This window comes from Hemitrygon akajei, chromosome 3 (genome assembly GCF_048418815.1).
Source record: "Hemitrygon akajei chromosome 3, sHemAka1.3, whole genome shotgun sequence".
Classification (NCBI taxonomy): Eukaryota; Metazoa; Chordata; class Chondrichthyes; order Myliobatiformes; family Dasyatidae; genus Hemitrygon; species Hemitrygon akajei.
This window is the reverse complement of record NC_133126.1, coordinates 135124206-135268384: the sequence shown is the minus strand read 5'-3', so window position 1 is coordinate 135268384 and position 144179 is coordinate 135124206. Positions and strand designations below refer to the sequence as shown.

At 41.6% G+C, this 144179-nt stretch overlaps 4 protein-coding genes and 2 long non-coding RNA genes across 7 annotated transcripts; 1 reads left to right on the top strand and 5 right to left on the bottom strand.

The window, feature by feature from the left end:
- Positions 1-36939: 36939 nt before the first annotated feature.
- On the bottom strand, positions 36940-52702 carry LOC140725427 (E3 ubiquitin-protein ligase DDB_G0292642-like). Its single transcript, XM_073040870.1, has 4 exons — positions 51659-52702; positions 46919-47016; positions 46650-46823; positions 36940-38027 (listed from the first exon to the last, which is right to left on the bottom strand). Exons 2-4 carry the CDS (start codon positions 46982-46984, stop codon positions 37413-37415), a joined length of 855 nt encoding a protein of 284 aa, XP_072896971.1. The 5' UTR covers positions 46985-47016; positions 51659-52702; the 3' UTR covers positions 36940-37412.
- On the bottom strand, positions 51658-91594 carry LOC140724583 (ubiquitin carboxyl-terminal hydrolase 47-like). The gene is made up of 7 exons (XM_073039011.1): positions 91583-91594; positions 91263-91400; positions 78551-78677; positions 78387-78418; positions 76563-76688; positions 75828-75847; positions 51658-51748 (listed from the first exon to the last, which is right to left on the bottom strand). The coding sequence occupies exons 1-7, from the start codon at positions 91592-91594 to the stop codon at positions 51736-51738; spliced, it is 468 nt and encodes a 155-aa protein (XP_072895112.1). The 3' UTR covers positions 51658-51735.
- LOC140723998 (ubiquitin carboxyl-terminal hydrolase 47-like) lies at positions 91439-102484 on the bottom strand. Its single transcript, XM_073038498.1, has 7 exons — positions 102409-102484; positions 102185-102214; positions 101220-101322; positions 98234-98349; positions 97149-97237; positions 94392-94523; positions 91439-91840 (listed from the first exon to the last, which is right to left on the bottom strand). The coding sequence occupies exons 2-7, from the start codon at positions 102201-102203 to the stop codon at positions 91667-91669; spliced, it is 633 nt and encodes a 210-aa protein (XP_072894599.1). The 5' UTR covers positions 102204-102214; positions 102409-102484; the 3' UTR covers positions 91439-91666.
- A 5635-nt stretch (positions 102485-108119) lies between these two features.
- LOC140723987 (uncharacterized) lies at positions 108120-114878 on the bottom strand. Its single transcript, XR_012098020.1, has 4 exons — positions 114789-114878; positions 110620-110751; positions 108876-108971; positions 108120-108533 (listed from the first exon to the last, which is right to left on the bottom strand). It is a non-coding gene; the product is annotated as an uncharacterized lncRNA (long non-coding RNA).
- Positions 114879-128234: 13356 nt separating this feature from the next.
- On the bottom strand, positions 128235-130708 carry LOC140723976 (uncharacterized). Its single transcript, XR_012098019.1, has 2 exons — positions 130426-130708; positions 128235-130178 (listed from the first exon to the last, which is right to left on the bottom strand). It is a non-coding gene; the product is annotated as an uncharacterized lncRNA (long non-coding RNA).
- A 120-nt stretch (positions 130709-130828) lies between these two features.
- LOC140725426 (uncharacterized) lies at positions 130829-139618 on the top strand. 2 transcript variants are annotated; one of them, XM_073040868.1, is made up of 4 exons: positions 130829-131124; positions 133486-133583; positions 133678-133851; positions 138442-139618. In XM_073040868.1, the coding sequence occupies exons 1-4, from the start codon at positions 130839-130841 to the stop codon at positions 139039-139041; spliced, it is 1158 nt and encodes a 385-aa protein (XP_072896969.1). In that variant the 5' UTR covers positions 130829-130838; the 3' UTR covers positions 139042-139618. The 2 variants fall into 2 exon arrangements, with proteins under 2 accessions (XP_072896969.1, XP_072896970.1); XM_073040869.1 differs by lacking the exon at positions 130829-131124 and adding an exon at positions 131131-131414.
- Positions 139619-144179: the final 4561 nt, after the last annotated feature.

Genomic DNA, 144179 nt, shown 5'->3' with positions numbered 1-144179 from the left:
CTGCAGTACCGCAGGCTGCCCACAGCTGGCCTCCCCACCTCAACTGACTCAGTGGGACAAGGGCCAGGAGTCTCTTCCCCAAATAAGGGGAAGTTAATGAAAGGCAGCATGTTCCACACCTCCATCTCATCATCCTTCAAATCCATATTCTTCTCCTTTTCCTCAATTTGTAGCTGCTGTTTGGTTTTTCCCAAGCTGGAGCACTTGGCCAGGGCTGCCTCTGCAGCCTTTTCAGCCTCCTCCAGTTCCTCAGCCCGGGTCAGATATTCCTTAATCTTCCTCTGAAGAGCAGCAGTTAAAGATTGTTAATCCTCTATTTTCGTGTTCACTGAATTTATCTCCAGCTCTTTCTTCTTAATGACTTCTTCCGGTCAACTTTCAGTTTTTCCTTGTCATTTAGGCTGTTAATGGTCATCTTCAGGTCTCGTTCAAGCTTCCACTTCCCTCTTCCAAGATCTGTCCTCAATTAGTTCACCTCCTCTGAATTCTAGTCAGACTCCCCTCTCTGTGCTCTCAGTTTTCTGATGGCCTTAGTCAGACAGCTTTCTTTGTCTTCCCCAACTTGCAAGTCTTCTAACCTGTTCTGGATCAATTTCTCCAGTTTCTGCTTATCCTTTCGAAGGTTGGTTATTGTTTCATCTCTCTGGTTTAATTCATCAGTAAGTGACCGCAGTTTCTGCTCTGAATTCTGTTTCATCATCCCCACTTTGATGAGCGTAGACTCCAATTCTTCAATGTTTGTCCCCAAGATTGAGATACTCAGTCTCCAGTCTGCCTTTCTGAGCGTTCAATTCAACGGTGCAAATCTCCTCCCTCAGCAGCCTCTCATTCAGGTCAGAGACCTGGATTTCCAGCTCCAGGTTCACCTTCAGCTGCTGCGAGCAATGCTGCTCAGTGTCAGCCCGATTCTCCTGCTCCTCATCCATGCCCAGCCCCTCAGACACCTGTCGTGACGAAACATCCACATCAACGTTCCGGCTCCCCGGCCGGTACTTCAGGCTGAAATCATAGGCGGACAATGCTGCCAGCCTCAGATGGCCCGTGGCACCCCATTTCACCAAGGTCGTGATACGAGTTAGGAGATAGCTGGCTGTCCACATCTCAAACTTGGCCCCGTAGAGAGAGTCACTCAGCTCATCTATTACCGCCCATTCCAACACCAGGAAGTTCAACTTGTGCTTTGGGCAATTTCTCTTGGAGAGCGACAAACTCCACAGGTCTCAACCCAGTGCCCTGATCTTGATACAGGATGCCCCCTAAACCCTCTCAGCTGTCCGCAGAAACCAGCACTGGCGCCTGGATCAGCAACTCCTTCAGCAACTGAAAATGCTCCTCACATGTCACATTCCACTTCTATCCAAAAGGTTCCGACAGGCTTGAATATTCTCCATCCTCCAGTCCTTTTCTCCCCCTTTCTGTCTTCCCCATGCCCCGCTGGAAGGTTGCAGGGGCTCCGGATACGCCCAGGGGCATCTTTTCGGACTGGAAGAATCCCAGGGTCACATAACCGCCATCTTCTCTTTGTGGGCCTCACTCATCAGTATCTGGTAACAGCCAATCCTCAGATCCAGTACATTAAACCTCTTTGCTCCAGTCAGTCAGACCAGCGTGTCTTTGACTCTTGGGACCGCATACTGGTCAGGGACGATGCACCTGTTCAGAGTCCTATAGTCCACACACATGCGTACCTCCCCTTTCTTCTTCCTGGCCACTACTAGTGGAGATGCATAGAAGCTTGGAAAACCAGCGATGATCCCCGTTTCCATCAACTCACACCAATGCTGCCACGCAGTCGTCGCGACCCCTCCCCAAATGGGGTGGCCTCAGCAGTCAAATTCTCCCCCTTGTGGTATTCCGGAATGTCCACTATGAGGGCTTTTCTTTCAGACAGTCTGGGAAATTTTAAAGTTCCCATCACTCTCGCTACTTTCCCAGGCTGTACCACCATTGACTTCGACTGGGTGAACCACACATTCCCTCGTTTAAATTCAGTACCCAGCCCGCTGCTGCCACACATGTCCCCAAAAGTAGCTTGAAACACTGGGTGCACGGACAATGTCCCCAAACCGCTCTCACCTGCCTTCTTCTGGCAGGCCCCCATGCACCTCCTCACAAGCGGGTGTTGGTCCCCTCCAGAATTGAACACTGCCTGTCTCAACAGAGTCCAGACAAATCAGCACTAATGATTCAAGAACCTCAGAAACCCACACATCAGTCTCCGAGAACTCCAATTTCAGTGACCAATAACCGTCGCATGGATAATCACCAGCACTGATACCCCAAAACTCCAGTGCCCTGAATGGTGCCATGGGTAAATGCTTCCAATACCAGTTGTAAAATGCACGGTACAGTAACTTGACCTGTGACCCTGTGTCAAGGATGGTTTTAGCATTGCTTCCATCTATCAGTAATGACACACCGGAGCGTGGTCCCACTAAGCCTTCATGAATAGGGTCCGTTTCTTTTGGAAGTTCCTTGGTACCTTGCTGGGAATGTGTTCCCCCAGAGACACCAAGCTGTTTCCCCACTGGGTCTCCTCTAAGTTTCCCAACACCTCTCGGATTAGCTGAAAAAAATGAGGGAGGGGCTATCTGATCCATCCCTAACTTATCCAACTTAGCCGCCTGACTGACCCACCAGTTCCACAAACAATTTAGCTGCCTCTCTAGCTGAAAAAGATACGCTGAAAGCTTTTCCTCATTTTCCTGACTCATGTTTTGAATCCCCATCCCGAGCTGCGTTTCACTCCCAGTCAAATCAAACTCCTTGTCCCACGCTTGCAGATAACTGGCAGCTGTCACTGCAGGGTAATAGAACCTGCCCGTTCTAACAATGTCACCAGTTCGCCAATTCAAACTTTCAACAAATCTCTGTCGCTTTCCCTCAACCGAGCACTGCCACTCATGTAACAACTGAGAGGTCTGTTCCGCCCATGTCTCATACACCTCCACCCCTTTAGGGGTTGGCGTTACTCCACAAACCAGGCGGAGCCTGCCATAGCTGGTACATTTCTTCACCAAAGAAACAAAAATGAACACTACCTCAGGATTCTCACTCTTCACTGGAGGACGAGGACTAATTAAACATACCAAGTCTGACCACTCTTTCCCCTCACTCCTGACAGTATGGACAGCCCATAGCCCTGCCTCACCTGGGGTACAAATAGACACTGGCAGTCCCAACTACATGACATCAGCGCTAGTCTGCTCTAAAGCGAGGTCTGAGCCGCCATTTTATCAACTTTCACACTGACTGCGATTTCAACTTTGCCAACAGCTTTGACCATACTCAAAATCGAATTAACAATCCATCCGGGGTACGACTATCCACCGCACTCAACCCATTACTAACCACAATACCACAGAGGCACACCAGCACTGTGTTAAACAGGGCAATCACACAGCATCCCACAGAATCAAATTGACAGACGAGCCCCCACATTGTAACACTCGCTTTGCCTAGTGGCATGATCTCGGGGGTGGTAACCCTCCTGCCCACCCAAACTCTAGAACTCCAATTTGGGTGGGTGCTGCATGAAGTGTCCCCTGTGTCAAATCAGTACCCCGAAATAACGAACAGTACACAACATGCAGTTGAACAAGTAAGATTTTATAACTCTTACTTGGACTATGAGACTAGTAGAGAACAAAATATAAAATAAAAGGCACCAAGAATTTATTTAATCAGTTCGTACACGATTCGTTGGAGGTCATGGTTTTCCTTCGCTGATTCCTCCTTTGATCGTCGTCGACCCTTGGCTCCCGCCAGAGCCCGGAGGGTCAGGCAGCTCACCGACTCCTCAAGTCGCATCTCCTCTCTTCATTCCCTTTGCGCCTTCTGATAAAAGCCCGCAAAAACCAACAGCATTCACACAAACAAGAAAGAATAACATCTCGCCCATTGGTTAGCAACTGAATTCCATAGTCCCATTATCTCTACCTAAAACCCAAACATGCTGATACAGTGAACCCATTATCTCAGCAGTTAACATTGCAGAGAAGTCATTTTATTAGCCTTGGCAGTTCACATAAAAGAGAAACCCTTACACAAAAAACTATGAAACAAGTTGGTGAGCCACCCAATATTGAAGAATCAGTGCAGGAATGAAATGTTTCAAGATGTAGAGGATTCAATACAGTGGATATATAAGGTTATTTATCATTCGAAGGATCGGAATTTGATTTTCTGGAAGAACTAATTATTTTTGCAAATACTTTTCATAAGTTACTGAATGAGATTTACCTTGCTTAAAAGTTATGATGTTGGAGAATTTATCATGAAAGGAGTTAAGATGTATATACATATTATTTTGGGGTTGAGTTTGAACTTGTAGACATACTGATCAGAATCTAAAATTGAGGGTAACCATAACACTTAAAATAGGAATTTAGTTTAGTTTCCTCATTAACTAGGCATAATTTAAAAAACAGATGTTCATCTGTTAAACCTTTTAGTAAAGAATAAGATGCTAGAATTCCAAAGCAATGCACAAAATGCTGGAGTGGCTCAGCAGGCCAGGCAGCATCTATGGAAAAGCAAAACAGTTGGCGTTTCGGGCCAAAACCCTTCATCAGTCCTGCAGCATTTCATGGTGAGTAGACACTGACAAGCCTTCATCGTGATTGCATCAATACGTTGATTCCAGAATAAATCCGTTGAGATGTTGACACCTTTGAAACTGCTCGCCTTTTTCACTGCTGACCCGTGAATGAGCACTGATGTGTATTCTCCCATTTTCCCTTCCTGAAGTCCACATTTAATCCTTGGTCTTGCTGATTGTTGTTATGACATCACTCAACCAGCTAGGAATTCAAGGTGAGATAGTAAACTGGATTAGACATTGGATTTGCAGGAGAGCCAGAGAGTGGTCACAAATGGTTGCCTCTCTGACTTGAGGCCTGTGACTTGTGGTGAGCTGCAGGGATCATTGCTGGCTCCATTGTTGTTTGTCATCTATATCAATGATCTGGATGATGATGTGGTAAACTGGATCAGCAAATATGCGGATGACACCAAGATTGTGGGTGTAGTGGGCTGTGAGGAAGATGATCAGAGCTTGCAGCTCAACCTAGACCACCTGGAAAATTGGATTGAAAACTGCAGATGGAATTTAATGCTGACAAGTGCAAGGTGTTGCACTTCAGTGGGATCAACCAGGGAAGGTCTAACACAGTGAACAATAGGGCACTGAGGAGTGCTGTAGAACAAAGAGATCTGGGAATAGAGGTACACAATTCTTTGATAGTGGTGTCACAGATCGACTGGGTCATGAAGAAAGCTTTTGGCACATTGGCATTCATAAATCAAAGTGTTGAGTAAAGGAGGGCAGCAGGGATGCCTGGTGAGTTCATCAAGCATTTTGTGTGTGTTATTGAGTACAGGAAATGGGATGTTATGTTAAAGTCGTACAAAACATTGGTGATGCCTAATTTGGAATATTGTGTGCAACACACACAAAATGCTGGAGGAACTTAGCAGGCCAGGCAGCATCTAGGAAAAGAGTATAGTTGACATTTTGGGTTGAAACCCTTCAACAGGACTGAGAAAAAAAACAGCTGAGGTGTAGATTTAAATGGTCGGGGGAGGAGAGAGAGAAACACCAGGTGAAATAGGTGAAACCTGGAGGGGGAGGGATGAAGTAAAGAGCTGGGAAGCTGATTGTCAAAAGAGACAGAAGATCATGGAAGAAAGAAAAATGGGGGAGGAGCACCAGAGGGAGACAATGGATGGAAAGGAGATAAGGTGAGAGAGGGAAAAAGGAGATAGGAAATGGAGAAGGGGGTGTTGGGAGACATTACCAGAATTTTGAGAAATTGATGCTATGGACATTAGGTTGGAGGCTACCCAAACAGAATATAAGGTGTTGTTCCTTTAACCTAAGTGTGGCCTTATCCCAATAGTGGAGGAGGCCATGGATGGACATATGGGAATGAGAATGGGAAGTGGAATTAAAATGGGTGGCCACTATTCTGGCAGATGGAGTGTAGATGCTCGGCGAACTGTTCTTCCAATCTACATCGAGTCTTATTGATATAAAGGAGGCCACACCTGTATGTAACCCCCACAGACTCACAGGTGAAGTGTCGACTCACCTGGAAGGATGGTTTGGGGCCCTAATTGGTAGTGAGGGAGGAGATGTAGGGGCAGGTGTAGCACTTGTTCTGCTTGCAAGGATAAGTGCCAGGAGGGAGATCAGTGGGGAGGGACAAATGGACAAGTAGGTTGCATGGAAAGCGATCCCTATGGAAAACAGAATGTGGGGGGGGAGGGAAAGATGTGATGGGTGGTGGGGGTCCCATTGGAAGTGACAGAAGGTTCAGAGAATTATTTGCTGGATGTTGACGCTGGTGGAGTGGTGGGTGAGGACAAGAGGAACCCTATCTCTGGTAAAGTGGCCGGAGGATGGGGTAAGAGTAGACGTACGTGAAATGTAAGAGATGCGGTTGAGGGCAGCATTGATGGTGGAAGAAAGGAAGCCCCTTTCATTGAAAAAGGAGGGCATCTTCTTTGTTCTAGAATGAAAAGCCTCATTCTGAGCGTAGATGCAGCAGAGACAGAGGACTTGAGAAAAGGGAATGGCATTTTTACAAGTTGTAGGGTGGGATGAGGTGTAGTCCAGGTAGCTGTGAGAGTCCATGGGTTTGTAATAGACATCAGTGGATAAGCTGTCTCTGGGGATAGAGACAGTGAGATCGAGAAAGTGAAGGGAGGTGTCAGAAATGAACCTGGTGAATCTGAGGGCAGGATAGAAGTTGGAAGCAAAGTGGATATAGTCGACAATTCAGCACAGGTGCAGGAAGCAGCACAATGCAATCGTCGATGTAGCGTTGTGGAATTGTGGGATGGTCACCAGTATAGGCTTGGAACATAGACTGTTCCACATAGCCGACAAACAGGCAAGCATAACTGGGACCCATGTTAGTTCCCCTGGGCTACCCCTTTTGTTTGAAGGAAGTGGGAGGAGCCAAAGGAGAAATTATTTAGAGTGAGGCCAAGTTTCACTAGATGGAGGTGAGTTGTGATGGAGGGGAACTGGTTAGGTCTAACCTATTCCAGCATCTGCAGATTTTCTCTTGTTTGTGATTGGAGTATTGTGTGCAGTTTTGGTCACCTTTGCAGAGGAACGATGTGTATAATGTTAAAATAGTACAGATGAAATTTATAAGGATGTTGCCTGTTCTGGAGGACTTGAGTAATAAGGAAAGATTGAATAGGTCAGGACTTTGTTCTTTGGAATGTAGAAGACAGAAGGGAGATTCGATAGAGTTATACAAAATTATGTGTGGTGTAGATAGGGTAAATGTAACCAGGCTTCTTCCAATGAGGTTGGGTGGGACTTCAACTAGAGGTCATGTGTTAATGGTGAAAGGTGAAAGTTTCAGGGGAACATGAGGGGAAACTTCACTCAGAGGTGTTGAGAGGGTGGAACGAACCAGTAGTGCAAGTGGTACGTGCAAGCTTGATTTCAACATTAAAAAGAAGTTTGAATCAGTATATAGATGATCTGGGTATGGCGGGCTATGATTTCAGTGCAGGTCAATGGGCAAGGCATCTTAAATGGCTTGGCACAGACTAGATGGGCCAAAGGGCCTGTTTCTGTGCTGTAGTTTTCTGTGACTCTATGACTCTGTTTCTCTGTACAAATTTCAGTATAAATTGAGGTCATGGTGCTTTTAGGCTGGTTCCATTTCCAGTTCTTGAGTCTCAACTAATTTTTTTAAGCAAAATATACTTTATTCAAAAATAAAATTATGTACAATAAAACATTTTCTCTCAATCCTTTACAAATGTTTCCATTATGGTCTTTACATTTCCACACTTTTAGCCACCCAGTTGGCAATCTGTTATTTCATATTTACATACCCTTCTTGAGGGGTATACACCCCACCCCTCAACTCCCGTGGGAGAAGAACCCTACACTGTGGTCCTTCCCCACCAGGCCCTTGCGGTGGCTGCACTAAAGTTTAGGTGCGTCTCTCAGCACGTACTCCTGCAGCCGAGAATGTGCCAGTCGGCAGCATTCTCCCACGGACATCTCCATGTGCTGGTAGACCATCAAGTTTCGGGCCGACCAAAGAGCATCTTTCACCGAGTTGATGATCTGCCAGCAGCACCAGATGTTGATCTCCGTGTGTGTCCCCAGGAACAGCCCATAGATCAGAGAGTCCTCTGTTACGCAGCTGCTGGAGATGAACCTCGACACTGCCCCTTCCATCCTCCTCCACACCTTCTCCGCGAACCTACAGTGTGCAAAGAGGTGAGTCACTGACTCCTCCTCACTGCAGTCCTCCCGTGGGCAGTGGGATGTGGAGATGATGTTCCGGGCATACAGGAGTGATCTGATTGGGAGGGCCCCTCTCACCGCCTGCCAGGCAAGGTTTTGGTGCCTGTTGGTGAGGTCTGGCGATGAGGCATTTTGCTAGATGAACTGGACAGTCTGCTCAGGGAACCACCCCACTGTGTCCATCACATCCATCTCCTGCAGTGCCTGCAGGACCTTACATGCCAACCACAGCCAATGTCGAAAGATTTCAGCAGAGCCTTCACAACATTTAAATGTAGGCTGTGCCAAATGAATGCAATGAATTGCGGGTGTTTAACCAATCACATCAGAAAGAAAGTGGTCCAATTGTGTTTTTCTTAGTATGATAAAGGTTAAATTTCTGTTTACTGGAAACACACTCAGAAAGAGGAAGTCCTGCCTCCCCACCCATTCAAGTTGTTTACTTAAACTGCCTCAATATTAAGCCTCCTGGAAATGCCTTAGCAATTTAACTTAGTGAATCCACCCCAATAACTTCTCAGCTCTGTCTCAGCTCAATTTGTTTTCCCATTCTATATTTACTTTGCTTACCAGCTCTTTGCTTGTCAGTCTTAGTGTCATTCTGTGCTTTGTATAATGCACTCACTCCTACCCTCCTGGGGCCCTCCACTGCTAATCTATGCAAACACTTTCTTGTCCTTGGTATGAGAGCCAGGTATTTTTGCCAATCTCTTTGCCACAGTGAGAGGGGAGGAAGTACATTCTCCTTTTCCCCAAACAAAAATAAATCAAAGGATTGATCCACCTGACTGCTGGAGATCAGATTGTTTGAATGTTAAGAAATAGACAAGCACTGGGATTACTGAAGTTTGTGAACCAAACGCTGATAAAAGGGATTAGTATAGTTGGGAACACATGAGATTCTGCAGATGCTGAACATCCAGAGAAACACACAGTCAATGCTGGAGAAACTCAGGTCAGGCAGCATCAATGGGAATGAATAAACAGTTGATGTTTTGGGCTGAGGCCCTTCATCAGGTTGGGGAAGTGTGGGTGAAGAAACCAGAATAAGAAGGTAGGGAGAGGGGAAAGAGAACAAGTGAGAGGGTGATAGGTGAAGCCAGGTGGGTGGGGGGGGGGGAATATGGATGAAATAAGAAGCTGGGAGGTGATAAGTGTGAAAAATAAAGGGTGAAGAAAAAAAAAGTAATAAGAGAGGAGAGGGAACCATGGGAAAATCAGAAGAAGGATGGACACCAGGAGAATGTTAGGAGAAGATGGAAGAGGGAAGCTGGAGTCATGAATTGAAGAAGAGGGAAAGGGGAGTGGCAAAATTACCAGTGAGGGAGAAATCATCCATACTCCTGCATTTCCTGAACATCTGCCCTCACCTCACCTTCCCGTCACCTTAACGGGGCAGAGGCCCTCTTGCCCTCTCCTCTACCCTACAAGACTCTACCTCCAGCACATCATTCTCCACAGCTTCCATACACCAAACACAACTTTACCTCTATCTCCACCCACTCTCTGTGATTCTCTTGGTTTTGTCCCTCCCTACAAATCTCCAGCCTGGCACTTACCCTTTACTAGCAATTTCCTTATTCTCCAACACTTTACCTTTCTCACCTATCACCTCACAGCTTCTCACTTCCCCCCCCCTTCTCCACCCAACTGGGTTCGCCCATCACTTTCTAGCTTGTACCCCTTCCACTGCCCCACCCCTCAGGCCTTCTTACTCTGGCTTCTTCTCCCTCCCTTTCCAGTCCTGATGAACGGTCTTGGCCAGAAACGTTGACTTTTTATTCATTTCCATAGATGCTCCCTGATCAGCTGTGTTCCTCCAGCATTTTCACTGTGTTACAGTGTAATTCGGTCCTTGTTGACATTGACTTTGTGGGCTGAAGGATGTGTGTCTGTGCTGTATGAATCTGTCACCCAATTAACCGTCATGTAACTGCATTATTGGTTGCCAACGTTTGTCAAATTGGACCTTCTGCAATCTCTATATTGTGAAAACTGGATTGAAAATTGACAAAAAACTTACAAAATTAAAGATTTACCTTTACAATAAAATTCAGCAGATGCTAATCTGTTCACAAAGCTTGTGATTTCTGTTGGCAAATGACAAGTTATACTGTACAGTACACAGGTTCTGGCTAATTTAATTGGAGTACATTGAGCCATTTCTTCATCTTTTAGCCTTGTGTATTATGTTACAGAGGACCCTAGACCACATGTATTAATTTAGTTAGAGATAAAATGTGGAATAGTATCTTTCGGCCCTTTGAGCTGTGGTGCCCATCAAACACCAACCGCCCCAATTAAACCCTAATCGGGACAATTTTTTACAAGGTTCAATTAACCTACCTGGTTTGTCTTTAGCACTTGGCCCAGTAAACCTGTTCCACCATTTCACCATTATCCACTTTCCTTCTCCCTGCATCCCATCACGTCCTGATCTGAGTAATCAAGAATCTGTCAAACTCTGTCTTAAGTATACCCAATGCCTTGACCTTCACACCTGTGGCAATGGATTTCACAGATTCACCTCTCTCTGATTAAAGAAATTCCTTCTCATCTCCATTCTAAAAGGACTCCTCTCTATTCTGAGGCAGTGTCCTCTGGTCTTAGACTCTCTCACCATTGGAAACATCCTCTCCACATCCACTGTATAGAGACCTTTAAACACATGAGAGGTTTCAATGAGGACATCAATCATTGTTCTGAATTCCAGTGAGCAGAAGCCCAGTGCCATCAAACACTCCTCGTATGACAAGCCTTTTAATTCCAGAATCATTTTCTGAGATAAGGAACCCAAAATTGTTCACAATATTCCAAGTGAGGCCTCACCAGTGCTTTATAAATCTTCAACATTACATCCTTGCTTTTATATTCTAGTCCTCGCAAAATGGATACTAACATTGCATTTGCCTCCCTCATTACTGAGTCAATCCGCATATTAACCTTTATGGAATCCTGCACGAGGACTCCCAAGTCCCAAGATTAAGATGCATGACATCCACGGTTAATTGGCTGTTTGAATGAAGAATCTTCTTGCCTGTAGAGGACAGAGGGTGGTGATTGAAGGGCCTTATTCCAGCTGGATGTCTGTGACTAGTTGAGTTCCACAGTGATCTGTACTTGGACCTCTGCTGTTTGTGACATTATATCAATAAACTACCTGCATTGAAATATAGATGGGTGGGTTAGTAAGATGATATGAATGTTGGTGTTGTAAACAACGTGGAAGACTACCTACAGATACAGCGGCATATAGATCATTTGCAGATATGGGCAGGGAAATGGCAGATAGAGTATAACCCAGCCAAATGTGAAGGGTTGCACTTTGGCAGAGTGAATGTAAAGGGACAGTAGACTGTTAATCGCAAGATGCTTCACAGTGTTGATTTGCAGGTGGATCTCAGTTCAGTTTCAATCCTTGAAAATGGAGATGCATGTCGATAGGGTGGTAAAGAAGGACTATGGCATCTTGCCCTTATTAGTTCAGGAACTGAGTTCAAGAGGCAGGAAGTTATGCTGCAGCTTTATAAAACTCCACATCTAATGACATATTTCATTCAGTTCCAATTGCCCCATTATAGGAAGGATGTCAAAACTACAGAAAGGGTACAGAAGGGATTTACCATGATGCTGCCTGGATTAGAGAGCATGTGCTATAAGGAGAGGTTGGACAAACTTGGACTCTTTTCTCTGGAACGATGGATGCCAAGGGGAAACCTGATTGATGCTGATAATATGAGAGAAGTAGGTAGAATAGATACAGTAACTTTCCCAGGGTTGAAATGTTTAATAGCAGAGGGCATGTATTTAAGGTGAGAGGGGGTAATTTCAAAGGACACATGCAGTACAAGATCGGTGGATGCATGGAATGCGCTGTCTAGGGTGGTGGTGGAGGCAAACACAATAGGTGTGTTCAACAGCTTGTTAGAGAGACACATGAATGTGCAGGAAATGGAAGATCATGGACGTTGTGTAGGCAGAAACATTAGTTTTGTTGGACATTTTATTACTAATGTAATTAGTTTAGCACAGCATTGTGCGCCGAAGGGTGTGTTCTTCTGCTGTACCGTTCTATGTTCTATTTTCTAATTAACCTATCAGAATGTGAAATTATCCATTGGAATGTGAGGACAAATTGGAGCAATCAGATGGTGCAATGTGTTCACAGGATGAGCATCCACCCACACAGTAACCTGACGTCAGGATCAAAGCCAGGTCCCTTCAGCTGTGAGGCAACAAACTTAACTGTTGCATTGCTGTGCCAATGGTGTAGTTGCATCAGCACTGGACTTCAAGGTAAATGGTCTGGAGTTCAAATCTGGCCAGCTCTTTCAACACTTTCCACCTGAGCTGGGTTGAGTGTTCAGCTAGCAACTTGACCTCGTAAAAAAACAGTCAAATGTTACAGAAAAGCAAAAATACCACCCAATGCGCCGCAAGGTGAAGAAAGGAACAACAACAAGAATTTGGCCACACTATCTTTTCCTTCAACAGCTTTCTAAACTATGCCAAAAGACCATGCAACCATAAGGTATGGGAGTTGAAGTAGGCCATTTGGCCCATCAAGACTGCTCCGCCATTCAGTTATGGTCTGATCCAATTCTTCCAGTCATCCCCACTCCCCTTCTTTCTCCCCATACCCTTTGATGCCCTGGCTGATCAATAACTTTCTATCTCTGCCTTAAATACACCCAATGACTTGGCCTCCATAGCCATTTGTGGCAAAAAAATTACACAGATTTACCACCCTCTGACTAAAGTAATTTCTCCACATCTCTGTTCTAAATGGATGTCCTTCAATCCTGAAGTTGTGCCCTCTTGTCCTAGACTCCCCTACCATGGGAAATAACTTTGCCATATCTAATCTGTTCAGGCCTTTTGACGTGCAGAATGTTTCAATGATATCCCCCCCTCCCCCATTCTCCTGAACTCCAGAGGATACAGCCCAAGAGCTGCCAGACGTTCCTCATACAGTAACCCTTTCATGCCTGGAATCATTCTCGTGAATCTTCTCTGAACCCTCTCCAATGTCAGTATATCCTTTCAAAAATAAGCAACCTAAAACTGCACAGAATACTCCAAGTTTGGTCTCACGAGTGCCTTAAACAGCCCCAACATCATATCTCTGCTCTTATATCCTATACCTCCAGAAATGAATGCCAACATTGCATTTGCCTTCTTCACCACCAACTAAAACTGGAAGTTAACCTTTAGTATATCCTGCACAAGGACTCCCAAGTCCCTTTGCATCTCTGCATTTTGAATTCTCTCCCCATCTAAATAATAGTCTGCCCATTTATTTCTCTCACCAAAGTGGATGACCATACATTTTCCAACATTGTATTTAATTTGCCTCTTCTTTGTCCATTTCGCTAAACTATCTAAGTCACTCTGCAGGCTCTCTGTTTCATCAACAGTACCCTCTCCTCCACCTATCTTTCAGTCATCAGCAAATTTAGCCACAAATCCATTAATCCCATAGTCCAAATCATTGACGTACATTGTAAAAAGCAGTGGTCCCAACACCAACCCCTGTGGAACTCCACTGGTAACTGGCAGCCAGCCAGAATAGAATCCCTTTATTCCCACTCTGTTTTTTGCCGATTAGCCAATGCTCCACCCATGCTAGTAACTTCCCTGGAATTCCATGGGCTCTTATCTTGCTAAGCAGCCTCATGTCCAGCACCTTGTGAAAGGTCTTTTGAAAATCCAAGTACACCTCATCTATTGCATCTCCTTTGTCTACCCTGCTTGTAATTTCCTCAAAAAATTGTACTAGGATATTCAGGCAGGATTTTCCTTTCAGAAAACCAAACTGCTTTTGCGCTATCTTGTCATGTGCCTCCAGGTATTCTGTAATATCATCCCTAAAAATCAATTCCAACTACTTCTCAACCATTGATGTCAGGCTAACAGATCTATAGTTTCCTTTCTGCTGCCTCTCACCCTTCTTAGTTAGCAGAGTTTGCAATTTTCCAGTCATTTGGTACAATGCCAGAATCTATTGATTCTTGAAAGATCATTGTTATTGCCTCTGCAATCTCTCCAGCTACTTCCTTCAGAGCCCCAGGGTGCATTCCATCAGGTCCAGGAGATTTATCCACCCTCAGACCATTAAGCTTCCTGAGCACCTTCTCGGTTATAATTTTCACTGCCCATACTTCATTTCCCTGACACTGTTGGATGTCTGGTATAGTGCGGATGTCTTCAACAGTGAAAACTGATGCAAGATACGCATTCAGGTCCTCTGCCATCTCTGCGTCTCTCATTACAATATCTCCAGCATCATTTTGTATCGGTCCTTTATCTACCCTGAACTCTCTTTTATCCTTCATATACTTAAAAAAGCTTTTAGTATTTTCTTTGATATTAGTCACCAGCTTCCTCTCATAATTCATCTTTTCATTCCGAATGACCTGCTTACTTTCCTTCTGCAAGTTTTTAAAAGCGTCCTAATCCTCTATCTTCCCAATGGCTTTAGCTTCCTTGCATGCCCTCTCTTTCACTTTTACTTTGGCTCTGACTTCACTTGTCAGCCACGATAGTGTCCTTCTTCACTTTGAAAATTTCTTCTTATTTGGAATATATCTGTCTTGACTTCGCTCATTTTTTGCAGAAACTCCAGCCATTGCTGCTCTGCTGTCTTTCCTGCTAGTGTCCCCTCCTGGTCAACCTTGGCCAGTTCCCCTCTCATGCCATTGTAATTTCCTTTATTCCGCCAGAATACCGACATATTGGAATTTAGTTTCACCTTCACAAATTTCAAAGTGAACTGGATCATATTGTGATCACTGCTTTCTTCGGGTTTCTTAACTTTAAGCCCTCTTATCACCTCCGGATCATTACACAATACCCAATCCAGTACAGCCGATCCCCTAGTGGGCTCAACAACAAGCTGTTCTATAAAGCAATCCCTTAGACATTCTACAAATTCTTTCTCCTGAGGTCCAGTACTGGCATAGTTTTCCAATCCACTTTCATGATAAAATTCCCAATGATTATCATGACATTGCCCTTCTGACACACCTTTTCTAACTCCTGCTGTAATTTGTAATCCACATCCTGGCTGCTGTTTGGAGGCCTGTATACAACTGTCATTAGGGTCCTTTTACCCTTGTCATTTCTTAACTCAATCCATAGAGACTCTACACCTTCCAATCCCATGTCATCCCCTTCTAATGATTTAATATTATTGCTTATACAAATGGCGACACCCCCCCCCCCCCCTCTATCTTTCTGGAACTCATCCCACTGGCTGTGATTATGTCTCATCTCCTGGCTGTCCTTTCTATCATCTCTGTTACACGCTATCTTTGAGATATTTCTGTTTTCCCCTTCCTCAGCCCTATCCATCCAGTTCCCATCCCCCTGCCAAATTAGCTTAAACCCTCCCTAACAGCTCTATTAAACCTCTATTCAACCCCTTTGGGTTCAGCTGTAACTCATCCTTTTTTAGAGGTCGTACCTCCCCCTGAAGATGCCCCAATGATCCAGGAACCAGAAGCCCTGCCACCTACACCAGTTACTCAACCACACATTAATAGGCCTGATAATGCTGTTCTTACACTCGTTAGCATGTGGCACAGGCAGCAATCCCGAGATTACTAACCTGGAGGTCCTGCTTTTAGCTTCCTATCCAACTCCCTGAATTGTCTCTTCAGGACCTCCTCTCTTTTTCTACTTATGTCATTGATACCAACATGTACCAAGACTTTTGGCTGCTCACTCTCTCCCCTCAGAATACTCTGCACCCAATCTGAGACATCCTGTACCCTGATACCTGCGAGGCAAAACACTATGCGGTTATCTCTATCGGAATGACAGAACATCCTGTCTGTTCCTCTCACTGTGGAATCCCCTATAACTACCGCATTCCTCATCCTCTTCTCTCCCTTCTGCACCACAGAACCAAGCTCAGTGCCAGAGATCCGATCACTGTGGTCGTCCTCTGTCAGGTCGCCCCCCCTCAGCAGCATCCAAAACGAGATAACGATTACTGAGGGGGATGGTCACAGGGTTGCTCTCTACTATCTGAGCTCTTCCCTTCCCTTCCCTGATAGTCACCCACTTATCTAACTCCTGCAGCCTCGCCCAGCTCATTCCCAGCTGCTCTGCCAGATTAGATATTGCAAACGTCATTTATCTTGAAAAATTGGGCATCAACTGCTAATCCATATATGTCATTTAATCCTGAGCATGATTTCCACCGCATCCACTCTTGCATTTTAATTCTGTTAGACATTACAGAAAATTCAGCACTCAATGATCCAATTTCCATACGGTTTGTTTTTTAAATTGCCATACTCAGAGAAATATGGATTGTACTAGTAAATATAAAGAGTTCCTAATAGAATTGTCTGCATTTATATGGAAGCAACTGTGGCCAAGGATGGAATTTCTGGATTTAGTGACAGATTCAGCACATTGGGTCTGTCAGTTCATTCTGCCACAAGGCCTTGGATGCAGTGGACCAGAGACCCTGTTGATATCAATGCCACAAGCAAGATTTTGGGTTCATTCCATGTAATGGTTTACTTGTATTTTGGCCAGAATGGTTAGGCAGGTAATTGTGAATTGTTTAGATCCCCTTTGAATTGATAGGCTCAGTTAATATTCAGAAGTAAATATTCCTGAAGGGATAAATAAATTCTGACTTGTACTATTTATATGGTGAGGATTTGGGCTTGATGAAATATTCAGTTCACCATCAAATGATTCAATTGGGGAATTGGTTCTAAGTGCATTTGTGCAGGGGAAAAAAATTATTAATAAATAAAAGAGAAATAAATATTGAGAAGATGAGATGAAGAGTCCTTTCAAGTAAGTCCATAGGTTGTGGGAACAGTTCATTGATGAGCAAGTGAAGATGAGTGAAGTTATCCACACTGGTTCAAGAGCCTGAGGGTTGAGGAGTAATAACTGTTCCTGAACTCAGTGTTGTGTGTCCTGACTCCTGCACCTTCATTCTGATGGTACGAGTGAGAAGAGTGTGTGGTCTGGATTGTGGGGGTCCTTGATGGATGCTGTTTTCCTGCAACAGCGCTCTATGTAGATGCGCTCAAAGCTGAGGAGATCTTTATTTGGATGGACTGGTCCTTATCTACTACCTATTGTATGATTTTCCACTCAAGGGCTTAGTGTTCCCATACCAGGCTGTGATGCAGCCAGTCAATATACTCTCCATCACACATCTATAGAAGTTTGTCAAAGTTTACAACATCACCCTGAATCTTTGCAAACCTCTAAGGAAGTAGAGGTGCTGTCATGCTTTCTTTGTAATTACACTTTTGTGCTGGTCCCAGGTCACATTTTCTGAGACTATAGCACTGAGTATGTTAAAATTTCTGACCCTCTCCACCTCTGTTTCCCCAATGAGAACTGGTTCATGGACTTCTGCTTTCCTCCTCCGGGAGTCAATAATCAGCTTCTTACTCTTGTTGACAGTGAGTGAGAGGTTGTTCTTGTGGCCAGGTGAATGAGGATGCTGGTGGAAGGGCTGAGCCTATGAGAATGCAGTAATTAAGATGACACATGATTAATGAAACGACTGCTCAGCCAATGAGAATGCAGTAATGTGTTTACTGTGCCACAATGTTGTGAGAGGACGTGTGGACCACCGAGTTTTAGGTTTAGACTTACTTGTTTAGGTTAAAAGGGATGGTTTTGGGGACAGCACATGGAGTTGGGGGACACGTCAGAGCTTACAGACAGGGATGGTGTATTAGAGGTCGGGGCAGTTAATGAAGTATTTGGGGCAGGAGACCATGTCAGAGTGTCCACGGTTAAAGGCCAGTGATCTCCAAGGACAGATGTTGAGTTGGCAGGCTCTGAGGATGAAGACATGCAATCCTCATGGATCATGATCAAGTTCGATATGTCCACTCATGTCAGTCAGTCCCAGCATCAGATGACACACCCATCCCCAGGTCAGCAGGTTCTGGTGTCAGTAGCCCTGCAAGTCCAGAGTTCAAGACTCATGATCATTGAGTCCTGGGATCAATACTGAAAGATTAAGCCTGAAGGTTGAAAACAGAATTTGGTGAGTTCTGCAGTTGAGGTAACTGGTTCTACAGGTCTGGAAGTCAGAGGCCTGATGTCTGTGAGACCTGGCCGGTGACTGGAGGATGGAGACCAAGAGATGGCCTGTCTTGTGTTAGAGTCCTGTCTGTGTGTGAGGGTTTTGGGGGTGGGAAGGAGAAAGGTGCTTGTTCTGATGTTATTTTGTTTTGTTGCTGTTGTGTTGTTACTGGAGTTGTTCTGCTGAACATTGAGGGCATGCATTGTTGGCACTAGTTGGCACCACTGCCAGTCATAATGACAGATGTGGGTTCAATTGTAGCATTTAAGGGAAACTTGGATAGGTGTGGTATACAATATACAAGTTTGCTGATGACACCACAATTGTAGGCCGTATCTTGGGTAATGATGAGTCTGAGTACAGAGAGGAAATTAAGAACCTGGTGGCATGCTGTGAAGACAATACTCTATCCCTCAATGTCAGCAAGACGAAGGAATTGGTTGTTGACTTCAGAAGGAGTAGCGGATTGCACAACCCCATCTACATTGGCGGTGCGCAGGTGGAACAGGTCAAAAGCTTTAAGTTCCTCAGGGTGAATATCACAAATGACCTGACTTGGTCTAACCAAGCAGAGTCCACTGCCAAGAAGGCCCACCAGTGCCTTTACTTCCTGAGAAAGCTGAATAAATTTGGCCTGTCCCCTAAAACCCTCACTAATTTTTATAGGTGCACCGTAGAAAGCATTTTTCTAGGGTGCATCACAACCTGGTTTAGAACTTGTCCTGTCCAAGACTGGAAGAAACTGCAGAAGATTGTGAACGTAGCCCAGCACATCACACAAACCAATCTTCCATCCTTGGACTCACTTTACACCACACGCTGTCGGAGCAGTGCTGCCAGGATAATCAAGGACAAGACAGACCCAGCCAACACACTTTTTGTCCTACTTCCCTCTGGGAGAAGGTTCAGGAGCATGAAGACTCGTACGGCCAGATTTGGGAACAGCTTCCTTCCAACTGTGATAAGACTGCTAAACAGATCCTGACCCGGATCTGGGCCGTACCTTCCAAATATCTGGACCTGACTTGCACTACCTTACTTTCCCTTTTCTATTTTCTAATTATGATTTATAATTTAAATTTTTATTATATTTACTTCGATTTGTACTGATTATGTGTTTCTCCCTACAATATTTCACTTTATTGGATAAGGGGGAAAGATAAATGAACCTCTCCCATTCCTGAGTTCACAGACCCAGAGGCACCATGGAAACCAAGACGTACAAAACAGCTGGATGAACTCAACAGGTCAGGCAGCATCTGTTGAAAGAAGCAGTCAATGTTTTGGGTCGAGACCCTTCGTCAGGACTAAAGAAGGAGGGGGCAGGGGCCCTATAAAGAAGGTGGGGGGAGGGTGGAAAACCAATCAGAGGAAAGATCAAGGGCTGGGGGAGGGGGAGCAGGGAGGGGATAGGCAGGAGAGGTGAAGAAGGAATCTAAGGAGAAAGCACTATGAGTAGTAGAAGAAGGCAGAGTCATGAGAGGTGATAGGCAGCTAGAAGAGGAGACAGAGTGAAGGTGGGATGGGGGAAGGGCAAGGGAGGGAATTACTGGAAGTTGGAGAATTCGATGTTCATACCAAAGGGCTGGAAACTACCCAGACGGTATATGAGATGTTGTTCCTCCAACTGAAGTTTGGCCTCATCATGGCAGTAGAGGAGGCCATGTATGGACATATCCGAATGGGAATGTGAAGGAGAGTTGAAGTTATTGGCAACCGAGAGATCCTGTCTGTTGTGGCGGATGGAGCGTAGGTGCTCGACAGTAGAGGTTTGGGCACTGCGGAGACATCAGGATACCGCCTTCAGTTCAGGCGATAAGATGGCACTCAGGACAGTAAGAACTGTGCTTTCCACACCACCAGGAATGCAAAACGTGATTATTCACAGAGGATATATGGCCATTTCTGTAACATCAGAAACACAAGGTGTATGTGACTGGGCATTCAGACTATAATGGACTTCAAGACCAGCCTGTGCTCAAAACTCTGATGGGCTGACTGCCATTTATCTCCCTGCCACCACACTGTAATTGCCATGTATGAAGCACCAGTATTGTTTCACTGTTTACCTTTTAACTTGTGTCATAAATGCACCTTATTATTTATTAGTCTATTTGTGGTAATATTAATTTTTGTGTTGTGTTTGAGTTATACGTTCATGTTGTAGAGGAACATTGTTTCATTTGGCGACATGCACCTATACGATTGAAATTAAAATAAACTTGAATTTGAACATTAGCTTGTACTCTTCCTGAACTGCATTTCCACATCAGAAATCTAACACTAGAAAGGATGGACCCAGCAGACTGTTGAAGGGAGCATATTCTCATATTGCTACAATATGGTTTGGCTTGGTGTGATCCTCTGCTGGTGGACATCCCGGCATGTGATGTTATGGTCTCTGACTATTCACATCCAGCAAGAGTAATCACAAAGCCTCATAATGCCCCTTCCTCATGGGGAATGTGTCCATAGATCTCCTGTGTTGTAGCATCTGATTGAGCCGGAGTCCCAGGAGCCCAGCCTTCTCCTGGCTCGGTGCTGTTGCTCTCAGGCCCTTCAGATGCTTTGCCACCTGGGTGGGGCCACCCTGAGGACCAGTGGGCTTCAAGGCCAATGGACATGGATGTGTTCACCTGGGATTTCCATAGGCTCAGAGAGTGAAGGTACAATGGACATTATCCAATTCCAGATTTGGGGGCAAGTTAAATCAGTGTGTCTTCAGACAGACAATATGCAGGTAGTGCAGGACACCTCTCCTGGGTCTCTATATCTCTTGACACAATTCTTCCCATTGGTGCTCGAATGACAGGGTGACACTGTTGGCCACATCATTCGGAGTCAGTCAATCCAACAATTGGCTCCCTCAGCTGCTCTGAGCTCCACCCTCATGAGTGGATGATCCACACGGAGTCTGTCCGAAATCCTTTCTGAACTCTGGAGCATTTTCACTGAGTGATCTGCACACACACCTAGACAATCATTATTCTGCTCAGAACTCAAGCAGACAAGGTGGAGGTTCCTCTCTGTAGTTCTTGCCCGGAGTGAAGATGTGGGAGGAAGCCAAAGCAACAGTGGTAAACACACACATCAGAGAGAGCAGACAGCTCCTGATGTCTATACAACTCAGGTCTCTGGAGCTGGAAAGCAGAATTTCTAACTAATGCTTGACAGTGTGATGGATATTTACTTTCCAGGGTACGAGAGGCTTATTGCTAACCTCAGCTTTCTAGTACAATAGTATACTTTCCCAAAGAGTCAGAGTTGTTTGTGACAAAGTTAATTCAACTGACAAAAAATATTCTTTGCTCAATTTCTTGTGAACAAGAACCAGTTTTCTGTTCTAAATTGCAAGCAGAATGTGTTTTAAGTTAGAATGACACCTGGGTTGGTTGCTAAGCGATGTGGTTTGCAAAGTGAAGTACTCAAAACATTAATATCATTGTTACAGAGCACAGACGGTGGAGGTGGTGCTGGCTGCTCAGAGATGTGGTTGGCAAAGTGTAGAGACCATGAGTCATCTTATCTGCATTCGCTAACCAAGGTGGACAATGGGACTTTAATAATTAGCCTATATTATGCCAAGCAACTGTAGCTAATTTATTTGCACCATTGTTCTCAGAAGCTTTGAGTCCATCTGTATAAGTTACTTCAACCCAGCAAAGGTATCTGGAAACCATTATATGGAGATGATGTTACCTAGTGGAAAATAATATAAATATTAAGAAGCACTGGGGATCTTTAGGAATGAGGAGCAGAATGTCAGAGTTATGGGTGACAGAAAGAAGAACTAGATTTCATTCCTCAGCCTTTGGTTTCTGCGATGGATGACTTGTTTGTCTGCAACTCGTTAGTATGTTCCTTTAGTTCATAAGAATTTTACCTATATTTGGATATCCTTTATACAGTACCTTATAAATCTTTTGGAAATTGGAAATCTTTCATGAACCATAAATACCATAAATTCTCTGTGAAAAATGTAGGTTAAGAACTATTTGACTAATTTCATTTAAAAAATGTTAGTATCATTAAAAATAAAATAAACTGATTTTGAAATACATTGTCTGTTGTAAGTATCTCTCCCTGGTAGGGAGTGGGTATCTCACACTCAAGCAGTAGGTATTGGCAGCTAGACTACACTGCAGGGACTAGACAGGAAAGCAAATTAGTCCTTGAATAGTAGATGGACACATTATAGTGAGGGTAGCTGTAGAAATCTACCTCAGATAGGGCTTAAAATCTTCTTTTGAGTTTAGTGCTTTGTGGACAGAGAATCAGATGAGAGGAATGGTCAAAATCATCACCATCATCATCATAATGTGTTGCATCGTATGACATGTGCGATCATGGCCTTTGACCATCATTGCTCTTGGCAAAATTTTCTACAGAAGTGGCTTACTATTGCTTTCTTCAGGGCAATGTCTTTACAAAGTAGGGTGTCCACAGCCAATATCAATATTCTTCAGAGATTATCTGCCTGGCAGCAATGATCTCATAACTAGGTTGTATGATGTCCCAGCTGCTCAGATGACCATCCACCATCCGCACCCATGGCTTCACATGACCTTGATAGGGTACTACACCTTGCCCAAGTGTGACCTGCAGGCTAGTGGAGGGAAGGAGCACCCTACAGCCCCTTTGTTAGAGACATATCTCCATCCTGCCACCTAATTTACAAGATAGCTGTGAGTAAAGAGAAAGGTTGCTTTGGGATAAACTTTTGAAAGGCTGTGCAGATGACCCTGCTGAAGATTGTAGCAGATGACAAGAACAGAATTCTTTATTCATTGCCATCACAAAGCAGTGATTACAGTAAACAATGTAATGACTGACACTCAGACACACTTCCCTTTATCTTCCCATCTCTGCTACAAGCTGGGCTCTGTGTATAAACACAAGAGATTCTATAGATGCCTGAAACTTTGAACACACAAAATGCTGAAGGAAATCAGCACCTATGCAGGGGAGTAAACAGTTGATGCACTGGGCTGAGGCCCTTCATCAGGACTGGAATGGAAGGGGACAGAAACCAGAATTGGAAAATGGGGGGAGCACAAGCTGGTAAGGGAAAGATGAGCAGTCCTGCCAAAAAATTTCAACCCGAAATGTCGACTGTACTTTTTTCCAGAGTTTGACGAGTCAGAGAGCAGCAGATATTCCAGAGTGGGCAGTGAGGGAGAGCCTCACCTTGCACCCAGCAAAGAGAGAATTTAAGATATTCTGTCTCCTTGTTGTCCAAGTCCTTTCCAGCTGAGAAGGTCTGGCCGTTCGCCACTACTCCGAGTTGGGTATTCTGTCTCCTCATTGTCCAAGTCCTTCCAGCTCTGTAGGACTGGCAGTTCACCGCTACTCCGAGTTGGATATTCTGTCTTTTCCTAGTCCAAGTCCAGTCAAGATCCAAGTTCCGAGTCCAAGCCAAGATCCAGGTTTCTGGTCCAAGTCGAGTCCAAGTCCAGGTTCCTAGTCCAAGTCGAGTCCAAGGCAGGTACAAGTCCAGGTCCTAGTCCAGGTTTTACTGGTTTGTTATCCAATGTTTACATCAATTTTGACCTTTTGTCCTCGTTCCCTGGCCTTCCTAGTAACTATCAATAAACCCAGTTCTGTTTATACCACCTCTGTGTCTGTGTCCTGCACTTGGGTCCGCTCCCAATGCCCCCATTTGTAACAGGGGCTAGATAAATTGGCCTGTATTCAGCCAGGCAACTGCAGCTAAGTTATTTGCACCCTTGTCCTCAGAAGCTTTGAGACCATCTGTATAAATTACTTCAACCTAGCAATGGTATCTGGAAAATATCATATGCAGATGATGTTATCTAGTAGAAAATGCCCTTAAGCAATCCTAGTACATTACAGCACTGCTCCTGTGGTCAAGCATGTATCAACTCAGGAACACATTCGATATCAATCTGACAGCCTGATGAACAAGGAAAATGTTGGGAACTATAATGATAGATGCAATAACATAACAGAACTAAATAATAGGAATGAGAAATAAGTTGTCATATTTGATGATGATTTTAGTGGAGTTTTTTAGTATGTGACTAGAGAATAGATAATAGAGATCCAGAATGCATTGTGTTTTGACTTTTTGGAGGCTTTCAATAAGTCCCATAGAAGACCTTGTCAAGATGGTTGGAGTTAGGTGTAATATTCTGACATGAATTGGGAACTGATAATTGGTCAAAAACTGAAGAGTAGGAATGAATGTCCCACTCAGGTCATCAGGCTGTGTCTGATCGGTTACAGCAGGGATCAGCACTTGGCATTCAACGATTCAGGAGCTACAGCAACGTTTTGACTGAGAGGATCAAATGTTGTATTTCTAGGTTTGATGACAAGACATAACTGAGTTGGAAGAAGAATCTGAAGGAGAATGAAAAGGGGTTTCAGTGGGATGAAGACAAACTGACTGAGGGCACAGGAATGTGGCACAATACAGAAAAGTAGAGTGAAATGTTGAGAGATTGAGTAATGTTGATGTTCAAAGAAAAGAATGTTGATGCTTAAAGGGTCTCATACTACAGGACCCTGGTCAGACCCCACTTGGAGTACTGTGCTCAGTCTGGTCGCCTCACTACAAGAAGGATGTGGAAACTATAGAAAGGGTGCAGAGGAGATTTACAAAGATGTTGCCTGGATTGGGGAGCATGCCTTATGAGAATAGGTTGAGTGAACTTGGCCTTTTGTCCTTGGAGTGATGGAGAATGAGAGGTGACCTGATAGAGGTGTATAAGATGATGAGAGGCATTGATCGTGTGGATAGTCAGAGGCTTTTTCCCAGGGCTGAAATGGTTGCTGCAAGAGGACACAGGTTTAAGGTGTTGGGGAGTAGGTACAAAGGAGATGTCAGGGGTATATTTTTTACTCAGGGAGTGGTGAGTGCTTGGAATGAGCTGCTGGCAATGGTGGTGGAGCAGATATGATAGGGTCTTTTAAGAGACTCCTGGATAGGTACATGGAGCCTAGAAAATTAGAGGGCCATAGGTAAACCTCGTAATTTTTAAGGTAGGGACATGTTCGGCACAACTTTGTGGGCCGAAGTGCCTGGATTGTGCTGTAGGTTTTCTATGTTTTTATGTTTGAAGTCAATCAAAGCCAACATGGAGGTGAAGCCAGTAATTAGGAAGTTAAATGTTGGATTTTATTGAGAAAAGATATGAGGACCAGGAGTAAAGACAGCTTACCAAAATTGCAGTATATAAGGGCCTGTCTGGGTTTGTCGAGATCTGGTTCCCTGTCTCCCTGGGGTCCCCCATTCACCATGTCTGACGTCTGTACATTAGATGTCACCCTACCCAATGAAGCTACAAGAGTAAGCTGTGAAGAAGAGAAGTCAAGATCAAAAATTGGCAATGCATCTCACCCAAAGTTTCTCAGGGATTACATACACGTTGTAAGCCAGCCTGCCCACCTTGAAATCTCTGCAGAACACAGCTGGTGTGCATGTCTGATGGCCAGCAAAAGTTCTGGTGCAGTGACTGGAGACAGAGATGAAAGCAAGCTGACGTGAGCAGTATAGCAGAAGGAAGTGGGTAATGCTATCATTATAAATGTTAACCATACCACTACATTGGCAGCAGGTTAACATTAGGTTCACCACTGATTAAAATGATGTAAATATTAGATACATTTCTTAAAAATGTGTATCTTAGCAGGGATGTGGGGCTTTAGCAGTGTTTCAACTATAAACTATCTTCTAATATCATTATCTGTTAATTGTATTATTTTAAGATGATTTTAGTCTATGGAATTACTAAATATATTGACAGCATACTTAAATGCTACAATACATTTTTAAACCACTGTGAAGGGCAACTGTCATGCACTGGAAGAGTAATTCAGCATAGGGACAGGCCCTTTCACCCAACTCATTCATCAAGTAATTTCTCTGGCAACAGGTTTCATACACTCACCTCCTTCTGCATGAAGAAGTTGCTCTTCAGGTGCCTGTTAGATTTTTCCCTTCACATCTTCAGCCTATGCCTGAAGACTGTATACACCACTGAAGGATAAGCTCTCCGTCTCCTGTGATGGTGTGTTTCTCAGTGAGTAACTAACATTTTTTCTGAATAGTGAATAATTTAAATTATAAAGACTCCTTGCAAGTATTTATTATGGAATAAACATCTGATGGATGTGAGTGGGTAACATGTCAGAGGGTTTGGGCTACATTTTGTGATTTGAGCAATTTATTTTTGTTTCTGTTTCCATTTATTCATTTAAATTGACTTGCCCCACATTCCTTTTTGCGCAACTCTGCTCAACACAAATTTTATTTTACAAAAGATTATAAAATAGTTGAAAATAGTTTAATGACATTACCATGCAAGATGATACACTACTGAATGCACCAGCCTATTTTTGGATATTTGAATATTGATGCACTTCACAAGTTAATACTTTTAAACTTAATAAAGTAAGAAGGTTGTCTGGGAAGTGTTTGCAAAAGAACACAGTAAATACAAATGTGATCAATTATGTTTTCCTCACATTATACACAAAATGTTGCAGAAAAATGAGGAGACATGATTATCGTGCACTTAAACTCTATATACACATAACGCATTAATCCACTTTAAACCACGGCTAGATGTTTAATGGAAGATGAAATGACAATTATTTATTCTACTTGTGGATTCTCAGATCACATCACCATCGGAACAATGAATGAAACAATCTGTCACAAGAGAACAAAGGGTCAAGCATATTACGTTTGTACATAATACACTCTAATAATGTTTAACTGATTGTTCTACGTTTTTTGTACCTTCAGCAATCTCTGATCTAGATAGTTTACTTATAGAATTGTGCAATTAGAATTAGAATTTAAAGAAGGATCCTGAACACGATTTCAAGTGCGATTTTGTTTAGCAATCAAATTACAATTTGGAGCGGGGCGTGGCATTGGAGTAGGACGTGGTTTTGGAGCTGGTGGTGGAGTGAGCCTTGGACTGCCAATTGAATTGGATTCTGATGTGGGATTGGAGGTCTGATCTTGAGTATGATTCCACACTGGAATACTTGTTTGCCTTGGGGCTACAGGTATAGCACAATAAAAAGAATACTCAGATGATTCACTGCAAATTGCCTTTGTGTTAAGGCAGGCAAAGCATAATTCCAGATGGCATCTGATGCAAACGACATATTTGCACATATCTTTATGTTCTATAAACAACCCACAAGTGGGACAAGCACGGATTATAGGACAATTTTGAATATTGCTGTAAGGTAAAGTTTTTGTGTCACAATTCTTCAAACATTTCAGCTGCTCATTAATGCATCCTTCATTGTCACATTTATCAGATCGTGGTGCTGGGCCTTTCCGCTCCTTCATACATTGCCAGCAAAATACAAAAGGGATTCCATCGTTGGCTCTGCAGACTGAACAAATCACTGATATGTTTGTCTCATCTTTCCGTTCCACATAACTCCAACACCTTGGACACTTAACAAAGACAGATTGGAAATTTTATTTGATAAAGGGAAAAATAAACCCACTAACTAAACTAAAACAAAAAAAAGGAAGAAAAAGAAAGATTGGGCAGTCCAATTGAGGATAAAATTAAAAAACAAGAGAAAGAGAGAAAAAAAACATCCTTCCAGTCATCTCCGAACCGTCATGAATAAGGATTTTCCCAAAAGAGAATAAAGAAAAATAAATAAATAAATAATAAATTAAATCATGTGAAAATATTGAATAAAGGGTTGCCAGACTTGTTCAAAATTAAAGGATGTATCAAATGGCCGGCTTCTAATTTTCTCCAAGCTTAGACATGACATAATGGAGGAGAGCCAATAAAAAACAGTAGGTGGATTAAATTCTTTCCAGTATAGCAAGATAGCTCTCCTAGCCAGTAGAGTTGAAAAGGCTATCACATGTTGAGCAGAAGAGGACACTTTGCTTGCTTCCTCTGGAATAATCTCAAAAATTGCTGTAAATGAATTGGGTTGAACATCCACATCTAAAACTTTAGATAATATTCCAAACATATTACTCCAAAAATTGTTTAAACTTACACATGACCAAAACATATGAGTTAGAGTAGCCACTTCTGCGTTACATCTGTCACAAATAGGGCTTATATTAGGAAAAACATGTGCCAATTTATCTTTGGACATATAGGCCCTGTGTACTATCTTAAACTGAATTAAGGTATGGCGCGCGCAGATAGATGAATTATTGACTAGACAATAAATTTTACTCCATTGATTATCTGAAAGTGAATGTTGAAGTTCTACTTCCCAGATGTGTTGAACCTTATCATTAGGCGACATGCAAGCATTCATTAACTGTTTATAAATGATAGCTATTAATCGTTTTTGAAAAGGTTTAAGCTGAAAAATAGCATAAGCCAAATTTAAAGAGCAGGCCAAGGAGTAATTTGGTAGAAAATCACATAAAAAATTCCTAACCTGTAAGTATCCGAAAAAATGTGTATTAGAGGTATCATATTTATCCATTAACTGTGAAAAGGACATTAAACAGTTCTGTGAAAACAAATATAAAGAAGTTTTTATTCCCTTAATTATCCATGTTAAAAAAGCCTTATCCAAAGTTGATGGTTTAAAAAATTAATTAGAATATCTATTACTAGAAAGTAGAAAATCATTTAATTCAAAAAATCTACGAAACAGAAACCAATTTTTTAAAGTATTTTTAACAATAGGGTTGAGAGATTATCTACCTATTCTGGAGAGCGAAAACGGTAGGGGAGCTCCTAATAAAGAAGCTAACGAAAACCCCGTTACTGAATTTTCCTCCGACTGTAAACATGAAGGTCGATCTTGGTCATCTATATCATAACTCCAAAAAGTAATATAACGAATATTAATTGCCCAATAATAAAATCTAAAGTTTGGTAAGGCCAGTCCTCCATCTTTTTTTGGTTTTTGCTATAAAAGTTTATTCACTCTAGAGCTTTTATTATTCCAAACATCAGAAAATCTATTATATCAAAAAACGTTTTTGGAACAAAAGAGGGAACTGCTTGAAATATATATATAAATTTTGGTAGAATAACCATTTTTATAGCATTTATTCGACCTATCAATGACATCGACATAGGCGACCATTTAGAAAGCGCCTGTTGAGTATATTCAACTAAAGGGGAGAAATTATACCTATATAGGTCTTTAAAATCTTTAGTAATTTTGATATCAAGGTAAGTGAAATGGTTTTTGGCAATGTTAAAAGGTATTTGATCATAATAATCAGAACAATTATTAATAGGAAATAATTCACTTTTATGTAAATTAAGTTTATATCCAGAAAAAATACCAAATTCCATAAATATAGATAACAGAAAAGGAATAGATTTCCTAGGATTTGAAATGTAAACTAATAAATCATCCACATATAACGAAAACTTATGTAGTTTATCCCCTCTCTTAATACATGGCACAGAACTAGAAACCCTAAGAGCAATAGCAAGTGGTTCTAAAGCCAAATTAAATGATAAAGGACTAAGGGGACAACCCTGATGGGTACCTCTATATAATCTAAAATAAGGAGACTTCTGATTATTAATTATAACCGCAGCTACCGGGGCCTGATAAATCAATTTAATCCAGGAAATAAATCCTGGACCAAAATTAAACCTCTTCAAAACCTGAAATAGATAAGGCCTCTCCACCCTATCAAAGGCTTTCTCTGCATCCAAAGATACAATACATTCAGATTCTGTGGTGGGGGGGGGGGGGGAATAAATGATATTTAACAATCTTCGAATATTAAAATGTGAGTACCTATTTTTTATAAATCCTGTTTGATCATTTGAGATAACATTAGGCAACATATTCTCAAGCCTATTTGCTAGAAGCTTAGAGAGGATTTTAAAATCTATATTCAATAAAGAAATAGGTCTATAGGATACACATTCCAGTGGGTCTTTTCCTTTTTTTGGAATCAATGAAATTAGTGCCTCATAAAAAGTTTTAGGAAGGTTCCCAGAGAATGTAGAGTCGGTAAACGTTTGATGAAGATGTGGTATAAGCATTTCATGAAAAGTCTTGTAAAATTCTACCGTATAACCATCAGGTCCCGGAGCTTTACCTAATTGCATAGAGGATATAGCCTTGGCTATCTCCTCTTGTTTAATAGGTGTATCTCTCATATCAACATCTTGAATCGAAATTTGAGGTATGTTTAACCTTTCCAAAAATCTATTCATAATAATAGTGCTATCAGAGAATTCAGATCTATAAAGATTAGCAGTCCATAAATATCTTATTAATTTCATAAGGATCTAAATTTTCTGTTCTATCTGGTCGACGAATTTTTAAAATGTGTCTTCCGACCATCCCAGCCTTTAACTGACCCGCTAAAAGCTTAGCAGATTTTTCCCCATGTATATAAATAAACTTTAAGATTTAAAAATTTGCTGTTCAATGGGAAAGGTCAGAAGCAAATCATACTGTGATTGAAGTTCGACCCTTTCTTTATATAGGTCTTCAGAAGGTTTAACTGAATACACTTTATCTATCTGTTTAATTTTATTAATAAGCACTGACAATTCCGCTTTAGTTTTCTTTCTCAAGGCTGCTGAATATGAGATTATCTGTACCCTAAGAAAAGATTTCAACGTGTCCCATATAACCAGATTTGATATTCCTTCAGTTGTATTAAATTCAAAAAATATAGAAATTTGCTCCTTAATAAAGTTAACAAAAGTTGGATCCTGTAACAATACGGGATTCAGTCTCCACTGTGACATTTTCAAAAATCTATCCGAAAGCTTAAGGGTTAACTTTAAAGGCGCATGATCTGAGAGCGCAATGATGTCATACCACATTCAACAAATGAGTTTAACAGACGTGTATCTAAAAAAAAGTAATCAATTCGAAAATACTTGTGATGAACGTGTGAGAAAAAAGAGAAATCTTTATCATTGGGGTGTTTATATCTCCAAATATTGACAAACCATATTCTAATAAAAAAGAGTTAATACAAGCTACCGCTTTATTAGGAAGTGACGGATTGGTTGATGACCTGTCAATCTCCAGATTTAAACAACACTTAAAGTCACCACCCATGATCAGCTTATATTCATTGAGATTCAGTAACTCGGAAAAAAGTTACTGAAAAAAATCAGAATTATCTACATTAGGTGCGTATACACGCACCAGAGCTACCTTTTGCTCGCATAATAAACCAGTAACAATTAAATATCTTCCAATCGAATCAGTAGTAGTATTAAAGTGTACAAAAGGGATTTTGGGGCTAAGAAATATAGAAACGCCTCTGATCTTACAATTAGACAGCGAGTGGAACAGAAGTCCTTTCCAAAAATGGAAAAACCTGTCCTCATCCTGTTATCGTATATGATTTTCTTGCGTAAAATTAATATCTGCATTAAGTGTTTGTAATTTCTTAAAAATCTTTTTACGCTTAATGGGGTGATTGACACTGTTCCAATTCCAAGATATTATATTAATTTTATTAACATCCATGTTTAAAATTGAATTTAATATTATATAAAAGAAATGTTACGCAAGTACAGATTAAACCAAAAGATGCGGATACAACCAAAAGGAATGACGCATTTATGAAAGAGAAATCCCTCAAAAGAACTGCCCAATCAAGAAAAAAACCTACTCTAATAGACCCTTCCCCCCTCCCGCCTCCCAAAAGATAAGAATTAAGCTACCATTTAGGCTGGTCCCATGCTAACTAATAACCCTTGACCCTGTTCTCCATCTTGCAGCTCCGTATATTAAAATAAAGCCAAGATCCCACAGAAAATAGCTATAATAAAAGGCACAAGCTGAATTCAACTACTATAATGTTATGTCTAACAGTAATAAAAACATAATCAACAACAGCCATCTTAGAATCAGCTAAAGTATCTTAAACACATATTCAAAAGAAGAGAATAAATCCGAGCAAATAATATTACAAACAATATCCTTTCTCTTGAAAAAGAAAAGTAAATGAGTATATATGTATAACAGACCTAAAACTGGAAGTATTGAAACAAATAAAAGAAATAAAAAGATTAATACACAGCAGGTCCTACATGGACCATTAGAGTAAAATACTATAAAGGTTCCCTACAAAACAGTTATATATGTACTAATTATTAATAAGGTAAAAAAATTAAATCAGCCACGTCCCATACCAAAGACTGAAAAGGTATAGAATGTAATTAACTCAGAAGATCCATAAACAACTCATACAGCAAATACTTCAAAATTGCCTATTGAGTAATCAGAATAACTTTAATATTTTATTCAGTAGGCTTAACTTTAAGATTTTTAATGTACTCCCATCCCTCCTGAGGAGAGTAAATTCTCAGTGACTGAGATTTTTCAGGAAAAATTATCAACTTTGCTGGAAAGCGAAGGGAGGGGTATAAATCTAATTTATACAGTTCACTCATAACTTCTTGATATTTCCTTCTTTCGGCAAAGATTTCGGGAGGATAGTCTTTGACTATATGAATCTGTGCTGAATTAAAGATTAATTTCCGCTTCTTTCTGGCTTCTCGAAGAATAGCTTCTTTAGTCGTTTAATAATGCAAAGAAAGTACAACTGGTTGAGGACGTAATTCGGATGAACGCTGAGAAAATGGATTTCTATGGGCTCTGTCAATTAAGGGGCTAGCTTCGAGGGTCTCATTGAAAAGTGAGTACAACATATCTGAAAAGAATTTTAACAGATCGCCAGCTTCCGTATTTTCAGGCAGTCCCAGAATACGCAAGTTCCTCCGACACCCTCTACTATCTAAATCAACTATTCTTTTTTCGTTTTAGATAGTTCTGAGGTAATTTATTTGATTTTCTTTTCCATCAAAGATATCTTCATTCCTTGAGCTTTAATAGTTTGCTTGAATAGATCATGCTCATTCTCAATTCGGGTTGTAGTCTGCTGAGGTGTTTGAAGTTGAGAGTCCAAATTTTTCAGAGAGTCTTGAATCGTAGAAATAGCTTTTTCAAGCTTCCCGTTTGAACCGGCCAGCTTATCAATTTTAATATTAAGTGATCCGAATTCCGATTTCATGTCTTGTATAGAAGAAAATATTCCTGCTAATGTAACAGATTCCTCCGTTTTCTTGGTTTGTTCCATTTGTTCCGTTTCAGGAAAAGTCTTGCCGCTTCTCAGTTCAATACCAGAACGACTTTTTTCGGCCATTGTAATTAAGTCGTAAATCCTTCAGTAGATGTAATAAATCATCAAAGCTAAAAGGGATCTGTCAGTGGGATATAAAATATATTAAAAGAGAGAGCCGCTAGGAATGCGACTTACTCCATATGCTACAAAATGGAAAATCCAGAAGTGTTATAACTAAGCAGTTGGCTAAGTACTAAATACATTGAGAGATTTCTGGAGTTATATTCAACTGATGATCAATTCTTTGATCAAATGGGTTTATACCACAATCACTGAGTGAGACTGTGTTTCCCCTTTCATTGATTTACAGCAGAATCACAACTTTGAGTCATAGAGTCATAGATTCATACAGCACGTGAGCTGGCCCTTTGGTCCAACTGCTCCGTGCAAACCAAGCCATCCATCTAAACTGATCTCATTTCAGAATCAGAAACAGGGTGAATATCACTGGCATGTGTTCTGGAATTTGTAGTCCTTGCAGCAGCAGTAAATGCAATAAATAAGAACAGAGAGAAAACCACAAATTACAGTAAATATATACGTAATAGTTAAATTAAGTAAGAAGTATAAAAATGAAAATAAAAAGTAGCGAGGGATAGTTCAAGGGTCCAATGTCCATTCAGAGGTCTGATGGCAGAGGGGACGAAGCTGATCCTGAATCATTGAGTGTGTGCCCTCAAGCTCCTGTATCTCCCTGATGGAAGCAATGAGATGGGGGCATGTTCTGTGTGATGAAAGTCCTTCATGATGAATGCCACCTTTCTAAGGCATCGTTCCTTTAAGATGTCCTGCACGCTACAGAGGCTAGTGCTCATGGTGAAGCTAAGTTCACAACTTTATGCAGTTTCTTTCAATCCTGTGTAGTAGCATCCCAACACCCCCCCCCCCCCACCCTCCACCAGAAAGTGATGCTCATTTGCTTGAGTTTGGCCCAAAGTTCTTGGTTCATCGTCTTTGCTGATCTTCACAATATAATATAAGGATGGTGTAAAGTAAGGAGAGTCGGAAGCCGTGGCTCAGAAGAGCATGGAGGAGAAGAGGACTGAGGTATTGATAGGGGATTCCATAGTTAGATGCATAGTCACAAGATTTTGTGAACATGATAGAGACACCCAAATGGTAAGTTGCCCCAGATGGTGCCAGGGTCAGAACCATTTCAGATTGAGTCCATGGCATTCTAAAAGGGCAGGGTAAGCTATCATGATACAGATTGGCACCAATAAGATAGATAGGAAAAGGGAGGAGGACCTGAAGAGAGAATTTAAGAAGCTAAGTAGAAAGCTGAAAAGCAGGACCTCTAAGGTAGTAATCTGCAGATTGCTGCCTGTGCCACTGGCAGTGAGGGTAACATGCAAATAGTTGAAGGTATATAATACCTTCATTCTACCAACAATTTCCACTGAAAAGTTCATGGGTCCTGTATCTTCTCTAACCTGATGCAAGGTCAGAGAACTATTTTTCTAATCTTCATACTGTGAATTCCACAAGCTTCTTCTGAGAGCATTCATGCAGAATTCATTGTTAGGACATAACTGACAGTCTGGGACTTGCACATTCACGAGCACAAATAAAAACTGCTGACAAATCTGTGCAGAGCTATTGGTGAAAATAATGTTGCAGAATTAACAGTTTAGAAGTGAGCCAATACTTTGGTGTGCGTGCTCCACATAAAAAGCTTAAATACAATAGATTCTGCGGATGCTGGAATTCCAGAGCAACATACACAAAATGCTGGAGGAAGCCAGCATGTCAGGCTACATCTATGGATAGGAATAAACAGTTGACATTTTGGTTGAGACTCTTCGGGACTGGAAAAGAAGGGGATGATGCCAGAATAAAAGGTGAGGTAGGGGAAGGAGGACTAGCTAGAAGGTGGTAGGTGAAACTAGCTGGGTGACAAAGGTAAAGGGCTGTAGAAGAAGGGATCTGATGGGAGAGGAGAGTGGACCATGAGAGAAAGGGAAGTAGGAGTGGGCACCAGGAGGATGTGATAGGCAGGTGAGGGGAGGTCAGAGATTGGAGTGGGGAATAGAAGAAGAGGGGCAGTTTGGCAGTTTTGGGCCAGTACTCACTGGAATTTAGAAGAATGTGGGAAGATCTCATTGAAACCCAATGACTGTTGAAAGGACTAGATAGGGTGGATGTGGAGAGGATTTTCCTCTGGTGAGGGTGTCCAGAACTAGAGGGCACAGCCTCAAAATTGTGGGTCAACCCTTTAGAACAAAGGTAAGGAGGATTTTTCTCAGCCACAGAATAGTAAATCTGTGGGATGCTCTGCCACACACTGCAGTGGAGGCCAAGTCCATGTGTATATTTAGGGCAGAATTTGATAATTTCCTGAATGGTCAGAGGATCAAAGGATGTGGTAAGAAGACAGATGTATGGGGTTGAGTGGGATCCAGGATTAGCAGTGATCGAATGGCTGAACAGACATGAGATGTCACCCTACCCAATGAAGCTTCAACAAGAGTAAGCTGTGAAGAAGAGAAGTCAAGATCAAAAATTGACAATGCACCTCACCCAAAGTTTCTCAGGGATTACATACATGTTGTAAGCCAGCCTGCCTGCCTTGAAATCTCTGCAGAACACAGCTGGTGTGCATGTCAGATGGCCAGCAAAAGTTCTGGTGCAGTGACTGGAAACAGAGATGAAAGCAAGCTGATGTGAGCAGTTTAGCAGAAGGAAGTCGGAATGCTATCATTACAAATATTAACTGTACAACTATATTGGCAGCAGGTTAACATTAGGTTCACCACTGATTAAAATGATGTAAATATTAGATACATTTCTTAGAAATGTTTATCTTAGCAGGGATGTGGGGCTTTAGCAGTGTTTCAACTATAAACTATCTTCTAATATCATTATCTGTTAATTGTATTATTTTAAGATGATTTTAGTCTGGAATTACTAAATATATGAGCAGCATACTTAAATGCTACAGTACATTTTTAAACCACTGTGAAGGGTAACAGTCATGGACTGATAGAGTAATTCAGCATAGGAACAGGCCCTTTCACCCAACTCATTCATCAAGTAATTTCTCTGGCAACAGGTTTCATACACTCACCTCCTTCTGCATGAAGAATTTGCTCTTAAGGTGCCTGTTAGATTTTTCCCTTCACATCTTCAACCTATGCCTGAAGACTATATACACCACTGAAGGATAAGCTCTCCGTCTCCTGTGATGGTGTGTTTCTCAGTGAGTAACTAACATTTTTTCTGAATAGTGAATAATTTAAATAATAAAGACTCCTTGCAAGTATTTATTATGGAATAAACATCTGATGGATGTGAGTGGGTAACATGTCAGAGGGTTTGGGCTACATTTTGTGATTTGAGCAATTTATTTTTGTTTCTGTTTCCATTTATTCATTTAAATTGACTTGCCCCACATTCCTTTTTGCGCAACTCTGCTCAACACAAATTTTATTTTACAAAAGATTATAAAATAGTTGAAAATATTTTAATGACATTACCATGCAAGATGATACACTACTGAATGCACCAGCCTATTTTTGGATATTTGAATATTGATGCACTTCACAAGTTAATACTTTTAAACTTAATAAAGTAAGAAGGTTGTCCGGGAAGTGCTTGCAGAAGAACACAGTAAATTCAAATGTGATCAATTATGTTTTCCTCACATCATACACAGAATGTTGCAGAAAAATGAGGAGACATGATTATTGTGCACTTAAACTCTATATACACATAATGCATTAATCCACTTTAAACCAGGGCTGGATGTTTTAGGGAAGATGAAATGACAATTATTTATTCTACTTATGGATTCTCAGATCACATCACCATGGGAACAATGAATGAAACAATCCATCACGAGAACAAAGGGTCAAGCAAATTACATAATACGCTCTAACAATGTTTAACTGACTGTTCTACATTTTTTGTACCTTCAGCAATCTCTGATCTGGATTCTTTAGTCATAGGATTGTACAACTCTTGTCCTTGGGATGGCTATTAGAATTTAAAGTTGGATTCTGAACAGGATTTTGAATGGGATTTTGAACAGGATTTGGAATATAATTTGGAGTGGGACTTGGACTGCCAAATGAATAGGAATCTGAAGTGGGATTGGAGGTCTGATCTTGAGTACGATTCCACACTGGAATACTTGTTTGCCTTGGGGCTACAGGTATAGCACAATGAAGAGAATACTCAGATGATTTACTGCAAATTGCCTTTGTATCAAGGCAGGCAAAGCAAAATTCCAGATGGCATCTGACGCACACGACATATTTGCACTTATCTTTATGTTCTATAAGCAAACCACAAGTGGGACAAGCACGGATTTTTGGACAATTTTGAATATTGCTGTAAGGTAAAGTTTTTGTGTCACAGTTCTTCAAGGTTTCCAGCTGGATATTAATGCATCCTTCATTATCACATTTATCAGATCGTGGAGCTGGGCCTTTCCACTCCTTCATACATTGCCAGCAAAATTCAAAAGGGATTCCATCGATGGCTGTGCAGACTGAACAAATCACTGATACGTTCGTCTCATCTTTCAGTTCCACGTTACTCCCACACCTAGGACACTAAACAAAGACAGATGGTGAAATTAGTAATTAAGGGCATACACTTCTGATAAAACACTGTATATAATAATGTAATCTTAGCTTGTAAATGTGCTTCTTCAAAATTAAAGTTATGGCATCTCCTGTATTGATAATTTTTGATGTTCCACACAAAATAAAAGTTTGCTGTAGTTTAGACATGACATCATTATCACAGTAACAATATCTAGATCCCTGCCCCTCCCCCCCCCCCGGGAGTCACTGGATTGACATCAACCCGGCACGGAAACCTCCGTTCTCCAGCCCGGTGCTGATCTCACTGCGCCACCAGCCGACCGGAACGGGGGGGAGGGCGGGGGTGGGGTCAGTGTGAATCTTACTAAGAAAATTTTCAGCCAAATACAAAGTTAAACACTCAACACAGTGTCAATGGCAATGACTTAAAATGGCGGACGGTGTTCTCCTTCCTCGGTTTGTAAGTATGAGTTGTCCGTAAGCCGGACATTTGTAACTCAGGGACTACCTGTATATATAAATTGTTAAGTTAAATAGGGAAAAATATAAAAATAAAAAGGTAGTGATATAGAGTTCATGGGTTCAATGTGCATTCAGAAATTGGATGTCAGAAGGCAAGAAGCTGATCCTGAACCATCGAGTGTATGTCTTCAGGCTCATGAAGCTCTGTGATGGTACCAATGAGATGGGGGCATGTTCTGGGTGATGGAGATCCTTAATGATGGATGCTACCTTTGTGAGGCATTGTTCCTTTAAGATGTCCTGGATGCTACAGAGGCTAGTGCTCATAAATGGAGCTGACTAAGTTCACAACTTCCTGCAGTTTCTTTTGATCCTGTGCAGCAGCACTCCACCATACCAGACGGAGAAGCTCATTTGCTTGTGTTTGATCCATATGTCTCTAAATCCTTCCTGTTCTTGGTTCATCATGTTTGCTGATCTCCACAATATAAAGTAAGGAAGGTTATATATCTTATTTCCAACAACCTAGGAAAGGAGAGTCTGGTGCTATGTCTCAGAAGAGAATGGAGGAGAAAAGGAATGCAGTATTGATCGAGGATTCCATAGTTAGAGCATTAGACATGAGATCCTGTGAACACCATTGAGACAACTAGATGGTATAATGCATACCGGGTGCCAGGGTTAGGCCATTTCAGATTGGGTCCATGGCATTCTAAAGGGGAGGATAAGCAGTTTTGATACATATTGGCACCAGTAAGATAGACAGGAAAAGGGAGGTGGTCCTGAAGAGAGAATTTAGGGAGCTAGGTAGAAAGCTGAAAAGCAGAACCTCCAAGATAGCAATCTGTGGATTGCTGTCTGTGCCACGGGCCAGTGAGGGTAAAATGCAAATAATGGAAATTAAGTAATATTTTCATTCTACCAATAATTTCAGAATCAGAATCAGGTTTATTATCACCGGCATGTGTCGTGAAATTTGTTAATTTAGCAGCAGCAGTTCAATTCAATACATAACATAGAAGCAGCAAAAATAATAATAAAGAAAGAAATCAATCACTGTATACTTATATTGAATAGATTAAAAATTATGCATAAACAGAAATATATATTGAAAAAGAGAGGTAGTGTTCATGGTTTCAATGTCCATTTAGGAATCAGATGGCAAAGGGGAAGACACTATTCCTGAATCACTGAGTGTGTGCCTTCAGGCTTCTGTACCTCTGACCTGATGGTAACAGTGAGAAAAGGACATGCCATAGGTGCTGGAGATGCTCAATAATGAACACTGCCTTTCTGAGACATCGCTCCCTGAAGATGTCCTGAGTACTTTGTAGGCTCGTACCCACAATGGAGCTGACTAAATTTCCGAGCCTCTGCAGTTTTTTTTGCTCCTGTGCAGTAGTGACCCCCCCACCCCCTTTACCAGACAGTGATGCAGCCTGTCAGAATGCTCTCCATGGTACACGGTTAGTTAGGAAGGTTCAATCGTTCGGTATTAATATTGAAGTAGTAAAATGTATTCAACAGTGGCTAGATGGGAGATGCCAGAGAGTAGTGGTGGATAACTGTTTGTCAGTTTGGAGGCCGGTGACTAGTGGTGTGCCTCAGGGATCTGTACTGGGTCCAATGTTGTTTGTCATATACATTAATGATCTGGATGATGGGGTGGTAAATTGGATTAGTAAGTATGCAGATGATACTAAGGTAGGTGGCATTGTGGATAATGAAGTAGGTTTTTAAAGCTTGCAGAGAGATTTAGGCCAGTTAGAAGAGTGGGCTAAACAATGGCAGATGGAGTTTAATGCTGATAAGCGTGAGGTGCTACATTTTGGTAGGAATAATCCAAATAGGACATGCATGGTAAATGGTAGGACATTGAAGAATGCAGTAGAACAGAGTGATCTAGGAATAATGGTGCATAGTTCCCTGAAGGTGGAATCTCATGTGGATAGGGTGGTGAAGAAAGCTTTTGGTATGCTGGCCTTTATAAATCAGAGCACTGAGTATAGGAGTTGGGATGTAATGTTAAAATTGTACAAGGCATTGGTAAAGCCGAATTTGGAGTATAGTGTACAGTTCTGGTCACTGAATTATAGGAAAGATATCAACAAAATAGAGAGAGTACAGAGAAGATTTACTAGAATGTTACCTGGGTTTCAGCACCTAGGTTACAGGGAAAGGTTGAACAAGTTAGGTCTTTATTCTTTGGAGCGTAGAAGGTTGAGGGGGGACTTGATAGAGGTATTTAAAATAATGAGGGGGATAGATAGAGTTGACGTGGATAGGGTTTTTCCTTTGAGAGTAGGGAGATTCAAACAAGAGGACATGAGTTGAAAGTTAGGGGGCAAAAGTTTAGGGGTAACACGAGGGGGAACTTCTTTATTCAGAGAATGTTAGCTTTGTGGAATGAGCTTCCAGTAGAAGTGTTAGAGGCAGGTTCGATTTTGTCATTTAGAAAAAAGATTGTTGCTGCGGTACCACTCCTCTAGTTGGCACTGAAAAGATCATGGATCCTGTATCTTGTCTAACCTGATGCAGGGTCAGAGAGCTATTTTTCTAATCTACATACTGTGAATTCCACAAGCTCCTTCTGACAGAAGTTATGCAGAATCCATTGTTAGAACATGACTGAGGGATTGACAATCAGTAATTCTGGGACTTTCACATTCACGAGCACCAATAAAAAAATGCTGACAAATCTGTGTTGAACTATTGGCGAGAATCATGCTACAGAACTAACACTCCAGAAGTGATACAATGCCTGGATGTGTATGATCCACATATAAAGCTTAAACATAAGAGATTCTGCAGATGCTGGAATTCCAGATCAATACACACAAAATGCTGGAGGAACTCAGCTGGTCAGGAAGCTATGAAATTGAAAAAACAATTAACATTTCCGGTCGAGACTCTTCTTCAAGGCTGGAAAGGAAAGGGAAGATGTCAGAATAAAAAGGTGGGGAAAGGGAAGGAGGACTAGCTAGAAGGTGATAGGTAGCAAAGGTAAAGGGATGGAGAAGAAGGGATCAGATGGGAGAGAAGAGTGGACCATGAGAAAGGGAAACAAGAGTGAGCACCAGGAGTAAGTGATAGGCAGGTGAGGAGAGGTGAGAGGTCAGAGAGGGGACTAAAAGAAGAGGAGCGTTTGGCAGGTTTTTGCCTGTACTCAATGCAGGAGAATCTCATTGAAACCTACTGAATATTGAAAGGACTAGATAGTGAGGATGATTCCTAGGGCGGGGCTATCCAGAACTAGAGGGTCTCAAAATCGAGGAGCAACCCTTTGGGACAGAGTTAAGGAGAAATTTCTTAAATCAGAGAATAGTAAATCTATGGAATGTTCTGCCACAGACTGGTGAAAGTCATGTCCATGCATATATTTAAGGTAGAATTTGATCATCTTCTGATCAGTCAGGGAATCAAAGGATATCGATCCCCGCCCATGCCCGCCAATCGATCCCCGGGGGACGCGTCCACCAACCTCAAAGAGCTGCCAACAACACACTGCATCGATGGAAACCTGGAAAGATGCACTATTTACCGAGGAAGCGTGGGAAAAGAGCTGGGCTGCTGGTCAGATTGAAGCGGAGGGGCTTTAGGGTCCCTCTGCCCACCATCCTACTAGCTAATGTGCAAGCCATAGAGAACAAGATGGATGATCTTAAAGGGAGACTCACCTACCGCAGGGAGATGCAGAACTGCTGTGTATTCTGTTTCACAGAGACCTGGCTCTCCCCTGCTACCCCCGACTGTGCCATCCGACCAGAGGGATCTTCGATCTATCGGATGGACCGCACAGCGTCTTCGGGCAAGATGAAGGGAGGTGGTGTCTGTCTACTGATCAACACTGCGTGGTACTCGGACACAGTGGCACTGACAAGCTCCTGCAGTCCGGACCTGGAACATCTGTCGGTGAAGTGTCGTCCTTATTATCTGCCACGGAAACACACCTCAGTAATACTGACAGCGGTCTACATTCCCCCCCCAGGTGGAAGTGGAGTGTGCTGTGAATACACTGTATGCCAACATCAGTGAACGTGAGACCAGGTATCCGGAGGCTTTGCTCATTACAGCTGGGGACTTTAACCAGGCCAACCTCAGAAAAGCGCTGCCAAAGATATACTAACATGTCTCCTGCTCCACTAAAGGCCCGAATATACTTGACCACTGCTACACAGCAGTCAAGGATGCCTACAGTTCCGTCCAACGACCTCACTTCGGAATATCAGACCATCAGGCCATACTCCTTCTCCTGGCTTACAAACAGAAACTGAAGCGGGAGGTCATGGTGTCAAAAGTGGTGTTGCATTGGACAGAGGAAATGGATGAGGTCCTCGGTGACTGCTTTGAATCGGTGGACTGGTTAGCATTCAGGGACTCTGCAGCTAACCTCGATGAGTATGCCTCAGCTGTCACGGACTTTATCTGGAAATGCACAGAGGACTGTGTCTCGCAAGACAATCCGGGTATTCCCTAAGCAGAAACCTTGGATGAATTATGAGGTCCAGTCCCTTTTGAAGGCTAGAGCTGCGGCTTTTAGGTCCAGAGATACCAGTCGCTACATGGAATCCAGGCGTGAACTCAGGAAAACCATTAAGGGCAGCAAGAGGCAATATCGAGCCAAGTTGGAAGCCCAGGCTAACCAGAGTGATGCCAGTAGACTATGGCAGAGTCTAAATGAGATCACTGGGTGCAAAGAAAAGGCTGGGAATATCAATAACTGTAGTGCTTCTCTTCTTGAAGAACTTAACATATTTTACGCAAGATTCAAACAGAAGAGGAGCATCCCGCCCCCTCCGGATGAACCGGACCTAGAAGACATTAGAAGAGCCTTCCTGAAGATAAATCCAAGGAAGGCAACGGGCCCAAATGGCGTCCCGGGACGGGTTCTCCGGGCCTGTGTAAGTGGGCTAGCTGGAGTGTTTGCTGACATCTTCAACTGCTCCCTGCTTCAGTCTAAGATCCCCTCATGTTTTAAGAAGGCAACGATAATCCCGGTGCTGAAGAAAAGCAAGGTGGCATGCCTGAATGACTACCGACCTGTGGCTCTGACATCAATTGCTATGAAGTGCTTCAAGCAATTGGTTGTGGCACACATCAACCATAACCTACCAATCAACCTCAACGCTTTGCAAATCGCCTATCGGAGAAACAGATCTATGGCAGATGCCATCTCTCTGGCACTACATTCCTCCTTTGAACACCTGGAGAATAAAGACGCATATGTAAGGCTCCTTTTCATTGACTACAGCTCTGCCTTTAATACTATCATTCCAAATAAACTGATTCCTAAGCTTCGGACCTGGGTCTTAGCACTCAGATCTGCAGCTGGATCTTCAACTTCCTCACAGACAGGACCCAGGCTGTAAAAATAGGGGACAAGCTCTCCTCTACAATCACTCTGAGCACCGGTGCCGCACAAGGTTGTGTACTCAGCCCCCTGCTGTACTCACTGTACACCCATGATTGTGTAGCCAAGTTTCCATCGAACTCAGTATATGTTGCTGATGACACCACAATTGTAGGCAGTATCTTGGGTAATGATGAGTCTGAGTACAGAGAGGAAATTAAGAACCTGGTGGCATGGTGCGAAGACAATAACCTATCCCTCAATGTCAGCAAAACAAAGGAATTGGTTGTTGACTTAAGAAGGAGTAGCGGACCGCATGACCCCATCTACATCGGAGGCGCGCAGATGGAACAGGTCAAAAGCTTTAAGTTCCTCGGAGTGAATATCACAAATGACCTGACTTGGTCTAACCAAGCAGAGTCCACTGCCAAGAAGGCCCACCAGCGCCTTTACTTCCTGAGAAAGCTGAAGAAATTTGGCCTGTCCCCTAAAACCCTCACTAATTTTTATAGATGCACTGTAGAAAGCATTCTTCTAGGGTGCTTCACAACCTGGTATGGAAGTTGTCCTGTCCAAGACAGGAAGAAGCTGCAGAAGATCATGATCATAACCCAGCACATCACACAAACCAATCTTCCATCCTTGGACTCACTTTACACTGCACGCTGTCGGAGCAGTGCAGCCAGTATAATCAAGGATACGACCCACCCAGCCAACACACTTTTTGTCCCTCTTCCCTCTGGGAGAAGGTTCAGGAGCTTGAAGATTCGTACGGCCAGATTTGGGAACAGCTTCTTTCCAACTGTGATAAGACTGCTGAATGGATCCTGACCCGGATCTGGGCCGTACCTTCCAAATATCCGGACCTGACGTGGACTACCTTACTTTCCCTTTTCTATTTTCTAATTATGATTTATAATTTAAATTTTTATTATATTTACTTTGATTTGTACTTCAGGGAGTGTGAAGTGCAGAATCAAATATCGCTGAGATTATTGTACGCTCTAGTATCAATTGTTTGGTGACAATAAAGTAAAGATAAATCGAGGAGGCAGGTGGATGGGGTTGAGTGGGATCCGGGTTCAGACATGTTGGAATGGCAGAGCAGATTCAATGGGCTGAATGGCCTAATTCTGCTCCTATATCTTATGGCCCTTGGTCTGAAAGGCAAGGGTGAGGGAAAAAATTACCAGAAGGAGAAATCAATGTTCATGCCATCAGGTTGGAGGCTACCCAGAAGGAACATCAGATGTTGCTCCTCCACCCTGACTATAGCCTCATCAAGACAAAAGAGGAGGCCATGGACCACATGTCAGAACAGGAATGGGAATAGGAATTAAAATGCTCAGCCAAGGGGAAATTCTGCTTTTGGCACAGCAAAGTGGTTCCCCCAACTACTATTGGGTCTCATCAATGTAGAGAAGGCAACATGGGATCGCTGAGTACAATAGACACAGGTGAAGTTGCCACACCTAGTCAGACTGCTTGGGGCCCTGAATGGAGGTAAGGGACGTGAATGAGGAGGAGGATACATCACGTATTTGTCGTGTGCCGGGATATGTGCCAGGAGGGAAATCAGAGGGAAGGTGAGAATGGACACGGGAATCAAAGAGGAAGCAATCCCTGTGGAAAGCAGAGAGTGGGGGTGGAGGTAAAGATGTGTTAGGGTAGTACTGAAGATGGTGGAAGTTGTGGAGAGCAATAGGTGAGGCCAAGAGGAACTCTACCCCTGTTCAGAAGTGGGTGTCTGGAAATGGAAGAGATGCAGGTGAAGGTAGCATCAATGGTGGAGGAAGGGAAACACAGTTCTTTGAAGAAGGAGGACATCTGTGATGTCCTGGAAAGTAAAGCCTCATCCTGGAACAAATACAGTGGAAATGAAGGAACTGAGATAAGAGAACAGCATTTCTACAGGAGACAGGGTGAGAAGAGACTCAGACACTCAGATTTGTGGATTTTGGGTGGGAGCTAGAAATGAGCAGTGCGGGGTAAGGGAAGTTTGAGCTTTCCAGAGTTGATGAGGTTAGTGATGGTGTTGGATACAATTCTTTGATGGACCAGAGTGGGGTCGTGCCTCCTGGCCTCTGCAAGGTAGAGGTCCGTCCGCTACACTACAACAGTCCAAAAACCATTTGTCTGCAAGTTTGATGGGAAAGTTCTTCTCCTCCAGCTCTTTACCTTTTCCACCCAACTGAGTTCATCTATCATTTTCTAGCGAGTCCTCCTTCCACACGACTGCCCCCCCCCATTTTTTATTCTGGTGTCTTCACCCTTCCTTTCCAATCCTAAAGAAAGGTCTCAGCCCGAATTATGGACTGTTTTTTCATTTCCACATATAAAGCTTGTCAGTTTATTTCATGTCAGCCCCTCAGTGTATCTTTATTTCTTCATGTACTCATCCACCTTCCTCACCTTCTTTGCAATTGTTCTCAGTTAATATGTATTCTTCTCTTGTCTCTCCTGAATTCCCGATGGGATTTCTTCTTGAAAGCTCTGTATTACAGCATCTAAAATTGCATTCTTCCACAAGTGAAAATTTCTTCTCCACATTGATCATTTCAAATCTCCTTATAATTTTAAACCCTTTGATCAGATAATCTCTCAGTTCTGTTTTACAGAAAAATGGTCAGTTAACCTGTTCATTGTTATAGTCTCTGGGAAACCCTTGGGAGAACCCTGGCTTATTATGTTGAAATTTCTGTTATATAGTGGCTCCTTTTTAAAACATTTCCTGTCAACTTCCCTCAATACTGCCTCATTTCTTCAGACTCTGACCCCTATTTATTAGCAGTTAGTTAGACGCCAGTCCTCCTTACCTGTTTGTATTCACAGTAACTTGAAGCGGCGAGAGTGGCAAGCTTCTCTTCAAAATCCTGCCGTTCCTCAACAGAGAGCAATGCTTTTCTGCGCACCTCCACGTAGGACCATTCCTTTCCACATCCTTCCTCTGTCCCATCTATTACTGCAGGGCAGTGGAATTTGAAATGACCCTGGAATAGAAATTGAACAAATATTGTAAAGCATTCCCATTTAAAAAGTGGATTGAGCATGAGGTATAACAGAAAGGATTGTTTGTGATATCCACCTCGCTGATACGGATCCGACACCATTCCGTGAGTGAAATGGGATCCACAGTGTGTCCACAGGACATTTCCACTCTGTAAACATTCGGGTCATCATCTCCTGCAATAGAACATTTTGTTGGAATTACTACAGAATTTGTTTAAGGATCTAAGTATACACAAACAACAAATTCTTGAACAGTGCTTTCATTAAAAGTATTTGCTTAGATAAAACAAAATAAAATGGTTCAAGAAATTTGATCTGATTGGTAAAGAGACTACCAGAAATGTGAGTGAAGAAAGGAACAGATTTTCCAATGGATACAAAACATATATTTTCATTTTAACTGGAGTGTATCCTGGGGTGATTTGAAGGAGCTCTGGGTTCTTTTCTGTTATAGAACATAAAAAAGTACATAACAGGAAAAGGCTCATAGGTATATCATGTCTGCACCAACCATGAAGCCAAGTTAAACTAATCCCATCTGCTTGCATAGGGTCTGCGTTCTGCCAAACTCTTCCAGTTCATGTGTCTGTTTAAATACTTCTTGAATGCTGCTGATATCTGTTTCTATCGCCTCCATGGCAGCACATTCCAAACATCTACTAATTTCTGTGTTTTCCCTAAAGTAGCCAAGGGTTTTAAGCAAAGACAATGACTCTATAAAAATGTAACAGTATCACCTTAAATTTAGTGTTTATATTTCTGAAAACATTAGAAGCAAGAACCATTTGATTAAGGTTATTATGATTTGAAAATCCTTTCAAATTATTAATAGTGACTGGCATGTAAAATTATTTCTACCAAAATTAGGGAAAGAAAACACAATATCTTTCTTTATATCTGCTAACTAGATCTCAACATCCCACTCCTCACCCGAACTCAACTCCCCTGACAATAACCTAGGGACACTCTTTCCTTCCAGGGTCTCACTTGGTTTGTGTCCTCTTGCCAATCAGTGTGCCAAAACCCAGCAGGTCATATCTGCATCACTGGAAGAGGCCATTGCCTATTGATAGTTGGGACATGAGTTTGGAATGTCTGAGCTGATATATGATGTACTCCTACCTGAAAGTAATATTTGTAGAACATTGAAATCTTGGCAACATAGCTGAATTCCCATCAAATATGGCAGACTTTCCTGGCAAGTCCTGTGTCATAGGTCCGTGATGTAGGATATAGGACTGGGCTTTTCCTGGGCTGAGGCATATAGTTAGGAAACCACACCCAATCCAAAGGGACAGGGTTTTGAACTTTGTAGCAAGCCATAACTGACATTTCAAACCCAACAGGTTTTCCATTTTACATTCAGAGAAAAAGAACACAAGATGTAGCACACCAGGATACCACAGACACAAGAGGGAAGAATAAGTCAACAAATATCAACAATGTTTGATTGCTAATCCACAGAACAGCAAGCACAAATAACAAAAAGATAAATTACCAGTGATGATAACAGTAAACAATAGTTAGCCTAATACTTGAAGCCATTTTTGGGTTTAAAGTAAAAAGTAATTTTGTTTGAATGAAAGGATAGAAGACCATATGATATAGGAGCAGAAGTAGGCCATTCTCTGTTCTAAATGGACGTCTTCAATCCTGAAGTTGTGCTCTCTTGTATTAGAATCCCCTACCATGGGAAATAACTTTGCCATTTCTAATCTCTTCAGGCCTTTTTACATTCAGAATATTTCTATGAGATCCCCCCTAATTCTCCTGAACTCCAGGGAATACAGTCCAAGAGTGCCAGATGTTCCTCATACAGTAACCCTTTCATTCCTGGAATCAATCTCGTGAATCTTCTCTGAACCCTCTCCAATGTCAGTATATCCTTTCTAAAACAAGAAGCACAAAACTGCACACAATACATCCCATCCCTGCTCTTATATTCTATATTTCTAGAAATGAATGACAATATTGCATTCGCCTTCTTCACCACCGACTCAACCTACAGGTTAACCTTTAGGGTATCCTGCACTAGGACTCCCAAGTCCCTTTGCATCTCTGCATTTTGAATCTCTCTCCATCTAAATAATAGTCTGCCTGTTTATATCTTCAACCAAAGTGGATGACCATACACTTTCCAAAATTGTATTTCATTTGCCACTTCTTTGCCTGTTCCCCTAAACTATCTAAATCTCTCTGCAGGCTCTCTGTTTCCTCAACACTACCCTCTCCTCCACCTTTCTTTGTATCATCGGCAAATTTTTCACAAATCCATTAATCCCATAGTCCAAATCATTGGCATACATTGTAAAAAGCCGCAGTCCCAACACCGACCCCGTGGAACTCCACTGGTAACCGGCAGCCAGCCAGAGTAGGATCCCTTTATTCCCACTCTCTTTTCTACCAACCAGCCAATGCTCCACCCACTCTATTAACTTCCCTGGAATTACATGTGAATCTTATCTTGCTAGGCAGCATCATCCTTGTCAAAGGCCTTCTGAAAACCCAAGTATACCACATCTCCTTTGTCTACCCTGCTTGTAATTTCCTCAAAAATTGCAGTAGGTTAGTCAGACAGGATTTTCCTTTCAGGAAACCATGCTGGCTTTGGCCTATCTTGTCATGTACCTCCAGGTACTCCATAATCTCATCCCTAACAATCGATTCCAACAAATTCCCAACCACTGATGTCAGGCTAACAGGTCTATAGCTTCCTTTCTAATTCCTCCCCCCCCCCCCTTCTTAAATAGCGGAGTAACATCTGCAATTTTCCAGTCATCCAGTACAATGCCAGAATCTATCGATTCTTGAAAGATAATTGTTAATGCCTTCGCAATCTTTCCAGCTACTTCCTTCAGAAGCCGAGGGTGCATTCCATCAGGTCCTGGAGATTTAACCACACTTAGACCATTAAGTTTCCTGAGCACCTTCTCGGTTGTAATTTTCACTGCACATACTTCATTTCCCTGACACTCTTGAATGTCCAGTATAGTGCAGGTGTCTTCCACTGTGAAGACTGATGCAAAATATGCATTTAGTTCCTCAGCCATCTCTGCATCTCTCATTACAATATCTCCAGTGTCATTTTGTACTGGTCCTATATCTACCCTCAATTCTCTTTTACCCTACATATATTTAAAAAAGCTTTTAGTATCTTCTTTGATATTAGTCACCAGCTTCCTTTGATAATCCATCTTTTCCTTCCGAATGACCTTCTTACTTTCCTTCTGCAAGTTTCTAGAAGCTTCCCTATCCTCTATCTTCCCACCAGCTCTGGCTTCCTTGTATGCCCTCTCGATTGCTTTTACTTTGGCTCTGACTTCACTTGTCAGCCACAGTAGTGTCCTTCTTCCCTTTGAAAATTTCTTCTTATTTGGAATATATTTGTCTTGCACTTCCCTCATATTTTGCAGAAACTCCGGCCATTACTGCTCTGCTCTCCTTCCTGCTACTCCCTTTGTAATTTGTAATCAACATCCTGGCTGCTGTTTGGAGGCCAGTAAGCAACTGCTGTTGGGTCCTTTTACCCTTGCCATTTCTTAACTCAACCCATAGAGACTCTACACCTTCCGATCCTATGTCATCCCTTTCTAATGATTTAATATTATTTCTTATACACAGGGCCACCTACCCCCTCTGTCCACTAACCTATCTTTTTGATACACCATATATCCTTGGACTTTCAGCTCCCAAGGTCTTTTTTTTTCAATGGAATGATTTTAATCAGACAGATGAAAACTAAAATAAAACCAAATAATTTGCATCCACATACCATGAAAGTGTTGCAAAAGTCATTTATATCACTTTCCATGAAAATTACAAGGACCAGTTAGGCTACTAACCAATAGGCTACCCACGCCATGATGGGGAGAACGTACAAACTCCTGACAGGCAGCACCTGAAATGAACTCGGAACTTTGAGGCCCCATACGGTAATATCTCATGCTAACCGCTAAGCTATCGTGGCGTCTTCAAGTTCATGAACAACATGATTGGCGAAAGCATCATTTTTCACTTCACATACGAGAAGGATCATAAACTGATTCTTTTAAAAGGGGGATCAAAAATCAGAAGACTTAAAATGCATTGGAAGTATCTCAGGGAATGTACACTGAACTAATACCCGGAACTAACAGATAGTTATTTGAAGACAAGTTAACCAGACTATAGCTTGTATGTACTGAGGTTAGAGGAGCATGTGAGAGGGACTTTATTTAAACATAAAAAATCCTGAAAGATCTTGACAGGATGTAGAGGGTATTCTGTTGTGGGAGATTCGAGAACTGGCATGGGTGTGGGGGTGGGGTGCACTGTTGAAAAATAAGTGCTCCCCGCTAAAGACAGAAAATATTTACTTTTTTTTCCTCAAAGTCTTTGGAATTCTCTTCACAGAAGTGTAGTGGCATCAAAATCTTTTGAATATTTTAAGGCAAATTTATATATGTTCTTAGCAAACAAATGGTTGAAAGATTACTGTTGGTACATGGGAGTGGGGAATTGTGGTAACGATTTTCTTTGCGTGGCAAACAAAAAAATTGTTCAAATATATCACAAACACGTTGGAGTATTAGGACTGACCTCTCAGTATTCAAGCCTACCTAACCAGGTCCGGGTTTACCAGGAGATCCCTTTCCATTCTGGGACCTCGACCAGCCAACGACCCATGTAGAATCGCACGTACGCTTTCCGCTCCGAGCTGCACCGTAATCTGTGACGGCAACAACTTGTGCACAAGCACTAGAGTGAGTTTTCCCACCCAAACTCGGCGTTGGGGGAGTCAGTCTTTATTTTAATCATGGTGTGATGTATATTTTACCTGTGATCTCGTCCGGTCGCTTAACAAATTTCAATCTGTTGTAAATGGAATCACGGCTCCTTCCTCCGCAGTTGTTCCTATTCGATGCACCTGCACAACAGGAAAGTTTTTGTCAATCAGAAACTACGATTGTAGGTTAGGCCAAACAAGTGCGTGAAATGTAAACCCTCTGACCACTTTCTCGAAAAGGAGGCGGTTTATTTCTTTAACTTCCTTGCTGGTGCAATTTTCTTCGAATTATTCCTTTTCCTCGTGTTTAATATTTTATTTGGACACTTTTTGTTGCTTTGTTAAAAATACGCCCCCCAGGAAAGTTTGCCCTGTTTTATGCCCACATCTCCCAGAGATATCCCAACGTTATGCTCACTTCTGACATTGACTTGCTAACTTCATTCCCCTAGTCGGTTTACAAAACATCGAACAGCCCAGCCCTTCAGCCAGAGTTACGTAAAGCAAGTGAAACTTAATTCAGTTCATTTTAATAGACCTTCACGGGTATTACAGCAGCAAACGAAGCTGCTGAGACCAAAATGGGAAAGATCTATCAAGTGTGCGTTATTGGTTTGAAAGGCGAAAGAATTATGGTTGATATATCGGAGTCCGAAGCTGAATTTAATGCGATGAAGATCATTACCTTTAAAATATTGCTGAAAACCAAACTGCCATCTTTATCAGGTACTTGAATAAAATATCATATGGGATTCTGAGATGAAAATTGGTTAGATAGTCTGACCTGCCAGGTTTTGGAAGTTGAGAATGGGTACCTCAATATTCCACGTAGCTTCGCTGATCGAGGCAGCATTGTTTCCTTTACTTTGAATTTAGTTTTCTCGATCCATTTCTGGACATGAGTATGTTTAATTTTAAAATCTAACTATTTATTAATCAGGGTTGCTCAGTGGGTCACTCTTTTCTCAATTTCTCTCTTTTTAAGGTGTCGAGAGTGTGGATGATTTGCGCCTCATATTCAGCAACAAGCAACTGGAAAACAAGAAATCATTCTATTACAAGATCAGGAACACATCCACAATACTCGGCATAACAGAACTAGCTGGAGGAGCAATAGAACAGAAGATTGAAAATGCACTCTGAAGAAGAATTGAACTGTATTGATCTGTGTTTATATCGCATGTGATATGATTCAGAGACATGAGACGCAATTGTGGCTTTAATGTGTTTATATAAGCTAGTGTTTCCAAAAGCAGATTTGTTTTATATTCTGATGAAGGATCTGGGCCCTAAACGTCGACTATTTACTCCTTTCCATAGATGCTGCCTGGCCTGCTGAGTTCCTCCAGCATTTTGAGTGCATTGCTTGATACACCTTCTGCGTATACGTTGGCGTTTGTAATGAGAAATTGGGTTGAATTGAACACTGTGTAGAAGAGACAAAAGGGAGTGCAGAGGGTGGAATCTGGAGCAATACGCGGACAGGGTGTTAGGTGGGTTGGAGGAACGCAGCGAATCAGGCAGCATCTATGGAAGGGAATGAACAGTCGAAGAAATCAGAAGAGATTGTTTGTGTGGAATGTTCTGGTTTTGTTTCTCGTACAAAACCTTGCTTAGTTATTACAAAATATGGTTTTATGCCATTATTGGAATATTTTCTGTGTTTCTTTTCAACAGTTGGCACATCTTCAGAGAGGTGGTGACACTTCTCTGACCCTTGTTATGGAGCGAGTGAGCCTGTGGCGTGTCGGATTGTCTGGGGAAAGATTAGTTTTTGTTGGATAGCAGATCATGGTCTCTCTTTGGGGCTTTGCAATTGCTTGTTTGGTGGATGGTGGGTGCTGAGGCTTCCTGCTGAAGTAAGTGGGGGGGGGATTGATGCTCTGCTGCTGTTTGTGCATGGGAGGGGGAGAGGGAGCTTTGGAGTTTTAACATTTTACTGTCATTCATTCTTTGGGGATCTCTTCTGTTTTCGTGGATGTCTGTGAGAGCAAGAATTTCAGATTGTACACTATATATATTCTTTGATATTAATGCTTTACAGTAGGATTTAAACAAGAGTTGGAGGAGAAACAGAGTGCCAGAACAGATAGGCGGGATGTTGTGGAGACAGTGTAAAACTTCAGATGAAGTTAGGAATCAAAATATTGAACATGGTGCAACAATATCGAAAAGGGTGAATACAGGACTGAAGTTGTATCTGAATGTGTGCAATATACGGAAATTACAGATCACACACTGCATACAATTGTAAAGAAAGTATATTTACAAATTTCAACATTATCAAACAGTAGAAAAATAAAATAAAATAAAATGTCCATTACAGTTAACCCTGTCCAAATGTTCACGTGTTGGAGCTCGTCTTGAAGTTCTCTTTGACTCACACTCTGGACCCAGGGTCAGGGTGAAAGTACACTCCACCTTCTGAATGTCGCTCAAACAGACGGGCTCCCCCACGGCAGCATTGGTCCTTCCTGCTTGAAGCATCCTGTCACCCCAAGCATAGGGCTCCTCTCCACCAGGTTGAGCATAGTGCACTCCATCACCCCAAGCTTAGGGCTCCTCTCCACCAGGACGAGCGTAGTGCACTCCATCACCCTAAGTGTAGGGCTCCCCTCCACCGGGACGAGTGCAGGGTTCCCCTCCACCAGGACGAGCGTAGTGCACTCCATCACCCTAAGTGTAGGGCTCCCCTCCACCGGGACGAGTGCAGGGTTCCCCTCCACCAGGACGAGCGTAGTGCACTCCATCACCCTAAGTGTAGGGCTCCCCTCCACCGGGACGAGTGCAGGGTTCCCCTCCACCAGGACGAGCATAGTGCACCCCGTCACCCCAAGCATAAGGCTCCTCTCCACCAGGACGAGCATAGGGTTCCGCTCCACCGGGACGAGTGTAGTGCATCCTGTCACCTCGAGCGTAGGGCTCCCCTCCACCGGGACGAGTGTAGTGCATTCCATCACCCCAAGCATAGGGCTCCCCTCCACCGGGACGAGCGTAGGGCTCCTCTCCACCGGGACGAGTGTAGGGCTCCCCTCCAACGGGACGAGCGTAGGGCTCCCCTCCACCAGGACGAGCATAGGGTTCCGTTCAACCCGGACGAGTGTAGTGCATTCCATCACCCCAAGCATAGGGCTCCCCTCCACCGGGACGAGCGTAGGGTTCCGCTCCACCGGGACGAGTGTAGTGCATTCCATCACCCCAAGCATAGGGCTCCCCTCCACCGGGACGAGCGTAGGGCTCCTCTCCACTGGGACGAGCGTAAGGCTCCCCTCCACCGGGACGAGCGTAGGGCTCCCCTCCACCAGGACGAGCGTAGGGCTCCCCATCACCCCGAGCATAGGGTTCCGCTCCACCGGGACGAGCATAGGGCTCCCCGTCACCAGGACAAGTGCAGGGTCCATGTTCACCCGGACGAGCATGGGGCACCCTGTCACTGGGCTGAGGGTAGGGTTCCCCTCCACCGAGACGAGCGTGAGGCACCCCGTCACCAGGACGAGCACAGGGTTCCCCTCCACTGGGCCAAGCGTGGGGATCCCCATCACCGGGACGAGCGTACTGCACCCCATCAGCCCAAGCATAGGGCACCCCTCCACTGGGACGAGCGTGGGGCTCCCCGTCACCTGGACGAGCGCAGGGTCCACGTTCACCCGGACAAGTGTGGGGCACACCGTCACTGGGACGAGCGTGGGGCTCCCCTCCACTGGGACGTGTGCAGGGCACTCTGAAACCATCACTAGCATAGGGCTCCCCTTCACCCCGAGGAGCGCAGAGTCCATGTTCTCCCAGACGAGCATGGGGCACCCTGTCACCCGGACGAGCGCAGTTTCCACATTTACCTGGACGCACACAGGGCACCCCATCACCCAGACGATCACCAAGTTCCTCTGCATCCGGACGAGTGCTGTCTTCCACTTCTATCAGTCGAGTACCAGCAGCCCCGTACTCTGACTCGTCCGCTGACTTCTTTGGCACTCCGGCCGGCCGTTCAGAAAAATGAACAGATCACTGATGTGGTGGGCCTGATGTACGTACTCATTGTTCTTGGAGCACAGTATAAACTTACAATCACAAAGAAACACATTTTTAAAAGTACAATGCATCTTTGGTTGGCTCCAGGGGGCCGCTTCATTGGAACACTCTGCCACCTTACTGGAAGTCACTTTGACTGCACCTTTTCCAGCCTGTCTACTGCAGTCAGTGTTTCTCATGTGGACTGCTCTACTTTGGAGAAACCAGGGATAGACTAGGAGACTGCAAGAGCCATCTTCAGTTTCTATTTGCTTATCATTTTAATTCTCCTTCCCACTCTCACACTATTCTGTCCGTCCTCAGCCTCCTCCATCATCATAGAGAGGAAGAATGTCAAATTGGAAGAACATCATCTCATATTCTACTTAGGTGATCAGCAGATTATGGAATCTGAAACAATGATACGAGCGTTAAATTTTCCCACTTCAGGTAACCACACTCCAGTGCTCTTCCCTCACACACACACTCACTTCTCCACTCAATTTTCTTCTTGTGTTGATCCCATTTCCAGATCCCTCCTCCCTCCCCTTCACTCACCCAGTTGCATCTGTCCTTCACCCCTTCCCATCTGTTTCCACCTCTTGCCTATCAACCTCTAACCATCCCTTTTACTACCATATTACCAGCAATCTTCCTCTTCCCTCAGTCTTGATATATGATCTTGAGCCAAAATATTGACTTTTACCATTTGCCTCCACATAAGTGGCTTGAGTCACCATTTTCTGCCTGAATTCTGTTAGGATGTTCCAAATTCCAGTACTTGCAGTCTCTTTAGCTCTTTAAAAACAGACAATGAGAACATACTGGAAACTCATTTTGAAGTGAACGAAGAACCAAGTGATGTATAATCATCTGGTTCAATTTTAGACAGATTCTATGAAGAGGAGTGTTCAGGAAACTGGAGGATTATGGAGCCTGAAGACAATGGCTTCAGTCTTCCCAATATTTACTCAGGGCAGCACGGTAGCACAGTAGTTAGCACAACGCTTTACCATACAGGCAAATCAGGTTCCTGGATGGGATGTTGCCTCCTGGGTGCCAGGGTCCAAGAGATCTCAGACTGAATCCTCAGTATTATTAAGTGGGAGGGTGAACAGCCAGAAATCGTGGTCCATCAGTTACCAATGACATGGGTTGGACAAGTGATGAGGTTCTGCAAAGAGAGTTCAAGGAGTTCGGTGCAACATTAAAGGGCAGGACTCCAGGGTTGTGATCTCAGGATTGCTACCTGCGCCACATGCTAGTGAGGTTAGAACCAGCAAGATTATTCAGTTTAATACATGGCTAAGGAGTTGGTGAAGGAGAGCGGGCATAAGATTTTTGGATCATTGGGCTCTGTTCCAGGGAAGGTGGGACTTGTACAGAGGGGATGGTTTGCACCTTAACTGGAGGGGACTAATATCCTAGTGGGAAAGTTTGTTAATGCTATACGGTGGGTTTTAAACTAGAGTTGGAGGAGAACCAGAGTGCCAGAACAGATAGTGGAGAGGTTGTGGAGGCAGATGTTGGTAAGACTGCAGATGAAGTTAGGAATCAAAATATTGAACATGGCAACAAAATCAAAATACAGGACTGAAGTTGTATCTGAATGTGTGCAGTATATGGAATAAGGTAGATGAACTTGCAGCACAGCTACAGACTGGCAGGTATGATGTTGTAGGCATCACTGAATCATGGCTGAAAGATTATAGTTGGGAACTCAATGTCCAATTGTACACTTTGTATCGAAAGGATAGGCAGGAAGGCAGAGGGGGTGGCTTTGCTGTATTGATAAAAAATGAAATCAAATCATTAGAAAGAGGTGACATAGGGTCAAAAGGTGTTAAATCATTGTAAACAGAGCTAAGTGTAACACCCTGGATAAGATTTTTACCGCAATGCTGTAGGTATTTCATTTTAGAAGTTCTGTAAGAGTCTGCTCTGCTTTCAGCATGTTTAGATTTGAGCTAACGATAAGGGGCTATGTTGTTGAATTAAGGAAAGTTGTGTCAGCCAATCTGGATGGTGGAAATGGGAGAAGGTTCTAGAGAAAACTGGGTGGAGAAGTCTTTTCACGGTCACTGGTGTGGGTCGAGGTCTTTTTGGTGGAAACTGGGAGAAGACAAGAGGGAAGATGTCTGGGGATGCTGTCCCTGTTGCACAAGGTGCTTTGTGCAGATGAATGGCTTCAAGCAGGAAGGACCAATGCTGCCGTGGGGGAGCCCGTCTGTTTGAGCGACATTCAGAAGGTGGAGTGTACTTTCACCCTGACCCTGGGTCCAGAGTGTGAGTCAAAGAGAACTTCAAGACGAGCTCCAACACATGTGAACATTTGGACTGGGTTAACTGTAATGGGCATTTTATTTTATTTTTCTACTGTTTGATAATGTTGAAATTTGTAAATATACTTTCTTTACAATTGTATGCAGTGTGTGATCTGTAATTTCCTGCCAACTGCTAATTGCTTGGGACAGAATTTACACAGTATTCACAAAGATTGGGTTCATTTGGTTGAGACATCCCAAATTCACAGTTTTGGTGGGAGTCAAGTCATACTGACTCTAGATGCACAGAGTTTGAAAAGAAAAGGTGGTTTTCTCACCACTGACTCCAGTGGCTGTCAGCAAGGGGTGAAAAAGACGTGTCTCTAGAGATGCCCAGTGAAAAGGGGGTTCAACTGGAACTGAGAGTGTGAAAAGCCCCTAATGTGAGTTGTAGGGGAAACCCAAACAGTTGTAACAATGTGGCCTACAAATTACAACAGGAGATAGAAAATGCATGCCAAACTTTCAAAGGGAGGAAGGACACTACCGTGGCTGACAAGTCAGAGCCAAAGCAAAAGCAGAAGAGAGGACATACAAAGAAGTCAGAGCTAGTGGGAAGATAGAGGATTGGGGAGCCTTTAAAAACTTGAAGAAGCAAATTAAGAAGGTCATTCAGATGGAAAAGATTAAAGGGTAAAAGAGAGTTGAGGGTAGATATAGGACCAATACAAAATGACATTGGAGATATTGTAATGAGAGATGCCGAGATGGCAGAGAATCTGAATACATACTTTGCATCAGTCTTCACAGTGGAAGGTGTCTGCAGTATACCAGACATTCAAGAATGTCAGGAAAGAGAAGTTTGTGCAGTGAAAATTACAACTGAGAAGGTGCTCAGGAAACTTAATGGTCTGAGGGTGGATCAATCTACTGGACCTGATGGAATGCACCCTCGGATTATAAAGGAAGTAGCGGGAGAGATTGTGGAGGCATTAACGATGACCTTTCAGGAATCGATATATTCTGGCATTTTACCAGATGACTGTAAAATTGAAAATGTCACATCTCTATTTAAGAAGGGTGGGAGGCAGCAGAAAGGAAACTATAGACCTGTTAGCCTGACATCAGTGATTGGGAAGTTGCTGGAATCAATTCCTAGAGATGAGATTACAGAGTACCTGGAGGCACATGACAAGATAGGCCAAAGTCAGTACGGTTTCCTGAAAGGAAAATGCTACCTGACAAAACTACTGCAATTCTTTGAGGAAATTACAAGCTAGGTAATTTACAAGGAGATTACAGGGAAATTACAAGGAGATGCAGTAGATGTGGTGTACTTGGAATTTCAGAAGGCCTTTGACAAGGTGCCGCACATGATGCTACTTATAACCATATAACCGTATAACAATTACAGCATGGAAACACCCTATCTTAGTCCTTCTAGTCCATGCCGAATGCTTACTCTCACCCAGTCCCACTGACCTGCACTCAGCCCATAACCCTCCATTCCTTTCTTGTCCATATACCTATCCAATTTTACTTTAAATGACAAAATCGAACCTGCCTCTACCACTTCTACTGGAAGCTCATTCCACACAGCTGCCACTCTCTGAGTAAAGAAGTTCCCCCTTGTGTTACCCCTAAACTTTTGCCCCTAAATTTCAACTCATGTCCTCTTGTTTGAATCTCCCCTACTCTCAATGGAAAAGGCCAATCTACATCAACTCTATCGATCCCCAGGGGATGTCATGTGATGACGTAGGATCGAGACGTGGAAATCCAGCTCTCCCGTAAAAAACCAGTAAAATAATGTTTAAGTGAAGAAAAGTTAGTAAATACTTTCTAAAATTTACTTATAAACTACTCAGGATTGTCTTTAGATATGCCTCCTAAACAGAAACAGAAGAAAACTACTACTTTGAAGACAGCAACAAGTTGAAAAGGAATCAATGCCGGCCTTTATGATGGAGCCTCATACTCAAGTGCATTTTACCTCCGGCAATGCAGAAGAGGAAACTGCGGCTACATCAACAGTCTCCAAGAAGGAGCAACAGGAACTGCGCATGCGTGAAGAAAGGGGCATGCACAAACATGAGCAAATCAAACTACAAATCCCAGCTGAGATTGGAAGTGAAACTGAAAGTGAATCGGCGGTGGAGTCAGATTCTCTAGACAACACAGATGAGGATGAGGAGGGAAAAGAAGAAGAACAGCAGGAAGAGGTTGGAAGTGGAAGACTTCCTGGAGACATAAGAAAAGCCTTGCTGCAAATAATGCATGAATTAAAAGCATTAAAAGTAATAAAAGAAGATATTAAAAATATGAAGACTATGTTTGATAAAGTGGTGAAAAAACAGGAGAAAATGGATAAGAAAGCTAAAAAGTTGGAAGAAATAATGGGAGACACCATTGATAGTGTGAATAAAATGGAAGATAATATTTCTGCCTGGACATCAGAAAGAAAACGGTTGCAGGAAAAAGTGGACGTGCTTGAAAATTTTAGCAGACGAAATAATATCAAGATTATTGGTCTTAAAGAAGGTATAGAGGGAGAGGATCCAATAAATTTTTTTCAAAAATGGATCCCGGAAAATTTGGAAATGGAAGAGGGAACTCAGTTAATTGAAATCGAAAGTGCTCATAGAGCCTTAAGACCAAAACCTCAATTTGATCAAAACCCACAACCAATCTTGATAAAATGCTTAAGATATCAAGATAAAGAAAAGATCCTGAAGGCGGCTGCCCAATGTGTCAGAAAGAGAAATGGGCCATTGATGATAGAAGGGAAAACCATTCTTTTCTATCCTGATATAAGTTATGACCTTCTGAAGAGAAAGAAGGAATTTAACCCAGCGAAAAAAGTTTTATGGGAAAAGGGTTATAAATATATACTGAGCCACCTGGCAACACTGATAATTTTTTTGGATGACGGATAAAGAAGACTTTTTACTGATTATCGGGATGCAGAGGAGTTTGCACAAGAACTCCCAAATACTCGCTAGACACAGCTAAGGATTTATAAGTGAAATGGATTAAAGATAAGATGGGGACAGTGAATGGAATTGATGGACATTCAAGGACAGAAAAATATTTAAATATTCTTTTAATTATATGATAGAGGGGGAGAAAGGTAAAAATTTGAGGAATATTAATCCGGAGTAGTGATATTATTTTTTCTTCTCTTACATATACTTTTTTTTGTTACAGGAGAGCTGGGGGAACTTCAGATCGATCACTACGGGATTCACGTGTGTAACCATGGCGATTGCCATGACCCGTACAATGGAGGGGGTAATGTTGTGGTTTTTTTCATTCATAACATTAGTAGGGGGGTATTTTGTTATCTTTTCCTTTATAATCTATCTTTCTTTTATCTTTTTTTCTTTGCCTGGACAGTCGGGGGGAGGAGACACATAGCAACATGGAGAATTTTTTAAAAATTCTCCAAGGTACTACGGGAGTTGAAATATTATGTATTATTATAGATTGGAGTAACCCTGTTAAAAATAATGACTAATTTATTGAATTTTTTAACAATAATGGGCTTAATGGACCGGTGAAAAGAAAAAGAATTTTAGCATACATTAAGAACATGAAAATAGATATAGCTTTTTTACAAGAAACACATTTAACAGAGATAGAATATCAGAAATTAAAGAGAGATTGGGTTGGAAATGTTACTGCATCTTCATTTAATTCAAAGGCGAGGGGAGTTGCAATTTTGGTTAATAAAACCTTAACAATTAAAATACAAAATGTATTAATTGATTCTGCAGGGAGATATGTAATTATACATTGTCAAATCTTTTCAGAACTATGGACTCTTATGAATATTTATGCACCAAATGAAAATGATGTAAAATTTATACAAGAGGCCTTTTTGAATTTGGCTGACGCACATGACAAAATATTAATAGGTGTAGACTTTCACTTTTATCTAGACCCAGTTTTAAGATAGGTCAACAAAGGTTGTTACGAAATTAAAAGTAGTAAAATTAACTTTATCATTGATGAAAGATTAAAATTTGATTGATATATTGAGAAGAATTAACCCAAGAGAAAGAGATTATTCATTTTATTCAAATAGACATAAAACTTATTCAAGGATAGATTTTTTTCCTACTATCAATGAATATTCAAGATAGAGTGAAAAATATGGAATATAAAGCAAGAATATTGTCAGATCATTCCCCCTTGATAATGACAATGATAATGATGGATAAGGAGGAACCGATTTACAGATGGAGATTTAATTCAATATTATTAAAACATCAAGACTTTTGTGATTTTATGGAAAAACAGATTCAGTTTTTTTTTAGATACAAATTTACATTCAGTTGATGATAAATTTATATTATGGGAAGTGGTGAATGCATATTTGAGAGGCCAGATAATAAGCTATACTTCTAAAATTAAGAGGGAATATATGGTAGAAACAGATCAATTGGAAAAAGAGATTACAAAATTAGAAAAATAATCTCAAAGATATATGACAGAAGAAAAACAAAGACAACTTGTTAATAAGAAGCTACAATATAATACACTTCAGACATACCGAACAGAAAAAGCAATTATGAGAACTAAACAGAGATATTATGATCTAGGTGAAAGATCACACAAGATTCTTGCTTGGTAGTTAAAAACAGAACAGGCTTCCAAAATGATAAATGCAATTAGAACAAGTGTAAATAAAATTACTTATAAACCTTTAGAGATCAATGAAACTTTTAAAAGTTTTTATTCTGAATTGTATCAATCAGAATCACAAAATAATATTGGTGAGATAGAAAGGTTTTTATCACAAATAATTCTCCCAAAATTGAATTCGGAAGAACAGAAGGGATTAGATATGCCTTTTACATTAAAAGAGGTCTAAGAAGCTCCAGGATCACTTCAGAGTAATAAATCTCCAGGAAAAGATGGTTTTCCGCCCGAATTTTACAAAAAGTTTAAAGATTTATTAATTCCTCCTTTTATGGAGCTAATACACCAAGCGGAAAGAACGCATAAACTTCCAGAATCTTTTTCAACACCTATTTTAATAGTATTGCCAAAAAAAGATAGAGATCTTTTAAAGCCAACATCATGTAGACCTATTTCTTTGTTGAACACAGACTATAAAATAATAGCAAAGATTTTATCTAATAGATTATCTAAATACTTACCAAAATTAATACATATGGATCAAACAGATTTATTAAAAATAGACAATCGGCAGATTATGTAACTTGGTTACTTAGCATAATTCATCTGGCACAAAAGAGGGAGGAAATGAGTGTGGCAGTTGCTTTGGATGCAGAAAAAGCATTTGATAGATTGGAAAGGGATTTTTTATTTAAGGTATTGGAAAAATATCGATTAGGAGTATCTTTTATAAACTGGATTAAAACCTTAAATACTAATCCCAAAGCTAAAGTAGTGACAAATAGCCAAATTTCAACATCATTTCAGTTAACAAGGTCAACTTGACAAGGTTGTCCATTATCACCTGCTTTATTTGTATTGGCGATAGAATCATTAGCTGAATTCATTAGAACTGACCCAGATATTATGGGTTTCAGAGTTAATCAGGAGGAATACAAGATTAACCTATTTGCTGACGATGTTCTGATTTATCTAACAAACCCACTGTATTTGTTGCGTAAATTATCTTCTAGATTGGAAGAAAATGGGAATATATCAGGGTATAAAATAAATTGGGATAAAAGTGAAATTCTACCCCTTACTAAAGGAGACTATAGTCAATGTCAATTAATAACTCAATTTAGATGGCTGATAAATGGTATAAAGTACTTAAGTATAAGAGTTGATAATGATATAAAGAATTTATATAAATTAAATTATTTGCCATTATTGAAAAAAATTCAAGAAAATCTTGATAAATGGATGATGTTACCAATAACATTAGTAGGTAGAGTCAATGCTGTAAAAATGAATATATTCCCTAGATTACAATATTTGTTCCAAACACTACCAATACAATTACCGTAGAAGTTTTTTCAAGAGTTAAATAAATGTGTGAGGAAGTTCCTTTGGAAAGGTAAGATGTCAAAAATATCGTTGGAAAAATTGACATGGAAATTTGACCTAGGAGGGTTACAATTACCAAATTTTAAAAATTACTACAAAGCAAATCAACTTAGATTTATTGCATCTTTTTTTGATGAAGATAAACCGGCATGGATTAGAATAGAATTAGATAAAATAGGAGAAAATATACCAGAAGATTTTATATATAAATGGGAATCTAAATGGATACGGGAAAAGAAAGAATCTCCTATATTAAAACATTTGATTGATTTATGGAATAAGATAAATGTTGATGATGAGATAAAGAAATCTTTAATATCAAAGAGACCTTTAATTCAAAATAAACTTATTCCTTTTACAATGGATAATCAACTTTTATATAACTGGTTTCAAAAAGGGGTTAGATATATAGAAGATTGTTTTGGAGGAGGTATATTAATGTCATTTGATCAATTAAAGTATAAATACAAAATATCAAATAACACTCTTTTTTGTTATTTCCAATTAAGGGCTTATTTAAGAGATAAACTGGGTCAAACAATGTTATTGCCGAAACCTAATGAAATAGAAACTTTAATTCAAAAAGGAAAAATTATCTCTTGTATGTATAGTTTGATTCAAAAACAGACAATTAAACAAGGAATTCATAAGTCAAGACAAAAATGGGAAACTGATTTGAATATTAAAATTGATGAAACAAGTTGGTCAAGATTATGTCTTGACAGTATGACAAATACAACAAATGTCCGACTAAGATTAGTACAATATAATTTTTTACATCAATTATATATTACACCACAGAAAATAAACAGATTAAACCCAAATTTATCTGATCAATGTTTTTGATGTAATCAAGAAATTGGTACTTTTTTACACTCTACTTGGTCTTGTTTTAAAATTCAACCATTTTGGACAAATTTAAGAGTTTTATTGGAACAAATTATTGGAACAACTTCCACATAACCCAACATTATTTTTACTAGGTGACATTGAAGGGATAAAACCAAAACCTAAATTGAACAAATATCAGAAAGAATTCATAAATATTGCATTGGCCATAGCCAAAAAGGCTATTGCAGTTACTTGGAAATCAGATTCATACTTAAGTATGGATCGTTGGAAGAATGAAATTTTCAGCTGCATTCCACTTGAAAAAATTACTTATAATTTAAGAAATAAATATGATATATTTCTGAAAATTTGGCGCCCTTATTTACAAAAGATAGGATTAAATATATAGGTGCTCTGAAGATAAAATTATTGGTCATCTGGGGAAAGAAATAAATACATATATTAAAGCTATTTTGAACTCCATGGAGCATGTGGGGATCTTCCGATATCCAGGCACTCTTTCTTTCGTTTTTCTTCTTTCTTTTTTCTCTTTTTTCATATATATAGGGACATGCTGGGGGGAGGGCTTAAGGGGAGGGGGAGGGTTGATATTATTCCTTTCTACTCTGTATCCTATTTGAAAATTCAATAAAAAAATTTAAAAACTCTATCTATCCCCCTCATAATTTTAAATACCTCTATCAAGTCCCCTCTCAACTTTCTATGCACCAAAGAATAAAGACCTAACTTGTTCATCCTTTCTCTGTAACTTAGGTGCTGAAACCCAGGTAACGTTCTAGTAAATCTTCGCTGTACTCTCTTTATTTTGTTGACATTTTTCCTATAATTTGGTGATCAGAACTGTACACAATACTCCAAATTCAGCCTTACCAATGCCTTGTACAATTTTAACATTACATCCCAACTCCTATACTCAATGCTCTGATTTATAAAGGCCAGCATACCAAAAGCTTTCTTCATCACCCTATTCACATGAGATTCCACCTTCAAGAACTATGCACCATTATTCTTAGATCACTTTGTTCTACTGCATTCTTCAATGCCCTATCTTAGTGAGATAAGAGCCCATGGAATTACAGGGAAGTTACTAGCGTGGGTGGAGAATTGGCTGGTGGGCAAAAAACAGAGAGTGGGAATAAAGGGATTCTATTCTAGCTGGCTGCCAGTTACAAGTGGAGTTCCACAGGGGTTGGTGTTAGGACTGCTGCTTTTTACTATGTATGTCAATGATTTGGATTACGGTATTAATAGATTTTTGGCTAAATTTGTCAATGATACAAAGATAGGTGGAGGAGCCAGTAGGTTCAGGAAACAGAGAGCCTGCAGAGAGGCTTAGATTGTTTAGGGGAATAGGCAAAGAAGTGGAAAATGAAATACAATGCTGGAAAGTGTATGGTCATGCACTTTGGTGGAAGAAATAAACAGGCAGACTATTATTTAGATGGAGAGACAATTCAAAATGCGGAGATGCAAAGGGACTTGGGAGTCCTTGTGCAACATTGGAGAGGGTTCAGAGAAGATTCACAAGAATGATTCCAGGAAAGTAAGGGTTACTGTATGAGGAACATCTGGCAGCTGTTGGGCTGTATTCCCTGGAGTTAAGGAGAATGAGAGGGGAAGTCATAAAAACATACTGAATGTTAAAAGGCCTCAACAGATTAGATATGGCAAAGTTATTTCCCATGGTAGGGGATTCTAGGACAAGTGGGCAAGACTTCAGGATTCAAGGACGTCCTTCTAGAACTAAGATGTGGAGAAATTACTTCAGTCAGAGGGTGGTAAATCTGTGGAATTTGTTGCCAAGAGTGGCTGCGGAGGCCAAGTCATTGGGTGTACTTAAGGCAGAGATAGATAGGCCAGGGCATCGAAGACTACGGGGTGAAAGCAGGGGAGTGGGGATGACTGAAAGAATTGGATCAGCCCATGACTGAATGGCGAAGCAGACTCGATGGACCGAATGGCCTACTTCTGCTCCTGTATCTTATGCTCCTAACTGAAAGGTCTGAAGGCCAATAAGTCCTGGACCAGATGTTGGACACCCCAATGTACTGAAAGAGGTGGCTGAAGAAATCGTGGGGACATTAGTAATAATCTTTCTGCAACAGTTTTGAAAACTGGAAAATTGCAAATGTTGTTCCACTCTTCAAGAACAGAGAGAGGCAAAAGAAAGGAAACTATAGGACAGTTAGTCTGGCCTCAATGGTTGGGAAGATGTTGGAGTCAATTATTAAGGATGAGGTCTCAGGTTAACTCTCACACATGTTAAAATAGGCCATAGTCAGCATGGTTTTCTCAAGGGAAAATTTTGCCTAACAAATTGGTTGGAATTATTTGAAGAAATGACAAGCAGGATAGAGAAAGGAGAATTGTTTGATGTGTACTTGGAATTTCAGAAAGCCTTTAACATTGCCACATGAGGATGCTTAACAAGCTACAAACTCATGGTATTACAGGAATGATTCTTGCATGGATAAAGCAGTGATTGATTGGCAGGGGAAAAAAGTGGGAATGAACGGAGCCTTTTCTGGCTGGCTGCTGGTGGCTCATGGTGTTCCACAGTGGTCTGTGTTAGGATCAATTCTTTTTACATTATATGTCAAAAAAAACTGAGGTGCAAAGGGAATGGGGAGTCCCTGTGCAGGATTCCCTAAAGGTTAATTTGCAGGTTGAGTCCATGGTGAGGAAGGCAAATGCAATTTTGCATTCATTTCCTTAAAAGGAGAATAGACAACATTTAATAAACAATGAATATTAAAGTGGGAATATCAATTTTTAATAAATCCAGTCTGATCATCAGAAATGATAGATGGTAAAATATTTTCAATCCTATGAGCCAGAACTTTGGATAAGATTTTAGTATCAACTTTAAGTAAGGAAATTGGTCTATATAGAAAATAGAATAGTACAGCACAGTACAGGCCCTTCGGCCCCCAATGTTGTGCCAACCCTTAAACCCTGCCTCCTATATAACCCCCCACCTTAAATTCCTCCATATATCTGTCTAGTAGTCTCTTAAATTTCACTAGTGTATTTGCCTCCACCACTGACTCAGGCAGTTCATTCCATGCACCGGCCACTCTCTGAGTAAAAAACCTTCCTCTAATATCCCCCTTGAACTTCCCACCCCTTACCTTAAAGCCATGTCCTCTTGTATTGAGCAATGGTGCCCTGGGGAAGAGGTACTCGCTGTCCACTCTATCTATTCCCCTTAATTCTCTAGCTCCTTTTATTCTTTGAGCTCCATTAATCTCTGATCATAATGCACACTCTCTAAACCAGGCAGCATCCTGGTATATCTCCACTGTACCCTTTCCAGTGCTTCCACATCCTCCCTATAGTGAGGTGATTAGAACTGGACACAGTACTCCAAGTGTGGCCTAACCAGAGTTTTATAGAGCTGCATCATTATCTCGCGACTCTTAAACTCTATCCCTCGACTTATGAAAGTTAACACCCCATAAGCTTTCTTAACTACCCTACTACCTGTGAAGCAACTTTCAAGGATCTGTGGACATGTACCCCCAGATCCCTCTGCTCCTCTACACTACCAAGTATCCTGCCATTTACTTTGTACTCTGCCTTGGAGTTTGTCCTTCCAAAGTGTACCACCTCACACTTCTCCGGGTTGAACTCCATCTGCCACTTCTCAGCCCACTTCTGCATCCTATCAATGTCTCTCTGCAATCTTCGACAATCCTCTACACCATCCACAACACCAGCAACCTTTGTGTCATCTGCAAACTTGCCAACACACCCTTCTACCCCCACATCCAGGTCGTTAATAAAAATCACGAAAAGTATAGGTCCCAGAACCGATCCTTGTGGGACACCACTAGTCACGATCCTCCAATCCGAATGTACTCCCTCCACCATGACCCTCTGCTTTCTGCAGGCAAGCCAATTCTGAATCCACCTTGCCAAACTTCCCTGGATCCCATGCCTTCTGACTTCCTGAATAAGCTTACCGTGTGGAACCTTGTCAAATGCCTTACTAAAATCCATGTAGATCACATCCACTGTATTACCCTCATCTATATGCCTGGTCACCTCCTCAAAGAACTCTATCAGGCTTGTTAGATGCTATCTTCCCTTCAGAAAGCCATGCTGACTGTCCCTGATCAGATTATGATTCTCTAAATGCCCATAAATCCTATCTCTAAGAATCTTTTCCAACAGCTTTCCCACCACAGACGAAAGGCGCACTGGTCTATAATTACCCGGAATATCCCTATTACCATTTTTGAACAAGGGGACAACATTTGCCTCCCTCCAATCCTCTGGTACCATTCCTGTGGACAACGAGGATATAAAGATTCTAGCCAGAGGCTTAGCAATCTCTTCCCTCACCTCGTGGAGCAGCCTGGGGAATATTCCGTCAGGCCCCGGGGACTTATCTGTTCTAAGGTATTTTAACAACTCCAACATCACCTGTCCCTTAATATCAACATGCTCCAGAACATCAACCTCACTCATATTGTCCTCACCGTCATCAAGTTCCCTCTCATTGGTGAATACTGAAGAGAAGTATTCATTGAGGACCTTGCTCACTTCCACAGCCTCCAGGCACATCTTCCCACCTTTATCTCTAATCGGTCCTATCTTCACTCCTGTCATCTTTTTGTTCTTCACATAACTGAAGAATGCCTTGGGGTTTTCCTTTACCCTATTTGCCAAGGCCTTCTCATGCCTCCTTCTTGCTCTCCTCAGCCCCTTCTTAAGCTCCTTTCTTGCTACCCTATATTCCTCAATAGACCCACCTGATCCTTGCTTCCTAAACCTCATGTATGCTGCCTTCTTCCACCTGACTAGATTTTGCACCTCACTTGTCACCCATGGTTCCTTCACCTTACCATTCTTTATCTTCCTCACTGAGACAAATTTATCCCTAACATTCTGCAAGAGATCCCTAAACATCGACCACATGTCCATAGTACATTTTCCTGCAAAAACATTCATCCCAATTCACACCCACAAGTTCCAGCCCGATAGCCTTAGAACTTGCCTTTCCCCAATTAAAAATTTTCCTGTCCTATCTGATTCTATCCTTTTCCATGATAATGCTAAAGGCCAGGGAGCGGTGGTCACTGTACCCCAGATGCTCACCCACTGAGAGATCTGTGACCTAACCCGGTTTGTTACCTAATACTAGATCTAGTATGGCAATCACCCTAGTCAGCCTGTCAACATACTGTGACAGGAATTTGTCCTGGACATACTTAACAAACTCTGCCCCATCTAAACCATTGGAACTTATCAGGTGCTAATCAATATTAGGGAAGTTAAAGTCACTCATGATAACAACCCTGTTATTCTTGCACCTCTCCAAAATCTGCCTCCCAATCTGCTCCTTGGTATCTCTGCTGCTACCAGGGGGCATATAGAATACTCCTAATAGAGTAACTGCTCCCTTCCTTTTCCTGACTTCCACCCATACTGACTCAAGGAAGGATCCTGCTACATTACCCACCCTTTCTGTAGCTGTAATAGTATCTCTGACCAGTAATGCCACCTCTCTTCCCCTTCCCCCTCCATCCTTTTTAAAGCACTGAAATCCAGGAATATTGAGAACCTATTCCCTCCCTGGTGCCAGCCAAGTCTCTGTAATGGCCACTACATCATAATTCCATGTAAGTATCCAAGGTCTCAGTTCATCACCTTTGTTCCTGATGCTTCTTGCATTGAAGTACACATGCTTTAACCCTTCTACCTTACTACCTTTACACCCTTTATTCTGCTTCTTTTTCCTCAAAGCCTCTCTATATCTTAGATCTGGCTTTACTCCATGCACTTCTTCCACTGCTCTATCGCTCCGGGTCCCATCCCCCTTGCAAATTAGTTTAAACCCTTCCCAACTATGCTAGCAAACCTACCTGCAAGGATATTGCTCCCCCTCGAGTTCAGGTGCAACCCATCCAATCTGTACAGGTCCCACCTTCCCCAGAAGAAATCCCAATGATCCAAAAATCTAAAGCCCTGCCCCCTGCACCAACTCCTCAGCCATGCATTCAACTGCCATTTCCTCCAATTCTTACCATCACTATCACGTAGCACTGGCAGCAATCCTGAGAACGCCACACTTGAGGTCCTGTTCTTCAGCCTTCTGCCTAGTTCCCAAAACTCACACTTCAGGACCTCATCCCTCTTCCTGCCTGTGTCATTGGTACCAACATGTATCACGACTTCTGGCTGTTTTCCCTCTCACAACAGAATGTCGTGCACCCGGTCAGAGACATCCTGGACCCTGGGACCCGGGAGGCAACAAACCATGTGGATGTCCTTCTCACATCCACAATATCTCCTGTCTGCTCCCCTGTCTATAGAGTCCACAATGACGACAGCTCTCCTCTTCTCCATCCCACCCTTCTGCACCACAGGGTCAGACTCAGTGCTGGAGGCCCTGCCAACATGGCTCATCTGTGGTCAGTCGTCCCCACCAACAGTATCCAGGACGGTATACTTATTATTCATGAGAATGGCTACAGGGGTGCTCTGCACTACCTGTCTACTCAACTTCACTTTCCCCCCTCTGACTGTCACCCAATGACCTGCTTCTGGCAGCCTAGGTGTGACTACCTCCCTGTAGCTCTCATCTATGACAGCCTCATTCTCCCTTATGAGTCGAAGGTCATCCAGCTGCTGCTCCAGATTCCTCACATGGTCTTCCATATCACACAGCCGCATGCACCTCTGGCAGATGTGACTCTGCAGGAGAGGGGAGTTCCCCTGAGACTGCCACATCTCACATGAGAGGCCCATCACTGTCTCAGGAGGCATTGTAAATCCTAACTAGGAGAAAGCTTGTCCTCCGCCTCTTTTCAACGAATCCTGAAAGCTCCACTCCTTCACTGGCCCACTCACTCACTGACCGCTCTGCTTGAGCTACCCCTCTATTTATTTGTTTAAGCTTTTCAAACTGCTTGGTCACCTGACCCCGATTGCCCAATCAGCTGCTTTCTGTTGAGTCTGAACTTTTCAAATCTTGATTGTCTAATCAACAGCTTTCTGCTGAGCTATTCAATCTTGATTGACTATGAAGAGCATTCAGTTGGATTCTTATTCTTTTTAAGGATAAGTGAAATAGAAGCTTCATAAAAAGATTGTGACAACCTACCCAACTTAAAGGAATCCAAAAAGACTGAACATAAATGAGGTATAAGCCATGAGGTAAAAGCCTTATAATATTCTCCAGAAAATCCATTAGGACCCAGAACCTTCCCCAAGTACAATGAATGTACAGCGTCGGCAATTTCTTCATAAGAAATAGGTTGATCCAACTGTTTTTGGCTATCAGCAGAAAGGGTAGGAACATTTAATTGGTCTAAAAAAAATTCATTAAAGTATTATCTTTAGGAGAGTCAGAACTATAAAGTTCAGAATGAAATTCTCTAAAGATGTCATTTATTTCTAAATGGTCAGTTGTCCTATCACCATTAGCTTTACAAATTTCTTTAATTTGCCATTTAGATATAAAGGTTTTTAATTGGTTAGCCAATAATTAACCTGTTTTGTCTCCCTGAATATAAAATTGACTTTTATCTTTAGTAGTTGAGTTTCAATTGGATATGTTAAAAGAAGATCATATTTAGTTTTAATTTCAACACACCTTTTATATAAAGCAGGATCTGGAGCCAAGGCATATTTTTGATCTAATTGTTTCAACTGATTAGCTAAATCAATTCTCTCTTTATTAGCTTTTTTTCTTAACACTCGAAGTATAAGAAATAATTTGTCCTCTAATATTGGCCTCAAAGGCATCCCATATAATAAGACTAGAAGACTCTTGCAGCATATTCTCTTCAAAAAAAGAATAATTTGTTTCTCCAGAAACTTTAAAAAATCCTTATCAGATAGCAAAGTTAGATTAAAGCGCCAAAATCGGTTTATTTGAGGGAGATTTAAAGACAAAAACACAAGAGCATGATCTGCGACAGCAATTTCTTTATATTCACAGGATTGAACTAATGGAATCATTTGGCTATCAATAAAAAAATAATCAGTTCTGAAATATGTATGATGGACATGAGAGAAAAACGAATACTCCCTGTCTACTGGATGTAAGAAAGGCCAGACATCAACAATACCATATTTCATTAGGAAAGACTGAATAAACAAAGCTAATTTATTGAGTGTCGCTATTTCCTAAATTTTATTTCCTAAAATTTTATCGTCTTTACCTATGATTGATCGAGCTCATAGATTGCCTGTGCCCAGACCTACTCTAGGAGCAAGACCCAGATCAGTAATAATCTGTTTTCATGAATTTCAAACAAAGGAACTTTTAATTCATGAATCCCATCAAAGAGGAATGAATGATTATAATAGCCAGAAGATTAGAATCGTCAAGGATTTTTCACCCGAGATAATCAATGAGCGTGCTAAGTTTAAAAAGGTTATGTCGGAACTTTTTAACAAAGGTTTCAGTCTTCTCTTCATTATCCTGCTCAGCTCAGAATTATACTGAGGGATGGCTCTAAGAAATGGTTCCATTCGACTGAAGAAGCCCAAGAATTCTTAGAATCAAGAGAATCAGGAGATTAACTATTCAGTATCTTTCTACATGAATAATTGCTTCTTTTACTTTTGGTAAACCTTTGTAGCTAACTCTCTTTTCAAAACTTTTAATGCTTTACTTAGAAAATAAGATTTTAATGAGTTAATGCCTTGTGTGTTCATATGTTTTGAATTTTGATAGGTTTTTTATTATTTTATATTATACTTATTCTTTTTGAGGTTTTTTTTCTATCAATAAGGCTTAGTATAGGTATTTTTCATTTTATCATTTTGAAACTGTAATAATTAATCTATATGTATTTTTGTTATGAGGGTTAAGTTTTGTCTCCGTCTGTTGTTTAGTCTAGGTTGGAATGCAGGCAACCTTCAAATCAATTTGGAGCTAAACCAGTAGGTTTTTTTTGGGTGGGATGTTGTCATTAGGTGTAGCTGTCAACTGTCTATTGGTCGACCTTCTGACTTTGGGAGGAGGGTGGGGGGATGCGTTTTTTTCTGGAAGCCTTTCTGGACTCTCAGCCAAATCCGTTGCTTGGTTACCCTATCTCAAGGTTCATTGTTTGGTTTTAATATTCATTCCAATGGTTATTACTTTAACCTTTCTTTTAAATAGTGTTAAAAATGGATCAAATTATTAACTTACTTAGTCTTAATGTGAAAGGTTAAATGACCCTATGAAACAGAATAAGATTTTAGCTTATATTAAAAAACTTAAGATCCCAATTTTTTTTTTAACAAGAAACTCACGTACGTAAATGTGACAATTTACGCATCTTTAGCCGATGAAGAAGACTGCATTTTCATTCCTCGTTTCAGTCTAAGTCTAGGGAGGTTTCAATCTTTATAGATAACACAGTTACATTTGTCCAACATAAAGTAGTGTCTGATACTAACGGGCGTTTTGTTATAGTGTCAGGAAAATTAGATAATAAATTAATGGTATTTGCTAATCTGTATACCCCAAATATAGATGATCCGAGATTCTTTGAGGGTGTTTTTTTTTTTGTTTATGCCAGATTTGAGTCTTCACTCATTGGTGATGGGAGAATATTTTAATTGCTGATTAGATCCAATTTTGCATTCATTTCAAGTGGACTAGAATATGAAAGCAAGGATATAACATTGAGACTTTATAAAACACTAGTGAGGCATCACTTGGGGTATTGTGTGCAGGTTTGGACCACTTAACTTCGAAATGATGCGCTGAAACTGGACAGCATTCAAAAAATAATTACAGGATTGAATGGCTTGTCATATGAAGAGTGTTCGAAGGCTTTGAGCCTATATTTTCTGGAATTCAGAAGAATGATGGATGACCTAATTGAAACGTTGCAAATGGTTAAACACCATAATAAAGTAGATATGGAGAGGATATTTCCTCTGGTGGGAGAGTCAAAGACCAGAGGACACAGACTCAGAATAGAGGGGTACCCTTTTAGAACAGAGATGAGGAGGAATTTCTTTAACCAGAGAGTGGTGAATCTATGTAACTTTAATATTAGCATCAAAGTACCTGGGGAAAATCAGCACCTCAGGGCTTGAAAACATCAAGATGCCAAAATGTATTTAATATTCTATATTATGCATCACAAGTAGCATGAACTAAGAGAATTCTATTATCTTGATTTTGACAACACTAAACTCTGTTTGTCACCAGCATCACAAATATTATGCAACAATAGAATGGAAATTATCACTATTGTACAAAATAAGGACAACATTAGCTTATTATCTGTCCACAAAAGTATTAAAAGAGAATGAGGGAAGCAAACATTGTCCAATTAACTCAAGAGATTCTGCAGATGCTGGAAATCCAGAGCAACACACAAAATGATGGTGGAACTCAGGTCAGGCAGCATCTACAGAGGGGAATAAACAGTCTTGGTCCGAATTGTTGACTGTTTATTCCTCTCCACAGATGCTGCCTGACCTCCTGAATTCCTCCAGCAATTTGTATGTTGTTCTATCCAATCAATTAATTAAAAAGTTAGAATTTCTTTAGGTTTATCCTGAGGTGGACAACTTATGGTTCATCAAAATGCATGAAAAAGCAAGAAAAAAATGATGTTACAATACCATAATCAACAAAATTTATAAAACCATAGCATGGTAGTATGCAAGTCAATGATAAATTTATTACCAGTGAATTCTACAAATCATCATACCTGCTTTGGGCTTTGTATCAATCAGTCTGTACATAAGCACATAAGCAGTTTCGGAACTGGAAAATATTATATAATTTAGATTTTAAAAATAAAGCATACAATATGTCTTCTAACAATATGGATCAATATACACATTGTTCCTACCAGCTTTTATAATTTCCCTGTTTCTGATCCTTCCATCTGGTTTGTAGGTCAATTTAAATACATATAAAATTTCTACTTCACTAAACAAGTTATCACATTATGAATATATCTAATGGACAATATGGAACTGTAAGCCCTTTGAGTGATTTCTTTCAAGTGCAGTGCCTTTTCAGAAATAATGTAACAATACTTGTTAACTCTAAGCTTTCTTGCACAATAGAATATGCATTAAATAAATTTGGTCATTACCTTAGATTGATATCGTTTTCCTTGATGAAATGTCATGACGAATAAATATTCATTGACAACATGCAAAAAAATATCAAAATGTTTCTGTCAGGAAGTTATATGACACGAGGTGAAAATCTAAAATCACTAACACAATGAATGTAATGATTATTTGGAAATCATCAACAATAAATTCAGTGAAATAATGGCCTGTCTCAGTTCTGAGTAAGTTTATCTGAGAGCTTTTCTCAATCCTATACATTCTTTATTAGAGGGAAAGACACAAAAATGACCATTTTTTATATTTTTCCTCCAAGTTGCACACTCTCTCAGTCGAGATATATAATGATTTTTACATTATTTCTGGGTCTGATTCTGGGAACCCTCCACCTCACAGCATTGAGAAACAGGTACACTCAGAGTGCAGAGACGAAGCAGGTGACTCAGCACTCTCTCAGGGGCAATGACAATGCCATTCTACAAATGAATAAAGAAAAAGCCACTGTCTGGTAGCTCACATGATCAGTCTGATGCGTTTAATGTTAATCCTATAATACTAATAAATGTTTACATTTGATCTCCAAAACAAGCTGGCATGGAATTATCGAGACCTATGTAATTAAAGTTCCAACTCAGCTCCTGCAGTGATCTCGTACCGTATGTCTAGAATGATTGACCTCCAATATCATAATCATCTCCCTTTGTGTGATGTATGATGCTGCTTTAGAAAACTTTCATTCTGTTCTTAATTTTTACCTTTTTAACATCTTCATCATTAAAATTGTACCAGTCACCAGAGTTTGATTTGATTTCAGCATAATAGTGGTCACTTCCACAGCTTCCAGTGTGGTGCCAAATTGCAAACAATTCATACGTTTTCTCCTAAAGCAGAGAAATACAACAGAAAGGTATCATTAATTCACTTTAATTTGCACTGGCCAGTCTTTTGCATTTCCACCTCTGACAAATTGACCAAACTGAGTTAATTGTGATGCTATCAAGCAGACAAGACATATTCAACATTTTCTGGTTAAACAAGTGACTTCTTTAGCACAATGCAGGGCATGGCCAATATCTGTAAGGATTTTGAAAAATAGGCTAGTTTTCTGAGAGCACTGGCCCAAATTTTGCTAAAAGGTGAAACTAAATACAGTCAGCTGTCCTTATCCGTAGGAGACTGGTTCCACGACCCACCACGGATACCAGAAAATGTGGATGCTCAAGTCCCTTATTTAACCTGTCTCAATGCGGTAGACTTTAGGACCCAGTGGAGCTCTGAATCCGCAGTAGTTCTGTTCCATTGACGGAAAACGATCACAATTGAAAATAAAGTGGAAATAATAAAGCGATCGGAAAGAGGTGAGACACCATCAGACATTGGAAAAGCGTTAGGCTTCAGTTGGTCGACAATCGGAACAATTTTAAAGGATAAAGTGGGAATAACAGAGCATGTGAAGGCCCTGCCCCAATGAAAGCTACGATTATTACTAAGCAACAAAGTGGTTAAATTATTGAAATACATATGCTTCTTAAGTGTTTTATATGCATAGAAAGGTAAAACATATACTAAGACAAATGTTTGACTAACTGACACTAAATAATATTGGATGTACCTGTTCTGACTTAGAGAACTTTCAGTATTTTTTTCGATCCCAATCCGCGGTAACCTATGCACATCCTCCCGTATACTTTAAGTCATCTCTAGATTACTTATAATACCTAATACAATATAAATGCTTTGTAAATCATTGTTATACTGTAATGTTTAGGGAATAATGACAAGAGAAAAAAGTCTGTACGTGCTCAAACAACAAGTGCCGGAGAGAGAGAACTTCTGGGTTTTCCCGATCCGCAGTTGGTTGAATCCGTGCATGTGGAACCTGCAGATTAGGAAGGCCAACTGTATAGAAAATGCTGTGAATTCTCAGCAGCTCAGTCAGCATCTGAAGAAAGAGAAACAGAGTCAGTGTTTCAGATCAAGATGTTTTATTGACCTGAAATATTAAGCCTGTTTCTCTTCCCACAGCTGTTTCCTAACCTGTTGAATATTTTCAGTTTTTTCAATAATTATTTCAGATTTGTGGCACTTTGTTTTTGGATTTTTGCTGAAGGATACTCAGAAGAAATGCAATTTTTCCATGACAGACTTTTAACTTGAAGTTCAACTTGAATTTTTTATGTATCTTCGGCTTTATCCATGTACAAGACCATGTAATTGTATTAGGCTGAAAATACTTTTCCTTAAGTGAAAATAGAAGGATATTATGCTCTGAAAATAGCAAAAATATTCCTGGTTTGCTCAGATTTTGTATCACAGATGCCTGGTTTCAGAATCAAAAGAAATTTCAAAGAGAAAGAGCAGTGAGATGGCAGCAGTGCAGCTGCCTCACAACCCCAGTGACATTGGTGGGAAAGTGGCTTAAAATTACTCAAATTTGTTGAATTGATCCGGCCTGGATGGATTTCAGTAACTTGGTGACAGTGGGAGAAAGGATCAATTGTAGCAGGAACTTTGAGTGGTTTATTAAAGAAAAGGTAGAAGAGGACTTGTTCGTGTTCAATATTTGCTGTTTTTTTTACCTCTTGTCCTGTCAAAACTTGCTGTGGGTGATCTAAAGGAGAGAAAGAATTAAACACATCAGAAGAGTTTATGAATATTCCCACGTGGTCAGTCATGTTTCTTGCAGCAGGTGCTCGAGCCGACCAGCCATGCTGATGCTTTGTGCCTGCAGCTTCCAACGTACCTTGAGGGGTCTCAGGATTTCTTCCTGTAAACACCACAGAATCTCCCCGATTCACTTCTTGATGTTGAGCAGGTGTTTCATTGTCTTTCACAACATCAACAAGGGAATCATTCTGGGCATTATTCACCTGTGTGAGAGCATGAAAGAAAGAAAGTGGGATATTAATTTTTCAATAATGGGACAGAGTCCCTGAACAGGGATGTCCTGCTCACTCACAGTTAATCTCAGGGATGTTCATTTGCCTGTGTGCAGTGCTCCAGGATTCTGATATATTCCATGTTCCAATGCACTCAGTACATTGTTTACTCTGACCAACACTTGGTTCCAGACACAATGCAACAATTGCTCAATGTTCTACTATATTAGTCTTGTGTTGTTTTGTGCAGTCTCTAAGTTGTTGGAAATTTTGTCATGTTATGTCAAAAGTAAATAGTTGGCTTTGAGGTAGTTACGTCATTGTAATCTATGGTGTTTATGTTCAGTGTGGAATGCATCACTGATTTATTTCCTGCATGGAAATTGAACAGGAGAAACCTCATCTTAGGCAGCAAGTGGACAATGACTGGATTTGCACAAGAAATTCAGGAACACCTGACCAATAATGCATCCTGGCATATGAGGCTGGGCATCAAGCAACCAGCCACCATCATCCCTACAGCCGAACACATGAGGAATCACATTAACTTCGCCATGATACGACCGTGTTGGGGCTCATTACCAACAATGAGACGACCTATGGAGAGGAGGTAGAGGAACTCAAGGCCTGGTGCCAAGCAACCAAACTCTTCCTGACTGTCAACAAGACAAAGGAGATGGCCATCAACTTAGAGAGAACTCACACACCCCTTCACATTGGCAGCACTGCAGTGAAAACTGCGAGCAGTTTTAAATTAATTGGAGAACACGCCTCGCACAATCTCTCATGGTCCCAGAACACATGCTACACAATCATGAAAGCTGGCCAATGCCTCTACTTTCTGAGGAGGTTGAAGAGAGCTGGACTGTGCAGATCTGTACTCACATCATCTACAGATGATTGTGTTATTCAGATTTATCAGTGATCCTTTAATGTTTATGACTCCACGTTGTGGTTTGAAAGACATTTCAAAGACAATACCAGACTCACACCACCAGGTTCAGTAGAGAGCATCCTAACATGCTGCAACAGTGCATGGAGTGGAAACCACACTGCATCAGACAGGAAGGCTCCACAGCGGGAAGCCAAAACTGCCCAACTCATCACGGGCTGTGTTGACTGTACCAGTGATGCCTCCCTCCCTGACACTCAACAGTTCAACACTCAACATCTTTTATCCACACTTCCTGGAATGCAATCCAATGTCAGGCACCAAAACTGCCCACTTTCCAGGAGAGCAGCCAGTGTCTGTAACAGCAACAGGCGGGAGTAGGAGTCTGTAGAGGCAAACCACGTAAGATGCCAGGGCCAGACGATATTCCAGGATGAGTACTCAGAGAGTGTGCACACCACCTCACTGACACCTTCATGGATATCTTCAACAATTCACTCCTCCAGGCTGCTGACCCCACGCGCTTCAAATCCGCCAGTTCTTGATGTTGAACAGCTCTTTCATTTTCTTCAACAAAATCCACATGGCAATTATTCCTGGCATTATTCAACTGTGTGTGAGCATGAATGCAAGAAATCAGGATATTAATTTTCCTATAATGTGACAGAGTCTCATAAAAGGGATGTCCTGCTCATTCACAGTTTATCTCAGGCAAACTCATTTAGCTGTGTGCAGTGCTCCAGGATTCTGATACATTCCATTTTCCAGTGCACTCAGTACATTGACCAACATAAACTTCTTAAAATAAGGCAATAAATGCCTGATATTCATACATTAGTTGGTTATTGTTTTACCTAGCCTGGAAATTTTCTTATCTTATCTCGAAAATATGTTGTGGCTTTTCAAGTAGTTATGTGACCATAATCGATGCTGCTTAGATCGATGTTGACTGCAACACTGATTTATTCACATCATAGAGATCGAACAGCTATCAGGGCCACCAGGAGAAACCTAATCATAGGTATCAAGTGGGCAATGAGAGCCTTCACACAAAAAATTCTGGAACAACTGTCCGATACCCAACCCTGGCATATGTTGCTGAGCACGAAGTGCATTACTGACTACACAAGGAAAAACTGCATTGACTTTACCAGTGACAGCTCCCTCCCTGACACTCCAGCAATTTTATTGCATGCTTTGAGGCATGTAACACATCGGCCATGAAACGTAATCCTCTTCCAGGTGAGCAGCCACTGTCTGTAACAGCAACAGATGTGACGAAGACTCTGCAGATTCAAACTCCATAAGATGGCTGACCCAAAAGATATTCCATGCTGAATACTCAGGGACTGTACACAGCAGCTCACTGACACCTCATGAGTATCTTCAACTCATCACTCATCTAGTCTGCTGACCCAAATGCTTCAAATCAGCCACCATCATCCCTGAACCAAAGAAATCTACACCTGCAGAACTAAATAGTGGCACAGTCACCAGTAATCATGAAGCACTCTGAATGACCGACAATGGCACATCTCCAAACCTCCATTACTGCAATATTAGACATTTGTTGCAGGACATTAGACATCTACCTTACAATAGATAGCACAACATCTGTCATGCACCTGGCCAGGATACTGTCACCAGGTTCGGATATGACCTAAGCGTGGATTGAGGGACACTGAAGCGGGTCGATATTAAACAGATTTTAATGCGAACAGTGTTAAAGGGAATAGAAAACAATAAACACTAGGCCAAACAGAGCAGTGAACTAAAACTGTCAAATGGAAAATGAGGCCTACGGTGCAGCTGAAAAGAACAACTAAATAGAAAACGAATACCACTAATCTTCAGAGTCAGTTGACTCGACAGTCCAATTTCTCAGGCAAGGCCGAATGCAAGCAGACAGCGAAGTGTTGCTGTGCTATGTCCAAGTATCGACAAATACTATAATGGAATGAATGGAGTTAAATACTATCACAATGAAATAATAATTAGCTGACACATGCATATTTACAAGTCAATTGCCGTATCAACTGTGCTGCCGAATCTGTGGTTGCGAAAAGGCCCTTCTCTCCAGGCACAGCCTCTGAGGTGCCACAGACCTGTGTCCACTGGAAGGCCTGGATGAGGGACTTGTCCAAAATGTCCTTCAGTGATGCTGCTAAATAAGTTCCATGGTGTGCACTGCCAATATTGGAGCCAAAGACTTACATGTAGAGACAGAAACAAGAGCTGATACGGAGGTGACTCTGTGAGACGAATCCTTATCGAAATGAGAACCCTCCAATTGTAGCTTATTGGGCACCTGCTTCAACAATAAAATTAACACAGAATCTTCGAATGGTCACTGGAGAAAGTCTATGCAGACTAGAGAAGCTTGGAATGTAGAGTCAGGACATGCATTGAGAATAAAGTCACCCTCTCCTCAAGCCACCAATGTCAAAACGTCACTGTTCAAACTTTCCTGGGTCCACTACTTGGCAAGATCCTTCTGTCATGATGGAGACAGAAACAAGAGTTTATACATAGGAATTCTAATGGAACTTTTATTCCTTGCCAAATCACCCTGACCAATGAATCTCATTGCCAAGGTCATCTGCTCTCTCTCCGCTGGGTCCATCTTTATGTGGTTGAGACTTGCCATCACCAGGTTCTGATATGGTCCAAGTGTGGAGTGAGAGACACTGAAGCAGATCGATATTTCACAGACTTTAATGCGAACAGTGTTAAAGGGAAGTGAAAACAATAAACGCTCGGCCAAACAGAGAAGTTATCTAAAACTCTCAAAAGCAAAATGAAGCCTTCACTGCAGCTGAAAAGAACAACTAAATTTAGAATGAATACTGCTAGTCTTCAGAGTCAGTTGACTCAACAGTCCAATTTCTCAGGCAAGGCCGAATGTAAGCAGACAGCGAAGATTTGCTGTGCTGCGTCCAAGTCTCAATAAATACTATGACGGAATGAATGGAGTTAAATACTATCACAATGAAATAATAATCAGCTGACATGTGCATATTCACAAAGGCAGTTGGTGTATCTACTGCACTGCTGAGTCACTGGTTGTGGGAGATTCGCCTAGAAAACAAGGACACTGATGCCAGAATACTGTTTCTGGGTTTCAGTTCAGCATTCAACATTATTGTTCCACAGACCTTGGTGAACAAACTCCGACTCCTCAGTCTAAAAATACCACTGTGCAACTGGGTGTTGAACTTCCTGACCAACAGACCTCAGAGAGTCAGGATGTACAAGTGCTCCTCCCTCGGCATCATCCTCAACCCTCAATCCAGGGCGTTTGCTGTACACACTGCTCACACATGACTACAAACCCAAACCCCTATGTCATCACGTAGTCATGTTCACTGATGACATGACAGTGGTGGGGCTCATCACCAACAACAATGAGATGGACTAAAGGGAAGAGGTAGAAGAGCTCAAGGCCTAGTACCAGGCAAACAACCTCTTCCTCAATGTCAATGAGACAAAGGAGATGGTTATTTACTTCAGGAGAACTCGCACCCCTCTTTACAGTGACAGCATAGCAGTGGAACTGTGAGCAGTTTTAAACTCCTGCGAGTTCAGATCTTGCACAAGCTCTCATGGTCCCAGAACACATCCTACACTATTATGAAAGCTCACCAATGCCTTGACTTTCTGAGGAGGCTGAAGAGAGCTGGACTATGCACAACTACACATACATCATTCTACAGATCCACAGAAGATTGCTTCCTAACATGTTGGAACACTGCATGGTAAGCAAGCTGCAACATGGCAGATAGGAGGGCTGTACAACAGGTAGAGAAAACTGCCCAATAGATCTCATGCACCAGCTGACTCACCATCAAGGATATATATTATAATTATGGAGAAGGATAGGACTGGACCCAGGGTTGAGATTTTTGATTAGAGAAAGGCTAACTTTGAGGCGATGTGAAAGGATTTAGAAGGAGTGGATTGGGACAATTTGTTTAATGGGAAGGATGTAATAGAGAAATGGCGGTCATTTAAAGGTGAAATTTTGAGGGTACAGAATCTTTATGTTCCTGTTAGGTTGAAAGGAAAGGTTAAAAGTTTGAGAGAGCTATGGTTTTCAAGGGATATTGGAAAATTGGTTAGGAAAAAGAGAGATATCTACAATAAATATAGGCAGCATGGAGTAAATGAGGTGTTCGAGGAATATAAAGAATGTAAGAAGAATCTTAAGAAAGAAATTAGAAAAGCTAATAGAAGATACGAGGTTGCTTTGGCAAATAATGTGAAAATAAATCCGAACAGTTTCTACAGTTATATTAATAGCAAAAGGATAGTGAGGGATAAAATTGGACCCTTAGAGAATCAGAGTGGACAGCTATGTGTGGAGCCAAAAGAGATGGGGGAGATTTTGAACAATTTCTTTTCTTCGGTATTCACTAAGGAGAAGGATATTGAATTGTGTAAGGTAAGGGAAACAAGTAGGGAAGTTATGGAAACTATGACGATTAAAGAGGAGGAAGTACTGGCGCTTTTAAGGAATATAAAAGTGGATAAATCTCCGGATCCTGACAGGATATTCCCTAGGACCTTGAGGGAGGTTACTGTAGAAATAGCAGGGACTCTGACAGAAATATTTCAAATGTCATTAGAAATGGGGATGGTGCTGGAGGATTGGCATATTGCTCATGTGGTTCCATTGTTTAAATAGGGTTCTAAGAGTAAACCTAGTAATTATAGGCCTGTCAGTTTGACGTCAGTGGTGGGTAAATTAATGGAAAGTATTCTTAGAGATGGTATATATAATTATCTGATAGACAGGGTCTGATTAGGAACAGTCAACATGGATTTGTGCGTGGAAGGTCATGTTTGACAAATCTTATTGAATTTTTTGAAGAAGTTACGAGGAAAGTTGACAAGGGTAAAGCAGTGGATGTTGTCTATATGGACTTCAGTAAGGCCTTTGACAAGGTTCCGCACGGAAGGTTAGTTAGGAAGGTTCAATTGTTAGGTATTAATATTGAAGTAGTAAAATGGATTCAACAGTGGCTGGATGGGAGATGCCAGAGAGTAGTAGTGGATAACTGTTCGTCAGATTGGAGGCCGGTGACTAGTGGTGTGCCTCAGTGATCTGTACTGGGTCCAATGTTGTTTGTCATATACATTAATGATCTGGATGATGGGGTGGTAAATTAGATTAGTAACTATGCAGATGATACTAAGGTAGGTGGTGTTGTGGATAATGAAGTAGGTTTTCAAAGTTTGCAGAGAGATTTAGGCCAGTTAAAAGAGTGGGCTGTGCAATGGCAGATGGCGTTTAATGCTGATAAGTGTGAGGTGCTACATTTTGGTAGGAATAATCCAAATAGCACATACATGGTAAATGATAGGGCATTGAAAAATGCAGTAGAACAGAGTGATCTAGGAATAATGGTGCATAGTTCCCTGAAGGTGGAATCTCATGTCGATAGGGTGGTGAAGAAAGCTTTTGGTATGTTGGCCTTTATAAATCAGAGCATTGAGTATAGGAATTGGGATGTAATGTTAAAATTGTACAAGGCATTGGTAAGGCCAAATTTGGAGTATTGTGTACAGTTCTGGTCACTGAATTATAGGAAAGATGTCAACAAAATAGAGAGAGTACAGAGAAGATTTACTAGAACGTTACCTGGGTTTCAGCACCTAAGTTACAGGGGAAGATTGAACAAGTTAGGTCTTTATTCTTTGGAGCATAGAAGGTTGAGGGGGGACTTGATGGAGGTATTTAAAATTATGAGGGGGCTAGATAGAGTTGACATAGATAGGCTTTTTCCTTTGAGAGTAGGGGAGATTCAAAGAAGAGGACATGGGTTGAGACTTAGGGGGCAAAAGTTTAAGGGTAAAATGAGGGGGGATTTCTTTACTCAGAGAGTGGTAGCTGTGTGGAATGAGCTTCCAGTAGAAGTGGTAGAGGCAGGTTCGGTGTTGTCATTTAAAGCAAAATTGGATAGGTATATGGACAGGAAAGGAATGGAGGGTTATGGGCTGAGTGCAAGTCAGTGAGATTAGGTGAGAGTAAGCATTCGTCATGGACTAGAAGGGCCGAGATGGCCTGTTTCCGTGCTGTAATTGTTATACAGTTATATAGAGAAAGGTGTATAAAAGGGAACCCCCCCACCCCCGACCCTCCTCATGGATTGCTTGTCGTATTCTCATCAGGATGAGGCAACTTATCACCACCCCAGAACCACCACACTCAAAACCATTTACTTTCCTCAAGCAGCAAGGCTGATCAACACCTCTACCCACTAACCAATGCTTCCACACCTCCCACCACCATTACTTTAATATTTCCTGTCAGGACCCCTTATGTTTAGACACTCCAGTGCCTAGCACCGCTTTAAGGACATACATTCAATCTATATAAGCTGTCTTGGGTATTTATATTTACTGTGTATTTTATTATTATATCCTTTATCTCATTGTGTTTATTTTCTGTTGTATCGGATCCACAGTAACAATTATTCGTTCTGTTTTACACCTTTTCATTGGAAATGATACTGAACAATATTGAATCTTTATGGCTCAAATGTGATTAACACTAACTCCAAAAAGATTTGGAAAAGAACAGCTAACACAAATGCAGTGCTGTGGTCTAAATAGGAAGGCTTACTTGTCTGCACTCTCATCTTGAAAACCAATGAAAAATGCACAAAATTTGAATGATCTCTAAATTAAATGCTGAATGTAGCAACGGCATTGCTGAAAAGAGTCAACAATACATGCCGTATCTGAGGATAGGTTTACTGGAAATAGGCAGTTAGAGCAGAGCAAACCTGTGGCCATTCCCCTCAAATATAAGTACAGTATACCGCTTTGGATACTTACGTGGAGGAATGACCTCCTGGGAGAATACCACAGCAACCGGGTTACAGGCACTGCGCATGGCTCCGTGGTGCAGAAGGGAAAAAGAGAGAAGAGAGCGGTAGTGATAGAGGTGGTGAAGGGGACAGGCAGGAGATTGTGTAGACGTGAATGGGACACCCGGATGGTATGTTGCCTCCTAGATTCCAGGGTCAGGGATGTCTCAGATTGCGTCAACAACATTTTGATACCAATGACATTGGAAGGAAAAGCAAAGAGAATTTAGAGAGCGAGGTAGAAAGCTAAGAAGCAGGCCCTCCTGAGTAGTAATTTCTGGATTGCTGCCTGTGCTACATGCCAGTGAGGGCAGAACAGGACAATTTGGCACATAAATGTGTGTCTGAGAAGCTGGTGCATGGGGCAGGACTTCAGGTTCTTGGATCATTGGGATCTCTTCTGGAGTCCAGTTCAAAAGTGACCTGAACCCAAGGGGGACCAATATTCTTGTATGCAGGTTTGTTAGAGCTGTTGGGGAGGATTTAAACTAATTTTGCAAGGGGGAAGGGATGGATGGTAAAAAAGTAAAGATAAGCATGCAGTCAGACTGTCAGGAAGGGCCGGCAGGTGATGGGACTTGGTTGTAGCCAACAGGCTGAGCATCAAAACATTAGGGATGCAGAGTTGGAAAGGACAGCAAACACCGTACTCAAGTTGTTTTATCTAAATGCACATAGTATAAAGTGGATGACTTTGTTGTAGTACTGCAGATTACCAGGTATGATGTTGTAGCCATCACTGAATTGTGGCTGAAGGATGATTGGAATTGGGAGCTGAATGTCCTAGGTTACATGTTACATCAGAGATATAGGAAGGTAGGCAGAGGGGGTGGTGTGGCTCTACTGGTAAAGAATGGCATAAAATCAGTAGAAAGATGTAATATAGGATCGGAAGATGTTGAATCCTTGGGGGTTGAGTTAAGAAACGTCAAGGGTAAAAGGACGTTGATAGCAGTTATAAAAGAAAGTTTGAAATAAAAAGAGCAATTTGTCATTAAGCCTACTAGGGGATCAGCTATACTGGATTCTGTGTTATGTAATGAACAAGAGACGATTAGAGAGCTTAAGGTGAAAGAGCCCATAAGAACCAATGATCACAATATAACTGAGTTCAACTTGAAATTTGATAGGGAGAAAGTAAAGTCTGATGGAGCAGTATTTCTGTGGAGTAAGTGAAATTACAGTGGTATGAGAGGAGTTGGCCAAAGTAAATTGGAAGGGGCTGCTAGTGCGCACTTCTGGGAAAAATGCGGAAGGTGCAGGTCATGTTTTCCAAAAATGAAGAAATACTCAAATGGTAAAATAGTACAACCATGGCTGACAAAGGAAATCAAAGCTATTGTAAAAGCAAAAGAAAGGGCATACAACAAAGAAAATAATTAATGGGAAGATAGAGTATTGGAAAGTTTTTTTAAAACTTGCAGAGAGCAACTAAAAAAATCACTAGAAGGGAAAAGATGAAATATGAAAGCAAGCTAGCAAATACTATCAAAGTGGATAGTAAATTTTATGTTAAAAATACAAGAGGGTGGATGTAGGACTGCTAGAAAATGAGGCAGGAGAAATAATAACGGGGGACAAGGAGATGGCTGATGAACTAAATGCGTATTTTATATCAGTTTTCACTGTGGAAGACACTAGCAGCATGCCTGATGTTGTCATGTGTGAAGGAAGAGAAGTGGGTGCAGTTACTGACACAGAGGAACTGTGTCCTAGAAAGAGGTAGCATTAGAGATTGCGGCAGCACCAGAAATGATCTTTCAAAAATCAATGGACTCTGGCATGGTGCCAGAGGACTGGGAAATTTGTAAATGTCATTCCACTCTTTAAGGAGGATGGCAGCAGAAAGGAAATTATAGACCAGTTAGCTGGACCTCAGTGGTTGGGAAGATGTTGGAGTCAGTTGTTAAGGATGAGGTGATGGAGTACTCGGTGACATAGGACAAGATAGTAGAAAGTCAGCATGGTTTCCTTCAGGGAAAATCCTGCCTGACGAACCTGCTGGAATTCTTTGAGGAGATTACAAGTAGGTTAGATAAAGAGGATGCAGTGGATGTTGTATATTTGTACTTTCAGAAGGCCTTTGACAAGGTGTCACACATGAGGGTGCTTACCAAGTTAAGAGCCCATGGTATTACAAGAAAGTTACTAACATGGTTAGAGCATTGGTTGATTGGTAAAAGGCAGTGAGTGGGAATAAAATGATCCTTTTCTGGTTGGCTGCCAGTGACTAGTGGTGTTCCACAGAGGTCCGTGTTGGGACCACTTCTTTTCATGCTGTATGAAAATGATTTAGATGATGGAATAGATGGCTTTGTTGCCAAGTTTGCAGATGATACAAAGATTGGTGGAGGGGCAGGTAGTGTTGAGGAAACAGGTAGCATTCAGAAGGACTTAGACAGATTAGGAGAATGGGCAAGAACGTGTCAAATGAAATACAATGTTGGAAAATGTATGGTCATGCACATTGGTAGTAGAAATAAATGTGCAGACTATTTTCTAAATGGGGAGAAAATCCAGGAATCTGAGATGCACAGGGACTTGGGAGTCTTTGTGCAGAACACCCTAAAGGTTAGCTTGCAGGTTGAGTCAGTGGTGAGGAAGGCATATACCATGTTATCATTCATTTCAAGAGGTCTAGAATACAAGAGTAAGGATGTGATGCTGAAGCTTTTTAAGGCACTGGTGAGGCCTCTCCTTGAGTATTGTGAACAGTTTTGGACCCCTCATCTTAGAAAAGATGTGCTGGCATTGGAGACAGTCCAGAGAAGGTTGACAAGGATGATTCCAGGAATGAAAGGGTTATCATATGAGGAACTTTTGATGGCCCTGCGCCTGTATTCACTGGAATTCAGAAGGATTGGGGGGGAGATCTCATTTAAACTTTTTGAGTGTTGAAAGGCCTAGACAGAGTGGAAATGGAAAGGATATCTCCCATGGTGGGATAGTCTGAGACAAGAGGACACAGCCTCAAGATAGAGGGACACTCTTTCAAAACAGAGATGCAGAGAAATTTCTTTAGCCAAAGTGTGGTGAATTTGTGGAATTTATTGCCACATGCAGCTGTGGAGGCCAGGTTGTTGGATCTAAAGTGAGGGCATGCATAACATTTCCCGAAAGTCTTTCTGTGCTTTGTATGTTTAATGATCAAATATACCTTAATTACCCTATTGAGTAAAGCAGTTTTATTTCATAGTAACACAAGGGTTGAAATGTAAATAAAGATTCATCCAGAATCAGGTTGGAACTCAGCAACTCAGAATGTGGGATTCCCTTCATTTTGAACGTAATTTATTCCTTGAAACAGAGATAACACTTCTGGAATTTGAAAAAAACATCCCATTAAGTATCTAATCTATGAATCAATGCTTCTTATAAAGCGTCTCAAAAATATTTCAGAAAGTGGGAGTGGGGATCTTTGGCAAGCATGTAAATGACATTATCTTTGCCTGGCCCTTTAAACATCCCTTCTGTTTTTCATTTCCAGTGACATCAGTGTTAATAGTAATCACCCATGGCATTTCAGTTTTAAAGAAAGCTTTTGGCACATTGGACTTCATAAGTTAAAGTATTGAGTACAGGAGATGGGATGTCATGTTGAAGTTGTGTAAGATGTTGGTGAGTACTAATTTGGAGTATCCGATGCAGTTTTGGTCACCTAGCAACAGGAAAGAAGTAAATAAGGTAGGAAGAGTGCAGAGGAAATTTACAAGGATGCTAATTGGTCTGGAGAAGCTGAGTTATAAGGAAAGATTGAATAGGTTAGGACCTTATTCCTTAGAACATCAAAGATTGAGAAGAGATTTGATACAGGCATACAAGCTAACGAGGGGTATAGAATGAATAACTGCAAGCAGGCTTTTTCCACTGAGGTTGGGTGGGACCACAACCAGAGGTCATGGGTTTAGGGTGAATGGTGAAAAGTTTAAGGGGAATATGAGGTGAACCTTCTTCACTCAGAGGGTCATGAGAGTGCGGAATGAGCTCCAGCACAAGTGGTGCAGGCAATCTCAATTTCAATACTTAAGCAAAGTTTGGATCGGTACGTGGATGGTAGGGGTAGGGGAGGGGTGTGGGAAGGCCATGCTCCTGGTGCAGGTTGATGGGGATAGGCAGTTTAAATGATTTCAGGGTGGACTAGATTGGGCAAAGGGCTTCTTTCTGTGCTATACTTTTCTATGACTGTTTTTTACGGCAGAGCTAGAAGGTCAATGGACAGTAGACATATACTGTCATTCAATGTGAAAACTACCTCAGTATGTTTTCGCTATTAACAGAGCAGCTGAAATGAATAACTTCATCATAATACCTTACTGCTGCTGACAGTGGTGATGGTGAAGACTTCCTACCATCTAGCACTGGATGTATCAGAGCCATACATACTGCATTAGCCAAGTTCTATTTCCAACCTCAAACACAGTGAATATTCAGAGAAAAATCAAAATGCTCCAAAGTCTAACTGAGATAAAGCTGAAGATTATTTTTTGAAATATTTGATATATCAAGTATTAAAATCTAAAAAAAACACAAAAACAGCAAGAAGTGGAAGAAACAATAGTAACTGGCTAAGAGTTACTGTCAACAATCAAGAAGTGTGGAAAACTAAAAAACCGTACTACAAAGAACTACTGATAGTTACTGCCAACCATAATCCGGAGCCCCGACAGAACAATGCTTCTTAATCCCCTGGGGTTGCTGAGTTAATCATACTGAAAATGCATGATGCAAATTATCACATTCTGGAATGCACCACAATTTAAAATTCAATATTAGTTTATACTGACATATTGTTACTAATGACAAAAATGTTACCTGAGATCTTGTAAATTTCAAATCAAGTGGAAAGGTAATGCAATCTGTAATTTTCTGAAATGCCATGTAGTTGTAATCGAATTCAAAGCGCTTCAGTTGAAATGTAAGAATTTGTGGCAAGTGCTTAAAATAGTATCTCTGAAAAATGAAAGGTAGAGATGAGTTTTACTTTTCCTGTTTCATCAATGCAAAGCTGAAGATTAGCAGATCTCTTTGCTATACATTTCAAATGTTGCAGCCATTCACTCTCCGTGTTGTAAATCCTCATGTGAATACATTTCATATGGAATTCCACATTGTATGTACTTGACACGTCTCACCAGTGGAGACATTGCACTGACATCTGGCAGTACTAAAGGGCTCAAGGAGATGATTTGTCCAGGAAAAAATATTATTTTTACCATTCAGCTGCTTCTATTGCTCCTCTGATTTGCAGCATGAAGAATTACAGAAATACCAGGATGACTGATTGGAATACTTACTGATGACGTTTCAGTCTTCATATCACAGTTGTTACAATAACATTTGTTGTCACCTTCCATTCTTTCCTCCTTCAAAAACTGTTCAAGACTCTTTTCCTTTAAGTAGAAAGGAACAGGATAGAGAAAAGGTACCAGATCATGTCCATTTTGTTTAGAGATACAGCTCGAAACAGGCCCCTCCAGCCCAATGAGTTGCACCACCAGGCAACCCACCTGTTTAACCATTGCCTGACCAGAGGATAATTTACCATGACCAGTTAACCTACTACCCAGAATGCCTTTGGGATGTGAAGGAAACCGGAGCACCCGGAGGAATCCCATAGGCTCACAGGAAGGATGAACAAATATCTTACGGATGGAATCAGAACTGAACTCCAAATTCTGATGCCCGAGCTGTAGTAGGGTCGCACTAACCGTTACACCACCGTGGTGTCCCAATTCTTAAACACTTAGTCAGCTGTAGTATGGGCTTCAATGCATGCTGTAACTGGTAGTTACTGCACAAGTAGACCCTCTACTCAATGCTAAAACCTACTATATTAATAATAGGCAAATTGTCAATGGCAATACCACTGGATATTAAGACGAGATGGTTGGCCTCTCTTGTTGGAGGGGACCTATACAAGGCCCAGGTGTGGCACAATTGTTATCTGAAAACTTTGATGTACCAGGCTGCTAAATGTGTGAAAACACTTTGATTTTCACGTACAGTTACAGTTAAAAACTATTAGTAAACAAAAAATCCTATTACGATAAGTAATTATTTTAGAAATTAATTCTAAATGCTTAAAATAGTTAAAATGTTCCAGAACATTGAAGTTAACAATTAATCATGCTTTTAGTAACACCCAGCGCTGTCCCCTTTCACTAAAATGTAACTCTATATATTTAGACTTGTCCCAAGTCTAAGCCGGTGCAAGTCAGTGATCAGATTTTCCATTATAACTACTGGGAAACTCCAAATCAGCCACTAGTCTCCAGGAGAGGTTCGATGTGGAATGCATCAACTTGTCAAATTGTTGACAAAACTAGCCAATTGATATCTCAACACTTTGAGAAAAGTTAATTTAAAAAATCATGAATATGCAAGATCATACTGAGGTCAAAAGAGATTAGGTGTCCTTAATTTTTTTTGATTATTTACTCTTCCTTTAGGATTAAGTATTTTATGTTTTGAGGTAAGAAGCAATACAGGTGGTCAGTCAGTTAGTTAATTAGCAATACAGTGTGGAGTCGGCCTCTCTGGCCCTTCGAGCCATGCTGTCCCAGCAAACCCACAACCCCAATTAACCCCAACCTCATCACAGGACAATTTACAACGACCAAGTAACCTACTAGCCCAGGGATCACCAACCTTTTTTGTACCACAGACCGGTTTAATATTGACAACATTCTGGCAGACCGGCCGACCGGGGGGGTGGTGGGTGGTGGCAATCATGACCGGAATATAGGTGATAAGTCAACTATAAGTCACTTATAAGTGGCTGATACACTCAATTCTAAAAGGGTTTATCTAACAAATTTTATATTAAACATACAGCGCATATTTTCCTCACATGAATATAGTGATGTCTATTATAACTCACTTATAGGTCAATAGCATCATAACATTTTAAGTAACACTTGGCTATTAAACACACAGTACTTATTTTCCTCGGATGAACATATAAAGTCATTGCAACACACCAGTGAGAGGACAAGGTAAGTGCCAGAAGTCCCCATGCCGGGGCTGCGGCGGTCACAGTCCAGAAAGAGAGACCGACCGACCGAGGCGCGCCCATCCCCCTTTGTACGTAGGTAGGATCTATCAGCTGACAAAAGTTTGGCTCAGGGGATGACTTTCAGTAGATCACAGCAAGGTAGCTAGCTGCTCTGATACTTAGAAAACCCTGAGCCTGAATTAGGTTGTCTGCGAATATTTTAGCACCGGGTTCTCCACAAAAATTCGGTAGGCCAAACAGGTTTAGAGGTGGTGCCCATCTGTCCGCGCTCCAGGCTAGTAGCAACGGCACTTCTCACTGGCCGCACGAGGTGGCCGGTTACCTGAAGCCAACCAGTGATCCCTGGCGCAATGGTATCACTGCGTTTAAGCGACTGATGACCTCGCAAGCATTCAAGTTCAACAGTGGACGTGACAGAAAATGAGGAAAGGTGCAGTTGACTTATACGCCATTTCGTATCGACAAATCATATCATTTCCTCGCGGCCCGGTGGTTAGGGACCACTGTACTAGCCCATGCAATAGAGACTGTGGGAGCAAAAGGAGAAAACCCACGCAATCCACGGGGAGAATGTATAAACTCTCACAGAACGGTGCCAGAAATGAATTCCAAACATGAGAACGTCCTGGGTTGTAAGAGCATGGCTCTAACCACTACACTATCGTGGCTTCCAAAGCTCCTCATGTTAACAATCCCATCCTTCTTGAATTTACAAAAATAGAAGTCTAAAGATATGACACTTTTTTAAACATCAGTTATTGTGAATTATCATTGTGAAACAATGGATAGTTAATTTGTAAATTGTCCAGACTCATCTTCATGAAACCAACATAAAATGTGATGTCAAACTCATTGCAGGAAAGTAATAAATTGCTCTAATTTTTAAAAAAAGTTTAACTTATTTTCCTTGTATTTTTTTAACTTACCATGGAATCAAACTTTTCTGCAGCATTAGCCGAGCAAACAGATAGAGGAATATCCAGGAAAAAAGTGTCTTCATCCATAGATTGTGCGCATTTTAAACATTTCAGTGAGTTAACCATGGTGACCTGATAAATCTACAAGACATAACCCAATGAGATCTGAGCCTGTGATCCATCAGTTGGAATTTAGTACAAGAACACTGATACTTAATAAACTACGCTCAAAAATTCTGATTCCTCATTTGTTTGATTAAGGTGTACAATAAATATCCTTAAGGGATGAACACCACGTGAATATGATACCTTGGCAACAACACTGATTGGCTGCTCTTGTTCAGCTTCACAGGAGTGTGGCACAAGAAGGAAGTGACCGGCCATCGTTTTCCCTCTGACACTGGAAACATTGCTCTCATGTATCAGAAACAGGTTAATTATCACTGATACGTGTTGTGAAATTTGCTGGTTAGGCAGCAGTACAGTACAAGCTGCAAAAATTCCCATAATGTACAATAAATACATTCCTAAGGTTGGCATAGCAGGGCTGGTAGTGGGGACAAGCTCCCACTGCCTATAAAGTGTTCCAAATGGCATGTGACTCTAACAGACTCTGAAAACCAAGTCCAACTCTTGCCCTTCACATAGACCGGGCAGACCAGTTTCTACTGACAAGAGAAGGGGCAAAGGCGGGCCACTAGCACCTGCTTTGGGCAGGTGGAGCTCTTCAGCCTTGGACAGCAGCCCGCCTTGGAGAGGAAGATTCTGATTTTAAAACCCTGCTGCCTTGCGGCCATACCCACCAATGGAAAAGGCTTCAGGAGTAAACCCCGAGGAAGAAATCAGGAGCCGGGGTCCCTAAGGCAGTTTGATGTTGTATACAACTTCACCCTGACAACCTCTGTGACGACACGATCCCAAGCTGTATCGGGGCTTGCCCTTCCCTTGAACTACATCAGTGATGTGGAGAGGGGATCCTGCTACATGGGCAACAGCGAGTTCCTCAAATCATTGCATCCAGGCTTGCACCCTGGAGAGGACACAGTCCACCAGAGATGCAAACCCATGACCCCCCGGGACTGACGACTGCCTACTGTGTACAATAAATAAATGAACTGTAGAAAAGAGCAATTGTGAAGTTGTGATCATGAGTTTACTGATTGTTCAGAAATCTGATGGGAGAGGGGAAGCAGAATCAGATTTAATATCATTGGCATATGCCATGAAATTTGTTAACTTTACAGCAACAGAACAATGAAATACATGTCAAATAAATATGGTGAAAACAATCTGAATTACAGTGTGTGTATATATATATAGTTAAATCAAAATAAGTGGTGCAAAATACTTCCTTTCTGATGGTAGCAGTGTGAAGAGGGCATGTCCTGGGTGGTGGAGATCATCAATGATGGATGCAACCCTTCCTAAGGCACTGCTCCTTGAAGATGTCTTGAATACTACAGAGTACTATGGAGGCTGATAATCTTGCTAGAGCTGACTAATTTTCCAACTTTCTGCAACATATTTTGATCTTGTGCAGTAGCACCCCACCCCATCAGATGATGATGCAGCCAGTCTGAATGCATTTGTAATTTTCCACTGTTTTAGTTGACAAACCAAAGCTCCTCAAACTCCTAAGGAAATATAGCTGCTGCTTGCCTTCTTTATACCTGCATCAATGTTTTGTGTTCTGGCTAGGTCTCAGAGATACTGACACCCAGGAACTTGAAATTGCTCACTCTCTCCACTTCTGATCCCTCTTGAGGATTGTCTTTTCTAGAAGGTGCATCTAAAGCTCTGAGTGTGGTCTTCAGGCTCTTGTACCTCCTCCCCATGTCCTAGATGGTGAGGGTCCTTAAATATGGACGCTGCCTTCTTGATGCACCATCTTATGAAGATGTCCACAATGGTGTTTTTTCAGGAGTACAGCATGAGACATTGAATTAATATGGTGAAGAGGAGCACAATTTTTCATCAGGAAGACAACAAATGTGATCAAAGGTGATAAAGGTATAGTGATAGATAATTATCAATCAGTTGCCTGTGTTTCCTTCCTCCATCTTACTCAGCACTTTTCAGTGACAGAACATTTTGCTGTGCAAAGGTGGTGTGGTGAACCTTGAGGAATGTCTGTGTGTGCTTGAGATGGAAATTTGTGCTGACTGAAGGAGAGGAGACCATAAGGGTGGGTCACTCTCTGGAAGGTAAGTATATGAAGTCATAACCAGAGGTTCTGGCAGAGTAAGACCAGATCAGTGAATGAATTGTAACGATGGCAGAAATACATCAATAAAAATCAGTTTATGATTGCATTACAAATCGTTTATTGGACACAGAGTCATACAGCACTGAAACAGGCCCTTTGGCCCAATCGATCCATGCTGACCAATATGTCCATTCAAGCTAAACCAATTTGCAAACATTTGGCCAATATACCTTTCCATCTACTTGTCCCACCATCTTTTCAAGGCTGTTATTGTAGATGACTCAACCATTTGGCTTCACATCTTACCTGGGATTTTAAAACAATCAAAAATGATTTACGGTATGTGCTAGACTATGGAAGAATGGGTGATCAACTGAAGATCGAGCAAACAGTTGATGGAACATTTAAGGAAGCAGGCGGTAAAGAATGACAGGTACTGGTATAGAAATAATGCTAAAGGAGGAAAAAGGAAAATGAAAAAGTACAGATCGAATTACAGGTAAACCGAGGCACATTTTAAAAACAAATCGATTATCAGTATCATAACAGATCAATTTTACCTTCAGAATATTATGCTCCTGATCCATTTTGCTATTCAGTTTGTTCACCAGCCTGCGAAAACATTCCTCTATATCTCTCTGTTTGTAAACTTCACAGAATGGTTTAAAAAAATGTTAAAGTAAGCATACAAGTTCAAATAATATAGTTGCTTATATTAGCATCGATTTCCCAGTTAATGTTCTGTGATTATTAATTTTATAATATAAATTACTGATGTATGAATTTGAAGTAAAAAATTGAAAATGATAGAGGCATTCGGCGGGTCAAACAGCCTCCCTGGAGGGAGAAAAGTAGAGCCAATGTTTCAGGTTGACGACCTTCCATCAGATTTTGATGATAAATCATCAACTTGAAATATTTGCTATGTATTTGCAGAAATCCTTTCAGTACATCAAGTCTGCACCAATCACCCATTTACACAAATCCCATTTTATTTATTTATTTGTTCAGTGACTCCCTCACTGAGTGTCTGGACAACAATTATTTCATTATGTACCACCGGTAAATTTCTGGTTTATGGGCATCCTGGCCAGGCTCCTTGTGCACATCCTCCCTTCCTCCCTTCCACAACTTTCTGTCTGGTCTTGCTGAAGCCCAGCAGGAAACTTCTGGAACTGATGGTAATTCCGTCACTCAGACTGGGGATGTTATACTGATCTCACCTTTTGCTTAATACCCAACTCGGCCAGCTAACAGTTGCAAATCTCGATAAATACCATAAGAAATTCTGCAGTTTAAATTTTAAAATAAATATTGCAATTGGATTTGAACTCAGCTCTCTGGATGGTGAGACCAGATCTCTGGTAACTTAACCTCTGTGCCACCCTATTATTTCAACTCTGATGAGTAACTAGAACTCCAAGCTAATTTACACATATATTTGCTGAGCATATGGAGTTTGAAACTATTTTTAGTTAATCCAAATACCTTTCTTCTGTGAGTCCACAAAACTGATCCCAGCTACGGAAAATTTCAATCATAAATATATCAAGCAGCAGAATGCTATGGATTTGAGAAACTTTCTTTAAATCAGTAAACTGGCATACTGCTAACTGATGAAAGCATGGATGTGTCTATTGCTTACCATTCAACTTCAATTGGGAGGTCAACTGTTCTGTGCTCAAGGACCGTTCATTCCCATTTGATAATCGTTCAAACAGGGAACGCAACTCGCAAATTAATGAATCTTGTTCTTTGTAGCTGCAAAAAATATGAAACAGTGAAATTTTACATCGCTTAAAACCTCTGAGAGGGTCAGCAACTTTAAACTCCGCAGTGCTATCATTTCCAAGGACCTGTCCTGGGCCCAGCATTTCAGTGCAATTATGAAGAGAGCACGGCAGCACCTCTACGAAGATTGAGAATGACATCTAAAACTCTAGCCAACCTCTGTAGCTGTGTAGTGGAGAGTTTATTGACTGGCTGCATCATGGCCTGGTATGGAAACACCAATGCCATTGCACTGAAAATCCAATAAAAATATAGAGGATTCAACCCAGTCCATCACGGGTAAAGCCCTCCTTGCCAGTGAGCACATCTACATGGAGTTCTGTCGCAGGGAAGCTGCATCCATGATCAGGAACCCCCACACCCAGGACATGCTCTCTGATCCTGTTGCCATCAGGAAGATACAGGAATGCAAAGACTCACACAGCCAGGTTCAGGAACAGTTATTACCCTTCAACCATCAGCTCTGGAGCCAGAGGATAACTTCATTCAACTTTACTTGCCCATCACTGAACTGTTCCCACAACCTCTTGAATCACTTTCAAGGACTCCATATTTATCAAATATTTATTATTTTTCTCTTTTCTATTTTCTTTTGAATTTGTACTGATTGTGCCTTTTGCACACTGGTTGACAGCCCTGTTGGGTGCAGTCTTTAACTGATTGTATTATAGTTATTGAATTTATTGAGTTTACCTGCAAGAAAATGAATCAGGGTTGTATCTGGTGACATACATGTATATTGGTCATAAATTTACTTTGACCCATATTATGTGCTACCCAATTGATAAAAATAACCAATTATTTTAATGTGATTTTCCCTTTACAAATTCACGATGATGATTTTACCAGAGTCTTCTGAAAAATCAAGGAACTCAGAACTTATTCCCCAATGATGTGGCCACCACAAATACCAATTTTATGCACATTTTAATTTTGAAATGTCCCTGTACCTACAGAATAAATGTTACTTTCCTAAGTCCTTCATTATTTTTAGAATTGAGTTAATCAATCATGACTGAATAATCAATAAGCAAGAGAAACTACCGCTGTTGTAAAATATGAACTCCTATTTGTCCCCCATAGGACCACCCTGAGCAGCTGACTATGTCCAACATGTTCTGTCCTTGTCTTAAGTCTTGAATAAAAGTACTGACCATACAGACATCACCATTACATTCCTTCCCCTGGTAATCACTTACTTGTGGTTATCTAGGTTGCATTCCCCATTTCAAATAAACGTTCATCCCCAACTTCTAAGTTCTAAACTTTTTATCAATCTGGATATTTATTTTCCCCAAAACACAGTGTCCTCCAGTGTAGAAATGGCACCTTTGGCCTAACTAGACTATATTGAACAAGATTCACATCTAAGCTAGTTCTATTTACCTTTGTTCAACTAATATCCCTCTAAATGTTTCTTACTGAAGTACCTTTATAACCATATAACCATATAACAATTACAGCATGGAAACAGGCCATCTCGGCCCTTCTAGTCCGTGCCGAACGCTTACTCTCACCGAGTCCCACCAACCTGCACTCAGCCCATAACCCTCCATTCATTTCCTGTCCATATACCTATCCAATTTTACTTTAAATGACAATATCGAACCTACCTCTATCATTTTTACTGGAAGCTCGTTGCACACAGCAACCACTCTCTGAGTAAAGAATTTCCCCATCATATTACCCCTAAACTTTTGCCCCCTAACTCTCAACTCATGTCCTCTTGTTTGAATCTCCCCTACTCTCAATGGAAAAAGCCTATCAACGTCAACTCTATCTATCCCCCCTCATAATTTTAAATACCTCTATCAAGTCCCCCCTCAACCTTCTATGTTCCAAAGAATAAAGACCTAACTTGTTCAACCTTTCTCTGTAACTTAGGTGCTGAAACCCAGGTAACATTCTAGTAAATCTCCTCTGTACTGTCTCTATTTTGTTGACATCTTTCCTATAATTTGGTGACCAGAACTGTACACAATACTCCAAATTTGGCCTTACCAATGCCTTGTACAATTTTAACATTACATCCCAATTCCTATACTCAATGCTCTGATTTATAAAGGCCAGCATACCAAAAGCTTTCTTCACCACCCTATCCACATGAGATTCCATCTTCAGGGAACTATGCACCATTATTCCTAGATCACTCTGTTCTACTGCATTCTTCAATGCCCTATCATTTACCATGTATGTGCTATTTGGATTATTCCTACCAAAATGTAGCACCTCACACTTATCAGCATTAAACTCCATCTGTCATCTTTCAGCCTACACTTCTAACTGGCCTAAATCTTTCTGCAAGCTTTGAAAACCTACTTCATTATCCACAACGCCACCTATCTTCGTATCATCGGCATACTTACTAATCTAGTTTACCACCCCATCATCATACACTGTATTTCTATATAAAATAGAGTAGTCATTATATGGACAGACAGACAGACATACTTTATTGATCGCGAGGGAAAGTGGGATTTGTTACAGCCGCACCAACCAAGAATAGTGAAGAAATATAGCAATATAAAACCATAAATAATTAAATAATAATAGGTTAATCATGCCCAGTGGAAATAAGTCCAGGACCAGCCTATTGGCTCAGGGTGTCTGACACTCCTAGGGAGGAGTTGTAAAGTTTCATGGCCACAGGTAGGAATGACTTCCTATCATGCTGAGTTACATCTTGGTGGAATGAATCTGGCTGAATGTACTCCTGTGCCTAACCAGTATATTATGGAGCAGATGGGAGTCATTGTCCAAGATGGCATGTAACTTGGACAGCATCCTCTTTTCAGACACCACCATCAGAGATGGTGCAACTATGCAATTCTCAATCCTACCTAGTAATGCATTCTTTAACTTCCTGGGTCATGAACCATGTTTGAAGTAATGTGTTCAGATAACTTGTGGCTCCCTGATTTTTCAATCCAACAAAATGTTTACCTGTAATAAAACCAGGAAGTAAATGGAAAAGTTGTTTAATACCCAAATAACATCAATTCTGTTTCAGGTGGTTCCTTATAACAATCCTCACAATGTAAGAAAGTTTAGCAAAAAGCTTTATGATCAACAGGGAAATTTCAAAACCGCACACACAGAATGCTGGAGGAACTCAGCAGGACAGGCAGCATCTATGGAAAAGTTCTGCTGAAAGGTCTCAGCCTGAAATCATTGCTCAGATTCCCAACATCTGCAGATTTCTCTTGTTTGTGAAAGGACAAATTATAACTGGGTAAAAGAAGATGATATACATTCTATTGTAGATTACTTGAGATAAAGCCCTGTCAACCCTTAGAACTGTGCAGCCCAGCAACTCCCAAATTAACACTAACTTACCAATTGGTGTGTGAGAGTATTAGAGATGCTCCGCCAGCAACTGAAGCAGACCCGAAGAGAAGAGATATTAAACAGTAGTTTGGAAACAGAAAGATGCCACATTTTTGTGAATTATTCAGAGAATGTCAAGCGCCAAGAGTGCAAAGGTTGAATAAATGACTACCAGGTTAAAACAGTGAAATGAGCAGTTCGAAGTTCAGAGTTACACAAATACAGAAACTCATGCAGAGCATGGAAGACTAGGGCAGAGGGAGATCATTTGAGAACTTTTGAAATAACGCCCTACACCTACAACATGAATGTGGTATAACTACTGATCGCATTCTTTTATCTTCTTCGTCCAGCACTGAATGCTGATCCTTGAACTGTGACGTGCCATTCCACTTTGAATTGACTTCTCACCCTCGCCCTTCGCGCTAACACCTCCCCCCCACTACTCCACACAGGGCCGCTGCTTTCATCGCCTTACCTGAGTTACTGTCCATCATTTTGTTGTGGTCTGCAAAACATTACCAATAAAATTAAGTTATAAAGTCATTACGTACAACAGAGAGAGAGAGAGCGAGAGAGAGAGGTTCTGCAACGCATCATGCTTAAATTCAACCAGAGTATACATCTTATCAAGAGCTCAAAAGCGAAAGATTTGTCTTTACAGTAATACATGAATGGTTAAGGGTGAATTACACTTCATACTTTGAGAGCCGATAGACTTTTGGAACCAGTTAAACAAATAGAGCGTGACAAGCACTATCGGTATGTAAACACAACGCCGGAGCCACCTCAAAATTCTGTCACTTGTTAGCGTTTTATATATAGTTAACACTTCTTGTTTCACTTTGTCTGAACCAGGGGCGGTCTCTACAGAGTGGAAAAACAAGGAAGTTATAGGTTTAATATACTATGGCGCCCACTTGTGCTCGTTACAAGCAAGTTGTACAGAGGAATATTACTTTATAGACAATTGTCGCCGGATCTTTCAGGTGGGATTTAAAACCAATGTGTTTTGATTTGGATTTCAGGAGCGGGGACCCCATCCAGTAGTATTGGCCATCCAATTCCGTGTGTGAGAGCGGAGGACGACTTTAATCCACCCCACCCGCCTTTGAATGCATCTATTCACACAAATCTTATGTGGTTACCCGAGTCTTTTTATTCCTGGGCCTCTTGCAAGTTGCTAGCAACCGAGTTGTAACGAGAAGGAAGTTAAGCAGTTCGGACAGGAAACTCATTGGCCTATAGGACATTGCTGACAACTGGCAGGGGTGAGACAACCTCCCCAGAGAGCTGAAAACTTGGCAGACCGCAAATGGCGCATGTACGGTCAGGCGACCAAGGTTGCTTATGCGCAAAAACTCCGGGCTGGTGGGCTGAAGTCCTGGGTCAATTGTGACAACTCATTAAGTTTGTTCAGAATTTTGCAGATCCTCAGTAAATTTCACTCTGGATCAAATCAGGAGAGTACCAAACATGGAATGGGATTTTGAGAAGGTCCCGACCATTCAGCCAGGGGCAAAGTTTCCCACCCAATGAATCTGAGGTGGTGCTGAAAATAAGAGGTGATATCACAACATCAGCTGGAAACAAGACTTTTTTGTGCGAAGAGTTGTATTTGTTATTCTGGGTGGTATAACATTTGTCATTTTCAAAAAATTGAGATAGGTATATGGACAGGAAAGGAATGGAGGGTTATGGCTGAGTGCAGGTAGGTGGGACTAGGTGGGAGTAAGCGTTCGGCATGGACTAGAGGGGCCGAGATGGTCTGTTTCCGTGCTGTAATTGTTGTATGGTTATATAACTCGCTGGCTCAGAAGGTGCTGTTGAAGTAACTTAATGAGAAGCCCAGATAAATGAGATTTTTTGGAATCATATCACTCAGATACAGGCCTCTTGCCCATGTCATCCATGTTGATCATGATGCCTACCCGTACTAATTCTATTTGTACATGTTAGGTCTGTATTCCTCAATGCCTGTTCTGTCCAAACAAAAGTCCAAATGATTTTTTTAAGCTTTGGAATTGTATCTGCCTCTATTGCTCCCTCCAAAATCAGAGCCAGTTTTATTTTCACTGACATGTTATGGCATTTGTTGTTTTGTTTCAGCAGTGTAGTGCAAGATGTGAACAATCACTACAGTCACAATAACTGAACAGATCCTGCACAGTGAGTATAGGAAGTTAGAGAAGAGGCGAAAGAGCAGGACCTCCAAAGTAGTCATCACTGGATTACTCCCAGTGTCGCGTGCTAGTCAAGGCAGGAATGGAATGATGAGTGGAACAGATTAATGAGTGGCCGAGGAACTAGTTCAAGGGGCAGGGTTTCAGCTTCTTGAATAACTGGAACCTTTTCTGGGGCAAGGGTAACCTGTAAAAGAGGGATAGGTTGCAACTAAACTGGAAGGGAACCGATATCCTATCTGGGAGGTTCACTAGTGCTACTTGGGAAGTTTGAAACTACTTTAGCCACGTGTGGGAAGCAGAGCACCAGGTCAGAAAGTGGAGGGATGGAGAGGAAGGCAAGTAAAAATGGACAGGAGCATAGTAATAGATAAGATGGGATGGATAGTGTAAAATGTGTGTATTTTAATGCTAGGATTAAAATTTATGGATAAAGGGAATGAACTTTTAGCATGGATCAGTACATGGAACTGTGGTGTTGTAGCTATTACAGACACTCAGTTGAGAGAATGGGTGCTTAACATCCAAGGGTTTCAATGTCTTAGGAAAGATAGAGAGGGATATAAAAGAGGAGGGGGAGTTGAATGACGACTCGGGGAGAGTATCAAAGCTGCACCAGGAAGAGACATAATGGAGGGCTTGTATAAATGGGTAGAATTTTAAAAAATAGAGTCACTCTGATGGGATTGTACTCCAGACTCACAATAGTCTCTGGGATATTGAGGAACAGATATGCAGGCAGGTTGACATGCAGGAAGGATGTCGAGCCTTTAGAGAGAGTGCAGAAGAGGTTTACCAGGATGTTGCCTGGATTCGAGGGCATGTGCTACCACAAGAGGTTGGACAAATTTCGGCTGTTTTCTCGGGCACGGCAGAGGATGATCTGAGATCTGATAGAGATTTACAAGATTGAGGGAGGCATGGATGGAGTAGACAGACAGTAACTTTTTCCCAGGGTTGAAATGTCTAATACCAGAGGTTATGCATTTAAGGTGAGGGGGGTAATTTCAAAGTAGATATGAGGGGCAATTTTTTTCACACAGAGAATGGTGGGTGTCTGGGATGTTCTGCCTGTGTGGTAGAGGCAGAAACATTAGAGATTACTGAGAGACATTTAGAAAGACACATGAATGTGAGAAAAATGGAAGGATATAGACAATGTGCAGGCAGGAGACAATAGTTTAGTTAGCCATTTGTCTAATTAACTTAGTTGGTTCCGCTCTGAATTTTGGGCCAAATGGTCTGCTCCAGGGCTGTACCATTCTGTGTTCTTTGTTCTATAAAGATAAATAGATAGATGGATAGTGAAAAAAGGAAATCATAAAGTACAGTTCATAGATTCATGGACCATCCATAAATCAATGGTGGAGGGGAAGAAGCTGTTCCTAAAACATTGACTATAAGTCTTCAGGCTCCTGTACCTCTGTGATGTTAGTAATGAGAACATATAATGTCAGAGATGGTGAGGGTCCTTATTGATGGATGCCTCTTTCTTCAGGCATTTCCTTTGGAAGATATCCTTGATGGTGGGAGGGCTGAGCCTGTGATGGATCTGGTTGAGTTTACAACTCTCTGCACCTTTTTCCAATCATGTGCATTGGAACCTCCATACCAGCAGGTGATAAGACCATAAGACAATAAGACATAGGAGCAGAATTAAAGCATTTGGCCCATCAAGTCTACTTGGCCATTCAATCATGACTGTTCTATTTTCCCCACCTCGGCCTTCTCCCAATAACCTTTGACACCAAGTCCAATCAAGAACCTGTCAATCTCCGCCTTAAATACAATCAACAAACTGGCCTCCACAGCTGCCTGTGGTAACAAATTCCACAAATTCATTAACTCTGGCTAAAGAAATTTCTCCACATCTCTGTTTTAAATGGACACCCCTCCATCCTAAGGCAGTGCCCGCTTGTCCTAGACTCCCCCACCATGGGGAAACATCCATTCCACATCTACTTTGTCTAGGCCTTTCAACTTTCAAGAAGTTTCAATGGGATCAGCCCTCATCCATTCTAAATTCCAGTAAGTACAGACCCAGAGCCATCAAATGTTCCTCATATGATAACCCTTTTTTTACCCAGAATCATCCTTGTGAATCTCCTCTGAACCCTTTCTAATGCCAGCACATCTCTTCTTATGTAAGGAGCCCAAAACTGGTCACAATATTCAAGGTGAGGCCTCAGCAGTGCCTTATAAAACCTCACCATCACATCCCTGCTCTTGTATTCTAGATCTCTTGAAATGAGTGCTAGCATTGCATTTGCCTTCCTCCCCACAACTCAACCTGTAAGCTAACCTTTAGGGTGTTCTGCACACGGACTCCGAAGTCCCTTTGCATCTCAGATTTTTGGATTTTCTCCCCATTTAGAAAATAGTCTGCTCATTTATTTCTTCTAACAAAATACATGACCGTGCATTTTTCAACGTTGTGTTTCATTTGCCACTTTCTTGCCTATTTTCCAAACCCAAGTCCTTCTGTAGTCTTCCTGCTTCCTCAAAACTACCTGCCCCTCCACCAATTTTCATATCGTCTGCAAACTTGGCAGCAAAGCCATCTAGTCCATCATCTAAATCATTGACATACAGCATAAAAAGAAGTGGTTCCAACACTGACCCTTCCAGAACACCTCTAGTTACTGACTGCCAACCAGTAAAGGATCCTTTATTTCCCCGGTTGTTGCCTCCAACCAATCAGCTAATGTACTAACCAGCTAATAACTTTCCTGTAACACCACGGGCTCTAACAAACCTGCCCATGAGAATATTGGTCCCCCTTGGGTTCATGTGTGACCCATCCCCTTTGTGCAGGACATACATTTCGTTACAGCCGCACCAACCAAGAATAGTGAAGAAATATAGCAATATAAAACCATAAATAATTAAATAATAATAAGTTAATCATGCCGTAGAAATAAGTCCAGGACCAGCCTATTGGCTCAGGATGTCTGACACTCCAAGGGAGGAGTTGTGAAGTTTGATGGCCACAGGTAGGAATGACTTCCTATGACGCTCAGTGTTACATCTCGGTGGAATGAGTCTCTGGCTGAATGTACCCCGTGCCTAACCAGTACATTATGGAGTAGATGAGAGTCATTGTCCAAGATGGCATGCAACTTGGACAGCATCCTCTTTAAAGACACCACCGTCAGAGAGTCCAGTTCCAGCCCCACAACATCACTGGCCTTATGAATGAGTTTGTTGATTCTGTTGGTGTCTGCTACCTTCAGCCTGCTGCCCCAGCACACAACAGTAAACATGACAGCACTGGCCACCACAGCCTCATAGAACATCCTCAGCATCATCCGGCAGATGTTAAAGGACCTCATTCTCCTCTGGAAATAGAGACGGCTCTGACCCTTCTTGTAGACAGCCTCAGTGTTCTTTGACCAGTCCAGTTTACTGTCTATTCGTATCCCCAGGTAATTGTAATCCTCCACTATGTCCACACGGACCCCTTGGATGGAAACAGGGGTCACCGGTGCCTTAGCCCTCCTCAGGTCCACCACCAGCTCCTTAGTCTTTTTCACATTAAGCTGCAGATGATTCTGCTCACACCATGTGCCAAAGTTTCCCACCGTAGCCCTGTACTCAGCCTCATTTCCCTTGCTGATGCATCCAACTATGGCAGAGTCATCGGAAAACTTCTGAAGATGGCAAGACTCTGTGTTGTAGTTGAAGTCCGAGGTGTAGATGGTGAAGAGAAAGGGAGACTGGACAGTCCCCTGTGGAGCCCCAGTGCTGCTGACCACTCTGTCTGACACACAGTGTTGCAAGCACACGTACTGTGGTCTGCCAGTCAGGTAATCAATAATCCATGACACCAGGGAAGCATCCACCTGCATCACTGTCAGCTTCTCACCCAGCAGAGCAGGGCGGATGGTGTTGAACACACTGGAGAAGTCAAAAAACATGACTCTCACAGTGCTCACCGGCTTGTCCAGGTGGGCATAGACATGGTTCAGCAGGTAGACGATGGCATCCTCAACTCCTAGTCGGGGCTGATAGGTGAACTGGAGGGGGTCTAAGTGTGGCCTAACCATAGGCCGGAGCTGCTCTAGAACACGTCTCTCCAGGGTCTTCATGATGTGGGAGGTCAATGCCACCGGTCTGTAGTCATTGGAGCCACTGAGGCGCGGCGTCTTTGGTACAGGAACAAGGCAGGATGTCTTCCACAGCACAGGAACCCTCTGGAGACTCAGGCTCAGGTTGAAGACATGGTGAAGTACTCCACATAGCTGGGGGGCACAGGCTCTGAGCACCCTGGGGCTGACACCATCCGGGCCTGCAGCCTTGCTTGGATGGAGACGTTTCAGCTGTCTTCTCACCTGTTCAGCTGTGAAGCCCACCGTGGTGGTTTCAGGTGAGGGAGGGGCGTAGTTACGAGAGAGTTAATCATACTGAAAATGAATCATGCAAATTACAACATTCTGGAATGCACCACAATTTAAAATTCAATATTATTTTAAACTGCAATATTGTTACTAATGACAAAAATGTTACCTGAGATCTTGTAAATTTCAAATCAAGTGGAAAGGTAATGCAATCTGTAATTTTCTGAAATGCCATGTAGTTGTAATCGAATTCAAAGCGCTTCAGTTGAAATGTAAGAATTTGTGGCAAGTGCTTAAAATAGTATCTCTGAAAAATGTAAGGTAGAGATGAGTTTTACTTTTCCTGTTTCATCAATGCAAAGCTGAAGATTAGCAGATCTCTTTGCTATACATTTCAAATGTTGCAGCCATTCACTCTCCGTGTTGTAAATCCTCATGTGAATACACTTCATATGGAATTCCACATTGTATGTACTTGACACGTCTCACCAGTGGAGACATTGCACTGACATCTGGCCGTACTAAAGGGCTCAAGGAGATCTTGTCCATGAAAAAATATTATTTTTACCATTCAGCTGCTTCTATTGCTCCTCTGATTTGCAGCATGAAGAATTACAGAAATACCAGGATGACTGATTGGAATACTTACTGATGATGTTTCAGTCTTCATATCACAGTTGTTACAATAACGCTTGTTGTCACCTTCCATTCTTTCCTCCTTCAAAAACTGTTCAAGACTCTTTTCCTTTAAGAGGAAAGGAACAGGATAGAGAGAAGGTACCAGATCATGTCCATTTTGTTTAGAGATACAGCTCGAAACAGGCCCCTCCGGCCCAATGAGCTGCACCACCAGGCAACCCACCTGTTTAACCCTCGCCTGATCAGAGGATAATTTACCATGACCAGTTAACCTACTATCCAGAATACCTTTGGGATGTGAAGGAAACCGGAGCACCCGGAGGAATCCCACAGACTCACAGGAAGGATGTACAAATATCTTACGGATGTAATCAGAACTGAAATCCAAATTCTGCTACCTGAGCTGCAGTAGGGTCGCCATGGTGTTGCAATTCTAAAACACTTAGTCCCCTGTAGTATGGGCTTCAATGCATGCTGTAACTGGCAAATACTGAACAAATAGACCTTCTACTCAATGCTAAAACCTACTATATTAATAATAGGCAAATTGTCAATGGCAATACCACTGGATAGAAAGACGAGATGGTTGGCCTCTCTTGTTGGAGGTGACCAATACAAGCCCCACGTGTGGCACAATCGTTATCTGTAAACTTAACATACCAGGCTGCTAAATGTGTGAAAATACTTTGAATTTCACAGACAGTTACAGTTAAAAACTATTAGTCAACAAGAAATCTATTACAAGTGATCATTTTAGAAATTAATCATAAATTATTAAAAGTTAAAATAATTAAAAAATTTGAAGTTGACAATTAATCATGCTTATATAACTCTCAGAGATCTCCCTTTTTACTAAAATGTAACTCTATATCTTTAGGCTTGTCTGAAGTCTAACCTGGTGCAGGTCAGTGATCAGTTTTTCCATCATACCTGGTGGGGAAACTCCAGTTCAGACACTACTCTCCAGGATTGGTTCTATGCTGGAATGCAGTCAAGGTGAGACCATCAACTTGCCAAATTGTAGACAAAACTACCAAACTGATTTCTCAATATTTGGCCAAAACTGAATTTAAAAAAGAATGAATATGCAAGATCTTCCTGAAGTCAAAAGAGATGAGATGTCCTTAAGTTTTTTGATAATTTACTCTCTTCCTTTTGGATGAAGTATTTCATGTTTTGAGATAAGAAACAATACAGGTGGTCAGTCAGTTAGTTAATTAGCAATACAGTGTGGAGTCGGCCTCTCTGCCCCTTCGAGCCACTCTGACCCAGCAAACCCACAACCCCAATTAACCCCAGCTTCATCACAGGACAATTTACAATGAGCAATTAAACTACTAGCTCGTACAATAGAGACTGTGGGAGTCAAAGGAGAAAACCCGTGCAATCCACGGGGAGAATGTATAAACTTTTATAGAACGGCGTCAAAAATTCACTCCAAACACGAGAACGTCCTGGGTTGTAAGAGCATCGCACAAACTGCTACTCTATCATGGCTTCCAAAGTTCCTCATGTTAACAATCCCATCCTTCTTGAATTTACAAAAGTAGAAGTCTAAAGATTTGACACCGTTTTAAACATCAGTTATTGCGAATTATCATTGTGAAACAATGGATAGTTAATTTGTAAATTGTCCAGATTCATCTTCATGAAACCAACATAAAATGTGATGTCAAACACACTGCAGGAAAGTAATCAATTGCTCTAATTTTTAAAAAAGTTTAACTTATTTTCCTTGTATTTTTTTAACTTACCATGGAATCAAACTTTTCTGCAGCATTAGCCGAGCAAACAGATAGAGGTATATCCAGGAAAACTGTGTCTTCATCCATGGATTTTGTGCATTTTAAACACTTCAGTGAGTTAACCATGGTGACCTGATAAATCTACAAGACATAACTCAATGAGAACTGAGCCTGTGATCCATCAGTTAGAACTTAGTACAAGAACACTGATACTTTATAAATTGCTCTCAAAAATTCTGATTCCTCATTTGTTTGATTAAGGTGTACAATAAATATCCTTAAGGGATGAACACCACATGAATATGATACCTTGGCAACAACACTAATTGGCTGCTCTTGTTTAGCTTCAAATGGAGTGTGGCACAAGGAGGAAGTGACCGGCCATCGTTCTCCCCCTGACACTGGAATCATTGCTCTCATGAATCACAATCAGGTTAATTATCACTGATACGTGTTGTGAAATTTGCTGGTTAGGCAGCAGTACAGTACAAGCTGCAAAAATTCCCATAATGTACAATAAATACATTCCTAAGGTTGTCATAGCAGAGTTGGCAGTGGGGATAAGCTCCCACTGCCTATAATGTGTTCCAGATGGCATGTGACTCTAACAGACTCTGAAAACCAAGTCCAACTCTTGCCCTTCACATAGACCGGGCAGACCAGTTTCTACTGACAAGAGAAGGGGCAAAGGCGGGCCACTAGCACCTGCTTTGGGCAGGTGGAGCTCATCAGCCTTGGACAGCTGCCCGCCTTGGAGAGGAGGATTCTGATTTTAAAACCCTGCTGCCTTGCGGCCATACCCACCAATGGGAAAGGCTTCGGGAGTAAACCCCGAGGAAGAAATCAGGAGCCGGGGTCCCTAAGGCAGTTTGATGTTGTATACAACTTCACCCTGACAACCTCTGTGACGACACGATCCCAAGCTGTATCGGGGCTTGCCCTTCCCTTGTTCTACATCAGTGATGTGGAGAGGGGATCCTGCTACATGGGCAACAGCGAGTTCCTCAAATCTTCCTGCCCAGGCTTGCACCCTGGAGAGGACACAGTCCACCAGAGATGCAAACCCATGACCCCCCGGGACTGACGACTGCCTACTGTGTACAATAAATAAATGAACTGTAGAAAAGAGCAATTGTGAAGTTGTGATCATGAGTTTACTGATTGTTCAGAAATCTGATGGGAGAGGGGAATCAGAATCTGATTTAATATCACTGGCATATGCCATGAAATTTGTTAACTTTACAGCAACAGGACAATGAAATACATGTCAAATAAATATGGTGAAAACACTCTGAATTACAGTACATATATCATTAATGATGGATGCCACCTTCCTAAGGTGCTCCTTGAAGGCGTCTTGGATACTACAGAGGCTAACACTCTTGATGGAGTTGACTAATTTTCCACCTTTCTGCAACATATTTTGATCTTGTGCAGTAGCACCGCACTCCATCAGATGATGATGCAGCCAGTCTGAATGCATTTGTAATTTTCCACTGTTTTAGTTGACAAACCAAAGCTCCTCAAACTCCTAAGGAAATATAGCTGCTGCTTGCCTTCTTTATACCTGCATCAATGTTTTGTGTTCTGGCTAGGTCTCAGAGATACTGACAGCCAGGAACTTGAAATTGCTCACTCTCTCCACTTCTGATCCCTCTTGAGGATTGTTTTTTCTAGAAGGTGCATCTAAAGCTCTGAGTGTGGTCTTCAGGCTCTTGTACCTCCTCCCCATGTCCTAGATGGTGAGAGTCCTGAATGATGGATGCTGCCTTCATGAAGCACCACCTGTTGAAGATGTCCATGATGGTGGGAGGCTTGTGCCCGTGATGGAGCTGGCTGAGTTTACAACCCTCTGCAGCCCCTTTTCATCCTGCACCTTGGAGCCTCCACACCAGGTGGCAATGGAACCAGTCAGAATGCTTTCCCCAGTACATATGCAGAAATTTGCTAGAGGCTTTGGTGACATATCAGACATCCTCAAACTCTGCAGCCTTCTTCATGATTGTATCAATGTGTGGGGCCCGGTATAGATCCTCTGAGATGCTGGAGTTCAGGAGCTTGAAGCCACTCACCCTTTTCACTTCTGACGCTGAGATGTGTTCTCCTAACTTCCCTTTCCTGAAGTCCACAATAAATTTCCTGGTCTTTCTGACATTAAGTCCAAGATAGTTGTTGCTACACCACTCAACCAGCCTATACCAGGCTCTATCTCACTCCCATAATCTTATTGCCATCTGAGATTCTGCCAACAATAGGTGTGTCATCAGTGAATTTATAGATGGTGATTGAGCTGTGGCTAGCCACACCGTATTCTCTAAAGAATTCATGGCCTATCAATACTTACAGACTTGAAACATTGACTAATGTGAGAATTCACCTTGGTTCAATCATGCCGGCACGACGCAGCGCGCAGCGGCCACTCCAGGAATGAATATCTGTTATCTGTAAGTAGGGTCCGTGTACAATCCTGATTTGATGGAGATGGACGTGTGAAGCACGGAGGAACATCTGGTGGAACTTTTGAAATGCCTGTTTCGCTGCCACTGCTACTGTGCGATCGGAAAGATCTCTGGGAGGAAAGCCCCGAATCCTCGGCTTTGCCTTTTGCTTGGCGGCCAGTGCCGGGGTCGAAGTGCTCGGCAGAGATGGTGCTCGGTGCTTGGTGTTGGAGGGCTGGTCGGAGGCTCGAAGTTTTCGGACGGACTCGGAGTTGGCTGTAGTCGGATCTCCCAGAGTGCTGTATCAGCAAGCTGTGGCGCTGGAGGTTCATGGCAGGAAGAGTTTTTTTTCCTTCTACCATCTGTGTGAGATGATGGGCTGTCGGGACTTTGAGACTTTCTTCTAAACCGTGCCATGGACTGCTCTTTATCAGATTACAGTATTGCTTTGCACTGTTGAAACTATGTGTTATAATTATGTGGTCTATGTCAGTTAGTCTTTTATCAATTATGGTATTGTCTGCACTGTTGAAACTATATGTTAACTATAACTGTATGTAACTATGTGGTTTTGTGTATGTCTTGTAGCTTAGATTTGTCTGATGGGTTTGTAGTTCCTTTCCGGGGAACGTGATATCGATATGCAGCAGCCTCTCCAGACTCTGGATTGGGGATTACCGAATGTTATGTGGTTTTTCTTGTGTGGTCTGTTTCGTGCTTTTGCGTGATATCATTCCGGAGAACGTTGTCTCATTTTTTAACTGCATTGTATTTATGGTTTATAAATGACAATAAACTGAATCTGAATCTGAATCGTATAGCTGCCTTATAAAGATGTCTGATGGGATAAATATTGGTGTTTTTTCAGGAGTACAGCATAAGACATTGAATTAATGTGGTGAAGAGGAGCATAATTTTTCATCAGGAACACAACAAAAGTGATCAAAGGTGATAAAGGTATAGTGATAGATAATTATCAATCAATTGCCTGTGTTTCCTTCCTCCATCTTTCTCAGCACTTTTTAGCGACAGAACATTTCACTGTGCAAAGGTGGTGTGGTTAACCTTGAGGAATGTCAGACACTCTGTGTCCATTGTGTGTGCTTGAGATCAAAATTTGTGCTGACTGAAGGAGAGGAGGCCATAAAGGTGGGTGACTCACTGCAAGGTCAGTGCATGAATGGTCATAACCAGAGGCTCTGGCAGAGTAAGACCAGATCAGTGAATGAATTGTAACGATGGCAGAAAGGCATCAATAAAAAACAGTTTATGAGTGCAATACAAATCGTTCATTGGACACAGAGTCATATAGCACTGAAACAGGCCCTTTGGCCCAATCGATCCATGCTGACCAATATGTCCATTCAAGCTAAACCAATTTGCAAGTATTTGACCAACATACTTCTAAACCTTTCCATCTACTTGTCCCACCATCTTTTCAAGGCTGTTATTGTAGATGACTCAACCATTTGGCTTCACATCTTACCTGGGATTTTAAAACAATCAAAAATGATTTACAGTATGTGCTAGACTATGGAAGAATGGGTGATCAACTGAAGATCGAGCAAACAGTTGAAGGAACATTTAAGGAAGCAGGTTGTAAAGAATGACAGGTACTGGTATAGAAATAATGCTAAAGGAGGAAAAAGGAAAATGAAAAAGTACAGATCGAATTACAGGTAAACCAAGGCACATTTTAAAAACAAATCGATTATCAGTATCACAACAGATCAATTCTACCTTCAGAATATTATGCTCCTGATGCATTTTGCTATTCAGCTCATTCACCAGACTGCGAAAACATTCCTCTATATCTCTTTGTTTGTAAACTTCACAGAATGGATTAAAAAAATGTTAAAGTAAGCATACAAGTTCAAATAATATAGTTGCTTATATTAGCATCGATTTCCCAGTTAATGTTCTGTGATTATTAATTTTATAATATAAATTGCAGATGTATGAATTTGAAGTAATTAATTGAAAATGATAGAGGCATTTGGCGGGTCAAACAGCCTCCCTGGAGGGAGAAAAGTAGAGCCAATGTTTCAGGTTGACGACCTTCCATCAGATTTTGATGATAAATCATCAACTTGAAATATTTGCTACGTATTTGCAGAAATCCTTTCAGTACATCAAGTCTGCACCAACCACCCATTTACACTGTTACGTACCCCGTAACTGGGTCACTTACCAGCAAAGATAGAGAGGTCCGTTGAAGTCTGATGGTACTATTTTTAAAGGTATTTATTGATAAAAATACACAAAAATAATATCAATGCAAACATACATATAATATACGTCATCAATACTAAATCTAAAAGCGCGGGTATAATAATAATCAATAAGAAATAGCTCTATCGTTGTCTAGGGGATAATGTATTGTCCGATGGAAATATAAAAGTCACTCAAGTTCATTCAAGCTGCAGCTTTTTGGTTGGAGAGAGAGAGAGACGGAGGTTTAACTTGCCCATTCCTTTTATGATGTCAATCCTTCGAGAGTCATTGGGGGCTGATTTCCCCTTTGTGGTTAGCTAAAGCCGTGCTTCCGTGGTAGAGGCCCACCAATTCCGAGGCAAATGGAACAGGACGCACGTGGGCTTTTCCACCGGCTTTCGCTATTACGCTGTTACAGGAGTTCTAGCATTTCTTGTGGTGCGTCTGAGGGGCTGTTCCTCAGACCCTCTTTTATCCTGACTCACAGGGTCTCAGATGTCAATCAGGTTGGAATGATGCAATCCCTCCACCAACCCCCCTCGGTTCATTGCCTGGGGGGGACTTCGATGAGTCGTACAGTATTCAATACACAATTCCGTCTCCAAAAGACAATGACCTGTTCCGTGGCTTTGTATCTCGGAGGCCCAGGACACATTCCACACATTGAGGAATCTGCGTGTCTCTCTCTCATTTCCTGGGTCTCCTGACTCGAATCAATAGCGATCCTGCGATTCTCAAAACGGAGGGGGCCACAGGCATAACAACACAAATCCCATTTTTTTTATTTATTTGTTCAGTGACTCCCTCACTGAGTGTCTGGACAACAATTATTACATTATGTACCACTGGTAAATTTCTGGTTTACGGGCATCCTGGCCGGACTCCTTGTGCACATCCTCCCTTCCTCCCTTCCACCACTTTCTGTCTGGTCTTGCTGAAGCCCAGCAGGAAACTTCTGGGACTAATGGTAATTCTGTCACTCAGACTGGAGATGTTATACTGATCTCACCTTTTGCTTAATACCCAACTCGGCCAGCTAACAGTTGCAAATCTCGATAAATACCATAAGAAATTCTGCAGTTTAAATTTTAAAATAAATATTGCAATTGGATTTGAACTCAGCTCTCTGGATGGTGAGACCAGATCTCTGGTAACTTAACCTCTGTGCCACCCTATTATTTCAACCCTGATGAGTAACTGGAACTCCAAGCTAATTTACACATATACTCGCTGAGCATATGGAGTTTGAAACAATTTTTAGTTCATCGAATTGCCTTTCTTTTGTAAGTCCACAAAACTGACACCAACTACGGAAGAGTTCAATCATAAATATATCAAGCAGCAGAATGCTATGGATTTGAGAAACTTTCTTTAAATCAGTACACTGGCATACTGCTAACTAATGAAAGCATGGATGTGTCTATTGCTTACCATTCAAATTCAATTGGGAGGTCAACTGTTCTGTGCTCAAGGACCGTTCATTCCCATTTGATAATCGTTCAAACAGGGAACGCAACTCGCAAATTAGTGAATCTAGTTCTTTGGAGCTGCAAAAAATATGAAACAGTGAAATTTTACATCGCTTAAAACCTCTGAGAGGGTCAGCAACTTTAAACTCCGCAGTGCTATCATTTCCGAGGTTCTATCCTGGGCCCAGCATTTCAGTGCAATTATGAAGAGAGCATGGCAGCACCTCTACGAAGATTGCGGATGACATCTAAAACTCTAGCCAACCTCTGTAGCTGTGTAGTGGAGAGTTTATTGACTGGCTGCATCATGGCCTGGTATGGAAACACCAATGCCATTGCACTGAAAATCCAATAAAAATGTAGAGGATTCAACCCAGTCCATCATGGGTAAAACCCTCCTTGCCAGTGAGCACATCTACATGGAGTTCTGTCGCAGGGAAGCTGCATCCATGATCAGGAACCCCCACACCCAGGACATGCTCTCTGCTCCTGTTGCCATCAGGAAGATACAGGAATGCAAAGACTCACACAGCCAGGTTCAGGAACAGTTATTACCCTTCAACCATCAGCTCTTGAACCAGAGGATAACTTCTCTCATCTTCACTTGCCCATCACTGAACTGTACCCACAACCTCTTGAATCACTTTCAAGGACTCCATATTTATCAAATATTTATTATTTTTCTCTTTTCTATTTTCTTTTGAATTTGTACTGATTGTGCCTTTTGCACACTGGTTGTCTGCCCTGTTGGTTGCAGTCTTTAACTGATTGTATTATAGTTATTGAATTTATTGAGTTTACCTGCAAGAAAATGAATCAGGGTTGTATCTGGTGACATACATGTATATTGGTCATAAATTTACTTTGATCCATATTATGTGCTACCCAATTGATAAAAATAACCAATTATTTTAATGTGATTTTCCCTTTACAAATTCACGATGATGATTTTACCAATGTCTTCCGAAAAATCATTGAACTCAGAAAATTTTCCCCAATAATGTGGCCACCACAAATATCAATTTGATGCACATTTTAATTTTGAAATGTCCCTGTACCAACAGAATAATTGTTACTTTCCCCAAGTCCTCCATAATATTTAGAATTGAGTTAATCAATCATGACTGTATAATCAATAAGCAATAAAAACTGCTGCTGCTGTAAACCGTGAACTCCTATTTGCCTCCCCTGACTATTTCCGACATGTTCTGTACTTGTCTTACTCTTGAATAAAAGTACTGAACTTGCAGGTATCACCATTACATTCCTTCCCCTGGTAATCCCTTACTTACAGTTATCTGGGTTGCATTCCCCATTCCAAATAAATGTTCTTCTCCAACTTTTAAGTTCTAAGCTTTTTAACAATCTGGATATTTATTTTCCCCAAAACATAGTGTACACCAGTGTAGAAATGGCATCTTTGGCCTAACTGGTCTGTATTGACCAAGTTTCACATCTAAGCTAGTTCAATTTGCCTTTGTTCAGCTAATATCCCTCTAAATGTTTCTTACTGAAGTACCTTTATACACAATATTTCTATATAAAATAGAGAAGCCATTATGCAATTCTCAATCCTACCTGGTAATGCATTCTTTAACTTCCTGGGTCATGAACCATGTTTGAAGTAATGTGTTCAGGTAACACGTGGCCCCCTGATTTTTCAATCCAACAAAATGTTTACCTGTAATAAAAACAGGAAGAAAATGGAAAAGTTGTTTAATACCCAAATAACATCAATTCTGTTTTAGGTGGTTCATTATAACAATCCTCACAATGTAAGAAAGTATAGCAAAAAGCTTTATGATAAACATGGAAATTTCAAAACCACACACACAGAATGCTGGAGGAATTCAGCAGGACAGGCAGCATCTATGGAAAAGTTCTGCTGAAAGGCCTCAGCCTGAAATCATTGCTCAGATTCCCAACATCTGCAGTTTCTCTTGTTTGTGAAAGGACAAAGTATAATTGGGTAAAAGAAGATGATATACATTCTATTGTAGATTGCTTGAGATAAAGCTCAGAGTAGGCCCTGCCGACCCTTCAAACTGCGCAGCCTAGCAACCCCCAAATTAACCTTAACCCAATCAGATGACAATTTACCATCACCAATTAACTCAACAACTGCTGTGTGAGAGTATTAGAGATTCTCCGCCAGCAACTGAAGCAGACCCGAAGAGAAGAGATATTAAATAGTAGTTTGGAAACAGAAAGATGGCACATTTTTGAGAATTATGCAGGGAATGTCAACAGCCAAGAGTGCAAAGGTTGAATAAATGACTACCAGGTTAAAACAGTGAAATGAGCATTTCGAAGTTCAGTGTTACAGTAATACAGAAACTCTTGCAGAGCATGGAAGACTAGGGCAGACGGAGATCATTTGAGAACTTTCAAAATGACGCCCTACACCTACAATATGAATGTGGTATAACTACTGATTGCGTTCTTTTAACTTCTTCGTCCACCACTGAATGCTGATCCTTGAGTTGTGACGTGCTATTCCACTTCGAATTGACTTCTCACGCTCGCCCGTCACCCCCACACCTCCCCACCCCCCCCAACTCCGCATTTTAATCGCCATACCTGAGTTGCTGTCCATCATTTTGTTGCGGTCTGCAAAACATTACCAATAAAATTATGTTATAAAGTCACTACACGAGAGAGAGAGAGAGAGAGAGAGAGAGAGAGAGAGAGAGAGAGAGAGAGAGAGAGAGAGAGAGAGAGAGAGAGAGAGAGAGAGAGAGAGAGAGAGAGAGAGAACTGTTCTGCAACGCATTACGCTTAAATTCAATCAGAGAATTCATCAACGCCGAAAGATTTGTCTTTACAGTAACACATATATGATTAAGGGTGATTTACTCTTCATACTTTGATAGCCACTGGACTTTAGGAACCAATTCAACAAAGAGAGCGTGACAGGTATGCAACAGTAATCCCAACGCTGGAGTCACAGAAAGTTCTGCAACTAGTTACGAAGGACATAATCACGAATAACTTGTTGAAAGCTGCAACATTGATTCGAGTTATTGGCTCCTACTATACTTTTCTACTAATGCCTTTTTGTCACTTGTTAGCATTTTATATATATTTAATACTTTCTGTTTCTTTTTCTCTGAACCAGGGGTGGTCCCTGCAGAGCAGAAAAAACAAGGAAGTTACAGGTTTAGTATACTATGGCACCCACTTGTGCTCGTTACAAACATGTTGTACAGAGAAATATTGCTTTATAGGCAATTGTCGCAGGATCTTTCAGGCGGGATTTAAATCCGATGTGTTTTGATTTGGATTTCGGGAGCGGGGACCCCATCAATTATGTCCTGGACCCAGTAGTATTGGCCATCCAATTCCATGTGTGAGAGCGGGGGACGACTTTAATCCACCCCACCCGCCTTTGAATGCATCTATTCACACAAATCTTATGCGGTTATGCAAGTCTTTGTATTCCTGGGCCTCTTGCAAGTGCTAGCAACCGAGTTGTAACGAGAAGGAAGTTAAGCGATTCGGACAGGAAACTCATTGGCCGATAGGACATTGCTGACAACTGACAGGGGTGAGACAACCTCCCCAGAGAGCTGAAAACTTGGCAGACCGCAAATGGCGCATGTACGGTCAGGCGACCAAGGTTGATTATGCGCAAAAACTCCGGGCTGGTGGGCAGAAGTCCTGGGTCAATTCTGACAACTGATTAAGTTTGTTCAGAAGTTTGCAGATCCTCAGTAAATTTCACTCTCGATCAAATCAGGAGAGTACCAAACACGGAATGGGATTTTGAGAAGGTCCCGACCATTCAGCCAGGGGCAAAGTTTCCCACCCTATGAATCTGAGGTAAGGGGTGATACCACGAAATTAGCTGGATACAAGACTTTATTTGTGCTTAATCTTGTGTTTGTTCTTCTGGGCGGTATAACTAGCTCAGAAGGTGCTGTTGAAGTAATTTAATGAGAAGCCTGGATAAATGAGATTTCTTGGAATCATATCGCTCAGAAACAGGCCTCTTGCCCATGTCATCCATGTTGATCATGATGCCTACCCGTACTAATTCTAATTGTCCATGTTAGGTCTGTATTCCTCAATACCTGTTCTGTCCAAGCAGCTTGTCCAAATGATTTTTTTAAGCTTTGTAATTGAATCTGCCTGTATTTCTCCCTCTAGAATCAGAGTCAGTTTTATTTTCACTGACATGTTATGGCATTTGTTGTTTTGTTTCAGCAGTATAGTGCAAGATGTGAACAATCACTACAGTCACAATAACTGAAGAGATCCTGCACAGTGAGTGTAGGAAGTTAGAGAAGAGGCGGAAGAGCAGGACCACCAAAGTAGTCATCTCTGGATTACTCCCGGTGCCACATGTTAGTCAGGGCAGGAATAGGATGGACAGTGTGAAATGTGTGTATTTTAATGCTAGGTGTATTACGGGTAAAGGGGATGAACTTTTAGCATGGATCAGTACATGGAACTGTGGTGTTGTGGCCATTACAGAGACTTGGTCAAGAGTGGGACAGGAATGTGTGCTTAATATCCCAGGGTTTCAATGTTTTAGGAAAGACAGAGAGGGATATAAAAGAGGAAGGGTTGCACAACTGATCAGGTACAGTATCATAGCTGAACTCAAAGGGGACATAAAGGAGGGTCCATCCATTGAATGGAAATGGGCAGAAATAAAAAAAATAGGAGTCACTCTGATGGGATTGTACTCCAGACTCACAATAGTCACTGGGATATTGAGGAACAGATATGCAGGCAGGTGTATATGCAGGAAGGATGTCGAGCCTTTGGAGAGAGTGCAGAAGAGGTTTACCAGGATGTTGCCTGGATTCGAGGGCATGTGCTACCACAAGAGGTTGGACAAATTTGGGTTGTTTTCTCAGGCACGGCAGAGGATGATCTGAGATCTGATAGAGATTTACAAGATTGAGAGAGGCATGGATGGAGTAGATGGACAATAACTTTTTCCCAGGGTCGAAATATCTAATACCAGATGTCATGCATTTAAGGTGAGAGGGGGTAATTTCAAAGCAGATATGGGGGGCAAATTTAAAAATAAACACAGAGAGTGGTGGGTGTCTGGAATGTGCTGCCTTGTGTGGTGGTAGTGGCAGAAACATTAGAGATTTCTGAGAGACATTTAGAAAGGCACATGAATGTGAGGAAATTGGAAGGATATGGACATTGAGCAGGCAGGAGAGACTAGTTTAGTTAGCCATTTGTCTAATTACTCATTTAATTGGTTCAGCACACCATTGTGAGCTGAAGAGCCTGGTGGAGGGTGACTGTTCTGTGAAGATAAATAGATAGATGGATAGTGCAAAAGAAGAATTACAAAGTACAGTTCATAGATTCATGGACCATCCATAAATCGATGGTGGAGGGGAAGAAGCCATTTCTAGAACATTGGGTATGTGACTTCAGGCTCCTGTACCTCCATTATGCTAGTAATGAGAAGATGGAATGTTCCAGATGGTGAGGGTCCTTAACGATGGATGCCTCTTTCTTTAGACACTGCCTTTTGAAGATATTCTCGATGGTGGGAGAGCTGAGCCTGTGATGGATCTGGTTGAGTCTACAACCCTCTGCACCTTTTTCTGATCATGCGCATTGGAGTCGCCATACCAGGAGGTGATAAGACCAGAAGACAATTAGACATAGGAGCAGAATTAGGCCATTTGGCCCATTAGGTCTGCTCCACCATTCAATCACAGCTGGTCCTTTCTTCCTCTTCTCAGCCCCACTCCCCGAGATTCATCCCGTAACCTTTGATGCCATGTTCAATCAAGAACCTTTCAATCTCCGCCTTAAATACATCCCATGTCCTGGCTTCCACAACTGTCTGTCATAACATATTCCACAAATTCACTGCCCTCTGGCCAAAGAAATTTCTCCGCATCTCTGTTTTAAATGGACGCCCCTCTATCCTGAGTCCCTCTGGTCCTCGACTTTCCCACCGTGGGAAAAATCTGTTCCACATCTACTCTCTCTAGTTCTTTCAACAATCAAAAGGTTTCAATGAGATCACCCCTGATACATTCTAAGTTCCAGTGACTAAGACCCAGGGCCACCAAATGTTCCTCATATGTTAACACATTCATTCCTGTTATCATATTTATGAATTTCCTCTGAACCCTCCCAATGCCAGCACAACCTTTCTTAGATGAGGAGTCACTGGGATATTGTTCATATTGTCCAAAACTGTTCATAATATTCAAGGTGAAGCTTCACCACTGCTTATAAAGCCTCAGCATCACATCCCTGCTCTTGTATTCTAGAGCTCTTGAAATAAATACTAGCATTGCATTTGCCTTCCTCACCACTGACTCAACCTGCAAGCTAAACTTTCGGGTGTTCTGCACAAGGACTCCCAAGTCCTGTTGCATCTCAGATTTTTGGATTTTCTGTCCCACTTGGAAAATAGTCTGCACACTTATTTCTTCTACCAAAGTGGATGACCATGCATTTTCCAACATTGTATTTCATTTTTCACTTTCTTGCCTATACTCCGAGCCTAAGTCCTTCTGCAGCCTTCCGGTTTCCTCAACACTACCTGCCCCTCCACCAACCTTTGTATCATCTGCAAACTTGGCAACAAAGTCATCTATTCCATCACCTAAATCATTGATATATGGCATAAAAAGAATCGGTACCAGCATCGACCTCTTCAGAACACTACTAGTCACTGGCAGCCAATCAGAAAAGGATCCTTTCATTCCCACTTGCTGCCTCCTACCAATAAGCCATGCCAATAACTTTCCTGTAATACCATAGGCTCTTAGCCTGTTAAGTAACCTCATGTGTGGCACCTTGTCAAAGGCCTACTGAAAGTCCAAATATACAACATATACTGCATCCTCTTTATCTGTCCTGCTTGTAATCTCCTCAAACAATCCCAACAGGTTTGTGAGGCAAGATTGTCCCCTAAGGAAGCTATGCTGACTTTGTCCTATTGTGTCCTGTGTCACCAAGTACTCCATAGCCTCATTCTTAACAAGCGATTTCAACATCTTCTCAACCCCTGAGGTCAGGCTAACTTGTCTATAATTTCCTTTCTGCTGTCTTCCTTGTTTCTTACAGAGTGGAGTGACATTTCCAATTTTTCAGTCATCCGGAACCATGACAGAGTCCAATAATTCTTGAAAGTTCATTACTAATGCCTCCACAATCTCTACCCCTACCACGTTCAGAACCCTGGGGTGCAGTTCATCTGGTCCCCATGACTTATGCACTTTTAGATCTTTCAGCTTTCTGAGCACCTTCTCCCTTGTAATAGTAACTACTCAATTTTCTTCCCTCACACCCTTCAACACCTGGCACATGGCTTGTGTCTTCCACAGTGCAGACTGATGCAAAATACTCATTTAGTTCATCATCCATCTCCTTGTCCCCCATTATTATTTCTCCAACCTCATTTTTTACCAGTCCTATATCCACTCATCTCTCTTTTGGTTTTTATACACTTGAAGAAGCTCTTTCTATCCACCTTGATATTGTTTGCTAGCTTGCTTTCATGTTTCATCTTTTCCCTCCTATTGATTCTTCTCGTTGCTTTCTGTAGGTTTTTAAAAGCTTCTCAATCCTTTATCTTCCCATCAGTTTTTGCTTTGTTGTATCTCCTCTTTTTGCTTTTACATTACATTTGACTTCCTTTGGAGCCATGGTTGTACTATTTTGCCGATTGAGTATTTTGTTTTTGGAATACATCTATCCTGCACCTTCCTCATTTTTCCCATTGAGTCATTGCTGCTCTGCTGTCATCCCTGCCAGCACCTCCTTCCAATTTACTTGGGCCAACTCCTCTCTCATACCATGGTCATTTCTTTTACTCTACTGAAACATTGCTATGTCATACTTTACTTTCCCCCTATCAGATTTCAAGTTGAACTCAATCATATTGTAATCACTGTAACCCATGAGTTCCTTTACCTTAAGCTCCCTAATTACTTCAGCTTAATTAGATAACATGCCAAACCAGTATAGCTGATCCACTAGTAAGCTTTTTAGAGCAGTTTGTCATTAAGCTATCTCGTGGGCATTCAACAAATTCACTGTCTTGAGATCCATTGCCAACCTAATTTTCCCAATCTACCTGCATGTTAAAATCTCCCATAACTATCATAACATTGCCTTTTAACATGCCTTTTCTATTTTCTGCTGTAATTTGTAGTACACGGTCCAGCTACTGTTGGGAGGCCTGCATATAACTGCCATCAGGGTCCTTTTACCCTTGCAGTTTCTTAACTCAAACCCACAAGGCTTCAACATCTTCCCATCTTATGTCACATCTTTTTAATCATTTGATGCCATTCTTTACGAGCAGAGCCATGCCATCCCCTCTGCCTACCTTTCTGTCCCACCAATCCAACATTGAACCTTGGACCCTCAGCTCCCAACTACCAACATCCTTCTGCCACAATTCAGTGATGGCCACAATATCATGAATGATTATGTTAAAGGTGCAAGATCGTTCACCTTATTTCTTATACTCCATGCATTGAGATATGAAGAGTACTCTATTTGCTAAACTTTTTGACTCTGCATCCCTAATTCACTGATACTCACCCTGCTGGCTATAATTTTGTCCGATCAGCAGCCTATGCTTTCTGACAGTCTGACTGCACGCTATCTTTGCTTTTTTACCATCTGTTCTATCCTGTGTCCCTTCACTCTGGTTCTCATACTCCTGCCAAACTGGTTTAAACCCTCCCCAACAGCTCTAACAAACCTACCCATGAAAATATTGGTCCCCTTTGAGTTCACATGCAACCCGTCCCTTTTCTACAGGTCATACCTCCCCTAGAGGAGATTCAATTATCTAAAAATATGAAGCCTTGACCCCTGTAACAGCCTCTCAGCCAAGTTATCCTGTTTCTACCTTCACAGGTGTGTGGCACAGGTAGCAATTGAAAATTCTCTATCCTGGTGGTCCTGGTTCTCAGCTTTCTGCCTAGCTCTCTGAATTCTTTCATCAGGACCTGTTTGCTTTTCCTTCCTATGTCACTGGTACCAATATGTACCAAGACAACTGGCAGCTCTCCCTCCTCCTCCAAAATGCTGTGGACACAATCCAGGACGTCCCTGACTCTGGAACCTGGGAGGCGACATATCATCCCTCGTCCTGTCCATGTGCACAGAATCTCCTGTCTGTTCCTCTGACTATTGAGTCCCCTATCACTACCATTCCTCTCTTCTCCCTCTTTCCCTTCTGCACCATGGACGCAAGCTCATTTCCAGTAATCTGGTTTCCATGGCATTCCCCTGGGAAGTTATCCTCCACACAGTTTCAAAAACAGTGTACGTATTATTGAGGGGAATGGCCACAGGGTTGCTCTGCACTAACTGCCTATTTACTGTCCTATTCTTGCTCCTGACAGTCACACAGATACCCACCTCCTGCAACTTAGGGGTGACCACTTCCCTGTAATTCTGATTGGTGATCTCCTCACTCTCCTGTACAAGACAAAGGTCATTCAGCTGCTGCAGATACCTAATGTGCTATTCAAGGAGCTGTAGCTGGATGCTCTTCATGCAGATCTAATTTGCTGGGAGATACTGGGTCTGATCAGCAGGTTGAGCACCATTAGTGGGAGGAAAGGAATTGTCAACATCCAGCTCATGAACATCTGGTGAATCTCTTCTGCACTCTCTCTTTGGCTATCACATCTTTCCTGTGATGTCGCAATCAGAACTGTACAGAATATTGAAGTGGAGTCTCTCCAAAGTTTTGTACATTTGTAACAGGACATCACAATAATTACACTCAATGCCTCAGCTTGTAAAGGCCATGATTCAAGATCGAAGTTTATTATCACATGTACATCAACACATGCAGTGAAATGTGTTATTTGCATTAACAACCAACACATCCGAGTGTGTGCTGGGGCAGCACTCAGGTGCTGCCACACATTCTGGTTCCAACGTAGAATGCCCACAATGCTTGGCAGAACTATACAGGACACAACAACAGCAAAACCCTCCCCATTACTCCCTCCTTTCCACACACACACACAATCCCCTAACCCCAAGATAGTCCGTCTTCATCGGCATTCAGCCTCCATCAGACGCAGGTTTAGACTCGGACATGCAGACATTGGGTTTTCAGCTACCCCAATGGACTCTGGTTTCTGAAGCCAGCGGGTCATCGGACATCATTCTTCCCGTCTACGTGGAATCCCAACTCTGTAACCTGGTGACAACTCGCTGGTGTGGGGATGGTGTTACGAGCCTTTGTCCACACTAGCCTGCTGGTCCAACATCTGGCCGGACACTCCGGCCCAACCTGTGGGTGCCCCAAGTTCACATCCCTGGCCTTTGAATGTGGAGCAGGGACTTCAGACTCTAGCCTGCCCTCTAAATACCCCACATCTCTGTCAGTAAACTTGAACCAGATCCCACTTCCCACTCTGTCCACAAAATCATCTTCCTGAACCCAAAAAGAAATAAGCAACTTCAACAGATATCACAGATTGCCACCATCTTATGCCCTTGGCCAGTATATCAAATGGCACTTCCTTCTGGCAGATTGTTCTATATAGCGACTACACACGGTGTAAAATGAACATTTAAATCTTTCTCCTGTCACCTTTTACACAGGTCCTCTGGAAAAAGAGTATACTGTTTCCTCTATCTAAGATTCTGATAACTTTAAAAATCTCTGCAAGGTCATCCCTCCGCCTCCTTTGAACCTGGGAGATAGTTCCCAGCTTATTGAATCCCTATTTCTAACTCAAGTTCTCTGGTCCAGGCAACATTTCAATGTATATTTTCTGCGAATCTTAATCACATCTTTCATATAGATTTATAACCAGAACTGAACACAATAGTCGAAGTGTAGACAAACCAAAGATTTGTCCAGCTGTATCAATATGTCCCAACTCCTCTACTCAATCCTCCACTAACAAAAGCAACCATACACATGTCTTCTTCATGCCTGTCTACTCATGTTGCCACATTCTGAGAACTCTTGTTCCTGTATCTCTAGGTCTCTCTGTTCTACAACATTCTCCAAGGGCCTATCATTTACTGTGCAGGTCCAGCCACATTTTACCCAACTGAAATGCAACACTTCGCATTTGATGGTGTTAAATTCTTTCTGCTATTCCCTTGCCAACTTTTCCAGTTGATCTATGTTCTTTTGTATATTTAGACAACATTCTTCACAATATAATATCACTAAGTTTAGTATCATTTGCAAACTTTCTAATCATGCCACTTCTATTCTCTTCCCAATCATTAGAATATCCGATGAACTTTAAAAGATCCTGCAGTGAATCTTGTGGCATCACATTGATAAGTTATCCAGTCTGATAAGCAATGGTCCACTGCCACCTACCACCAAGACAATTTTGTATTCAGACAGAAGCCTCAAACTCCATAAGATCAGCTCCAAGGCCAGAATTTGTTGAGTAACATATTTTATTGTTCATAATGTTGAAGTTCAGGTGACTGTCATATGCACAAGTACATGTATGCACATGCTTACTTGCAACTGCACAGTCACATAAAATCAGAGACAAAATTTTCACAAGAAAAGCATTTTAATCATAAATAATACAACACAATCCAGGATAAAGTTCAGTTTAGAACAAGCCGATTGCTGTACCAAGGGTTCAATGTGGTCATGTCATCGCTGCACTGAGTTTTCAATTACATTTTATGCTTTCAATATTTCACCTGAAACTTCAAACCTATCCATCATCTGCAGCAGCTGAGAAATCCTTCCCTTTGTGCTTCATGTACAGATAACTTGACAATTGATTTGGTGTTGTCATATTTACCAGGATACAGTGAAATGTCTTTGTTTGGCATGCCATCCAGACAGGTAATTCTAATCATCAGTACATAGAGGTGATACAAAAAGAGGAAAAACAAACAGCAGAATGTAGTTTCACAGTTACAGAAAGAGTGTAGACAGGTAGACAAGGAACAAAAGGGCAACAATGCCCATGTAGACTAAAAGATCAAGAGTTCATCTTTATTATAGAAGATGTATCACAGGGCACAAAATATCCAGTAAACAGGATCCTGCTCTCTTTGACCACCGTTGCCCATGCAGAATTGTTTACAGGATACTTTGGCCCCTTTTCTCCTTTTTCCTCCATATTCCTTCTTGACATCTTATCAATGACCCATCTGCTAATTCACTACGGAAACATCCACAGAACCGGCCTTGCTTGGGTTCTCCAGCACTACGTTGGGGAACTGACACTCAGATCTAAAACAAGATGAGAGCTGGAGTAGAATCTGAGATTTCAATCATTTCAATCCAGGAAGTTAGGATCCAAATTAATCCTATTGGCTCATTCTTGTCAAATTGCCAGTTGCCAGACACATTGGAACACAATACTCACTGCCTTTGAAGGAAAGGAAAACTTTTGCACCAGATAAATCAGGATTGATGTCAGAAAATTGAATAAGAATATGGTTCAATGGTTTCATTTAATAGCAGGGAATATATATGTATACAACCCAAAATTCTTGCTCTCACAGACATCCACAAAAACAGAAGAGAACCCCAAAGAATGAATGACAGTAAAATGTTAAAACCCAAAGCTCCCTCTCCCCCTCCCATGCACAAACAGCAGCAGAGCATCAATCCCCCCCCCCCACTTACTTCAGCAGGAAGCATCAGCACCCACCACCCACCAAACAAGCAATTACAAAGCCCCAAAGAGAGACCATGATCTGCTATCCAACAAAAACTAATCTTTCCCCAGACAATCCGACATGGCACAGGCTCACTCACTCCATAACAAGGGGCAGAGAAGTGTCACCACCTCTCTGCAAATGTGTCAGCTGTTGAAAGTAAACACGAAAAATATTCTAATTATGACATAAAACCACATATTGCAATAACTAAGCAAGAATACACACGAGAGAGAAAAAAAACAGAACATTCCATACCAACAATCTCTTCTGATTTCTTTGACTGTTCATTCTCTTCCATAGATGCTGCCTGGTTCGCTGCATTCCTCCAACCCACCTTACACCCCGTCCCCGTATGGCTCCAGGCTCCACCCCCTGCGCTCTCTTTCGTCTCTTCTACACAAAGTGTTCAAATGAAGCAGTGTCTCCTTACAAACGTCAAAGTATAAACAGAATGTTGCCGGTCAAGCAACCCACACAAAATGCTGAAGGAACTCAGCAGGCCAGGCAGCATCTATGGAAAGGAGTGGTCCAGATCCTTCATCAGAATATAAACCAAATCTACTTCTGAAAGCACTGGCTTATATACAGTACACACATTAAAGCCACGAAGGCGTCTTATGCTTCTGAATGCGAACACAGATCACCCCAGTTCAATTCTTCTTCAAGTGCATTGTAAATCTTGTATTCTGTTTCTCCTCCAGGTAGCTGATGAATATTGTGGATCTGTCCCTGATCTGGTAATGGGAGAATGATTTCTAGTTTTCCAGTTGCTTGTCGCTAAAAATGAGGCGCAGATCATCCACATTCACAACACCTTAAAAATAGAGAAATTGAGAAAAGAGCGAATCATAAGAAACCCTGATTAATAAATAATTAGATGTTAAAATTAAACATTTTCAAGTCCAGAAATGACTCGAGAAACTGAATTCAAAGTAAAGGAAACAATTCTGCCTCGATCGGCGAAGCTACATGGAATATCTAGATGTCCATTGTCAACTTCCTGGTCAGACTACCTAACCAATTTTCATCTCAGAAAGCAATATGATATGTTATTCAAGTACCTAATAAAATGGCCTTTTCGTTATCAGCAATTTTTTAAACGTAACGATCTTCATCGCATTAAATTCAGCTTCCGACTCCGATATATCAACCATAATTTTTTCGCCTTTCAAACCAATAACGCACACTTGATAGATCTTTCCCATTTTGGTCTCAGTAACTTCGTTTGCTGCTGCGGTACCCGTGAAGGTCTGTTTAAGTGAGTTAAATTTAGTTTCATTTGCTTTACGGAACTCTGGCTGAAAGGCTGGGCTGTTCGGTGTTTCGTGAACTGACTAGGGGACCGAAGTTAACAAGTCAATGTCAGAAGAGGGCATAATGTTGGGATATCTCTGGGAGAGGTGGGCATAAAACAGGGTCAGCTTTCCTGGGGGCTGTATTTTTAACAAAACAACAAGAAATGAGTCGAAATAAAATGTTAAACACAAGGAAAAGGGAAGATTTCACCGGTGCAAACAATAGTTCGGAGACAAATTGCACCAGCAAGGAAGTTAACGGAATAAACCGCCTCCTTTTCGAGGGAGTGGTCGGAGGGTTTACATTTCACTGCAATTGTTTGGCGCAACCTACAATCGTAGTTCATGATCTACACAAACTCCCCTGTTGTGAAGGTGCATCGAACATGAGCAGCTGCGGAGGAAGGAGCCGCGATTCCACTGACAACAGGCTGAAATTTGTTAAGCGACCGGACGAGATCACAGGTAAAATATGCATCACACCCTGAGTAAAATAAGGACTGACCCCCGACGCTGGGTTTGGGTGGGCAAACTCACTCCAGTGTCTTGTACACAAGTTGTTGCTGTCACAGATTTCCGATGCCGCTCGGAGCTGAAAGTTTACACGCGTTTCTACGTGGGGAGAATCCGGATCGAGACCCCGGCGCGGCGGCCACTGAATGACAACTGGTCTTTGGCTGTTGGAGGACCCAGGGTGGAAAAGGATCTCAGGCTCAGACCAGACCTGGTTAGGTCGGCTTGGATCGTGAGTGTCGGTGTGTTTAGAGAGCTTTCAATAATACTGCAACGTGTTTCTGATATATTAGGGCTGTTTGTTTTGCCTCGCAATAAAATCGTTACCTCAACACCCACACCAGTTCTTGATTCTCCCACACAAGAATCCCCTCTACATCTCGCCAAGATCTTTCAGAATTTTTTATATTTAAATGAAGTCCCTTTCACAAACTGCTCTGAACTCAGTAGATAGTCTCGTCAACTTGTCTTCGAAGGACTATCTGGTAGTTCCGGGTATTAGTTCAGTATACATTCCCTGAGCTGCTTCCAATGCATTTTATGTCTTCTGAGTTTTGTCCCCCCTTCTAAAACAGAATCAGTTTATGATAAACGTCTTATCATAAGTGAAAAACGTTTTCCCAAATTTTGTTGTTCATGAACTTGAAGACGCCAAGGTAGCGTAGCGGTGAGCGTGAGTTATTACAGCTCGTGGCGTCGAAGTTCCGAGTTCATTTCTCCCCGTGACAGAGTGGCTAGCCTATCGGTCAGTAGCCTAACTGGTCATTGGAATTTTCATGGAAAGTACGGTAATATAAATGGATTTTGCAACCGTTTATAGTATGTTGTTGCAAATTGCTTGGTTTTATTTTAGTTTTCATCTGTCTGATTAAATCATCCTATTGAAAATAGACCAAAATTCTTTCATTAAAACAAAATTACCTTTTATCTTTAATCCTTAAATAGTTTATGTGCACGGACATGTATTAGGCTAACCATTGTTTACTGTTATAATTATTTCTAATTTGTGTGTGTTTGTTATTTGTAGTTCTGTGGATTAGCAATCAAACATTGTTGTACTGTTGTTGTATGTTGAGTTACTCTTCCCTCTTGTGTTTGTGGTATCCTGATGTGCTATATCTTATGTTCTTTTTCTCTGAATGTAAAATGGAAAGCCTGTTGGGTTTGAGCTGTCAGTTATGGTTTGCAACAAATTCCAAAAGTCTGTCCCTTTGGGTTGGGTGTGGCTTCCCTTCTCTTTTCCTCAGCCCAGGAAAGGTCCAGCCCCCTATGGTACATCACGGACCTATGATGCAGTATTTGCCAGGAACGTCTGCCATGTATGATGTGAATTCAGCAATGTTGGCAAGATTTCATTATTCTACAAATATTACTTTCAGGTAGGAATGCATCATGTAACAGCTCTGACATTCCAAACTCATGTCCCAGCCATCAATCGGCAATGGCCTCTTCCAGTGATACAGACACGACCTGAAGGGTTTTGGCACACTGAATGACAAGAGGACGCGAACCAAGTGAGACCCTGGAAGGAAAGAGGGTCCCTAGATTATTATCAGGGGAGTTGGGATTGGGTAAGGAGTGGGTTGTTCAGATCTGGTCAGCATATATAGAGAACTATATGGTGTTTTCTTTACCTAATTTTGGCAGATATATTTTGACATGCCAGTCACTAATAATAATTTGAACAGATTTTCAAATCATATTAACCTTAAACAAATGATCTTATTTCTAATATTTTCACAAATATAAACACTAAATTTAAGGTGATACTATTACATTTTTATAGAGTCATTGGCTTTGTTTAAAACCCTTGGCTACATTAGGGAAAACAGAAATTAGTAGATGTTTGGAACATGCTGCCGTGGAGGTGATAAAAACAGATATGCAACAGCATTTCAGAAGTATTTAAACAGACACATGAAGTGGAAGAGTTTGACAGAACACAGACCCTATGCAAGCAGATGGGATTAGTTTAACTTGGCTGCATGGTTGGTGCAGACATGATGTACCTGTGAGCCTTTTCCTGTTATGTACTGTAACAGAAAACAACCCAGAGCTCCTTCAAATCACCCCAGGATGCACTCCAGTTAAAATGAAAATATATGTTTCTTATCCATTGGAAAATGTGTTTATTTCTTCACTCACATTTCTGGTAGTCTCTTTACCAATCAGATCAAATTTCTTGAACCATTTTATTTTGTTTTATCTAAGCAAGTACCTTTAACGAAAACACTGTTCAAGAATTTGTTGTTGGTGTATACTTAAATCCTTAAACAAATTCTGTAATAATTCCAACAAAATGTTCTATTGCAGGAGATGATGACCCGAATGTTTACAGAGTGGAAATGTCCTGTGGACACGCTGTGGATCCCATTGCGCTCACGGAATGGTGTCGGATCCGAATCAGCGAGGTGGATATCACAAACAATCCTTTCTGTTATATCTCATGCTCAATTCACTTTTTAAATAGGAACGTTTTACAATATTTTTCAATGTCTATTCCAGGGTCATTTCAAGTTCCACTGCCCTGCAGTAATAGATGGGACAGAGGAAGGATGTGGAAAGGAATGGTCCTACGTGGAGGTGTGCAGACACGCATTGCTCTCTGTTGAGGAACGACAGGATTTTGAAGAGAAGCTTGCCACTCTCGCTGCTTCAAGTTACTGTGAATACAAACAGGTAAAGCAGGACAGGATTTCTCTCTCCACTGCCCCACCTTTCAAATCCACTCCTCAGATTTTTTTCTCCACACTGTACTCTTTTCCATAGATGCCGCCTGGCCTGCTGAGTTCCTCCTTTTGTGTGTGTTGCTCGGATTTCCAGCACCTGCAGATCTTCTCTTGTTTTATCTGATCAACATACTTAAAATAATAATATTTGTTCGGAAGAAGCGAAGAAATGTTCACTTGAGGAAGAATACAATTTTAGGTACCTTAGTACAGAGCTTTCATGAAGAAATCCCATCAGGAATTCAAGAGAAACTAGGGAACATACATAGTAACTGAGATCAATTGCAAAGAAGGTGAGGAAGGTGGATGAGTGCATGAAGAAATAACGATACACTGAGGGGCTGACATGAAATAAACTGACAAGCTTTATATGTGGAAATGAAAAAACAGTCTGTGTTTCAGGCTGAGACCTTTCTTCAGAAGTGGAAAAGAAGGGGGAAGACACCAGAATAAAAATGTGAGGAGGAGGGAATGAGGAGTACCTTGACTCCATTCTATCTCACTTGGTTCATTCCCATCCCACCTGTCCACAACTCTTCACATGCTCCAGGTCTCTTCAACAACTTTCAATTCCCAGGCCCCAAGCACCTCATTTTCACAATAGACATCTATACACTCTATCCCCCATCAAGAAGGCCTTTTTTTTCTGCAAAAAAAGGACCCACCGTTTCTCCTGCACCACCACCCTCCTCTGTCTGACAGAACCGGTCCTCACCCTCAACAGTTTCTCTTTTGGCTCCTCCCAATCTCTTGAAACTCAAGGTGTAGCTATGGGCAACTGCATGGGCCACAGCTATGCCTGCCTTTTCATTGGCTCTGTAGAATAGTCCATATCTCAAGCCTTCCCTGGTAATTTTCCCCAACTTTCCCTGCGATACTCTGATGACTTCTTTGGTGCTTCTTCTAGCACCCACGATGAGCTTATCAATTTCATCAACGTTGCCTCCAACTTCCAACCTACACTTAACTTCACTTGGTCCATTTATGGCAGCTCTCTCCCTTTCTTGATCTCTCTTTCTCCATCCCTGGAGAGAAACTTTTGTAAACCTACCAATTTCAACAGCTATCTTGACTATACCCCTTCTCACCCCGTCTCCTGTAAAAATGTTATTCTGTTTTCTCAGTTCCTTCATTTCCACTGTATTCATCCCAGGATGAGGCTTTCTTCTCCAGGATGTCAGAGATGTTCTCCTTCTTCAAACAACTGGGTCTCCCTTCCTCTATCATTGATACTGCACTCACCTGCATCTCTTCCATTTCCAAATAGCCACTTCATAACAGAGATAGAGTTCCTCTTGCCCTCAACTATCATTCTCCGCAACTCAGAATCTTCAATATCATCATACACATCTTTACCTCCAACCCCACTCTCTGCTTTCTGTAGCATTCACTCCCTCTATGATTCCTGTGTCCATTCTAACCTCTCCTCTGATCTCACTCCTGGTACATATCCTGGCACGTGACAAAAATGCGATGCATCCTCCATCTCATTCACTCCTCCATCTTATTCCCTTACTCCCTTACCTCCATTTAGGGCCCCAAGCAGTCTTACTAGGTGAGACAACACTTTACCTGTGAATCTATTGTATTCAACGATCCTGATGTGGCTTTTTCTGCATTGGCGAGAACTGATGGAAATTGGGTGACACTTTGTTATGTACCTCTTCTCCACCACCAAAAGCAGAATATCCCCATGGTCAAACACTTTAATTCCTATCCCCATTGCTGTTCTGACATGTTAGTCCATGGCCTCCTCTTTTGTCATGATGAGGCTACTCAGTATGGAGGAGCAACGTCTCATATTCCATCTCGGTAGCCTCCAACTTGATTTCATGAACTTTGATTTCTCCTGCCGGTAATTTTTTCCCTCCTCCTTCTCTTTCCATTCCCCACTCCTACACCTTACCTCTTCTCTTCACCTGCCTATCACTTTCTCCTGCTGCCCACTCCTACTTCCCTTTCTCCCATGATCCACTCTCCTCTCCCATCAGATCCCTTCTTCTCCAGCCCTTCACCTTTGCCATCCACCTGGCTTCACCTATCACCGTCTGGCTCATCCTCCTTCCCCTCTCCCACCTTCTTATTCTGGCAACTTCCCCTTCATTTCCAGCCCCAAAGAAGAGTCTGAACCAGAAGCGTTGACTGTTAATTCATTTCCATAGATGCTGCTTGAGCTTCAGAGTTTCTCCAGCATTTTGTGTGTGTTGCTTGGAATTCCTGCATCTGTAGACAGAACCAGCCTTGCTTGGGTTCTCCAGCACTATGTTGGGAACTGACACTCAGATCCAAAACAAGATGAGAGCTGGAGTAGAATCTGAGATTTCAATCATTTCAGTCCAGGAAGTCAAGATCCAAATTAATCCAACTGGCCAATCTTGTCAAATCACCAGTTGCTGGACACATTGGAACACTGTACTCACTGTCATTGAAGGAAAGGAAAGATTTTGCACAAAGAATCAAGACTGATGTCAAAAAATTGAATAGGAACATGGTTCAATTGTTCCATTTAATATCAAAGAATATATATGGTATACAACCTGAAATTGTTGCTCTACACAGACATCCACAAAAACAGAAGCTTTATATGTGGAGCATACTCACCTAGGTATTGGCTCACTTCTATACTGTTAATTCTGTAGCATGATTATCACCAATAGTTCTGCACAGATTTGTCAGCAATTTTTTTATTGGTGCTCATGAACATGAAAGTCCCAGACTTACTGATTGCCAATTCCTCAGTCAAGTTCTAACAATGGATTCTGCATGAATTCTTTCAGAAGGAGCTTGTGGAATTCTTCAGTAAGTAGATTAGAAAAATAATCCTCTGACACTGTATCAGGTTAGACAAGATACAGGATTCATGATCTTTTCCGTGGAAATTGTTGGTAAGAAAGATGTCATTACATAACTTCAATTATTTGCAGTTGTCCCTCACTGGCCATGGCACAGACAGCAATCCACAGATTACTATCCTGGAGGACAAAATGCTGGTGGAGCGCAGCAGGTCAGGCAGCATCTATAGGGGGAAGCGCTGTCGACATTTCGGGCCGAGACCCTTCGTCAGCCCGAAACGTCGAGAGCGCTACTCCCTATAGATGCTACCTGACCTCCTGCGTTCCACCAGCATTTTGTGTGTGTTGCTTGAAATTCCAGCAACTGCAGATTTCCTCGTGCTATCTTGGAGGTCCTTCTTTTCAGCTTTCTACCTAGCTCCCTAAATTGTCTCTTCCAGAATTCCTCCTTTTTCCTATCAATATTATTGATGCCAATATGTATCAACACTGCTTACACTCCCCAATCTGAAATGGCCCTGACCCTGGCACCCAGGATGCAATACACCATCTAGGTGTCTCTATGGTGTCCATAGGATCTCGTGTCTAATGCTCTAACTATGGAATCCTCAATCAATACTGCATTCCTCTTCTCCTCCATTCTCTTCTGAGACACAGCACCAGACTCTCCTTTCCTAGGTTGTTGGAAATAAGATATATAACCTTCCTTACTTTATATTGTGGAGATCAGCATACACGATGAACCAAGATCAGGAAGGATTTAGAGACATATGGATCAAACATAAGCAAATGAGCTTCTCTGTGTGGTATGGTGGGGTGCTACTGCACAGGATCAAAAGAAACTGCAGGAAGTTGTGAACTTAGTCAGCTCCATTATGAGCACTAACCTCTGTAGCATCCAGGACATTTTGATGAAGTGATGCCTGAAAAAGGTGGCATCCATCATTAAGGACTTTCATCACCCAGAACATGCCCCCATCTCATTGCTACCATCATGAGCCTAAAGGCACACACTCAATGGCTCAGGAACAGCTTCTTCCCCTCTGACATCCAATTTCTGAAAGGACATTGAGCCCATGATCTCTACCTCACTACTTTTTTTTTATTTTTCCCTACTTAGTTAATTTAACTATTTAATATATATATATTTACTGTAATTCATGGTTTTCTCCATGATATAATTTATTGCTTGTTACTGCTGCTGCAAGGACTACAAATTTCACGACATATGCCAGTGATATTAAACCTGATTCTGATTCTGAAATGAGATCAGTTTAGATGGACGGCTCGGTTTGCACGGAGCAGATGGACCAAAGGGCCAGCTCACGTGCTGAATGAATCTATGACTCTATGACTCAAAGATGTAATTCCGCTGTAAATCAAGGTAAGGGGGAACACAGTCTCACTCAGTGATTGTGGTATAAACCCATATGACCAAGGAATTAATCATCAGATGAATATCACTCCAGAAATCTCTCAATGTATTTAGCGCTTAGCCAACTGTTTAGGTATAACGTTTCTGGGGGGGGAGGGCCAGGGATCTAGATATTGTTACTGTGATAATGATTTCATGTCGAAATTACAGCAAACATTTAATTTGTGGAACATCAAAAATAATCAATACAGGAGATGCCATAACTTTAATTTTGAAGAAGCACATTTAAAAGCTAAGATTACATTATTATATACAGTGTTTTATCGGAAGTGTATGTCCTTAATTATTAATTGCATCATCTGTCTTTGTTTAGTGTCCTAGGTGTGGGAGTAACGTAGAACGGAAAGATGAGACGAACATATCAGTGACTTGTTCAGTCTGCACAGCCATCGATGGAATCCCTTTTGAATTTTGCTGGCAATGTATGAAGAAGTGGAAAGGCCCAGCTCCGCGATCTGATAAATGTGATAATGAAGGATGCATTAATATCCAGCTGGAAACCTTGAAAAATTGTGACACAAAAACTTTACCTTACAGCAATATTCAAGATTGTCCTATAATCCGTGTTTGTCCCACTTGTGGTTTGCTTATAGAACATCAAGATATGTGCAAATATGTCGTGTGCATGAGATGTCATCTGGAATTTTGCTTTGCCTGCCTTAACACAAAGGCAATTTGCAGTAAATCTTCTAAGTATTCTCGTTATTGTGCTATACCTGTAGCCCCAAGGCAAACAAGTATTCCAGTGTGGAATCGTACTCAAGATCAGACCTCCAATCCCACTTCAGATTCTGATTCAATTGGCAGTCCAAGTCCCACTCCAAATCTCACTCTATATTCTAAATCCTGTTCAAAATCCCATTCAAAATTCTGTTCAGAATCCAACTGTAATTTCTTCTTTCAATTCAAATAGCTATCCCAAGGACAAAAGTTGTATAATTCTGTGACTAAACAATCCAGATCAGAGATTGCTGAAGGTACAAAGAATGCAGAACAGTCAGTTAAACATTGTTAGAGTGTATTATGTAATTTGCTTGACCCTTTGTTCTCTTGTGACGGATTGTTTCATTCATTGTTCCCATGGTGATGTGATCTGAGAATCAACAAGTAGAATAAATAATTGTCATTTCATCTTCCCTAAAACATCCAGCCGTGGTTTAAAGTGGATTAATGCATTATGTTTATATACAGTTTAAATTCACAATAATCATGTCTCCTCATTTTTCTGCAACATTCTGTGTATAATGTGAAAAAAGCATAATTGATCACCTTTGTATTTACTTTGTTCTTCTGCAAGTACTTCCCGGACATAGAATTAGTTGACTTTCTTGTTTTATTGTTTAAATGTATTAACATGTAAACTGCATCAATATACAAATTTCCAAAAATGGGCTGCTGCATTCAGTAGTGTGTCATCTTGAGTTATTAAAATATTAAAAATGTTATTAAAATATATTCAACTATTTTATAATAAAATTTATGTGCAAAAAGGGATTTGGCATGAGTATATTTAAATGAATAAATAGAAACAGAAACAAAAATGAATTGTTCAAATCACAAAATGCAGCCCAACCCTTCTGATATGTTACCCATTCACATGCATCAGATATTTACTCCGTAATAAAGTACTTGCAATGAGTCTTTATAATTTAAATTATTCACTATTCAGAAAAATGTTAGTTACTCACTGAGAAACACACCATCACAGGAGACAGAGAGCTTATCCTTCAGTGGTGTATACAGTCTTCAGGCATAGGTTGAAGAAGTGAAGGGAAAAATCTAACAGACACCTGAAGAGCAACTTCTTCATGCAGAAGGAGGTGAGTGTATGAAACCTGTTGCCAGAGAAATTACTTGATGAATGAGTAGGGTGAAAGGGCCTGTTCCTATGCTGAATTACTCTATCAGTCCATGACTGTTACCCTTCACAGTGGTTTAAATATGTACTGTTTGCATTTAAGTATGCCGCTCATATATTTAGTAATTCCTTACAATAATACAATTAACAGATAACAAAGTTATTAGAATAACTCAATTAATATTATTAGAGATGTAGAATAATATATGTAGAATAACATAATTTGAATAATGTAGTATTAGATATGTACAAACTTTGTAGAATAATGCAATTAACAGAGAAGAATGATAGTAAAAGATAGTTATAAATTGCTAAAGCCCACCTCCCTGCTAAGATATATCCAAGAGCTGTATCTAATACATCATTTTAATTAGTGGTGAACCGAATGTTAACGTGCTACCAATATAGTTCTATGGTTAACATTTGTAACGATAGCATTGCCCACTTCCTTCTGCTAAACTGCTCACATCAACTTGCTTTCATCTCTGTCTCCAGTCACTGCACCAGATCTTTTGTTGGCCATCTGACATGTACACCAGCAATGTTCTGCTGAGATTTCAAGGCTGGCGGATCGGCCTACAAGATGTATATGTAAAATTCCTGAGAAAATTTGGGTGAGGTAAATTGACAATTTTTGTATTTGACTTTACTTTTTCACAGCTTGTTCTTGTTGTAGGCCCTTTGAGTAGGCTGATATCTAATGCATCAGACAGGGTGAATAGGGGAACCCAGGGAGACAGGGAACCAGAGTTTGACAAACCCAGACAGGGCCTTATATACTGCAATTGTGGTAAGCTGTCTTTACACCTGTACTCATAACTTTTCTCAATAAATCCCAAAATTTATCTTCCTAATTACTTGTTTCAACTGCACATTGGCATTGATTGACTTCAGTGTGAGAAAACCTTGGATCCTTTGAACATCAACATTATTCAATCTCTCAACATTTCAAACACTCTACTTTTCTGTATTGTGCTACATTCCTGTGCCCTCAGTCAGTTTGTCTTTATCCCACTGAAACCCCTTTTCATCCTCCTTCAGATTCTTCATCCAACACAGTTATGTCTTGTCAGCAAACCTAGAAATACAACATTTGATCCTCTCAGTCAAAATGTTGCTGTAGTTCCCGAATCATTGAATGCCAAGTGCTGATCCCTGCTGTAACCGATCAGACACAGCCTGATGACCTGAGTGGGACATTCATTCCTACTCTTAGGCTTCAGTCCAATTACCAGTTCCCAGATCATGTCAGAGTATTACACCTCACTCCAACCGTCTTGACAAGGTCTTCTATGGGATTTATTGAAAGCCTCCAAAAAGTCAAAACATGATGCCTGCTGGATCTCCATTATCTATTCTCTAGTCACATCCTCAAAAACTCTACTAAAGTCATCAGATATGACACCCTATTCATAAAGCTTCTCATTCCTATTATTTAGTTCTGTTACGTTATTGCATCTATCACTATAGGTCCTTGTTCATCAGGCTGTCAGATTGGTATCGAATGTGTTCCTGAGTTGAAGCATGTTTGACCACAGGAGCAGTGCTGTAATACACTAGGATTGCTTAAGGGGCATAAAGCTTCTCAACCAGCCATTGAATTGGGGGACATTTTTATAATGATGTACCTCAATCCCTTGATAGCTCAGCCAAATGCACCAGTCAAACGCTGGCTTCTCACTTGCTCCTTTATAAAATTGTGTTATGAACCTCCAATCTACCTCTGTGAGAATTTAAATTTTCCCTTTTGCTGGGTGTTTGTTGAGGTTCTCCTTCACTGCCCAGTCTATGATATCTGCTGCCATCAGACTCACCACCATAGCCACGAATGCCCCAACCACCCACTATACCCCTCACCTGGTCTCACCTCTCACCTACCAGCTTGTGCTCCCCCCCACTTCTCATTCAGGTTTTTGTCCCCTTCCTTTCCAGTCCTGATGTAGGGTCTCAGCCAAGTACGTCGGTTTACTCCCCTGCATAGAGGCTGATTTCCTTCAGCATTTTGTGTGTGTTCAAGATTTCATGCCTCTGCAGAATCTCTTGTGTTTATACAGAGGGCCCAGCTTAGACCATAAGACATAGGAGCAGAATTTGGCCATTCAGCCCATCGAGTCTGCTCTGCCATTTCATCATGGCTGCTCCAGGATCCCACTCAACCTGCCTTCCTACCATATCCTTTGTTGCCCTGACCAATCAAGAAACCATCAACTTCCTCCTTAAATATACCCACGGACTTGGCCTCCACAGCTGTCAGTGGCAGAGCATTCGAAAGGTTCACTACTATCTGGCTAAAAAAATTCCTTCTTACCTCTGTTCTAAACAATCACCTCTCAATCTTGAGGCTGTGCCCTCTGCTTCTGGACACCCCCATCATTGGAAACATCCTCTCTATATCTACCTTATCCAGTCCTTTCAAAGTTCAGTGGGTTTCAATGAGGTCCCCCCCACCCGCCCCCCACATTCTTCTAAATTCCATTGAGTACAGGCCCAAAGCTGCCAAACGCTCCTCATATGTTAACCACTTCATTCCCGGAATCATCATCCTGAAACTGCTCTAGACTCTCTCCAATGAAAACACATTGGGTATTACCAGATCCCGATGAGTGAGGGCGATAAAGAGAAGACAGCCTTTATCTGCCCGCTGGGGTTCTTCCAGTTCGAACGAATGCCCCAGGGCATATCAGGAGCCCCAGCCACCTTCCAGAGGCTCATGGAGAGGACTGTGGGGGATATGAATCTGTTGGAGGTGCTGGTGTACCTGGAGGATTTGATAGTGTTTGGATCAACTTTGGAGGAACATGAAGAGCGGCTGTTAAAGGTATTAAGGCGGCTTAAGGAGGAAGGGCTGAAACTTTCCCTGGACAAATGCCAGTTCTGCAAGTCGTCGGTTAGCTATGTTGGCCATATCATTTCGCAAGAGGGAGTGGCTACTGATCCAACCAAGATAGAGGCCGTGACCACCTGGCCGAGACCCCAGAAAGTGAGTGCTCTGCGCTCATTTTTGGGGTTCTGTGGGTATTACCACCGATTCGTGAAAGGATACGCCAAAGTGTGTCACCCGTTGACTCACCTGTTGTGTGGCTATCCCCCGCTGGGAAAGAAAAGGAAGGGGGACCGGAGGCAAGACGCTGGAGGATACTGGAACCCGGCGGAACCTTTTGGTTCAAGATGGGATGATCGATGTGAAGAGACATTCCGATCTTTGAAAAGGGCACTGACCCAGGCCCCGGTGTTGGCTTTTGCCGATCCCCAGAAGCCATATGTGCTGCACACGGATGCCAGCCGAGAGGGTCTAGGGGCTGTTCTGTACCAGGAGCATGGCAAAGCATTGAGGCCGGTAGCCTTTGTCAGCCGAAGCTTGTCGCCATCGGTGGGAGAAACTATCCCACTCACAAGTTGGAGTTCCTGGCGCTGAAGTGGGCGTTGGTGGACAAGTTGAGCGATTACCTGTACGGAACCAAGTTTGAGGTGAGAACAGATAACAATCCTCTCACTTATATTCTGACTTCGGCTAAGCTGGATGCCTCAGGACATCGGTGGCTGGTGGCCTTGTCGGTTTATGATTTCAGCCTGAAGTACCGCCCAGGAAGCAGGAATGTCGATGCGGATGCTTTGTCATGTCGGGAGCTGGGGGAACAGGAGAAGGACGAGGAGTGGGAGTGAAGGTTATGTGTCAGTTTGCTATCACTGTGAAGGCCGAGGGAAGAGGAAGGCTGGAGCAAGCCGTGGACCATTTGGGGGTTTTTGATGACGCCATACCCCTAGCTTACTGTGACCTGACCGCACTGTGGACTAAACAGTTGCCGGAATTGAGTCCGGGGGAAGTGGCAGCTGCTCAGCAGAATGACCCGGGTCTTGGCACAGTGTGGAGAGCGGTAGAGTAGGGGGATGTGGCATTGGCTGAGAAGGCGAAACACCCGTCCGTGCCTCTGTTATTGAAGGAGTGGTCTTGGTTAAAGTTAAAGAACCAAATCTTGTTCCAGGTCACGGCGCCTCTGGACCAACCCCGGCGTTGGCAACTGGTCCTGCCGGAGAAGTATCGGCAGGCTGTACTCCAGGCCTTACATGATGATTCTGGACACTTGGGGGTGGAAAAGACCTATGGATTACTCAAAGACCAGTTCTACTGGCCCCGGATGAGGGGGGAGGTCGAAGAATACTGTAGGAAATGCAGTCGTTGCATCCGGAGGAAG

What these genes read in the sequence shown, in the direction of transcription:
- LOC140725427 (XM_073040870.1), bottom strand. Translation starts at nt 46,984, where the DNA reads ATGTCCTGTGGACACACTGTGGATCCCATTTCACTCACGGAATGGTGT. An exon ending in GTCGGATCCGTATCAGCGAG is followed by an intron (nt 46,824 to 46,918) that starts GTGGATATCACA and finishes TTTCTATTCCAG; the next exon opens with GGTCATTTCAAATTCCACTG. An exon ending in GTTACTGTGAATACAAACAG is followed by an intron (nt 38,028 to 46,649) that starts GTAAGGAGGACT and finishes GTCTTTGTTTAG; the next exon opens with TGTCCTAGGTGTGGGAGTAA.
- LOC140724583 (XM_073039011.1), bottom strand. An exon ending in TGAAATTTACAAGATCTCAG is followed by an intron (nt 78,678 to 91,262) that starts GTAACATTTTTG and finishes GCTCTCACACAG; the next exon opens with GTGAATAATGCCCAGAATGA. An exon ending in ATGATGAAGATGTTAAAAAG is followed by an intron (nt 75,848 to 76,562) that starts GTAAAAATTAAG and finishes CATTTCATCAAG; the next exon opens with GAAAACGATATCAATCTAAG.
- LOC140723998 (XM_073038498.1), bottom strand. An exon ending in CTCCCAATTGAAGTTGAATG is followed by an intron (nt 97,238 to 98,233) that starts GTAAGCAATAGA and finishes CATTCTGTGAAG; the next exon opens with TTTACAAACAGAGAGATATA. An exon ending in AGGAGCATAATATTCTGAAG is followed by an intron (nt 94,524 to 97,148) that starts GTAAAATTGATC and finishes TATGTCTTGTAG; the next exon opens with ATTTATCAGGTCACCATGGT.
- LOC140725426 (XM_073040868.1), top strand. Translation starts at nt 130,839, where the DNA reads ATGTTAAACACAAGGAAAAGGGAAGATTTCACCGGTGCAAACAATAGT. An exon ending in GTCGGATCCGAATCAGCGAG is followed by an intron (nt 133,584 to 133,677) that starts GTGGATATCACA and finishes TGTCTATTCCAG; the next exon opens with GGTCATTTCAAGTTCCACTG. An exon ending in GTTACTGTGAATACAAACAG is followed by an intron (nt 133,852 to 138,441) that starts GTAAAGCAGGAC and finishes GTCTTTGTTTAG; the next exon opens with TGTCCTAGGTGTGGGAGTAA.